Source organism: Haliotis cracherodii, unplaced genomic scaffold (assembly GCF_022045235.1).
Source record: "Haliotis cracherodii isolate W230 unplaced genomic scaffold, xgHalCrac1.p SCAF_18, whole genome shotgun sequence".
Taxonomy (NCBI): domain Eukaryota; kingdom Metazoa; phylum Mollusca; class Gastropoda; order Lepetellida; family Haliotidae; genus Haliotis; species Haliotis cracherodii.
Window position 1 is genome coordinate 8081383 of NW_027266273.1, and position 133109 is coordinate 8214491.

The window sequence follows — 133109 nt, forward strand, 5'->3', positions numbered from 1 at the left end:
GACATTACAGAGATTACAGAGAAACCTAATCTACTAAATATCGACATCACAGAGACATTTAAGAGATTCCAGAGAAACCTACCCTACTAAATATCGACATCTCAGAGACATTACAGAGATTACAGAGAAACCTTATCCACTAAACACCGACATTACAGAGACATTACAGAGATTACAGAGAAACCTAATCCACTAAACATCGACATTACAGAGACATTACAGAGATTACAGAGGAACCTAATCCACTAAACATCGACATTACAGAGACATTACAGAGACATTACAGGGAAACATACCCTACTAAACATCGACATTACAGAGACATTACAGAGAAACCACATCTACTGATTATCGACATTACAGAGACATTTAAGAGATTCCAGAGAAACCTAATCTACTAAACATCGACATTACAGAGACATTACATACATTACAGAGAAACCTAATCTACTAAACATCGACATTACAGAGACATTACAGACATTACAGAGAAACCTACCCTACTAATTTACTTTAATTTTATATAAAATAAACATTGTCGTATTCGTTCATTTACTTATAGATTGTGTAGCAATTTGCACTAACCTCAACAAAATTAGGGCGTTTGAAAGTCATAGCTTCGTATGTATGGCAGTCCAATTAAAGTAAGATCACTCGACAAACCAATATCAGAGATTGGTGACGTCACATCTTACTTCACAGAGGTCTGAACAGGGCTAGAATAGACAAGAATTTATTAAAACTTTGAATAATTTGATGGTAAACATGTGGAGGACGTTTTCACATTTGTCGAATCAGTGACAAAAATGATGTCAGATGCAATTTACCTATTTTAACAACCATATCTTCCCAAAACATTTTCAGGTCCACAATTGACTTGCCTTTGCATGTGTTCATGGCAGTTTTAACCGATATTTATTATGTTTGTGGAAAGGGTATTGTTTATCAAAAATATTACTAATCGCAACAGAATGGAGTTAAAGACTCGACATCCGAGGATGGACAATATTTGAATCATAACCTAACAATCTCTCTCCAGTTGACGACTGAGGACGGCGATACAGACGACACAAATCAGCATCAGTTATGTACGTATTCGGTATATATCTCTTCCAATACCCACATTTTAGTACAATATAAGTTTTCACCCCAAGAAGAATATTGTTTGTGAAGATATAGCGCAAGTACTTTTCTTGCATACCCGTGAAGATCCGGGTCAGACGAGGTCTTCAACAACCCGTGCTTGTCTCAAGAGGAAACCTATGATTGCCGTAAGATGGATCTAGGGACCAGTGAGTGAGTCCGCTTTTAACAGTATTCCAATTATATCGCGGCGTGTCAGCTTAATGTGGGAGGAAAGCCCGAAGTGATGCAGGTCTCAGACGTTTACCACTTTGGTGAAACGCACGAGCACGGGTATGGTGCTGACAAACCTAGAAACATAATCGGGTCGACCCTGGATTCGAACCCACAATCATAGGTTTCTGGCGCGCCCAAGGGACGCAACTCTGCACATCGAATCGCGGCGCCTAAGACGACTAGGCCACCCGTGCTCCCTGATATAGGTACTAACGGGATCGGGTGGTCAGGCTCGCTGACTTGGTTGATGCATGTCATCGTATCCCAATTGCGTGCTCATCGATGCTCATGATTGTCTGGTCCAGACTCGATTAGTTACGATTATTGACCACAGTCATATAGCTGGAATATTGCTATATACAGGAGTATGGTGTTAAACAAGAAACAGACAAACACACAAACAAAATTGGCTTGCACACATGAAGTTTTTCTTGTTATTAATGAGATCACGATGACACCTCGATCACTATCAACACATATTCAGCTGGAGAGTAATGCGTACATGTGGTGTAAAGTGCCGGGCAAAACGAAGTACATGTATGCACCAGATTCTTGAAAATTGCATGCTTGGCGTAAAAGTCGACTAACAGGATCAAGTGGTCAGGCTCGCTGACTTGGTTGATACATGTCATCCGTCCCAATTGCGTGGATCGATGCTCATGATATCAATCACTGGATTGTCTGGTCCAGACTCGATTATTTACAGACCGCCGTCATATAGCTGGAATATTGCTGAGCGCGGCGTTAACAACAAACCAACCAACCAACCAACTTGAAAATTGGATTTGACCACAAATTACAAACGTCATCAAACCGCCAAAGGCTGAAAACAGTCGCCACGGCGCTGCAAACGTTAGGCCTAAAACTATGACATCACACCAAATACACCACCATCGAATAACCATTTCCTTTTTGTTTCAGTTTTAGCTACCAGCAAATAATGGGTGTATACTTCATTTGCCCGGCAGTGTATGCAACATTACATCATATCTAAAGATAGCCTACATACCAGACAGGGTTGATAAAGGCTTAATATAGGTATGACGTTCTTGAGCGTCCTCGAAAGTGATCCCTATGGACTGAGAATGACCTAAATAAGCTCAATGAGTGGGTAAGCTAAGGACATGTTTCGTCGTGATCAGTTTTATAACTGTTGTGACACGGAGAATAGTCGAGAATAGCAGCGATTAGTCGAACGAGGACCACATAAACCAGTGATTCGCGGTAACCATTGAAACCATTCGATCCACAGTTACATTGAATATAAAACGTCAACGCCAGAGAATAACTAGTCTCGATTTTCAGCGGAAAAATTCCATTTGGCGTAAAATGGGTCACTGTTTGTTTGTTTGTTTGTTGTTTAACGCCGCACTCAACAATAGTCCAGCTATATGACGGCAGTCTTTAAATAATCTAGTTTGGACTTGACAATCCAGTGATTGACATCATGAGCATCGATCCACCCAATTGGGATCGATGACATGCATCAGCCAAGTCAGCGAGCCTGCGGGGCGGTCGGGTAGCCTAGTGGTTAAAACGTTCGCTCGTAATGCTGAAGACCCGGGTTCGATTCCCGACATGGGTACAATGTGTGAAGCCCATTTGTGGTGTCCCCCGTCGTGATATTGCTGGAATATTGCTAAAAGCGGCGTAAAACCATACTCGCTCACTCACTCAGCGAGCCTGCCCACCCGATCCCGTTAGTCGCCTCTTAAGACAAGTACAGTCACCTTTTACGGCAAGCATGGGTTGCTGAAGACCAATTCTACCCCGGATCTTCACGGGTCAGTCAATGATGACACCAGTTGTTCGTAAAAAAACGCTTGGTGACATTGATTGATTGATTGATTGATTGATTGATATATTTATTTATCCTTTATTTATTTAACAAACTATACCAACTTCGCATGAGGATATTCGTACACAGTGTGCCTGTATGATATTCCATGTGTTGGAGTATATGTTCTTCAACACAACTATTTATTCAGGATGGAATTTGTACTGGGCAACCTTGGTGGAGCCACCTTTGCACGGACAGTTCGTGATGATGACATTGTGGACCAGCTTCATCATCACGTGATGACGACGTCGTTGTTGGTGCTGGGGATGACTGTCGCGGGACAACAGTTCATGGGGAATCCTATCAACTGTTGGGTGAGTTGAGAAACAGGAACACTGAATGAATGTCTGTTTGTTTGTTTGTTGTTTATAGCCGCATTGAAACATATTCCCTCCATATGACGGCGGTCTGTATATTATCTAGACTGGACCACACAAACGAGTGGTTGATACTATGAGCACATTCCCACGCTTACGGGTTACAAAGACAGGCTATCAACAATGTCAACGACCATGAGCATCCGACCCATTAAGTCGCCGCTTACGACAAACATAGATGCTTGGGACCAAAGCCGGAATTCCCATGAAGGGCACCTCAGTGGCTTAGGGGTGTTTATACTTGTATCTCAGTCACCATCGTGGAAGGGAAGGTCAAGAAACTGGAAACATGAATCAATGTAGTGTTGACGAAACGGGTGAGCAATTCCTGCTTTTATTGTGACCGAATTATAGGTACATGCGTTCTTCAGAATAGCTGGCCATACAGCACGCACCATATATATTTACACTGCGTATTTATCATAGTCAGATGCCCCCTTGTATACAGGAAGCTTACTCAACCATATACGATTTAGCAGCATGTGCACTTACGCTCGGAAATGACGGTAAAATGGTCTGATTTTCTCGAGAGGTGAATGAGTGAATGAGTGAGGATTATCGAAACGCAACAATAGTTATACAATCAGTTATATTACGTCAGTTTACTGTTGGGGAAACTCAAAGGTAAGGCCCCAGACATTTACACCTATGATGAAACCCCCGAGTAGGGCACTGTCATGAATCCACTATCAGCCTAATCCGGAACGACTGTGGGACGCATTTCCGCATTACTTTCCTTTGGCGTCGTGGAAATAATGAAATACACAGGCCGTGTGGTAATGGTTGCCATACTGCTTCACGTTTTGGATCACCCGTGTCAAGAGTCTTGTATGAATGATACCATCCTGACATCATGTCTCTGTTCCAGATCCCTGCCCAGTATGACGTGGACGACAGCGGCTACCAGGACTACGTCGACAGCTACTGCTGGATCTCCCACATGTACAACGTCCCCTTCACCGAGGACCTCCCCTTACACATAGAAGACAGACTGGGAGACGACAAGGACATCAGCTTCTACCGCTGGGTCGTCATCATGATGTTCTTCCAAGCATTCCTCTTCTGGCTTCCACGGTTGGTGTGGAAGACATGCAGTTCCTTCTCCGGACTCAACATCGAGAAGGTCATCAACATGGCCCTCCAAGCCCAACTCCTCAATGACGACACACGTAAAGAGAAGATGTCGAATATATCCGCAGTTGTTGACCGATGGCTAGGAACATTCAGAAAGGCTGAGACAAAACCATTATGGAAGTTCCTACAAACACTGAAGCAGATGGTCCTCATTGACAAACGTTCTGGCAATTACTTGACTCGGCAGAACCTATTTACTAAGCTCCTGTACCTGGTGAATGTAGTGTGTCAGTTTGAGCTTCTCAGTTCCTTCCTAGGAACAAACTACTGGAGATACGGCACGGACGTTCTGGTCATGTTAGCGGCAGATTCCTTCTGGAACGATGAGTCTAACTTCCCGAGAGTTGGGATCTGTGATTTTGAGATTCGCCAGCTTCAAAACATTCAGAGACACACTGTCCAATGCGCCCTTCCTATTAATCTGTTCTTGGAGAAAATCTACGTCTTGCAGTGGTTCGTCATTGCAGGTTTATCTCTTTTGACTGCAGCGAGTCTTGTGTCTGCAGTTGTGTTCACATACAGACGGGAACAGGTCATGGACCAGTATGCGGTTTTATTGGATAAAACATTGAAAGAGAAAGTGGACCGTGCACTTTTTAAAACATTTGTTGAGAAATACCTCCGTGATGATGGCGCCTTCTTGGTGAGAACTGTTGGAAATAACACGAGTGAGATATTAGCGTTTGACCTATTGATTCAACTGTGGTCAAAGTTCAAGGACACGGTCCCTGAAATCAAAAAGTCAACGTCTGAAGGTCATCTATCAAAATGAGAAGAAACTAATTAAATGGAACAATTAAACCACGAATATGGCCAAATGTAACGAATTAAAGATACATTCACATACTTTAATTTTTTTTATATCAAGCTATCTTAGTCATTGAAATTCTTTTTCTGGTTTAGTCAGTGAGTGAGTGAGTTGAAATTTAACGTCGCAGCGGCATTATTTTAGCCATAGAGCGACGGTTTAGCGAGTGAGTGATTGAGTTTAACGCCACTTTGAACAGTATTCCAGTTATGTGACGGCAAATCTCTTTTCAAATTTGGGGGGCACGGGTGACCCAGCCGTGCAGAGTTGCGTCCCTTGGGCACGCCAGAAACATATGAGTGTTGGTTCGAATCCCGGGTCGACCCGATTATGTTTCTAGGTTTGTCAGCACCATACCCTTGCTCGTGAGTTTCACCGAACTGGTAAACGTCTGAGACCTGCACCACTTCGGTCTTTCCTCCCACATTAAGCTGACACGCCGTGATATACTGGAATACTGTTAAAAACGGCATTAAACCCAACTCACTCACTCACTCCCTTTTCGAGTTTTGTAGCGCTAGGGCAGCCTAGTAACTACTTAATTACGTATCAAAAACGCATGATGTATAAGTAGCTAGTCGATCTTGTATAGAGTGGGTGAGGTTGTATGGTTTTACGCCGCTTTTAGCAATAGTCCAGCAACATCACGGCGGGAGAGACCAGGAATGAGCTTCGCACATTGACCAATGTCTGGACTCGAACCCAGGTCTTCGGCGTGACGAGCGAATGCTTTAAGTCAAGTGCTTGGCAGAAAGCCAGTTATCGGGGCGACTTATACTTCTCTCTCCCGCGATAACAACATTAGATTTATTCACATTTATTGATTTATCTGGTTATGTTTACGTATCAAAACTGTATTGTCTGTGTGGAGGAAAATATTGGTCAACCGAAACAATGTCATGTCGACCTTGGTATGGAAATATCATTTGTGAAAGGCGAATCATATAGATGTTCTCGCAAAACGTTTTAACATCGTGACATTATAACAATGGTCCTCGTGCCCTATGAAGGAACGTCGTATATACAGCCGTGAAGTACAAAATAAAGTTAATTGGATACTTGAAGATGAATTTAGACAACATGGCATGCTGACAGTACTCCATTAATGGAACGAAATGTTATCTTTGTCAGCCTATTAGTATTAATTGGTGAGGAATGTCACGTTCTATCCTCATGTAAATATTTTAAAAAGCCACGATGTGATTATGTAACATTTAAGAGAAGTAACCCTGAATGTGTATGGGTATGTATAATAAAGAAGTGGCTCTCCACAATGCTCATGTCAGGTTTGCAGACAACGTTCAAGTTTGATTGAGTATGTGAGTTGTGCCGTTTCAATCGGGAAACGCTTTATGTCAAGGCTGTCAGCTGGAGGGGAACTGGCAAAGGTTTTGTTTGTTTGTTTATTTGTTGTTTAACACCGCACTCAGCAATGTTACAGCTATATGACGGCGGTCTGTAAATAATCGAGTCTGGACCAGACAATCCAGTAATTAATATCATGAGCATCGATCCACGCAACTGGGATCGATGACATGCATCAACCAAGTCAGCGAGCCTGACCACCCGATCCCGTTAGTCGCCTTTTACGACAAGCATAGTCACCCTTTTACGGCAAGCATGGGTTGCTGAAGACCTATTCTACCCCGGATCTTCACGGGTCAGTGGCAGAGGTGGCATGTATATAGATGCCTGACACTTTGGTTACAACACGAATATGGGGATGACAAAATCATCCTATTACTGAAGTATCACACACATACATGATTGAGTTGCGTTTAACGTCTCCTTGCGATTATGCTTGTCGTAAGAGGCGACTAACAGGATCGGGTGGTCAGGTTCGTTGACTTGGTTGATGCACGTCATCGTATCCGAAATGGGTAAATTAATGCTCATGATGTCAATCAATGATGTATTTGGACCAGACTCGATTATTTACTGACCGCCGTCATGTAGCTGGAATATTGATGAGTGCGGCGTTAAACAACAAACAAACAAATTATATCCTTTGATTAAACTTGACTCTTGATACTTAATAACAACATGTCGGAACTTGTACATGGCGGTTTCTAAATATTGTTTGTGACACTTCAATAATATCATTCTGAGTAATGTCCTCACAAATCTAGCAATGAATGAGGAAAATACCGAGGACAAACTGAGTCCCGATATTTCCGGGTCACACATCCGGCGTGTGTAAATTTACCCGTACACTCGCCTTGCTTTGGGAACATAAACTCAACAATCTAGACTTGATTCAGTAATCAATCTCTTAATGTGGAATTTGTCAATGGGGTATTTATTTAGTGTTAACATACATTGCACACACACACAGAGAGAGAGAGAGAGAGAGAGAGAGAGAGAGAGAGAGAGAGAGAGAGAGAATTCATGACGTTGTTTGTTTAGGATCATTACGTGAGATGAAAAGGGGTAACGTCGCGTTCAAGATTATTGCATTTAAATAGCGACGTGCATGCACGCGTGTTTGTGTATGTGTGTGTGTGTCTGGACAAATGCCGATTTTATAGTATTAGCCCTATGAGCTACCATATCATAGGTTAACATGAATATATACATGAATACGTTTCTCAGACACAGTACTTGTCCTTGTTTTAGTCCCTTAATGCCGAGCTTCAGTCAGGGTAACAACAAGTACCATCTTTTAAGGTCTATTGGTATGAACGCGGCCGGGAATCGAACCCCGAACCTTCTGCTCTCTGGGCGTACGCTCTACCACTGGACCTCGGAGGCGGTTTGGTTGTTTGTTATATTGTTGTTTAACGCTGCATTCAGCAATATTCCATCTATATGATGGCGGTCCGTAAATATCGAGCCTAGACGAGAAAATCCAGTGATGGATATCATGAGCATCGTTTCAAGCAATTCGGATACGATGACATGCATCAAACTAAGTCAGCGAGTCAGTTAGCCGCCTATTACGACAAGCAGAGTCGCTTGACCTAATCCGGATCTTCACGGGTTCCATGGAGGCGGTCTTCGGGATCATTAACCTAACCTAACCAGACTTTGGATAAGCCGATACCCTCTGACCCGTCAATAGATATTTTGACTATACAAGACTGTCATGACCATGCATTTATTGAAGTTACCATTTCGTACTATCAAAAATATATTAATAAGATGAGGTGAAATTGGGTTTAACGTCGCGTCCAAGATTATTGCAATTATATAGCGACGTGCATGCACTTGTGTGTATGGCTGCTTGTACTAGCCGGTATACTGACTCCGAGCCGACCAGTCCTTGTTTTAGCCCCTTAATGCCGAGCGCCAGACAGGGTAACAACAAGTACCAACTTTTAACGTCTTTTGGTACGCGGTCGGGAATCGAACCCCGGACGTTCCGCTCTCCGGGCGGATGCTCTACCTCAAGACCGCGGAGGCGGTTATATGTTAATAAAACAGCTCTGATTATATTCAATGTATCATACAATATTAATGTATCTGTACGTGTTTCATAATGGTGTTTGTTCTCACCAGTACTGATATAAAATGTGAGGGATCATGTATATTTTTTTGTACATATTTATTGTAGTGAAGATTGAATACACATTTACATTGTACCCCCCCCCCCATTTTTTTTTTTTTAAATTAAAAAAATCATGATCCATCTCCTTTTTTATCAGTATATAATGATGGATAAGTTTTCACTTCGTACAATTTATGAAAAAGGAGACGCCGTACAGTCTACATGTCTATATCATTTCCCGCGTTGCACTTGTATGTTTGTAGGTCAGACAGCAAAGAAGCGCGTTTATGGACTGAGAACGTGTTGCCAGGTAAATAACATACTTACTCTCATTATATAGTTATTTCGCCAATGACAGGGTCACCAAGATGCTTCAGAAAGTATTTGACATGTCAACATTTCCATATAAATCAAATCAGTAGTTATTTTTTTACACACTATCTGAACACAACAATATTACTTCCGCATGTGCCATGAACAGGCCATGAATATATTTGCTATAATTTCAACGTCATGAACTATATGTTGTTTAATCAATCAAGAGTGTCTGATTTTTTCGGGGCGGTCGGGTAGCCTAGTGGTTTAAGCGTTCGTTCGTCACGTCGATACCCGGGTTCGATTCCCGACATGGGTACAATGTGTGAAACCAATTTCTGGTGTCCCCTGTCGTGATATTGCTGGAATATTGCTAAAAGCGGCTTAAAGACCAAACTCACTCACTCACTCACTGAATGTCTCAACAAACATACTGATTTCTGGAAAAGGAGGCGTGCATTTTGCTTTATGTCATTTCGCGTCCAATATTCGCCTTCTTTTGTTTACAATGTATCACCAAAAGAGTTAGTCATAGTGTTAAATTTTTCTTTTTTGCTGTGTTAATGCTAACACTTCCTTGTTATTTCTGTCTCGCCAAATGATTAATCTAAATAAACCATGTTATTTAAACATGTTACATTCCGGCGTGCATATGTGCATGTGTGTATGCACATAAGCTTAGGTTAGCCAATGGCCACGTTAATTTAAAGTGAGGTGAGGTGAGGTGAGGTGAGGTGAGGTGAGGTGAAACAGGGTTAACGTCGCGTTCAATGTGATTGCATTGTAACCACGTGTATGTCGGTGCGTAGGAGTGTGTGTGTGTCCGTGCGTGCCTGCGTGCGTGTGTGTGTGTGTGTGTGTGTGCGCGCGCGCACACACGAATAACTGTTGAAATATGAGATCTCAAACACTTTTGAAATTTAAGGGGAACAAATGACTGGGGTCCCTAGGGTGACTTACAAAATGTATCCACTCAGCAAATATGAAATAACGTTCATTATTGCCAGACTAAGGAAGTGTTACGTTGGAAACAGTAAGTTATAACGTATTTGTGTATTTTCCCCCACGAACGCATAGTGTAGATACATGCATATGTATACATGTCTAATGTATTTGTACATGTTCGACAGACGCAGAACTAAACTTGTGAACCTGACGGGGAAGCAATCGTGCATATCATTAAATGGGATGGTAAACACTATAACCATGAAACTGTAGAAGCTTGATTCGGATTGGTCGAAATACCATTAAAATCAGGTATCCAATTCTGTTAGACGCCTCAAATTAACAAACTTTTTCAATAACAAACTTCCGTGTAAATACATCGATTTATCGAGAACCATCAAACCGATGCATTTAAAGAATGTCAATTAAACTGTATACGTTCGGCATAATAATTGGAACGGCATAATATGGTGTAGTCATGCACAGCTACACTACACCATCATTAGGACACAACTCTTTATCTAACATGATGAGGGGGCACGGGGGGCCCAGTCGTCTAAGGCGCCGCAATTCGCTAGGCAGAGTTGCGTCCCTTGGGCGCGCCAGAAACCTATGATTGTGGGTTCGAATCCAGGTTCGCTCCGATTATGTTTCTTGGTTTGTCAGCACCATACCCGTGCTCGGTGCTCGTGCAATTGGTAAACGTCTAAGACCTGCATCACTTCGGGCTTTCCTCCCACATTAAGCTGACACTCCGTGATATAACTGGAATACTGTTAAAAGCGGCGTTAAACCCAACTAACTCACTCTAACATGATGACATCTCTTTAAGAACATAAACAATTATGCAAAATGTACACTAACCACTGAGTCACAAATCGTACCGACTTGTCCAAAGTTAACATAACGGCGGTATACTTCTGGGTGGTTCCGTTGGTCCATGTAGGTCCACGCCACCAACATTCGCTGTGCAGAGTTGCGCCCCTTAGGCGAGACAGGATCCCAGATTCGTCTCATCTTATTTTGGGTTACTCAGCTTCATATCCTGGTCTTGGGTTTCAACAAAGTGATAAACGTTTAAGATTTGAATTACTTCGGGTTTTCCTTCCACATCATGCAGTGTGTCGAACTCGAGTTATCCGGGGTTCGAGACATCAGAGGAATTTATGCTAAATTTGGATACTTGGGACTCCCAAATGAGTTCGAGACAATTCGACACATAAAGTTCGATACAACGAAGTTCGACTATTCAACTACTGTTGAAGGCGGCGTCTAAAAATACTCCCTCCTTCAAGTAAGACATTGTTACAATCCTTGTCTAAAGCGGGATATAGCGTTAATGTTAATGCCAATGCTTGGCAACAACACGTATCCACAAAACTGGAATTACACACTGACTTAACCTCCAGTTCTGCGCCGGTTAAATCTGATTAACCCTTGGGATTTATATCTCGAGGATTACGAACATTATACTAACCTTCGCTGAAGTACATTATTGCTCTACAAACATTAGGATGACCCGTTTCGTTTCTGGTAAGTTGTTACTTCTATCTCCATTAGAAATAGTATAACTTGTGTGACCACAACATCTGCATTAACTGTTCTTAAAACTGCATAGCATTTTGCTAATTCGCGGACGATTTGCCTGATGAAGAGTTGGAAAGGTTTTGAAGACCTGCTTTGGAAACGGTACAATTTGTCAGGCCAGTGTATAATAACGAAAGTTAAATAAGTATGTTTTTAAATAATCATAAAATTACATTTGTAAAAAGTAACATCTGAATGTATCCGATTACACATTACCTGCTTCTTTGGTGAAATAGTCGCGAACTCTTTGTTGTCACGAGAAGCTCGAGTTGCACGTGCGAAAACCATCGCCGGTCGAGTCTACTTTTGTACAGGGTGGAAATACGTCAAGAGTGGCGTTTGATCGATACAATTTCGCAATTATTATGCCGTTTTTGCTGTTTTATATCTGATTAAAATTCTGAATAGGCTGGATAGCTAGGTTGTGCTTGCGATTGGATACCTTCGAGGAGAGAAGAGAGCTTGGGAAGTAAGAGATTGGGAAAGCAACATGACGCCGTCTTCTTACCAGACATTCATAAACATGACTCGTCTCACAATCGACCTCACACATACAGCGTATGGTGTACAACTGTTCATTGGCTGTATTCAGGCGACCATATAATATGTGTGTGTGTGTGTGTGTGTGTGTGTATAATGAATATATATATACACACACACGTATATATATATATATATATATATATAGATAGATAGATAGATAGATAGATAGATAGATAGATAGATGTGTGTGTGTGTATATATATATATATATATATATATATATATATATATATATATATATATATATATATATATATATACATATGGTTTTATTTTATTACATTTAGTATCCTCAGAACAAGGACGACTTTCCTCTATTTGTCAATGGTAGGACCGCATATTCAAGCTATGTCGCTGTGACCGCGTGTTTCACAATAGTCACAAAACTGTTATCTTCATGATACCTTCCTTGACGACGGTGTTCAACCACTGATTCAAATCCTAGTTGAAACCTCGTAAACTCCATTATGTCGGCATATTATTCAGAACGAAAATCTTCCGAAAGGAAAAACTCGAGAAATAGTCGATGTTTCCGAGTTTGACGCTTCCTCCGTAGGCTAATTTGCATACCACGTAACCTGACTTTTCTTGTGTTTTCAAACAAACACACTCATTCTGAAATCAGAGCAGACTCGCCTAATGGAAGCTGTTCAGTGCGTTTTACATAAATACATAATATATCAATAAATATATAGACATGCTACTACAACAGCACGTACATTTTATCAATGAAACTCAATCAATTTATAATCTGGGTGTATAGACTTTTCAAAACTGGATTAGGAGAAATATGTCATTTCCCGAATGGACTGTGGCAGAGGTACAAGATTGACCGCATGCGACTTTGGGTAGGCGAGTGGCCCCGATTATGTTTCTAGATTTCTCAGCACCATACCCGTACTCATGGTTTTCACGAAAACGGTAAATGTCTGAGACCTGCGTCACTGTGGGCTCTCCTCCCACATCAATCTGACACGCAGATATAAACTGGAATACTGTTCAAACCGGCGTTGAAAAAATCCTCACTCACTCACTGAAAACTTACAGCTGTAAACCCCTCTAAATTAGACTAAATACAGGAAATACTACTTACATTTCTAATACCACTTACAGTTATAAAAACCCGGACATTAAAAGTGGTTTCTATTTGACTTTTATTTCGACCATGTTTTAAGGAAGTATTTAGTTCATTTTGTGTTTGCGTAAATTGCATTTTGTAATATGCACCCGGTCTCTGTACTATGTGAAGTCACGGTCGTTGGACTAATCGTGTAATCTGATACATCCAGTGTATAAGTTTGTTGTGTAATAACATTATTAATACCTCGTGACCTCATTGCAGATGTGAACGTTGATTTCGACTTGACAGCATGGTGTAAGTATACATATTGTCTTCGGTAGATTCCTGATTATCTTGTGACACTGTCGTCATCGCCTAGATGAACCGTGTCAGTGTTATTTCATTGTAAACGGTCAAGAAGCGACACTTTATTGTTGATCTGCTAATCGGCCGAATTACGAGGACGAACGGTTTTGTATATAGTTTGACCAGAAATGATTTTACAATGAGAACATTGTAAATTATAGATTTATTAAGTCATAGACCAAGAAATAAGTTTGCTGTACAAACAATGCCTACCTTAAGCTACAAAACAGTAAAATTGATCAATATTTTGTCCGACCACATATTTTCTTAATAATGTGACGAGGCTTACTGCCCATCAAGGAAGTAAGAAAATCATGAGTCCATGAGTCATATCACATAAATATTATTTAGATTTTTTTATTCATATTGTCGTTCATGATTCCCCAAATAATTTCAGTTGGTTTCCGGCCCGGACACTCCAGGAGTTTAACATTTTGCTCGTTAAGATCCGGTTAGAATAGGTCTTCAACAACCCATGCATGCCGTTATAGACGACAATGTTTGTCGTAAGAGACAACTGACGGGATCGGGTGGTCAGGCTCGCTGACTTGGTGATGCATGTCATCGTATCCCAATTGGGTGGATCGATGCTCATGATGTCAATCACTGGATTGTCTGGTCCAAACTCGATTATTTACAGACCGCCGTCATAAAGCTGGAATATTGCTAAGTGCAGCGTTAAACAAAACAACAACAACAACTTTCCTGAAAATGCTTTGCTCTTTATTTTAGATCATTGTCTTGCTTGAATATTCACCAGTCACCATACAAAATGTGTGTTGTTGGAAGGAATTGTCCCTGTAGAAAATCAGTGTGCACCTCACTGGTTATGTTACCTATACATAATGGCGTGGCACCCAACACAGACACCCCACCCCACACATGAAATTTAGGACTGTTCTGTGGACGCTGGTAAAGTGGTTTTACTGTACATTTTGTCCACATTTGTATGAAGTTTGGGTATATACATATTGAACTTTCACCTGAGAAAATAACATTGTCCCAGTTGACATTTCTATGCGCCAAAACACCAGTTCAAAAGTCGTTCTTGCTGTTCAGGTTTTAGGAGTAGTGATAGAATTCCTCGTGATTTCTGCACGGCATGCAAATGCGTTCTTATTGTCTCTTTTGAAACATGATCAGAACTTTTCTTCTTTTAATTATTACATGCCATTTTGTCTGTTTTGAGAGGCAAACATTCCAATTCGTCTTCTATTGACCAACAGTCGATTTCTTTGGCCTACCTGCTCCCTTTTTGCGCTCAATTCCATCTCCACTCTCAATATTTTTCAAAACACGATAAACAGTTGATAGTGGAATGTCTGTTCTCCCTGTAATGAATGTTCTGATCATATTCATTAACTGTATAATTAAAATATAATCTTTCTTTTTTTCAAAGCTGCTATTTCCACTGTGGTACTATTTGCCGTCGGCTAGCTTGTTTACCAAGGGAGACAACTTTGGTCTCACTTTACAAATATGACACCTGGAGTTGTCTCCCTTAAGACTAAGTTCTACACACACCTTTGCTATAATATACACTGATGGCCAAAATAGTATAAAATATTCTAAATAATTTCTGGTCAAACTTTAGTGTAGCGCATCCATGCTAGTGAACCATGTCAAATCACAATTGTTGGGAACACTCGTGTAATAGTGTAGCAAAGGAGAGTACATTTATCTGATATTCTAGCTGAATGAACGGCCAATTATGTTACTTGCCGAGAAATAGGTTATATTTGTTTACAGATAACTTAACTTTTGGTAGGGGTTTTCTGAGTCTCCAGGCCAGGTCTGGTGGTTGTGAGATGATGTTGCCATACGTATATTGAATCTTATAATGGTGCCGACCGATTTCCGACTTCATTCAAGTTGAAGTAACAGTCACCACGGATATGATTTTGGTTGGTTGGTTTGTTGTTTAACGCCGCACTCAGCAATATTCCAGCTATATGACGGCGGTCTGTAAATAATCGAGTCTCGACCCAACAATCCAATGATTGACAACATTAATATCGATCCACGTAATTGGGATCGATGACATGCATCAACCAAGTCAGCGAGCATGACCACCCGATCCCGTTAGTCGCCTTTTACGCCAAGCATAGTCACCTTTTACGGCAAGCATGGGTTACTGAAGGCCTATTCTACACCGGAATCTTCACGGGTCTCCCACCACAACGGATATGAACATTGAACTGTGTTTAAATCTCCCTTACCCGAGCACAGACATATGCTGGTCATCGGTAAAAACATCCAATTACAAGAGGTTTCATATTATCATGTTTGCGTTCGTTGCTTCTAAAAGATTCATGTTTTGCTTTAGGTTGGACAACATTATAAACAAGTTTTCACAGCTGCGACTCGCTAATGTGATCAGGGATGACGACGTCGTCGACCAACTCCATCACTATGTGATGGTAGTCACGTTGACCACACTCGCTATCGGGATCGGAACTAAACAGTTTGTGGGCAAGCCGATCCACTGTTGGGTAAGTTGACAAACACATTGACATATAGATCCATAGATACAGCATGGTGTATGTATATCAGATGGTCAGACAGATAGATCCATAGATACAGCATGGTGAATGTATATCAGTTGGACAGACAGATAGGTCCTTAGATACAGCATGGTGTATGTATATCAGTTGGACAGACAGACAGATCCATAGATACAGCATTGTGTATGTATATCGGTTGGACAGACAGATGGGTCCATAGATACAGCTTGGTGTATGTATATCAGTTGGACAGACAGACAGGTCCATAGATACAGCATAGTGTATGTATATCAGTTGGACAGACAGATAGGTCCTTAGATACAGCTTGGTGTATGTATATCAGTTGGACAGACAGACAGGTCCATAGATACAGCATGGTGTATGTATATCAGATGGACAGACAGATAGATCCATAGATACAGCATTGTGTATGTATATCGGTTGGACAGACAGATGGGTCCATAGATACAGCTTGGTGTATGTATATCAGTTGGACAGACAGACAGGTCCTTAGATACAGCATGGTGTATGTATATCAGATGGACAGACAGATAGGTCCATAGATACAGCATGGTGTATGTATATCAGATGGACAGACAGATAGATCCATAGATACAGCATGGTGTATGTATATCAGATGGACAGACAGACAGATCCATAGATACAGCATTGTGTATGTATATCGGATGGACAGACAGATGGGTCCATAGATACAGCTTGGTGTATGTATATCAGTTGGACAGACAGACAGGTCCATAGATACAGCATAGTGTATGTATATCAGTTGGACAGACAGATAGGTCCTTAGATACAGCTTGGTGTATGTATGTATATCAGATGGACAGACAGATAGATCCATATATACAGCATGGTGTATGTATACCAGTAGCACAGACAGACAGGTCCTTAGATACAACATGGTGTATGTATATCAGTTGGACAGACAGACAGATCCATAGATACAGCTTGGTGTATGTATGTGTATCAGATGGACAGACAGACAGGTCCTTAGATACAGCATGGTGAATGTATATCAGATGGACAGACAGATAGATCCATAGATACAGCATGGTGTATGTATATCAGGTGGACAGACAGATAGATCCATAGATACAGCTTGGTGTATGTATATCAGATGGACAGACAGATAGATCCATAGATACAGCATGGTGTATGTATATCAGTAGCACAGAGAGACAGATCCATAGATACAGCTTGGTGTATGTATGTGTATCAGATGGACAGACAGATAGATCCATAGATACAGCTTGGTGTATGTATGTGTATCAGATGGACAGACAGATAGATCCATAGATACAGCATGGTGTATGTATGTGTATCAGATGGACAGACAGACAGATCCATAGATACAGCTTGGTGTATGTATGTGTATCAGATGGACAGACAGATAGATCCATAGATACAGCATGGTGTGTGTACATCGGTTGGACAGACAGATAGATCCATAGATACAGCATGGTGTATGTATATCAGTAGCACAGACAGACAGGTCCTTAGATACAGCTTGGTGTATGTATGTGTATCAGATGGACAGACAGATAGATCCATATATACAGCATGGTGTATGTATATCAGTAGCACAGACAGATAGATCCATAGATACAGCATAGTATATATATATCGGTTGGAGAGACAGATAGATCCATAGATACAGCATGGTGTATGTATATCAGATGGTCAGACAGATAGATCCATAGATACAGCATAGTGTATATGTATCAGATGGACAGACAGATAGATCCATAGATACAGCATGGTGAATGTATATCAGATGGACAGACAGATAGGTCCATAGATACAGCATGGTGTATGTATATCAGTTGGACAGACAGACAGGTCCTTAGATACAGCTTGGTGTATGTATGTATATCAGATGGACAGACAGATAGATCCATATATACAGCATGGTGTATGTATATCAGTAGCACAGACAGACAGGTCCTTAGATACAGCATGGTGTATGTATATCAGATGGACAGACAGACAGGTCCTTAGATACAGCATGGTGAATGTATATCAGATGGACAGACAGACAGGTCCTTAGATACAGCATGGTGTATGTATATCAGATGGACAGACAGATAGGTCCATAGATACAGCATAGTGTATGTATATCAGTTGGACAGACAGACAGGTCCTTAGATACAGCTTGGTGTATGTATGTATATCAGATGGACAGACAGATAGATCCATATATACAGCATGGTGTATGTATACCAGTAGCACAGACAGACAGGTCCTTAGATACAGCATGGTGTATGTATATCAGTTGGACAGACAGACAGATCCATAGATACAGCTTGGTGTATGTATGTGTATCAGATGGACAGACAGATAGATCCATAGATACAGCATGGTGTATGTATATCAGTAGCACAGACAGACAGGTCCTTAGATACAGCATGGTGTATGTATATCAGTTGGACAGACAGATAGGTCCATAGATACAGCATAGTGTATGTATGTATATCAATTGGACAGACAAACAGATCAATAGATACAGCATGGTGTATGTATATCAGATGGACAGACAGATAGATCCATAGATACAGCATAGTATATATATATCGGTTGGAGAGACAGATAGATCCATAGATACAGCATGGTGAATGTATATCAGTTGGACAGACAGACAGATCCATAGATACAGCATAGTGTATGTATGTTTATCAGATGGACAGACAGATAGATCCATAGATACAGCATGGTGTGTGTACATCGGTTGGACAGACAGATAGATCCATAGATACAGCATGGTGTATGTATATCAGATGGACAGACAAATAGATCCATAGATACAGCATGGTGTATGTATATCAGATGGACAGACAGATAGATCCATAGATACAGCATGGTGAATGTATATCAGATGGACAGACAGATAGATCCATAGATACAGCATGGTGTATGTATATCAGATGGACAGACAGATAGATCCATAGATACAGCATGGTGTATGTATGTATATCAGATGGACAGACAGATAGATCCATAGATACAGCATGGTGAATGTATATCAGATTGACAGACAGATAGATCCATATATACAGCATGGTGAATGTATATCAGATGGACAGACAGACACGTCCTTAGATACAGCATGGTGTATGTATATCAGATGGACAGACAGATAGATCCATAGATACAGCATGGTGTATGTATATCAGATGGACAGACAGATAGATCCATAGATACAGCATGGTGTATGTATATCAGATGGACAGACAGATAGATCCATAGATACAGCATGGTGTATGTATATCAGATGGACAGACAGATAGGTCCATAGATACAGCATGGTGTATGTATATCAGATGGTCAGACAGATAGATCCATAGATACAGCATGGTGTATGTATATCAGATGGACAGACAGATAGATCCATAGATACAGCATGGTGTATGTATATCAGATGGACAGACAGATAGATCCATAGATACAGCATGGTGTATGTATATCAGATGGACAGACAGATAGATCCATAGATACAGCATGGTGAATGTATATCAGATGGACAGACAGATAGATCCATAGATACAGCATGGTGAATGTATATCAGATGGACAGACAGATAGGTCCATAGATACAGCATGGTGTATGTATATCAGATGGACAGACAGATAGATCCATAGATACAGCATAGTATATATATATATCAGATGGACAGACAGATAGATCCATAGATACAGCATGGTGAATGTATATCAGATGGACAGACAGATAGATCCATAGATACAGCATGGTGAATGTATATCAGATGGACAGACAGATAGATCCATAGATACAGCTTGGTGTATGTATGTGTATCAGATGGACAGACAGATAGATCCATAGATACAGCATGGTGTATGTATATCAGATGGACAGACAGATAGATCCATAGATACAGCATGGTGAATGTATATCAGATGGACAGACAGATAGGTCCATAGATACAGCATGGTGAATGTATATCAGATGGACAGACAGATAGATCCATATATACAGCATGGTGAATGTATATCAGATGGACAGACAGATAGATCCATAGATACAGCATGGTGTATGTATATCAGATGGACAGACAGATAGATCCATAGATACAGCATGGTGAATGTATATCAGATGGACAGACAGATAGATCCATAGATACAGCATGGTGAATGTATATCAGATGGACAGACAGATAGATCCATAGATACAGCATGGTGTATGTATATCAGATGGACAGACAGATAGATCCATAGATACAGCGTGGTGTATGTATATCGGTTGGACAGACAGATAGATCCATATATACAGAATGGTGAATGTATATCAGTTGGACATAGAGACAGATCCATAGATACAGCATAGTTTATGTATATCAGTTGGACATACAGACAGAGCTATTGATACAGTGTAGTGTATGTATGATATCAGTCGGACATACATACGGATCTATAGATACAGCATAGTTTATGTATATCAGTTGGACATACAGACAGAGCTATTGATACAGTGTAGTGTATGTATGATATCAGTTGGACATACAGACAGAGCTATTGATACAGCATGGTGTATGTATGATATCAGTCGGACAGACAGACAGATCCATAGGTACATCGTTAGGTATGGATCCATAGATTCAGTGCAGTCTATATGGCAGAACAGTGGGTCAGACAGACAGACAGACAGATCCGTAGAGACAGTGTGATCGATCACTTTGACAGATACTCTGTTATACAGACACATTCAGATATATAGCATAGAAGGCACAAGCATTGGAATGGCGAAACAGATATATGTTATGAAACAGACACACTGACAAAATGCTATAGACTGCCAAGTAGAACATTGTACCATGGATGATATTCATAATGACACTATGGATTGATTCGTGAAGACGTTTCCTATCTCGTTTACTTCAGCTCCCAGCGCAGTATAAAGAGGATGACCAGCAGGACTACGTGAACAGCCTCTGCTGGATCTCCGACCTCTACAACGTCCCCTTCATCCACGAACTCCCCATTGCAGACGAAGACCGCTTCTCTTCCGACAAGGCCATCAACTACTACCGATGGGCCATGCTCATCCTCATCCTCCAGGCTGTGATGTTTGAGCTGCCGCACTTCTTCTGGAAAAGTTTAAAAGGTCATTCCGGTTTGAACATCAAGAAGATCATATCAATGTGTATGGAGTGCCAGTTAAGCTCCAAGGCTGCTCGTGTGAAGAAACTGGGCCAGGTTGCAATGTTCATAGACAGATGGTTGAGGACGTATCGCAGATTTACCACACCTATTCTCAACTGTTGTCAGTTTGGGAAACGATCAGGGCGTTATCTGGTTCTGTTGTACATGTTCACCAAATTCCTTTACCTCGTCAATGTTGTAGCACAGTTCCAGATTCTCACTATATTCCTTGGCTTCAACTACTGGACGTATGGTGTTGAGGTCGGAGGATATCTGGCCGAAGATCCACTCTGGAAAGACTTTCAGCACTTCCCTCGGATTGGAATGTGCGATTACGACATCAGGCAGCTTCAAAATATCCATCGATACACAGTCCAGTGTGTTCTCTCTATTAACCTTTTCCTGGAAAAGATCTTCGCTGGACAGTGGTTTGTCATGGTCATTCTATCCGTGGTGACTCTTCTCAGTTTTTTGTCCTGGCTCGTCGAGGAGGTGTTTACGTCTCGGCGAGAACGTTTCCTGCACAAATACATATACTTGATCGATGAAGAAAGAAAGAAAGATGGCGGTTCTCTGGATACAAAACTTTTCAAGAAATTTGTCAGGGGATATCTCCGCCAGGATGGTGTCTTCTTGATTAGGATTGTTGTCAATAACACAAACGACATACTGGCTTATGACCTGCTGAATCAACTCTGGAAATTATTTGAAAATAAACACAAGTTCAGTTCAGCTGAAGCTGAACCGCTAATTAATGGAGTAACACTGGGAGAGAAAACAGAAGGTGAAACTGCAACATGGCTGTTGCCAAATGAAGTTTCCAGGAATAAAGTACCAAAGAAAAGAAAGTTTGCCCGAACCGCTTCAAGGAGCTTAAGCCGAGAATCATAGACGAAACTTCAAATACTAGTATAGGCGTTTTATATGTATGTCACATATCAGATCCACCTAAGCAATACATAACAAATTACGTTTTTATCTAAATGTTTTATCTATATGTGGTTATTAACTATTTTGAAAAGTTGAATACTGTTAGTTAATACTTTTAGGTGAATCTGTTTTGAGAAATGTTAGTGAGTGAGTGAGTGTGTGTGAGTTGGGTTTAACGCCGCTTTTAACAGTATTTCAGTTATATGGCGGCGTGTCAGCTTAGTGTGGGAGGAAAGCCCGAAGTGATGCACAGCGAATCGCGGCGCCTTAGATGACTGGGCCACCCGTGCCACCATTACAAAGTTGCGTTCCTTTGGCACACCAGAAACCTATGATTGTGGGTTCGAATCCCGGTTCCCGGTTCCCGGTCCGTTGTCGTGGGTTTCACCGAAGTGGTAAACGTCTGAGACCTGCATCACTTCGGGCTTTCCTCCTTTTCTTCCACATTAAGCTGACACGTCGTGATATAACTGGAAAGCTGTTCAAAGTGGCGTTTCACCCAACTCACTCACTCACTGATGAACGTTGATAACATGTATACGTATGACCTGTTGAAAATGCGCGAGAATTATCTTTGCATACAGATCATTGTCGGTAGATGCGACGACCCACTCTGTCCACAAGTATCCGCAGGTTGTTGGTTCGAATCCCGAGATAGTGATTCTGGTTTAAAAAAAGAATGTCCTTTAATATGGGTGAAACTGGCATTAGAGCCTATTTGCGGATCCCAATAAGAGACGCGACACAGAACAGATAAAAGTGGCAATAAACCGACATTATTCACTCAGATTCGGCTAAATACATGTATTGCTTCAAGAGTATTAATTTTTCCTGTTTGTTTGAAATACATGCATTAAAGGTGAACAATTGACTTGTCTTTGCATGTGTTTGTGACGGTTGCCACCGGTACGCTCACCTTTTCGCAAACACCTGGTATCAAAACTATTTGATAGTGATTCATTAGTACATGTTTTGTTTGTTTGTTTCACGCCATACTCAGCAATATTCCAGCTATTTGACGGCGTTCTGAAAATAATCGAGTCTGGACCAGAATACCGAGTGATTGACATCATGAGCATCGATCCACGAAATTGGGATACGATGACATGCATTAATCAAGTCAGCGAGCTTGACCACCCGATCCCGTTAGTCGCCTCTTACAACTAGCAAAGTCGCCTCTCATGGCAAGCATGGGTTGCCGAAGACATATTCTCTACCCGGATCTTCACTGGCCCATAAATACATGCTCATGATATAGTCGTAATCGTACAATCGACTTGGTAGAGATTTCTTATGAATTTGGAAATCGTTGAGGTTGGGTGATGTGCAACTATATAACAACGTCATGCACTCATGCACGTGCACCAGGTAGGGTAACAACAAGTACCATCTTTTGACGTCTTTTGGTATGACGCGGTCGGGGATCGAACCAGCGACCTTACGCTCTACAGGCACTAAGCACCGCACCACCGTGAAATCAGAATCTGCGTAGGTGTACGTCATATATAATCAGTAATTGTGCAGCTATACCACGGCGTCTGACGAAGCAAATGACCAGAGGATAACAAAACAAAACAATGATTCATTACGCGAGAAAAGATCAGTCCTCGGGTTATGATTACACACAATGCACAAGGTCACAGCTGAGAGCTACCTTCCCTCTGACCGCCCGTCCAAGTATATACATCATACGTTTTTGTTACGTAGTGAATTGTTGCATTGACTTTGTAGCTTATAATATGTTATGTAACTCCGTTGTATATGGGCATGTGGCCTTTCACACAATAAAGAACTGAATTGAATGAAACTGAGCCATGTAACCACCCAATCCCCACCTCGCATGATCTGCAGGCAGTACCTGAATCGATCCTTCCTATAAAGCACACCGATGAGACTGCTCCTTTGGTCTAGTGGTAGAGCGTCCGCCCGGAGAGCGGATGGTCCGGGTTTCGATCCCCGGCCGCGTCATACCAATAGACCTTAAAAGATGGTACTTGTTGTTGCCTTTCCTGACGCTCGGCATTAAGGGGCTAAAACAAGGAGTGTGTATACTGTGTTTGAGTGGGTATTCATGTTTAACTGTGGCCAAGCATTAGCCACACACACACACGTCGCTATATAAGTGCAATAATCTTGGACGCGACGTTAAACCCAATTTCACCTCACCTCACACTGATGATTCGACCCAAAACGTCCCTAGAACGATATTGTGACGTCATTTCCCGGGCTTGTCTGATAACACCTTGCGATCTGAGCTGGGACTTAACCTAACGCCAGGGTAAACCATCACTGGACCGGCCTATATTTACTCACAGAAATTGATACATAGGATAATCAGATACCCATACAGCCGGTGGAGGTGGGAGCGTTGGTGGTGAGGGGTATATTAGGGCGGGGTAATACTAAAAACGATAAAACAATGGTCAATGGTGTACAAAGGACGGGGTTATATCATCCGGGATACCGACTGTGATATGTGTCAGTCAGTCTTCCGAATAAAGTAGTAACCACTTCCAAACAAGGCAGTGAATACATCCAAATATGGGACAGCAGTACCAAGAAATTACATTTAGCGTGGAGCCAGCATTGTCAGTCACAGGGACGAGAAATTCCAAGAATTACCAGTCAGACGCGAACTTTTCTCAAGACCATTGTCTTCTAGAAGGTGTGGCTGTCAGATAACTGAAACGCCTGAAAATACGCTTTGTACGCCCCTTGTTTATTCAACGTAACTTAAATTTCATGTATTTCATTTGCACATTTCATTGATCTTATTTCGATAGGGTAAATGTCGAACATACCACTGCCCCCTACTGAAACTAGGACCACAGTTTGTTTCTCTGGATGGTCGACATATTATACACAGACGCAGTTAACTGTGTAGTCAAACAACTATTACCATGGGATATGTGCCAAACATTCCGTACCTAATCGATAGCCGTATTATTTTTATAATGTAAGTTTGTCTCTTTGCAAACAAAAATATAATGTGTTCGGACAGAAAATTAAAACACGATCGTATAAAAAAAGTGGCTAGTTTATATGAAAATACATGTATATGAAAGGTAACTATTTTTCAGTGTACTACATTTATAACGAACACGCTTATGACGTACCGACGGATATAACGAATTGTTTTTGTCCCGTCCATTTGCTGTACGTGTGCTTATAACGAACTACGGTTAAAGGAACTAAAATTAGTGGTCCCATTGTGTTCGTTATAACCGTAGTTTATTATATGGATATGTAATGCACGGAATGGAATATGCGATTTCAATGGTGTAAACAATAACTCCTCATCACGAATGTTGCTTTTGTCGGTTAAAGAGCCGATGTTTATTTTCCACTGTAGCGTATTATATTAAGTTGAACATGTTAATGTTTGTAACAAATGTTATATTTGGGATAACACGTTCTTAGTAAAGTACAGATTCTCGTACTTTTTGGGGGTTGAGTCCCGTCCGTCCCGTTTAAGTTTGACGATTTCGAATGACCTCGTTAGACTACCCTCTTTTTATAAATGTCGGATTATACAGGATAATATGTTTCATGAGCCTTGTCGGGGATCTTAGTACCGGGGAGTAGATTACCGAGAGAACATTTTGTTCATCAATTCGTCAGTATATCACAAATTCGTCGTCTAAAACGAAGAGCAGGACAATATCAGTTCAACAACACACTTCTTACAGAACACCTCACCTAAATTTCCAAGTGTATACTTTCTTTTACCTGACAGTATAGAAGGACTATTGGTGAGTGCGTCGTTAATGAACAAACAAACTTACATAGCTATGAGTTGTGCGTGACATGTCATTGGCTAAGATTTCAAAGCTATGATTCCGATACTGACAGAGATTCAGATTAGTCAGGGTCCTTATTTGACAGGTACTATCGAAAAGAGTGACTTTTCACAATACCACTTGTGTCATACTGTTTGTGAAACATTTAAAGATGTTTGAAGCTTTCCTCTTAAAACTGACATTGACTGTTTGAAAGTTTTTTAAACCTGATGTGAACTAGTTGTCAAGCAACTATCATCGCGGTTGCAATCCAATGACCGTGTTTGCGTGGTATGTCGTCAAATGGGCATCTCTTATCGGTGAGTGGGATTGCTTTATCAAACAAACGGTCACCCGTGGTAAAATGTTCACAAGGAACTTTGGTATCCCAGAATTCCCACATTGGAGGAGACAGGTTATCTGGGGTCACTGTGTGGTGTGTGAGGCAAGTCATGGACGCACACTGACTGCCCCCTGCACCCCCATCGTCATCCCAGTAGCATGAATATTCGGATAGACTTTAATCGGTCCAAAATAATCTCAGGAGTCAGATTGTGAGTGAGAGATGTTGTTGACATTATTCAAGGCACAATACACTGATCATAGGTAGACATTCTTCCAGCCATATCATGGGCGGATACAGCTTTTTTGAAAAAGGGGTGGGTGGGGGTGGGGGTGGGGTTGGGTTGGGGTGGGTGCACAATTAAGATCTATTTATTGTCTTTGGTGGTATGGTAATTTATATAGAAATAATTATTTTTTTCGAAATATATGGGGGGGGGGGGGGGGGGGGGGGGGTGCGCACCATGCATATCCAAGCACAGGACACTTATCATAGGTATACATCATCAAGGTCGGGGATCAAAGATGGGGAGGTGAAATGGGGTTGAACGTCGCGATATTTATTATGATTATGGAAATAGTTTTGTCTTTTCTATTTCCATACAGACAGTTCCTATCGTGTCAATGAATACTTAATTTAGTCAGTAAAACGAAGTTGTAAAACTTAACGCCGCACTCTTCAGTATTCCAGTTATATGACGGCGGTCTGTAAATAATCGTATTTGGACCAGACAATCCAAGGATTGACATCACGAGCATAGATCCACGCAGTTGGGATACGATGACATGCATCATCCAAGTCAGCGAGCTGGACCAGCCGTTAGTCACCTCTTATGACAATCATAGTCGCCTTTTACGGCAGGTATGGGTTGGAGACCGATTCTAACCCGGATCTTCACGGGTCGAATGGTTAATTAACAAGGTTTTTTTTTATCAAGCAACGTACATGTATAATAATAAGTAGAACAACGTACACACATGTCAAATACATACAAGCGACAAGACCCTTGTCATAACCAGAAGAAATATATGTTAATAGCAGAGTTGTACGTTTCCGACTGTATGATAAGGATATGTTGTTATGAAATTACTAGTAAATAATGATGACACCAGATGCTCTCGAAAAGGTGGGCGTGTCATCTCCAACCTGTGTCAGAAATGCCATAGCACCCACAATGTGGCCATGTTTATATGGAGACACCTTTCTTGCAGAACCGGTCAATTAAGTTTGTTGGCTGAGGAGTCATATACAGGGAAAGACACAGCCTAACAGTATTGGTCCGTAACGCGGGTTTCCAGATTCACGGGGTCCGGATTAACGAGTGAGTACTGTATGTGCAATTACAAACATAATAATGGAAACACGCGTCTTTATTATATCACCAGAATATCTCATTGGACAAAATTTGAGTAAACAGTAATGACAAAAAATTTCATCGCCATATCATGTATATACCACTAGACACTAGACTAGACATGTACCACTAGACAGGTAAGGTATGGTGTAATCTTTCTAATGACTGTCCGTACATTAACATAGATTCATACATATATGGGATAAGAACAATAAAGCTGAAACGAAGACAATTTGTTCACGGTTAATGCTTTCGCTACGTATATACATTCCGTAAGATCCTATTGCTATCATTAAACCCGTTTTTTGGTTGAACGAGTGCCGTAGGTCTTTTCAGAATTGAGTAAATACAGATATGTCAGGGAATATAAGTACGCTGAAATGGCCTATATGGGAATTACGCACAGTGTTGTTATATTAATTTCACAAGTGTATTTGTACGCAGGCAACTGAAAAATAATTATAATTGTGTGATTGTGACTGATTATTTTAGTCAGATACCATGACCATGTGGAACTCTTGAAAAATATAACTGGATCCAGTGTTTACAACTGATATAGGTAGATTAACGGTAAAGATACATCAAGAATAGCTTTCATTACTAGTAATGATATAATAAAGCATATATGTGGAATTATATAATAAAGAACTAAGACTCTATGTGATAACACTAATGTGATAATACAACACTAATGTGATAATACAAATGTGATAATATAATAATTATAATAATGTTACCCTACAAAGCCCATGGCACTATGCTTGTTAATGCAAACCTATTATAAGTACTGTAACGTTATTTAACTAACGGCAATGCTAAGCTAATCTTGTATTCATGATCTCAATCGATGTTGAAGAAATATACCATATATATTTCTGAATATATTAATACCGTGAAACCTTGCTAATCCGGACGGAACTGTTTGAATATCAAAGTTTCAGATTAAAGATTACGGAGCAATGTCCCTTACATAAATTATAACTTTCTTGTCACACCAGTAATCGACCAGAAAGACGGGTTTCCGAATTAACTGGGTTTCATTGTAAACTGATACACTCAAGCATGGTATATATATAAAGGTTGGATGTGTCAAAACCGCGTGATAACGAAATAATTATCACGATACTTTCAAAATCGTATAATACATGATATCGTTCGGGCACAGCCCTGCTTCATCTGAGTGAGTGAGTAGGGTTTAACGCCCCTTTAAACAGTATTCCAGTTATATCACGGCGTGTCAGCTTAATGTGGAGGAAAACCCGAAGTGATGCAGGTCTTAGGCGTTAGCAACTTTGGTGAAACCCACGAGCACGGGTATGGTGCTGACAAACCTAGAAACATAATTGGGGCGAACCGGGATTCGAACCCACAATCATAGGCTTCTGGCGTGCCTAAGGGACGCAACTCTGCACAGCGAATTGCGGCGCCTCAGACCACTGGGCCACCCGTGCGTCTCGCTTCATCTGAAGAAAGTGTAAGTGAATGGGTTGATGCATATGTCATCTTTAACAGTATTTCAGTTATATCATGGAGTTTAACATATTGTTGAACGAAATCATGTAAAGACTAAGGTCAAATACGCGCAGCGTATTGACGAAACAACCAACATGGGTTTAGTTCTGACACCGAGGCTTAAAAACAGGACCAATCCTTAATTAAAACACAAGAACAGCGTTTACGAGAAAATGTTAAGCTTGAAAAAAATCCTTTTGTGAATGCAATGTCTTTTTAATAACACTTTCCATTTATTTAGGCGGAAACCTTCAGGAATCATTAGGGGCAAGCCATCTGATATTCTGGAAGGGGTGGCGGCACTTGGATTTGTTTGGAAGAAATAGCTTGTTCCAGAATATACCGGAAAAAATGATTTTTCTCCGCACAGCTTGTACCAAAAAAACCAGAAATTTTGTTTGAAATTTTAAGTGGTTGGTCCCTATTATGAAACCTATTCACAAGATTCGATAACATTGTGAAATCATGAATCAAAGAATGAGACTAGCTGAAACTGACCTAGGTGAAGCTACAAAAATACTATCCTGACTTATCATTTATACACTGGGGCTATTGATAAAAGATTTCGTTTCAGGGCTAAACTCGTCATCAGATTTGTGATGTTCCTTCTTAAATTTAGCCCACAGGTGTTTCAGGAGGTCAAAGGTCATGATATCGCTGGTGTTGTTGCCGACCACTCTCAACAGGAAGATGCCGTCATCTCGGAGATAATGTCGAACGAATTTCTTGAAGAGCTTCAGGTCCACCGAATCTCCGCCATCTTTAAGCATGAACAGGTACTTGTTGAGAAACTTCTCCCGTCTTGAGGTGAACACTTCCTCAACTGTCCAGGACACCAGACTCCCGAGAGTCAGCAGCGACAGGAGGAGAAGAACAAACCACTGTGCAGCATAGATCTTCTCCAGGAAGAGGTTAATCGACAGGACACATTGAACCGTGAATGTCTGAACATTCTGAAGTTGGCGGATCTGGAAGTCACACATTCCAATGCGGGGAAAGTTGTGTAGATCTACCCAATAGGAGTCGTCGGCTAGAAGTTCAAGGACGTGACCTCCATAACCCCAGTAGTTGAACCCAAGGAAGGAGGTAAGGACTTGGAACTGACAAACCACGTTGATGAAATATAACAGCTTCACGAACAGATACAATCTTGTAAGATAGCAACCGGACCGTTTGCCAAAGCAGAAGAAGACGTTAGCTAAACTGTTCTTCAGATTCCCAAACGGGTTTTGTTCAAATCGGCGGTACGTCTTCAGCCATCTGTCTATGAAGATGGAGATATGCCTCATCTTGGTGTCGCGGTCATCTTCCGGCTGCATCTGTGAGTCCAGCGTCATGCCGACTATCTTTTCCATATTGATGCCGGAGAAGCCTTTCATTGTTTTCCATATCAGGTGCGGGATCTCAAACATAAACGCCTGGATCATGAACATGACGATGACCCAGCGGTAGAAGCTGACGTCACGGTCTTCGGACATCCGGTCATCAACCGCCACCGGAAGTGACTCCGAGAAAGGGACGTTGTACATGTCGGATATCCAACAGTAGGCGTTCACGTAATCTTGAAAATGATCCTTGTCGTATTCTTTCGGTACCTGATAAATAATAATCTTATATTAAGTATTTCACACGGGTTGCGCAGTTCAAAAGTACAATTGATGGCTGAAAACGTCATTTGGATACAAATACGTTGCCAAATTATCATTCTGGTGAGTGTAATCAATGGATATATGTGAGGAATTGAAAATACCTGGTGATGGCAAGAAATTCGATTTAGAATTTCTAAGCGACTGAGTGAGTGAGTGAGTTGAAATTAACGCTGCGTTTAACAGTAATTATATTAGGACGTGTCAGCCTGATGTGAGAGGAACGCCCGAAATGATGCAGGCCTCAGACGTTTACCACTTTGGTGAAACCCACGAGCATGGGTATAGTGCTTACAAACCTAGAAAAATAAAAAGGGCGAACCGGGATTCGAACCCACAATCATTGGTTGCTGGAATTGACAAGGGGCTCAAATCTGCACAGGGACTGGGCCATCAGTGTCCCCTTAGGATTCCTGAGGTTTCATACATTTCAGAACCTTGATCTATTTTCTGCTATGCTTAACGTTGAATGAAATAGCCAAAGCTTGGATGAATTGTCTGTAACTACCAACAGATGCAGTTTTCAAATGATGACTTAAATAACATGAACACATAGGCGATGATACCAATCATATTATGCGCAGTGCCTTCATAATGAACTTTGAGGTACAATCGGGCATACCCTTTCTACGAAAATTTCAGAGAGGGTCATTCGACTCTTGTTCAAAAGTTACAAGGGATAGAACATTCACGGTCTAAGTAAAACTTTCCAAAATTGACGCATCAGCGACAACAAGTTTGTCCATGGTAAGTCAGATAAAAAGCAAACGCGAGAGTAACTCTATCGTAGCTCCACACACGGTTTATAGGTGTATAGTGTTTTATTGGTGTGTCGATGACGTCCCAATTTTACTAAAAATTGGCAATCAACAGCGTGCTACGTGTTCCAAATGTGTGCAATACGAGAGTAAATTATCATCTCATTTTTCATGCTTATAGATTTTGATTTTTGAATGGAATATCCCTTCAAGTTTTGATGAAAGTACAACCTGTAGACTCAAATAAAGTGCCAGAAATAAAATTATCTTATCATTTAAAAATATATTTCTACAAAATAAAAAATAGAATATTAAATCCAAATGGCGTCAAGAGCTTAATGTCAGAGCAGGGACAGTCCCGACTTGCCAATCATTCCAGACTTGAGTTGGATTCATTATTTATTATATTCCGCGGAGCTGGCATGGGGTACAGACAAGTGCATCCTGTACACAGTATTATGGACCTACCCAACAATTGATAGGGGCCCCCACAAAGGACTTGGCACCAACCAGCACCGCTAGCGCCAACAGTGTCCCAACAGCCACGTAATGGTGCAGCTGGTCAATGAGGTCATCATCACGTGTCGACCGTGCAGCGGACAGCTTTGCGAGCTGGTCAAGCGCTTGTTTCAACCTGAAATTATCATTGACTGTCACAATGGATTCGAAATGACATGATAAATAAGGATTAAACGTAGCCTGGTAAAGTTGACCATATGAGTGAGTGAGTTTGGATTAACGCCGCTTTTAACAGTATTCCAGTTATAACACGGCGTGTCAGCTTAATGTGGGAGGAAAGCCCGAAGTGATGCTGGTCTTGGACGTTTACCACTTCGTTGTAACCCACGAGCACGGGTATGGTGCTGACAAACCTAGAAACATAATCGGGGCGAACCGGAATTCGAACCCACAATCATAGGTTTCTGGCGTGACCAAGGGACACAACTCTGCACAGCGAATCGCGGCGCCTTGGACGACTGGGCCACCCGTGCCCCCTGACCATATGACAATACGTATGTGTACATGGTTGCATTAGGACAGACATGTTTCCAAACACATAAGATCATGGTCTTCGACATGTAGAGGGCGCACGGGTGGCCCAGTCGTCCAAGGCGTCCGCTGTGCAGATTGCGTCCCTTGGGCACACCAGAAACATGTTTGTGGTTTCGAATCCCGGTTCGTCCTGATTATGTTTCTAGGTTTGTCAGCACCATATCCGTGGGTTTCACCAAAGTGGCTAACGTCAAAGACTTGTATCGCTTCGGACTTTCCTCCCACATTAAGCCGGGATAATACTGTTAAAAGTGGCGTTAAACCCAACTCACTCGCTCTACATTTCGCACTGACATACACTCTTTCCAATAATCAGAAGATTATTAATCTAAATCTGTCTCGAGGCCACAGTTCGTATCAGTGCTGTCACCTATTATCACCATGTACAGGAAATAAAATCTTGAGCGCTCTCTACTGTGGTGGGGAGATAAACCAATAACATATAGTTTGAACCAATGTTAACAAATATATGATCTCTTCATAAAATACATGATAGCAATCAAGAGTAAGTATATGTCAGATTCAAGTTATATCGAGACTGTCAACGAATGCGAATGTTTTTTGTTTGAGATATAATATTTACAGATAGGTGTGGCTGAGCATTTTGGGGGAGTCACAACACATATGTCTGAGAACAAAAGGTATGGCAAGTGAACGATTGTCCATGTATATAATTGTATTTGTGATTATTTTTTTAACAGTAAAAGAATACCATACATACTTACACAAGAAGTAAATAATATATCTCATACATATAGGTTTGCATTTATCATAATAATTAATATGGTATCTACTTACATTGTGATGTCTTCTATAAAGGACTTTCCTCACCAGTGTTTAATGTCTCTGAAACAAACGAAACGAAGGTTTCAAGTACACGTGTGTGATAAATATTTTTTTAATCTGAATGGAAAAATTGCAATTTATCTTGGTTTCTATGATTCTTTAAACATGCTACATTTAATTTTTCAGTAAACAGTTAATTCGTTAAAGATTTGGGAAATTTTGAAAAATAGGTTGACGTTCAAAACTGCATTCTAAGCGATTAGGATTCAAATAATACCAAACATACTATGATTTCTTTTGCTAACTCCAATGTTATAATTATCCAAGTTCTGCATACACAATTTCTCTGTTTACACATAGCAATGATTACTATGTTAGGCATTGGCTTAATTTGTGTGTTCCAGACCGGTGACATTTGTCTTCGTTAAGTGACTTGGTTAAAGGATAGACAGGATACATACCTTTGTCTGCCGCCTCGATCCCTATTGTCAACTGTTAGTGACACACAGCCGTCGAGTCATCTCAGGCCACAAACACATCGGAGATAACAAGGAGAAATGTTGGATAGGGGAGGGGGGACAGTTGGGTGGACGCGGGGGATCTGATGATTATCTGATGCCTTCCAGGAGGGAGTGATATGGTATGGAATGCATTTCGCAAGCATGGTGATTTTTTCAAGCAAAGATATTACAGTATCATGATTGATATTTGATATCTTTCTATATTGATACTGGAATTAGTACTCTCCCACGACATGACTGTCGTTATCATAACATTCCCTCATCTTTGGAACGTGACCAGCGACGTTTATTTCAACAGTTCTATTCTTACCCTTTTCGCAACACCCGTGTGATCACTGATTTTCAGTGATCCATTCACTTAATTGTCAAATTTATGTCCAATGGAAACTGTTTCGTCGGTTATTCGAGAATGGTTATTCTCTGGCGTTGATGTTGTATAATTAATAGGTTAACGCACGGTACCTTTTATCTTTAGAGATCAGGGGCTGTCGGGTAGCCTAGTGGTTAAAGTGTTCGCTCGTCACGCCGAAGACCCGGGTTCGATTCCCGACATGGATACAATCTGGTAAGCCCATTTCTGGTGTTCCCCGCCGTGATATTGATGGAATATTGCTAAAAGCGGCGCAAAACCATACTCAGTCAGTTTAGAGATATTATTTTATTATTCCTTGGCAACTTTGTTTTCCATCTTTATACATCCAACAACACAACATGATGAATGCGAACTATAGATACATAACATTAAGTGAATAACGTCTATGGTGCTGAACTCTTGTGTAGTATTGGCTGAGATGATTGTCAGATCAGATTCGGCACACCCAGTCGGCCTCCAGATGGTAAATATTCACGTGCAGACTGTGGTCGTTAAATGTTTACGTGATTTTTTAAATATATAATTTGTCCTTCATAATAGTTTTCGATATAAGATTTTGTGCAGATACGTTTGAATTTTTACCATCAGTGGAATTTGGGTATGATACTCTGTGTGAAAGTCCTATAGTTGTATCAATATCAGCATGACTTACACGACGCAATAAGTACATTTAATTCGTTAATGCAGTCTGTATGAGCACTGCATGTTAGTTTGTGATCAATGATTAAACCAAGATACTGAGAAAAATAAACTTGAATGAAATTAGGACACGCACTTCATGGTCAAAGCGCACAATGCTGTTTTATTCATTCCTGGAAATATTAAGCACACATGATTATATATAAGCGACAAAACCCTAAGGTTTCCATATTCATAAGAAATATCTGCTAAAAGCACTGGTCTCGATTGTAAAATTCCAACTATATCTCAAGTAATTTCATACGTGTTATAGTATCATCTTCATGGTCAGTTGTATTTGGGAGGGATTATTATCAACAGGCGTTCGGTTGAACTGTCTCCAATCACTTGGCTTACAGTCATATCAAACTTTCAAAAGTAGATTTTGATACTGAAACATGTACATATGCTTCATCTTCTCCCACACACAATAATGTAAAGATTGTATGATAATTTATACTGTTCCTATAACAACACTTATATCAGAGCAGCGTGCTAAGTTGAAATTGTTGGTATCAAGATTGTGTCAATGTTCCCTTCAATTTCAATGAGACAGATGTGTCGCCGAATGTAATTGTCTCAAACAAGGTGTTGATATTTTATACAATTGCATGTAATCTCCGAATTCGTTCATTGTTGTGCATTTTCGATTTATCCTGGGGGTAAGACCTTTCACTCTACAAGGGATAAATTTCTTCAAATTAATATTATTCATTCTGTGGGAGGATACATTTTTGTGCAACATGGAAAGTTAAAACAAATAAAATTGAACCAAAGAGAGTAAATATTTGTACACCGAAACCCCATTTATCAAGACACTTTTCTGCTAAAAATCGATTCTTTAATGATCAGATTATCGATTCATAATATCGTTGAGACATTTTAAGAGTTCAATTCCATCCACTTCATCAAAAGGAAGTAGGAAACAGACAAACATCTGTGGTTGGGGGACTTCAAACAGACTTGCTGGCATTGCCAATTGATCCGAAGCCAGTCCCCAAGTTAAACAAGGATCTACTCTTGTCCGTTGGTAAGAGGTTTGGTATCTGGAGTATATTCTTCACCATCCGTCTTGTGCTGCTGTTTCTGAAACTTTGCCCAGAGAAGCTTCAGGATATCAAAGGCAGCAATGTCCCCAGCGTTGTTCGTCAGTATCCTCATCAGAAAGACACCATCATCTCTCAGATACCGCCTCACAAAGTGCTGGAACAACCTCACTTCCACGTCATCCTCCTTCTCTCGCAGCATCTCAAGATACTTCCTCAGGAATCTCTCCCTCCTTGTGGTAAAGACTTCCTCCACTGTCCACTTGATGAGGCTGAGGGCGGTCACCAGTGCAAGGATGACCATGATGAACCACAGCGCAGCGTAAGCTTTCTCCAGGTACATGTTGATGGGGAGGGCGCATTGTACCGTGTGGCTTTGGATATTTTGGAGCTGACGTATCTGAAAGTCACACATGCCAACCCGTGGGAAGTTGTCCAAGTCCTCCATTGGCGCATCATCCTGTAACATCCTCACAACGTCGGCTCCGTAACCCCAGAAGTTGAAACCGAGGAAGGCCGACAGGATCTGGAACTGGACCAAGACGTTGGTGAGGTAGAGGAGCTTGACAAATAGGTAGAGCCTTGTCAGGAACCGTCCCGAGCGCTTTCCAAAACAGAAGGCGATGCTGAAGAGCTTGGACTGAAAGTTCGCGAGAGGACTGGAATCAAAATGTCTGTATGACTTCAACCATCTGTGGACGTATTCGGCTGTGTACCTCATGTTCTTCTCCCTATCCTCTTCTCCGTCCAATTGAGTCTGAAGGGCCAGTTGAACGACTTTTTTAATGTTGATGCCGGAAAAGGAGTTGAAGGACGTCCAAATGAAATTGGGAAATTTGAACATTATCGCCTGTACAATGAACATCAGAAACACCCAGCGGTAAAATCGGATACTTCTGTCTGCGGACATTCTCTCGTCAACGTCTTCGGGGAGGTATTCACTGAACGGCACGTTGTACATGTTGCTGATCCAACAGTACTGGTGGATGTAGGGTTTGAAATTATCGTCGTTATACTCTTTAGGAACCTGCAAAACAAAGGGGAACATATTCTAAAACGCCTGTCTCCCTGTTTAATCCACTTCAAGCCAGTGTGTCGATGGGGAGCCTGTACTATCATACCCGTATTGTACCTGCCCCAGTTTAATCCACTACAAGCCAGTGTGTCGATGGAGTAGCTTATGATATAATACACCTATGTGTACACTCTGCTTGACGTACTACATAACATCGTTTTGTTTGTTTGTTGTTTAACGCCGCACTCAGCAATATTCCAGCTATATGACGGCAGTCTGTAAATAATCGAGTCTGGACCAGACAATGCATCGATCTACGCAGTTGGTATACATGACATGCATCAACCAAATCAGCGAGCCCGACCCCCTGATCCCGTTAGTCGCCTCTGGTCCCTGGTTGACGTCGATATGAAAAGGTGATGGGTGGCACAACATTAATTTGACTGAGGTATCCCCTCTCCATAGTGTGCACGGAAGGGCCACTGGACAGCACTATCGAGACACACCGTGTGGGGCGACATTTTGTCTTCCAGGACGACAACGCCTGTGCTCACCGTGCACGAATCGTCAATGCTCACTTCAAGTAGCACAACATACATAGAGTAATCACCCTGAGCGTTCCCCCATTGAACACGTCTGGGACATGATTGGGAGACGTGTGCGTCAACGTCATAGGCCGCCGACCACGTTGGTTGAACTTGGACTGGCGCTGCACGAGGAGTGGGACAGACGAAGTGAAGTCGTGCACGCTCCCTTTTACATAAATGCAGCTAATAAGATTTTGGAAACACAGCTATTCTGTGCCATCCCCAGTCAATTCACAATACCGAATTCACAGATAGAGGGTACGCATCAAAGACTTGATCTATAAATATAAGATAGCTACCTAATAAATCGCAACGAACAATGAAGAACGGGGCGTGTTTTTATTTCAAGATAAATATTTTTCTAATTTGACGTCATTTCTGGAGATTCAAACATTGTATAACGCTGGCAACTTGATGACGTCGTTAATTGGACAATGCTATTTATGAAATGGTAGTGAGGTGTTCCCTTTCGATGTAGCTTGGCCGAACGGAAGCATCCAAAATTGGGAGAGATATGTCAATGCTTAATGAATTACATTTGAGATTATGCATACATGTAATTATAAAATAATTTTCACTGTCTTGATGTTGTGAATATTCAGGATATACCAAACTGAACCCCCCTGTTCATAAAATGGCCTTGTCCGACATTGCCGAGATCGGATTGTATTGGACCATTGAGATCGGTCTTGAGACCCCCTAGTTATGATTAATTTTGCCGATCCCTCCATCTTTCGCTGTGTCATTTTTTCCCACCTCCCTATAATAAATGATGAGTCCCTAAGAGCCTCATCGGGGTTTCACGGTATCGACACATATATCTTGAATATCTCGTATGATGTGACCCAAATTTACCCAACAGTCGATGGAGCCCCATTTTGTTTTAGCGCTGAAGAAGCCAGCCAGGATGACCATCGCTATCACCAGCATCCGGTGATGTAGCTGATCCACGACATCGTCATCACGGATGAGACTGAAGATTTTCAACGCCACAAACCTCTCCACAGCCTTCTTGTACATTCTGCAACGTTGAATACGGTGACGATTAATACTACACTTCTAGATCCAAGTTTCCATACTTTTTCCAATCCCGCATGTATCAACAGTGGGATATAGCGGCAATTGTATGAGATACATTGTACCTATCTAAGCGTGTACATGTAAAAGGGAATGTGTATTATCGGGGAATATCAATTTGTATTATTCCTGAACATGAGCTCTGCTTTTAGAAGAGTTTTCTTATGATCAGGGAAATGGCTTTGTCGCTTTAATTCATAGATCGCCTGGAATAAGCCACATGGTTCTATATTTCTTTCTCTCAACGTATTTGTCAGACACCAATAGATTTCTGAAACATCGCTTTCGCTAGTCATGTAAAAAAATCGGATGTTCTTAAAATATTTTTGAGTAGTATATCTGATGTTTTTAATCGTGAATAATTTAAACACATTAAGTCTAATTGTTCTATAACCCGATGGTTACAGAATAGGTATTGAACAGAAGCAGTCAAATATGTTCCTCAATCTCCCTCTTTCTAGTGTATCAACACTGGGCCAGGTATCGTATGTATAACCCCTCCTCTCAATGAGCCAATTTGAACACACTGGAAATATGAACTTGAAATATGTGTATGAAAGTGACCAATCTGTAATCTCTAAACATATTCATTAACACTCGTCTATAGCAGGTGCTTATAATAAATCATACAGAATAAAATAAATAAATAAATAAATAAATAAATAAATAAATAAATAAATAAATTAGCATTAGCTAACATTAGCGCGTTCCGAAAGTGGACTGACGTATAATATAGTTTTGTATCTTTGCTCAATGATACTTTACACGTATTCTCAATAATACTAACTTTTTTCTTGGTCAGGAAATATACAGAAATATTGTTTATTACAGTCTCACCCTTGATGGAATACCACACATCACAGTGACACACATTTAACAAACACTGAGCTATTTCATACGGAGTTAAGAAAAGACAACGGTAAATACAAGCAACACAATTCGTTCCATAATCATAAGAAATCCTTTCTAAAAGCAGAGTCGATTGTACGATTCCGACTACATAATGGACATACGTTTCAAATAGTAATAATACCAGGTGTTCGCGAAAAAGTGTGAGTCATTCTGCCCCACCGGTGGCAACCTCAATAAACACCTAAAAAATCATTTACAAAGAAACATATTACAACATGTAAATAGAAAACTAAATTGAAATAAAAAGTGTAAAGATAAATCAACATTGTTAAATGACATTATCCATGATATTGATCCGTCTGTCCAAGATATGAGTGCCGTGTTTTCGCTGAAATTTGATCCAAGACCATGCATGATGAAATATGGAGCACTTTCTCTGCATCCGTAACATGAATAAAAGTACACCGAGATGTCACATCCTTCTCGAAAAGATATTCCCTAAAATACGTATACAAGGGGCAATTTTCTAAAATATATACTAAATCTTTAAGAATGGTTTGATAATGAAGACATGTCCTTTAAACAAGTTTCAACGCGGACAGGAGCGACCTATATCTAGACATTAATACCTCTCTGCTGTCTGATCTAGTAATATTGTTGATGATTTATGATTCTACTTTTTTCACGAGTGTTTCTACATGTTTCACCCAGAGCTACCATTGAGAGTTCATGCTATGGCGTGGGTAGATGCAGTGGGGGTGGTACCAAAGGGTCAGAAACACTTCATTCTTTACAATTCACCCATCCTTGATAGTGTTGTTTGTTTGTTTGTTGTTTCACGCCGCACTCAGCAATATTCCAGCTTTATGACGTCGGTCTGTAAATAATCGAGTCTGGACCAGGCAACCCAGTAATTGATATCATGAGCATCGATCCACGCAATTGGTATACGATGACGTACATCAACCAAGTCAGCGAGCCTGACGACCCGATCCCGGTAATCGCCTCTTACGACAAACATAGTCGCCTGTTACGGCAAGCATGGGTTGCTGAAGACCTATTCTACCCCGGATCTTCACAGGTCCCTTGACAACTCCATCACATACCTGTTTCTAGTACGAGTTACATACATGCATGAGAGCTACTATAGATTATGGCAGGAATTTCACATATAATTTTGCAGACAGTCTCCATACAGATTCCATTTTGTAAATATATACAAATACATCATGACGAAATAACGATGTGTAATCATTTGATTTGCATCGTCAGTTATTCTTATTTTCAATTCTCTGTTTTTGATTTATTACAAAATTGCCAACAACATCGACATAATCCATGTAACATACACGTAAAGTGCCGGGAAAAAGAAAGTATACAAAGTTGTTTTTTATGTAATTAAAAAATTGAAAGAACTGTTGTTACATTTGATTACGTATATTTAACCATTCTCATTTATGCAACAGTTTGTAAAAAGTAATCTGCGGCTAGGTAATTGGTGTAAATATAAAACGTTTCAGTGCAGACCGGGATAAGAAATGAATTTGCAAAACATGACTCCTACCATATTTGAAATATTGTAAATTTGTAACTAAAAAACAAATGTATTGATTTTCAAAGATAAGATGTCTAAGATACTCGTCAGCAGTTGTGTATAATGATATTTTCGAATTTTGAAAACGTTTTAAATTAAATTATATTTAAAGAAATTTACCATGTAGAAGTATTCTCCGAGTGCTGGCTAAGCGCCAGTAAGTTGATTATTTGGATATTATATCGCTAACTTATGATATTTTCAACTAAAAATCAAACATATCATAAAATCAACTGAGAGTTTCTACAGCTATAGTTTCTTTTCTATAGTTTGTATAGTTATGGCTCTTCGTGTATCAAGTAAGATGAACGAACATGAAAAAAACCCCATTAAAAATGCAATCGTGTATACACATTATTGTAATCGTTAGAATTTGATATTTCGATCTAAATTCAACGTCTTGGACATTCAATGTCATGGACTCTAACATGACGAGGTTTCAAAATGTAAATATTATATTAAGCACGATGTTTAGATTGTTTTCTCATTAAATAGTTTTCTTTCCCCATTTCTCCCTAAAAAACTTATGGAAAAGTTGTTGGCGTTTTTATTTACAGTCCCCACATTAAAGAAGTTTGATGTTTCGGAACAACAATTGCAGCATGTCAGGTTCAGAGGCCACACTTGCATTGATACAAGTAACATTTTAGAAATCTGGTAATATGTTCGTGAACCATCATTGCCTTGATGCTTATCCCAAAGGATTGTGAACAACACATATCGAATACTTTTGTCATTGTATAATTATGTGACATAACAAACATTATATGTCAACTAAACTTTAGCAAATACATTTACTTTCTTCTCCGACAGTGAAACGTCACACAAGAGAGATACTTCATCCATAAAAATGAAAACAATATGGACGTAAATGGCAGTATCATATAATAATAAACATACATTAAGTACTGTCTATATTTGAAAAAACCGAGAAGACCACCCCTGCTTATGGGAAATATAGAAAGCATGTTTTATTGTTAGATAAACATTTTTCAATGATTCAAGACAAATGTTATAATAATTACTCTTACGGGACATGAACTGCGTAGTAATGTTTGAAGACGTACTATCGTTGTACACTATGTACTAGTAAGGGACCTATGCGATGTTGGTCAAAACAGATTGTTCGCCTTGAATCCGTTACCGACAAAATGTCCCAATTATGTATTAATTATATTTAATAAATGTTAATTAATTTTTGTCACATTAGTCATATGTCGACACACAATCAAATATGTAACTTGCACGAGAACAAAGACAATGTAACAATTACGACGACCATACAATACACATCTTGACACATTATAACGAACATCATAATTTCATGATATATCAAGAAAACGAATTGATGAAGTACAGGACGCAGCCTGAAAACGTCATGAAAAAAACAAGTAAGAGGGTGTTTTACGTTAAAATGTCATGTCTCTATGTCTAATCAAATAATCTTAATCCTAACCATAATCATAAGAAATCTCTGCTAAAAGCGTCCGTTGTATCATTCCAACTATATCCCAATCATGCGTAATTGAGTCACTATCAATTCGCCTGAACGGGAAATATGACACCAAGTTGCAATTACCTTGTATCATAAACATGATAAAACGACCTTTTAAAGTGAAGGTCAGTTAATGAGATCATGTATTTGAAAGTATAACATGTCGACTGTCGGGGATCACAGATAATATCACATGTATAATTATGATTAACAAAAGGATAACAATAAATACCGCCCATTACCTTGTAGCCTGTATCAGTATTGCACATGGAGGTGCATACGTCACCAGATAATGGGAGCCCTGCACTTTGTGACAGGCTAGCTGAGATTGCAATCTATGAATGCCGTTCGCTTGTTGAATCTTTCGAGACAAGGACGTTTTTTGTTATTGGTTTATTTACTATGCTCTTTTGAGTCCATTTTCTCAGTCGTATTTGTTGTTGTTTTGTTGTTTTTTGTGTCAAATTGAAGCAATCCTTATAACTGTGCAATTATCAAATACGAGTAGACCCATAGATTCGTTGTTAAAAGCATTACGTTAGGACCAGAATGACGTTCTCCGGTCCCAAGGACACGTGCAATATGACCTTAGAATTCACTGTACTTGTTTACGAACTTGCCTGGTGCAGATCTAGAGTGCCCGTGTCAAGTAAGTCAATTACTGATCTCTAAAGACGTTTATAGACTCTCCGGTGGCTTTAGAGACTATATCTGGTTGCATGGGGACTCCCTGGTGTTAGGGACACTCTGGCTGCATGATGACTCCCTAGTGTTAGGGACACTCTGGCTGCATGAGGACCCCATGGTGTTAGAGACGCTCTGGTTGCATGGGGACTCCCTGGTGTTAGAGACTCACTGGTTGCATGGGGACTCCCTGGTGTTAGAGACACTCTGGTTGCATTGGGACTCCCTGATGTTAGGGACACTCTGGCTGCACTGGGACTCCCTGGTGTTAGAGACACTCTGATTGCATGGGAACTCCCTGGTGTTAGAGACACTCTGGTTGCATGGGGACTCCATGGTGTTAGAGACTCTCTGGTTGCATGGGGACTCCCTGGTGTTAGAGACACTCTGGTTGCATGGGGACTCCCTGGTGTTAGAGACTCTCTGGTTGCATTGGGACTCCCTGATGTTAGGGACGCTCTGGCTGCATTGGGACTCCCTGGTGTTAGAGACACTCTGGTTGCATAGGACGCCCTGGTGTTAGAGACACTCTGGTTGCATGGGGACTCCCTGGTGTTAGAGACTCTCTGGTTGCATGGGGTCTCCCTGTGGATAGAGACACTCTGGTTGCATGGGGACTCCATGGTGTTAGAGACTCTCTGGTTGCATGGGGACTCCCTGGTGTTAGAGACTCTCTGGTTGCGTGGGGACTCCCTGGTGTTAGAGACTCTCTGGTTGCGTGGGGACTCCCTGTGGATAGAGACACTCTGGTTGCATGGGGACTCCCTGGTGTTAGAGACTCTCTGGTTGCATTGGGACTCCCTGTGGATAGATACACTTGCATGGGGACTCCCTGTGGATAGAGAAACTCTGGTTGCATGGGGACTCCCCGGTGTTAGAGACTCTCTGGTTGCATGGGGACTTCCTGGTGTTAGAGACTCTATGGTTGCATGGTGACTGCCTGGTGGATAGAGACACTCTGGTTGCATGGGGACTCCCTGGTGTTAGAGACTCTCTGGTTGCGTGGGGACTCCCTGTGGATAGAGACACTCTGGTTGCATGGGGACTCCCTGGTGTTAGAGACTCTCTGGTTGCGTGGGAACTCCATGGTGTTAGAGACTCTCTGGTTGAATGGGGACTCCCTGGTGTTAGGGACTCTCTGGTTGCATGGGGACCCTGGTGTTAGAGACACTCTGGTTGCATGGGAACTCCCTGGTGTTAGAGACACGAGTTGCATGGGGACTCCCTGGTGTTAGATACACGAGTTGCATTGGGACTCCCTGGTGTTAGAGACACGAGTTGCATGGGAGCTCCCTGGTGTTAGAGACCCTCTGGTTGTATTTGGGGACTCCCTGGTGTTAGAGACACGAGTTGCATGGGGACTCCCTGGTGTTAGAGACACGAGTTGCATAGGAGCTCCCTGGTGTTAGAGACCCTCTGGTTGTATTTGGGGACTCACGTGGCTTTTGACTCTCCGGCTGCATGGAAGCTCAGTGGTTTTAGAGACTCTCTGGTTGCATAGGAGCTCAGTTGTGTTAGAGACTGTAGCATGGTGACTCCCTGTGGATAGAGACGCTCTTACTGCACGGGGTACCCCTCAGAGACTCTGTCGTTGCTAGTTGCAGTGAATCGTGGGTTTCCTGGACATTCCCTGGTTGTAGAGAATGTTGTGTATTCTTAATGATATGGATAACGACCATGAAATTGATAACAGCGATGTTCAAGGGCAGGCTTCACGTGTCCAATATGAGATAGTAATTGTTAAAAATAGACACACGTGTCTGTCAGATACCAGTTATCGAACAACGAGTTGTTTCAATACATATCTAACGAGTAGAGTAATCTGTGTCTTAGACATCCATATATCGCACCATTTTAGCAGCTAATCGATGCGTATTGTGTCTATTCTCATGACCGCACTGGCGCATTAATACATAACGTCATTTGTGACTTCATCAGGCCTACTGCTTACCACCCATACCTTCTGTGACCCTCCACACTAAAAATAGTTCCGCCATATCATTAGATTATCAAGGCGGTCTTGATAGTGAAAGCAGGGAAACACCAAAGAACATTATCAACACTCTAAAACCATAAAGTGTCGACACAGACGTACAATGTAGGTGATTTCGACCGAGGCGTATCGATGAATTACGATTATTTAAGGGTGAATATGTGATCATTTGTAGAATATTTTTTACGGAAACCAGTCTGCGCTTCAGATAAAATATTTTGGTCTTCTATAAAATTTTGGATTCTATTACTTATAATGCTTGTAAAGAGTTTGCCAAAACAACTTAAAAGACTGATTGGTCTATAATTTTCTGGATCATATTTGTCACCTTTACCTTTATAGATAGGACGAATTATACCACTGAGCCACTGCTCTGGATAAACACCATCATCTAAAATTTTGTTAAATAACCTTAGATATACAGGTAGCATAATGACTTGAGTGGTTTTAATTTATTCATTAATAATTCTATCAGGGCCACATGCTTTATTATTTTTCAAATTTGCTATGGCAATCAAAATTTCATCACGTGAAATGGCACCATTCAAAACAGAGTTACAATCTTCTGAACGCGACGTTAAACCCCATATCGCCTCACCTTAATGAATATACGCGCATGGTTGATTGAATGTGATTATGGCGAGATTTGTTATCGGCTTAACAACGAAGTAATATTCCGTTTTGTCCATGATAATCTGGTGTTTCACTCATTGTGGAATTAAATATCAATCTTTCCCCACTGCAAAAGCCTGTTCTGTCATATGAATTTTCATGCAACAAACATTGTTGTTCATATATTTTGTGTTTCTACCAACCAATTTCATTTTATACGATCACATAAAGAAATATTTTAAAGCAACAAAAAACAACAAGCCCTGTTTTAAAGTTTGATTGTCGAAAAAACGATCGTAAGTTTTTGGAACAATCGTCCGCAAAAAAACTCGACCAACCTAAAGCCCTCACTCAGTTGGGTATTTTCAAACCTCTGTCGACTATTATGATTTATGGAAACTCTATCCCATCCCAAAACTTATCCCACCCATACCCCAAGTCATTCGTGACCAACTCGTGTTATTCCGGGACAAGCCGAATAGCGGTTACGGAAAGGGGCGAGTAGTGACGAATGACCCCAAGTCTCATCCACCCACAATTTTCAATGACAAATCACCGGACAATTGCAGACATAAAAAGATTATGAGTCATATAATTTTTTACTATTATCCGTGGGATCCAATCAATTTCATTGTCAACGCGTGACATGATAACCTTGAAATGAATTAAAGTTTGTTGTTATTTTAACAAGGCGAACCAATTAGTTATCAACTGGGACTGTCGCGTTAGATTTTGACGACCAAGAGTTACCTCCCTTGCATCACTCACAGCACCAAAGAGTCACAGCGTCGCATTGCAAACTAGTTTCCTTGATAAAATGCGCAACCAGAAAAGCGCAATAACAGCAACCTGTGAGACAAGAGCCTAGTCTAATCTCGCCCACAATAACGGCATGTCGGGCGGCTTTGACGCCCCCACTGCACTTGTGGCAAATCAACATTCAGAATAAAAGTTATTTGGATAAGAATAAAAAAATAACAGTGTGAAGAATATCAACATAGGACTGATGACGTAGCCTATTACAAGGTCCATATTATCGCCACTCCCCGCTATGTCGCCATAATTTCCGCTTATAACGGAACACGTAGCCATTCGCTTCCAGTTGACATTCAGTCAAAATAAGAGAAAGTCGCGTGATATGTAAGTAAACTTAAAATCTACTTTATGCATGTCTAGCAGAAATATATGATTTTCCAACTTTATCCGCTTTGTCATACGTTAATCTGAATCGTGTTAGACACTGAAAGTTAGACACGGATATCGTCCTCAGTGTATTTGCTTTGATGAAAACAAACTTTCTGAAGTCAGCAATGTAAGATTAACAATTAGTAACAAAATTGCTTAAGTAGACATATAGAACGGCAACGGTGTGCTCATAATTAGGAGCCCTGTGGACTAATATTCAATTCCACATTTGTGAAATTTGTTTTACAAAACACCAGAATATCGCAGACAAAATGGAATAATTATTACATCTCTGTTAGGCTAATAACCACATTCGCTTCCTTTAGAAATGCCATTATGGATTTGTGTAGTCTTTGGTAAATTTGTACACTAGCTAGACTATCATTAATATAAATATTTTCTTTTATTCATGTGTCGTTTAATTATAATAACAAGGAGCCAAGAGTGTTTCTTCAATTTCTGAAACTGAAGCAATCTAGACTTGAGAGAGTCTAGAGAGTTTTCGGATATATTTTCTTGGTTTGAGGGTCTGTATGAATGGCAAGTTGTGCACATGAATGTGGAAATCTTGTATATTCAAACTCATTTAAGTGGATATGTCGATTAAAGCGAGGATTTAGGTCTCGGCAGAACACTGGCGGTTATATGGTCTTAAAGGTTACGTCGAACTACCGATAACTCGATGTAATGTCGATCGTCTCCATGACTTCCATTTCAATTGAAGCAGTGGGGAAATATAAATTGTGTAATTCGACGTTTTCAATGTTTATTTATTCAGTGCTGGTTTTCAACTGAAAGTGTATTTAGAATCAATTTGTTTGTTTGTTGTTTAACGCCGCGCTCAGCAATTATCCAGCTATATGTGCGGTCTGTAAATAATCGAGTCTGGACCAGACAACCCAGTGATTGATATCATGAGCATCGATCCACATAATTGGTATACGATGACATGCCTCAACCAAGTCAGCGAACCTGACCACCCCATCCCGTTAGTCACCTCTTACGGCAAGCATGGGTTGCTGAAGACCAATTCTAACTCGGATCTTCACGGGTCTTTAAAATCAATGAAAGTATAAGAAGGTGCATTGTATAATATTATTATATAGCAATTTACTTGATCGGGGCTGGTTATTCTCTGACGATGGCGTTAAATATTTCTACCTTCAAAAACAAAAGTAACTGTGATGATATAAATGTAAAATTGATAACCAATGATATTGATATTGCAAGAAGAAATTGCAAGAATTATATTTTTGAATTTTTTTTTTGTTTCTATTAAAATAATTATAACCCTATGTCTCCTTCTTCTGTCCACTGAAACTACAGTACACTGTTAATCTTGGAAGACAAAGGGAAAGTGGGGAGTTATTTGCTTCTTTTTATGACAATATGAAACATAAAAACATTATCATAGTTTCTTTCGCCTTTGAGTACATGAAGAAAAACAAATATGAGAATATCAATATTTCATAAAGGTTTACAAATAACCAAACACTGGTAACCACGTATGTGATCCTCACTGCTTCGTCATAAACTACCGGGCAAAAGAAAGAATTCACTTGAAAATTGGATTTGACCAAATAATTACAAACCTTATCCTAAGCTGACAACACTGAATACTTGAAGTCTTCAACTATGCTACCCGTATCAAATACATAATCATTGTATAACCATTCTTCGTTTGTTTCATTCTTATCCATCATCAAACATGGATAAAGACTTTCTTTCAGTTTAGGTGCTTCTTGGGATGCCTCCTTTAGTTTCAACGTACCCAAAAGTAAAATTATATGAAAATTACTTTTGGGGAAACACATAACATTTTCGATACATCTCCTTGTATCCTTAATGAATTATATGAAATATTCTATTGTCGGTAACAAAAGAAAGAAATTTTGAGGCTATTATTGTTTCCAAAGCAAACCATGTTTAGCTGCAGAGGTTATCAATAACAATATGATATGGATGAATAATAACATTGCAAAATATGATGCTATTCAATATTCACTCACTCCACAAGCATTAATTACTCTAATGATAATAATGAAAATGAAAAATGTCTATATGTACTGTTAAAGGAGGTACGATGAATTTCATGTGCCTGGGCATTTCATCAGATTTTTCCACGGATTTCTGTAAAATAGAAATGAGTGTGAACGTACTATAGAGCCGGGGTATTTCAGAGTTAAAAGTGTCTGTACACAAATCTTGCCTTGATCTGTACTGTCCTGATAGACTGACAATGCCATGAATTTTCTTCTGGTCATCAATTTAGGATGTGACACCAGTCACCAACAAATAGACAATGCATAAGATATGTATGATGCATAACATATCTGCCCATTGATGTAATAACAACGAGCAATCTGAATATACAACTATTTTACGTATACGAAATAGACCTTAGCATTATTTAATATGAAGTGTCAGAACAAATATGGTACTTAACAAATTATTCTCGTTTTTTCTTTTGTATCGAGATGGTCACTGTAATTTTCATTGAAAATCCATTTCTCTATCTCGTCAAGAGAGATTAAATGTGGAAATGCCCATTGCTTGCAATGCCAACTGTAAACATGTTATTGATTCAAAGTTTACTGAGGGGCAATTTCAGACGTTGTGATTGTGTCAGTATAATCAAGAGTAAGCACAAGCTTGGCATTTTCAACTTTTTATGTAGGTATTCCAAACTTGAAATACATTTAAATGAAACTGGTCCAATTGACGAGCATCCCTACCAGAACACGTTCCTCAACTAGTAGCAAAGAACACAAGCACTATCCTCAAGTAGTAGCAAAGAACACAAGCACTATCCTCAACTAGTACCAACGAACACGAACACTATCCTCAACTAATAGCAAAGGACACAAGCATTATCCTCGACTAGTAGCAAAGAACACAAGCACTATCCTTAACTAAAAGCAAAGAACACAAGCACTATCCTAGTAGCAAAGAACACAAGCACTATCCTCAACTAGTAGCAAAGAACACAAGCACTACCCTGAACTAGTAGCTAATAACACAAGCACCATCCTAAACTAGTAGCAAAGAACACAAGCACTCCTCACATAGCAGCAGCGAACACAAGCACTAACCTCAACTAGTAGCAAAGAACACAAGCACTATCTTCAACTAGTAGCAAAGAACACAGGCACTAACCTCAACTAGTAGCAACGAACACAAACACTATCCTCAACTAGTAGCTAATAACACAAGCACTATCCACTACTAGTAAAAAAGAACACAGGCACTTTCTCGAACTAGTAGCAAAGAACACAGACACTATCCCGAACTAGTAGCAAGGAACACAGGCACTATATCGTACTAGTAGCAAGGAACACAGGCATGTGTACCGGGTAGTTGTGAGGAAAGTATAGAACATGTATGACGTTGTATCAGTATATCGTAAATGTTGGTTTCAATCTGCTGTTAACACAATCAGTAAATTAGAATATAATACTAGTACTCGGCAGATAGGACAGAGGACACAAATGATTACTGGTCCGCGTCAAATATAACTATCCACGGGCTAGCAGCCTTTCGGGATACTGAATCTCTTTTTGATTTGTTTTACTTACTTCTAAGTGGTTAACTCACCTCATTTAATCCCATTTATAGAAGGAGGATTTGATCTATTTTGCAATGTATATAGGCGTTTCGCTGTTACCTTTTAACAACGTTTTCATTTTATCTTAGTTTTAACAGTAATATGCAGTAATATAGTTAACTCTATAATTGTTAAACTTTGGACATTTTGATAAGAAAGGATACTCATCCTCGATAACACCAATGTTAGATTGTTTACAAAAATCACAATATCTACAATTTCTATTTATATTGGTATAATGGCCAGTTTCTATTTTAACTTGTGAGCAGATTTTCAAAGTAAGATATCTTCTTAAGGTGAAATATCTAAGTATATTTCGCAACCCAAAACAGCTTTGATATTACAATAAAGAGAAAGTTTTGATGATTTAGATATAGTACAATTCCATTCTTGTACATGATTATCTATAAGTCTTTGCTTAAACATTGCACAAAAGGTAACTGGGTTTGCAATAAATGGATTTAACCACTGCACTAAAAAGGCATGTTGTATATTTTCGGAGACAACAATGTTTACACTTTCATAAGGTTAGAATAAACGCCAAAACGAAGTTATTCCATCTTATTTTGACAAATGTATATATTCATTTTGATACAAACATGAAACAATTACTTTTAAAACAAGTTAACTTCAAAACAACAAACGGGCCTTCATGCTGGAATTGTGTCACGTGACCAAATTAACAAATGTATACGCGCAAGTTTCAATAACTTTTGGACCTAAAATCCATATTATCAAAGAATGAAGTTGTTATTGACATCGCACTGTGTGACAGTTGGATTGTTCTTAGTCATGTTGACTGTCACTGATAACGCTCCCAAGTCCAACGGGGATTTCCGGAGTCCGAGAACAGCGTCCGGGTCTGTTGCAATAGCCGTCTCAAATAACCAGGTCACATGACAGTCGGCACGGCTCGTACATTTCCGTCAGACTTAGGAAATTTCCCTGTTGAAACGCTCGAGCAGTGATCATCATGTTGTTGGTAGAAACCTCGACTGGTATTTATAACGCGGGCGTTTAAGGAGTTATGTCCCTTATGTTGCAACCGCGTTGTCAGAACCTGGTGTGTATCTGCATGAACGTGATGACGTCATGCACGTAAACCGGTTAGTTTCTCATAAAATCTCGGAATCATTTCCAGACAGGGAGATTTCAATTCCATTGTTGTTAAAACAAGTGATCTGAACAACATGAAATTTTTCAAAGAATTTCTTTTTATTTGCATTTCATTTTTGATGGAGCGTATGACTGTATAGGTTTTACGCTGATTTTAGCAATATTCCCGATCGCTTATAACAGCCCAATGTATTGATAGTTAGCCTACTTTAAATTTAGTAGGTGGTGCACCATGTGCGTATCGTTCCCTTCTCAGAAAACCACTAATATTAGAAATATCGAGGGAAAACACACGAATAACCAGTTGTATATTTTCTAGAATTCGTTTAAAATATTTAGACATTTTGGTATTACAAGATAGTTATTCACTAGGGATGTCACGATTCACCAAAACATCGAAAATATTCAGAGATGACACGCGATACGCCTTTACCTGTTTTCATATTTAACAACAGGCACGGGGGGCCTAGTCGTCTAAGGCGCCGCGATTCGCCGTGTAGTTGCGTCTATTTTGATTGTGGGTTCGAATCCCGGTTCGCCCCGATTATGTTTCTAGGTTTTTCTGCACCATACCCGTGCTCGTGGGTTTCACCGAAGTGGCTAACGTCTTAGACCTGCATCACTTTCTTCCCACATTAAGCAAAAGTGATATAATTGGAATACTGTTAAAAGCGGCGTTAAACCCAACTCACTCACCCATGGATTATTAAAAACTTCAATGCAAAATGTGTTCAGCCCACATTTTGATAAACAATTATATCATTATCAATTAATGCTTTATCTACATTGTACAGTGTACATGGTTATAAAACTTACATTCTGTTCTAGTCTTCTCTAACTGGTTTGACAGTTTTCTCTGCAATTTGAATAAAATTAAATTGAAATGAGACCTATATATTTTCAAATATGAGACCAGATATTCAGGAAGTTCAAGCCGTTTTAAAAGTGTTTTTACTCTATGAAATAAAAAAAATCACGCAAAATTACCGCGATTTAAGTATCGCTTTCTATATCGTATCGTGAACAAGGAGCTTTCGAATATCATGCGCCATGCTCGAATAATTAACTTCAAACTACATGATTCTTAGCTATGTATTAATGAAAAAGAAGATGAATACAAATACGTATATACTTGAGTGACATTTATTCATTCATTTATATACGTAAAACCACCCGCGGTGGTACTAGAGTACAAGATATAATTAAAATTAGATAAATATGCATAGAACAATTTAAGACATAGTACTATACATATTGTTTGCATGTTAGAACTCATTCATTTGTAAAGAGTTACATAAATTTCGTAAATGTTTTGTGCTGTTTTCGGAAAATAGTCTTGTCAATTTATGGGAAATAGGGAACTTATAATAATATTCAGGGATGTGTAGATCTATAGAAAGTGAAGAACAAAGTGTTTTATTTCCTTGTTTTTTATTGATGGTTTACCAGGCTTAGTGTGCTCGGATCATTATTCGGCTCGGCCTCAGACCTCGTGGGGGTCGGCGTTCCCTGTGACGACGGTTTCTCCGACCGCCTCAACCACAACTGGACGACATTCCTCCTCACATTCTTCTGTCTCGTCATCACCACTACTCAGTTCGCCGGCAGCCCCATCAAGTGCTGGATCTCTAAGGATACCGACCATGTAAGTGGGAAATGTGGTCACTGGCCTTACGTCATCAGAGGGGGTCAGGGTGTACGGGTATACGTCATCAGAGGGGCGCAGAGTGTACGGGTATACGCCATCAGTGGGGGTCAGGGTGTACGGTATACACCATCAGAGAGGTGCAGGGTGTACGGGTATACGCCATCAGTGGGGATCAGGGTGTACGGTATACGTCACCAGAGGGGTGCAGAGTGTACGGTATACGCCATCAGAGGGGGTCAGGGTGTACGGGTATACGCCATCAGTGGGGGTCAGGGTGTACGGTATACACCATCAGAGAGGTGCAGGGTGTACGGGTATACGCCATCAGTGGGGGTCAGGGTGTACGGTATACGTCACCAGAGGGGTGCAGGGTGTACGGTATACGCCATCAGAGGGGGTCAGGGTGTACGGTATACACCATCAGAGAGGTGCAGGGTGTACGGTATACGCCATCAGAGGGGGTCAGGGTGTACGGTATACACCATCAGAGAGGTGCAGGGTGTACGGTATACGCCATAAGAGGGGGTCAGTGTGTACGGTATACGCCATCAGAGGGGGTCAGGGTGTACGGTATACGCCATCAGAGGGGTGCAGAGTGTATGGGTATACGCCATCAGTGGGGGTCAGGGTGTACGGGTATACGCCGCCAGAGGGGGTCAGGGTGTACGTAAACGCCACCGGAGGGGGTCAGGGTGTACGGTATACGCCATCAGAGGGGGTCAGGGTGTATGGGATATCAGAGTATAGTAATAGGTCACAAGAGGGTATCAGAGAATTTAGTCATACGACATCAGAGGGTATCAGTTTATAGTCATACGTCACCAGAGAGTATCTGCGTCATCATTGGGGATCAGTGTATAGTAATACATCATTATAATGTATCAGTGTAAAGTAATACATCATTATAATGTATCAGTGTATAGTCACACGTCACATTGGGGCGTCAGGGTATGCAGTCAGAAGTCAGAAGAGGGTGTCAGTATATACACATATTGACGGTCAGCGTTCCCGTTTACCGGTAATTACCAGTTTTTTACAAGTAAAATTAGGCTTGGAGCGGTAATTCATGTGACTGCCAGTCCCTGTGGACCGGCAAATACAATAACTTATAAATCCTTCTTTGTTGAACAAAACATCGGTGATACTCATATAAGTACATTTTTCGAACAAAGTCAGCTTGTCTGTTACCATCAGGGTTTTCCCTGGTCTATTTCTAGGTTAAATGTCCATTTATAGCGACCTTGTCTCAAAATATTAAAAAAAGAGAGAAAATTGTGACTGCAGTTTGTGTGAATGACAAAGTTCCTTCAGACATGACATCTTTTCACTGAACATTATGTTGAAAGAATTAAAAGCAAATAATTTTCACACATTTTTCTATTTGTTGAATGTTGGGACTGGCAAAAATTAGGGGGGACTGGCAGTTTCAAAAGCCAGCGGGATAAAGTAAAATGTAACTCTTTGTGCTGGTCGCTTTTCCAAATCTCAATCCCGTCACTATGGTTATCGCACATACAATACATGGAGGAACGACAGGCATGGCAGTTAAATTGGTTTGGGGAACTTGCAGGGACAATCTGAAAACTAAAACGGAACAATACTGATTGTTATTAACTTTTCACCTTCATTAAGACATGCTGTATTTGATCCCTCCAGACATCTAAAAATGTTACGATCGCTTTTGTGGTCTAGGGTAAAAAGAACGGAAGGTATGTGTTTGATCCCCAACACTAAAAGAGGGTACTTGTTGCTACCCTACCTGGTACCGACACTAAGGTGATAAAACGACGACTGGAGTCATTATACTGTGTTTGAGTGGGGTATCCCTGCGGCATGGCATCTCATAGGGCTAGTATTATAAAACCGACAGAAGTCCGAACATTACACACGCACGCACGCACGCACGCACGCACGAACTTTATAAGTGCAATAAGCTTGGACGCGACTTTAAACTCCATTTCACCTCACCTCTGAAATACAACATTTACTTTTTCAGGCGGACTATATTCACAACGCCTGCTGGGTGAAGAATACCTACGACGCCCCTCTGACCCATCCCCTCCCCGTGGAGGAGAAGGAGCGTCTGAAGGGGGAACTCAAGTACTACCAATGGCTTCCTCTCATCCTCTTAGTCCAGGTGAGTCTCGAGACATATCTCTCATTCTCGACCACTGCATACCTGCTAAATCAAGGCATTCTACTACTCTCTCCTTCCCTTCACAACGCTATTAAGTATGAACACAACGTCTTCTCCGCTAATAAATATACTGATGATGATGATGGTGATGATGATGATGAAGCTGCTAATGATGATAATGACACCAACGACGCCTACCACGATTTCTTTTATTTCACAATAACACAGACCGCAATGCATGTAATAAAATATAGTCTCCATGCCGATTTCCTATTTTACAAACAATATGTACGTTACGTCCAATAAAGTGGACCGCCTCTAGTGGTCGAGCGTCCGCCCGGAGAGAGAGGAAGGTCCGGGGTTCGATCTCCGGCTACGCTCTACCGTTAAATGTTAACCTGCCTGGCACTCGGCATTAAGGGACTAAAACAAAGACTGGTCGGCTCGGAGTCAGAATAAATGTTTAAATGGTATCTCAGTGGGCTAGCACTATAAATGGGCATCAGTCACACACACACACACACACACACACACACACACACACACACACACACACACACACACACACACACACACACATGCTCGTCGCTTCATAAGTGAAATCATCCTGGACGCGACGTTAAACCCCTTTTCACCTCACCTATAAAGTGACAATTTGTAAAACTGCACCCTCCAAATAGCACACTACCGAGTCATAATTTAATGCGTATAACAACATTCTTATTTTCAGGCTCTGATGTTTAAAATGCCGAACATGATATGGAAGCTGTGCCAAAGCAACGGCGGGATCAACATTGAAAAAATTACCTCCCTTTCACAGGATACTCAATACTCAGAGCCAAAGGAAAGAGCCAAGACCATCAAAAACATTGCTGCCTACATTCACAGCTGGCTTATCTTTGAACGCGAACGTAGGTATACCATCTTCTCGCGCATGCGCCACCGGATGTCCAGACTTAGCATCCTGTTCTTCCCCCTTGGATCCCGCAATGGAACATATTTAGTTGGACTGTATTTCTTTTCCAAGATTTTATATTTGGCTAACGCAATTGGACAATATTTCCTTCTTAACGCACTCCTCGGATTTGATTTCACCAACTTTGGCATGCTGGTGTTCACCAACCTTCTGGCAGATGGCGAAGTCAAGGAAACCAGGGCGTTTCCAAGAGTCACCTACTGTGACGTCAAAATACGTCAACAACAGAACATCCTCACCTACACTTACCAGTGCGTCCTTTCAATCAACATGCTGTCGGAGAAGATCTTTGCTATCCTGTGGTTCTGGCTGCTGCTCCTCGCCTGTGTCAACGCAGTGTCGACGCTCATGTGGTGCTACAACCTCATCTTTAGACGTAACCGGGTGCGTTACGTCGAAAAGTATTTGAGCCTGTTCGTGAACGTTGCCGATGAAAAAGAGCTATGTCGCAAGTTTATTGATGATTATATTCGGGATGACGGGGTTCTGGTTCTGAGAGCAGTGGCCAACAACTCCAGTATCATGGTATTGGGGGACATCGTGGAGGAGTTGTGGCGCCTCTTCATCAAAAACAGAGAAATAAGGTACGAAAGGAAAGAACAGAGAAAAAAGGAGCTAGAAAACAGGGACAAGATGGAGATGGAGGTGATTGCAGATGAGAAACATGGCGCCACAACGCACCTCAGGAAATTGAAAGAAGTTGACCTGTAAGTACATGGAGTGGATACCCCATTGCTCAACACGGTAGATCATCACTGTATTTACTTATAATTGTATCAAGAATTAGTTTCACACTTTATACTCTGAGTTGCTGCAAATTAAAAGATGTTGATGTGTAAATGCAGAGAGGTTTTTGCCCCAAACGGAAGAATATCATTTTTTCACAAAGATCATCAATAAATTGTCATATTCTGCATGTTATAACCACTACTCAGATTCTAGAAATGTATGTATCCTACAACACACAAAAGACTTTCATTTCTTGTAACTACAAAACAACCTTTTCACTTTTTTCTGATACTGTAAATCAAAGACTGTACATGCAAATATATCAAATTATGTAAAGATATATTTTTATTTTTGTTCTGTTTTATGTGACATTTTCCTTATCCTTTATATACATATACACATTATAACATATGTACATATAATATAAACATAACAATATATTTATATTGCGATGTTTATGTTTCTATGCTTGTCTTTTGTATTGATGCAGATCGTCATCTTCCTGTGATAGTGATATTTACTACTGACGTAAAATAGCAACATATCATTGTGTTACCATTTTACGCCGTATCTTATGTTGCGTATGTGACAGTTAAAGGGGGCTTCGCTTGAAGAAAATGGCAGTCCCAGCAAGTCGGATTCAAGTAATCCCAACACTGCTTTGCCTGTCTGTTACTTCACATTTTATGCTGTATATCAATCTTACACTTGATATTTACACTAATTACAATGAACCAATGTCACATGACACTACCTACATTGGCTCTAGACCTAGAATAGTCTTCCTGCGTCTCATTTCGCCTCAGAATCTCAGTGACGTATGTGCAATGTTTATCTGTTATGGATTATGCATTAAACCTTTGTTATAGTATGTACCATTGCAGTGACCCCTGTTAGTCAGGAAAGCCCTTTTTCAAGACGCTTATTGATGGGTATTTCGATTATGTGTAAAACTAAAGGGACATAACTCGGTACAGTTTAACGATGTTTTACAATTTCTGTATTTCAATTTTGAATTTTTTGTGAGTACATAAAAGCATAATGGTCACAACATAGGACGCTTGAATCTGAAAACCGTATTCGTAAGTAATTTTACTCTTATACCTATGATGAGATTGGTCTGTAGTTTTAGATTGAATAGTTTTCACACACGGAGCAAAAACAGAGTTTCCGTGTGTAGACTCGTAGTTTGTAAATATTGACTCGTGTTGTTTCATGTAATCGGCATTTCAACCATATGCATTTCCCCTTGAAACATTACCTCCTCTAGTCAACCTTGAAACCTGACACCACCCTTCCTATATACATACATGTCTTTTATCACTCGCTAAGTGAACAGAATAGAAAACAAATTCCATTTTGTATATCATTTGTATCGATGTTTAAATAGAAACATATGACCAATCAGTATTTTTCCAAAGATGTGCTCACGAGTTGAAATATATATATGTTCTTTATATTTTCTTTACAATAAACCTATTTTGCTTATTACTTAACGTGTTTTGTGTTTTTTTTCAAGAGTGCGTATAGGTTCACGCCGCCTTTTGGAATATTCCAGCAATATACCGACTCGGAAAACCTAAAATGGACTTCACAAATTGTACCTATTATGGTTGTATTTCACTTATTGGCAGGAACTGAGGGTTATATTATCCTTTGTACCATAACACAATATTTCCTGCAAACCATACATTTTTTCAGTGTACATTATGTATCATAACTTTTTTCTCATTGTTTTGATTTTACGTGCCCAGTGTTGTCACGCTTAAACATTTCTTTGAAACAAAACATTCGACACGTTTAAATTTTCCGACAATTGATTGATCACCCATGTAAAAGCACAACTGAACATTCATGCCCCATTCAAGACCTTTAAAGAAATAAGAACTGATCTCAGAACTGATCATTTGAATGTTTGATTTATCTTCGCTTGAAAGGTATTTCACAGCGTGGTTGATATGGGAGAAAAGCCCAAAGTGATGCAGGTCTTAGACGCTTACTACAATGGTGAAACCCACGAGCACTGATGTGGTGCTGATAACTGGGATTCGAACCCATGATCATAGGTTTCTGGCATGCCTAAGAGACACAACTCTGCCAAAGGACTTGCTGGGCCTAAGACGACTGGTCAGCCCATTCCATCATTTGAATGATGAGGGTATCAACACTTCTGTTTGCATTACAGGTCAACGTTCACCGTGGTTAATGTGCATTGATTGCTAGACAGGGTCAAGTCAGCAAAACACTACTCCACTTTGGTGGCATTCGTATTTTTTAATCGAGAATTCTCGTTATTTCCTCAAAATTTCGAGTTGTTTCTCGCTGCTCTGATTATTTTCTCGTTATTTCAATTATTTTCTCGAAATTTCGAGTTTTCTATAAAGAATTGAAATAACGAGAAAATATTGGAGTGACGAGAAAAAACTCGAAGCAACGAGAAAATTATTGAAATAACGATAAAAAAAATGGTACTAAAGAGAAAAAACTCAAAGCAACGAGAGAAAAATCTAAATTTCGAGTTTTGAAATAAATTTGAAGTAACGATAAAATCATCGAAAGTACGAGAAAACACTCGAAATTTCGAGAAAAGAAACAATTAATTTAAATAACGTGGAAATTCGATTTAAAGATATATATATATATATATATATATATATATATATATATATATATATATATATATATATGCTTCCAAATGCTACCAATATCCTACCAAAGTGGCACATTAGGCTTTCTTACATAAGTACATATGTAAAACGTTTTATGATGAACACATCTCCGCATAGCGAATACCGGCGGCAACATGCTGCCAAATTGCAGAATATAATGTCTTGAATCAAAATTTCATAGACTTTTTAAGGTGAGTGACAAACTTTTAAGAATGGGCATCCGAGTGAATGAGTGAGTGAGTGAGTGAGTGAGTGAGTGTGTGAGCATTAATAAAGTGAGGTGAAGAGGATTAACGTTTTAGCGCACGCGTGCGAAAGACCTCAGACGTGTATCCTTTGGTGGACCCAATGCACGTTTATGACGCTGGTTAGTCATGCAGGTTGTCTGCAAATTAGATCCTAATGTAAACAAACATTAGATTGCTGCAGTGTCAGAAGCGTGAGACATTATTTTTGTTTATTGACTCATTATGTCTGTAACGGTGACAAGAGAACGGCAGCGACACAGAGCTAATGGGATTGTTGCCTTCATCTACAGAAGCAGTCAACGTTTTAAGGATAACCCTACCGAGACGTTTGAACACCAATGACGCTATCGGTATTCTTGGTTCCATTAAACGGTACCACTGGAATGCGGCTGTATGTTATTACTGTTATATGGGACAATGCCAGTATTTCATGTTTGCCAAAGTGTATGTTTTACCGACTCAGTTGTGTACAAGCCTGTTTTATTAAAATGTAAGATAACAATGGCATGCCGAACTGAATAATGTCGGATACATAAAGGCATATTAATGTTACAGTTTGTATAATTCTTGCTATGTTATCAACTTTTAACATTTTTAGGAGAATACACCTGTTACTCACTAACCTGCTGGGAAAGTCCTTGGGAAATAGTGCTTGTAACAGACATATGAGCATATGGGGTATAAAAAATCTGACAAGCTTAACATAACGTCTATTTTTTGTCAAATCATAATGTCTCTCTGAGAGAATAATTAGTTGCGCACGCCTTGGTTGCTTAACATACCTTGTTGTGCAGTAAGGTTATTACATAACAGAAAAAACGGTTATCGATCACGAGTTGTTCCATGCTACATCCTTGTCAGGATAAGAAATTAAAAAAATATATTACAGTTATTACTGATATCATATCAATAACGACATTATTGATATATTATGAAAAACATCAGTGTAGTAGCACAGTGAAAGTACAATGTGCTCGATACAAACGTACATGTGCCGAATACAAACACACGTGTGCCCAATACAAAATGTGTTACATATATCCAATACAAACGCACTTGTGCCTAATAGAAACGTACATGTCCCAATACTAACGTACATATGCTCAATATAAACGTCCATGTGCCCAATACAAACGTCCATGTCCCAATATAAAGGCACATGTGCTTAATAGAAACGTACATGTACCCAATACAAATGCACCTATGCCCAATACAAACGCACGTGTGCCCAATACAAATGACCATGTGCCCCAAACAAAAGCCCATTTGCCCAATATAAACGTCCGTGTGCCCAATACAAACGTCCATGTTCCAATATAAAGGCACATGTGCCTAATAGAAACGTACATGTACCCAATACAAACGTACATATGCCCAATACAAACGTCCATGTGCCCAATACAAAAGTCCATGTGTCCAATACAAAAGTCCTAGTGCCCAATACAAACGCCCAGGTTCTCAATACAAAACGTGTTACATATATCCAATACAAACGCACGTGTGCCTAATAGAAACGTACATGTCCCAATACAAACGTACATATGCTCAAAATAAACGTCCATGTGCCCAATACAAACGTCCATGTCCCAATATAAAGGCACATGTGCGTAATAGAAACGTACATGTGCCCAATACAAAAGTGCCCAATACAAAAGCACGTGTGCCCAATACAAAGTGCCTGTGCCCAATACAAACGCATATATGCCAAATTAGAATGTAATAGGTGGTAATAAGTCGCTCACCATGTACCAAACAAACAATGTGTCAAATCCACACGTGGACTGTACAAAGTATCACGTAGCATGTATCTAATCACTACGCACCAATGTGCCTAATCTGCACTTACCATGTGTCCAATCTGCACTTAACGTGTGCCAAATCTGCACTTACCATGTGTCCAATCTGCACTAACCATGTGTCCAATCTGCACTTACCATGTGTCCAATCTGCACTTAACGTGTGTCCAATCTGCACTTACCATGTGTCCAATCTGCACTTACCATGTGTTCAACCTGCACTTAACGTGTGCCCAATCTGCACTTAGCACGTGTTCAATCTGCACTTACCATGTGTCCAATCTGCACTTACCATGTGTCCAATATGCACTTACCATGTGTCAAATCTACACTTAACATGTGTCCAATCTGCACTTACCATGTGTCCTATCTGCACTTACCATGTGCCCAATCTGCACTTACCATGTACTCAATCTGCACTTACCATGTGTCCAATCTGCACTTACCATGTGTCCAATCTGCACTTACCATGTGTCCAATCTGCACTTACCATGTGTCCAATCTGCACTTACCATGTGTCCAATCTGCACTTAACGTGTGCCCATTCTGCACTTACCATGTGCCTAATCTACACTTAACGTGTGCCCAATCTGCACTTACCATGTGCCCAATCTGCACTTACCATGTGCCCAATCTGCACTTACCATGTGCCCAATCTGCACTTACCATGTGCTCAATCTGCACTTACCATGTGTCCAATCTGCACTTACCATGTGTCCAATCTACACTTAACGTGTGTCCAATCTGCACTTAACGTGTGTACAATCTGCACTTACCATGTGTCCAATCTACACTTACCATGTGTCCAATCTGCACTTAACGTGTGTCCAATCTGCCATTACCATGTGCCAAATCTGCACTTACCATGTGTCCAATCTACACTTACCATGTGCCAAATCTACAAGTACCGTGTGCCCAATCCACACTGACCATGTGCCCAATCTACACTTACCATGTGCCAAATCTACACTTATCATGTGTCAAATCTACACTAACCATGTGCCCAATCGACAATTACCATGTGCCCAATCTACCTTATAAGGATCTTATCACGGCCACCGAACCGGTCGTGACGCTCTGGCAAACACAGAAAGTGCACTCTCGGGAAATCCGCTCCGGCGCCAAATCAAGTAATGATTGGATGAACAGAGTGTGTGAAAGCAAACTTGCTGCATATCTCATGATATCTGACAACTTGGTGTCTGAGTACTGGTATGTCTGACAACTGGGTGTCTGGCGACTGGTATATTTGAGGGCTAGGTGTCTGACTACTCGCACTTGTGACTATTGGAACATTTGCCATCTGGGTGTCTGAGCACTGGTATGTCTGACAACTGGGTGTCTGGCGACTGGTATGGCTGACAACTGAGTGACTGAGTACTGGTATGTCTGACACCTGGGTGTCTGAGTACTGGTATGTCTGACAACTGGGTGTCTGAGAAATGTTATGTCTGACAACTGGGTTTCTGTGTACTGGTATGTCTGACACCTGGGTGTCTGAGTACTGGTATGTCTGACAACTGGGTTTCTGTGTACTGGTATGTCTGACACCTGGGTGTCTGAGTACTGGTATGTCTGACAACTGGGTGTCTGAGTACTGGTATATCTGACAACTGGGTGTCTGAGTACTGGTATATCTGACAACTGGGTGTCTGAGTACTGGTACATGTATGTCTGACAACTGGGTGTCTGAGTACTGGTATGTCTGACAACTGGGTGTCTGAGTACGGGTGTGACTGACACCTGGGTGTCTGAGTACTGATTTGTCTGACAACTGGGTTTCTGTGTACTGGTATGTCTGACAACTGGGTGTCTGAGTACTGGTATATCTGACAACTGGGTGTCTGAGTACTGGTACATGTATGTCTGACACCTGGGTGTCTGAGTACTGGTATGTCTGACAACTGGGTGTCTGAGTACAGGTGTGACTGACAACTGGGTGTCTGATTACTGGTATGTCTGACAACTGGGTGTCTGAGTACAGGTGTGACTGACAACTGGGTGTCTGAGTACTGGTATGTCTGACAACTGGGTTTCTGTGTACTGGTATGTCTGACACCTGGGTGTCTGAGTACTGGTATGTCTGACACCTGGGTGTCTGAGTACTGGTATGTCTGACAACTGGGTGTCTGAGTACTGGTATATCTGACAACTGGGTGTCTGAGTACTGGTACATGTATGTCTGACAACTGGGTGTCTGAGTACTGGTATGTCTGACAACTGGGTGTCTGAGTACAGGTGTGACTGACAACTGGGTGTCTGAGTACTGATTTGTCTGACAACTCTTCACGGCGAATTTAGTTTTTGAGACGACTGGGCCACCCATAACCTCAAAACGTAAAATGAGATTATGTTTGAAAAAGTATATTGTACAACAAAAAGGCACAAAAGAAATGTAAGTTTGGTACTAACGTAGATATATGGATGGGTTGTTGAATTTCTTGCTTAAGTGAACAGTACACATCACATAACACAGTGCCTAACACTTTAATGTTAACTAGGTCAATTCATCTCAAATCTATGCAAACATCTGCTTCCTGTTGAATCATAAAGAAAGCTGTTATTGCGATATTTTTTAAAATGGGAAAAAACGCGACTTTGTGCCTTGTTTCGGCTGCACGGGAAAGATCCCACAAGAGGGAGTTTGTAACTGAGTTGCGCTTCGGTAAGAAATTCCAGTGTACTTGGCGATACGATTCAATACATAATGTTTCATTTGAAACCGTTGAGAAAAAAAATTCGACCATTTCATTGAAAAGGTTTTTGCCTTGTTAGTGTAAAACTGCATCTATTTCCCTTTTATCACGATTAAGAGCTACAATATTTCTCATAGGACTGCGTGTTTCATATAGAAAATCCTCCATACATGTCTCATGCAGTAGCAAAATTGATTACAAATGTCTTATTTGATGGCACTTTACATTTCAGGTCATTGATAAAATATTGATGATGGACAGAGAACAAACGACGACGACAATAAAGTTGAGAATCTGGAAAATGAAGTAAGTACCCTTACTGCACAGCCGTGCCTCGTTTGGTCAACCTTTCTCCATGACCTTAGAATCCAGCTTGACAACAACACTGACATGTTTTGAATTCTCATCTTATCCACGTGACCGGATATAGTTTCTAAGGATGGAATGTATTACAGGATGTAGGGACTATTTTGAAAGTGCAGTGTTGTCACAAAGTCTGTGTGTGTTTTGTTTATATTAAAATTTATAATTTCTCTTACACGTGCAATTGTACAATCATGTTTTTCGCGCCCGCAAATATGTTTGATTTAACGCTTAAAGCGAATCAACATTCCAACTCTCAGCTGTCTAGCTGGAGCCGTTTTAATTATCCCGCCTAATCACCCAGATGCCAATTCACATCAGGGACCCAACACACTGGGTTTCGGACCTGCGACGGAGGACGTTAGCGAGGGGGAATTCCCTTAAATATTCGCGTTTGAATAGATTAAGCATAGTAAAACCTTTCACCTTGCAAATTCGTTTGCGTGTGTTAATGAGTATGTACAATTATGTAGTTGAGTAAAAATCAAATACGTATGCGTATTTTTCTTGCGAAGTTCAGTTCATATACTGAAAACAGCAACAACCCTTCAGACAAATTGCATATAATACAGCAATTACTACTCCGTTCTTGTCATGCATGTTTCATGGCTTAATCCCTACACCTCTGTAATTGCCGTCATTCACTTGATGCTCAGTTAAGGACTTCAAAACTAAAGTATAATTAGTGTTAGGACCACTCATATTATCTGACAGGCTATGCTCGTCTCGTCTCATGAGTAATTACTTAATCTAAGATCGGGTTATACTAGTAAATCCAGGTCTGATGTGGTGAATGCATCACATGCCATGTAATATGCACGTGGCAGAGGAGCAAGAGAAGAATTTTCAGTTGAGATGCCAAAAACATTGATCAAAGGATTAACCGATAATACGATAATACTGTGATCTTGCACAGTGGATTTGTCAAAAGGACGTTTTTACACTATGTATATTTACTAAAGCAAACGGAATACACCCAAATCTAGGCTTAAAGTGGCTATGTGAAAATAATATACTTTGTTCAAAGGATTATCCCATAATAAGTTGATTGATCTTTGCTCATTGTTATCTAACTCAATGGATTGTTTTTAAGACACCTATTTGAAACACCTGGGACAAACTGACGCGATCACATGAGTTGAGAACACGGGATTCAGGTTCTTTATTGCAAAACGAGCATAATTCATCTTCACTTTTTCCAATATCTAGGGAAAACGATATCTTTTTAGTCTTTTTTATATTTACAGAAGGATACAATGGCCATCATTTGTAATCCGCCACTCTTATCATCATTAATTATCATTTTCTGGTTAATTCAATCACGTTTCCCATTCAAAAAATATCGAAATAGTAAGGAGTGAAGCTTCTTGAAAAATTGTTCACATGCATTTGGGAGGGCTGAAAAATATTATTTTACCCATTAGAGTTATATATTTATCTCTTTTGCCAAGTAAAACATATTGTCCTAGTTTTGTTCATCTGTTTCCGAAATTTATAGAAATCATATGTAGATTCGTCGAGAACATAATGCCTAGAATTTTAAAAGTTTTTTTTGACCAGTGCAATGGTATATTTGGAGATAAATATTCATTTGAATCCTTCTTAGAGCCACTCCAAGTAGCCATGATTTTATCACAATTGGTTTTTCAAGTATAGTTATCAATTTAAAGAGGTCTTCTTCTGATCCCTTTAAAGTAAAGTTTGCATCATCTGCACATTGGAGTATTAAGTATTATACTCCTTTGATATCAAAGCCTTATCTACGGTAACACGTAAGCCTGGTATTTCATGTATTTCACAATAATTCAGACTGTCATATTATATTCGTGTATTTACCCCAATATAACGACCCTGTTAAAGTTGGAGTGTCGTTTCCCTTTCACGAGGAATTAACTTCTTTGACCTGAGTGGTGTCGACAAGCATAATTGCATCACTAAGGAAACCAAATAATATTCTTTCAAGTTGTCACTTTTCTGTCGCTACAACTATTGACAAGGAATCATTGATAGAGTGGTTTGTCAATATTGCAAACTATCCTTATCATTTAGTCAGTGTACTATCCTTAATACGCTATTTATTACCCACGTGGCGAAGATACAGGTGGTAAGATACTCAATCCATAAGTCACACGTGTGTTGGACAGGGTTGACCTCGTTGTATTTGTTTGGATTGGTTAACTGTGACCTCTGTTACACTGAAACTCCTTTTTTTTAATTAATAAGTGAGTGAGTGAGTGAGTTAGGTTTAACGCCGCTTTTCACATTATTCCAGTTATATCGCGGCGTGTCAGCTTAATGTGGGAGGAAAGTCCCAAGTGATGCAGGTCTCAGACGTTTACCACTTCGGTGAAACCCACGAGCACGGATATGGTGCTGACAAACCTAGAAACATAATCGGGGCGAACCGGGATTCGAACCCACAATCAGAGGTTTCTGGCGTGCCCAAGGGACGCAACTCTGCACAGCGAATCGCGGCGCCTTAGACGACTGGGCCACCCGTGCCCCCTGTTTATTAATAAAAAATCACGAGACGTCAATCTCATGAGAACGAGAGAAATTTACAAACACTATTAAAACAGACAAGATAGGCACTGACACAGCCATCGAATTCCCTTAGCATTCTATATCAGTTAGAGCTACTACACACGTTATGTAATCGAGTTGGGCCTAGGCCTATCCATTCGCCATATACGACTACCGATATAGCGGGTTCCCAGTAAGTGTGATGCACCCGACCTCTATCGCGACTTTCAATTGGATTAAATGTGAAAAGTTTAGCATGGTCAAATGAAGTCAGTTTAAACTATCTGGACAGATATCTAGAGTTGCGTTTGATGCTCCAGTTGTGCCATCTGTGTTCCCTTCGAAGCGTATTTTGTGTCACTGTTTCCGAAGCTGAACGTTTATGAATGAACGTACACGACTGCACAATCAGATCACTGAAAGTTAAATAGCTCCGATACAAATAATTCGAAAACTCCATGGAAGTGTGCTTGACTACTGATTTTGTGACCGAAAACACCCCAAATGTGAACACTAACATTCCCACTTCCAAAATGGTACGGACAGGATATAAATTTAGCCCGTAGATCAAGGAAACCGAACCATTTTGATTGCCACGCCGGAATCCCGGCGGTGCGAGTGACCGACTGTTGGTCCGAGATTCAAAGCGCGGCGCTGTTTGACTTTCTAATATTTCTTACAGCTGTCCTGCATACTAACAATTAATTAACAATTTAATTATTATAAGTTGAAGAAATTCTGAAATAAAGACATTGAGCGTTGCAAACGCTTCAGCAGGAATATGTTGTTAATGCGTGGGCATAGAAATGTCAACAATGCCCATATTTGGGCATATATAAATATTAATTCGCAACCGGATTTCCAACCGATTTCAGTTTGGTCTCTGAACAAACGAAAATTGTTATGTATTTACAGTCAAATACACATTTAACGAGGATAATAAATAAAATACCACACTCATTCTCGTTACATACCATTTTCACGATACTCGCGAACTTTCTATGTTATCTAACAAGAATGAGTATAGTATTCTCTATGTATGTATCCCGGTTTATCTCATGGACATTCATACTTTGTCTCAAGAAAGGTTAGTACAACAGTACCAGTAGCCAGCAACGCAACAATAGGATCCGTACGTCTTGCTAAGCGCTGCTTCCGGTAACAGCATTTCCGGTGACATGTCTATAACTCTTGAACTAGTTCTGCTTTCGAAATGCGCGACCGCCAAAGCTAACTTTGCTAGACGGGGCCAAGTATACATGCACGCCTGGGTCGTCACCGCTGTTGACAGCCGTTCTAGACGGTTATTTGTCATACCTGCAAAATGATCGGTTCCTGAATGACAAATGACAACCATGGGACCGTTCGTAAAGATATGTGTTCTTTTCTTTACCTTTAAAATAATTTTGACAACCTGTGGGGTACCATCGTTCAGACGTGTATTTATATTCGCAGTGAACAGTGTTTTATGATTACGTAGGGTGTGTTTCTTGTTTCTGTGATGTAATATTATTCATGAAGATACAACCACTAATAGGTAGGCCAAATTCCCATAATTACCATGGTATTCTGGTATATGACAGCATTAGCAGTGTCATGGAAGCCGTGCCTTTGACACTTTAACTTGGCATTAAATTAGGCAGGATTTGGAGGATGAAAATGCTATGAATTTGTAAACGTGAAATAAATATTTGAGTAAATTATATATATATGGCAGTGACTAATGCATGCCAAAAAGCTTTTCTTAGCCATGCCTGTAAACATATTGATCCCAAAATTATTAATAAATAAATAAATAAAGGTCCTCTCAACATTCAAACAGAAAAGAATATATTGTCGAATTTCTTTTATAAACATAAAGAATTACGTTTCAGAAATAAATCAATAGTTAATCAAATAACCATGATAGCAAGTCATTACATTATTGTATTGAAATAAATATATCAAACCCTGACCTGTACCACCCCCAACCCCCCTCACACAAGCCCATAATTTCGAATTCCATTTGAATATCCATTATCATAGTCATTGTACTTGTATATTTCAATTAAATACATCTTAGTCTTAGGTGGTTTCAGGCATGTACAATATGATGTTTGTCATGAATATAAACAGACATCAAAGGGCAAAATCCAAAAAAGCTGGTAGTATTTCATATGAATATTTACAGTTAAATACTTATTTGTCAAAGTCCGGTGATGAATAAAACTTGTGTTGGACAATGGTAATTTGACACTTTGTATGTACTGAATGTCAAGTTCTGTGTTTTTGGTCTGTCAGCATGCGCAGTACATGAATGTTTTTATCCTGGTTATGCAGGAGTGAATTTGGTGCTGTACAGCAACCAAAAGATGAAGCAGCATACAACAACTTCAAGTCAGAAGTGGCCAAAATGCAAGACAAATACACTGAATTATGGAATCGACCACCGATTATGTCCTACATTATATTTGTTTGTTTGTTTGATTTGTAACGCCGCACTCAACTATACTCCAGCTGTATGACGGCTCCTACATTATGAAAGATACTGACCAATAAATGAAGTGAAATGTTATTCTGAGGGAAGAAATATTGATGGAAAGTGTGATACACCTCGTCAGCAATATAATGGTCAAAATACTGCAGACTGTGATTGAAAGCTTGGCCAAGATTAATTGTGATGATCGGTAGTTTTTTTATTTATTAATATTTCTTGTTGTGAGGCTCAAACCATCCAAGTATAAACATTTGCCAGACGTCCAAAACATTATTACATTCAACTTATCAACAATTCAGTGAACATTGATGAAAACGATTTAGTTCAACGATATTGACTTTGATTCAGAGATAGAAACATTTGCACCTATTTTTCATGTATTTATCTTTTTATGTATTTAAGTGAGTGAGTGATTTGGGTTTAACGCCGCTTTTAACATTATTTCAGTTATATCACGGCGTGTCAGCTTAATGTTGGAGGAAAGCCCGAAGTGATGCAGGTCTCAGATGTTTACCAGTTCGATGAAACCCGCGAGCACGGGTATGGTGCTGACAAACCTAGAATATAATCGTGGCGAACCGGGATTCGAACCCACAATCATGGGTGTCTGGCGTGCCCTAGAGAAGCAACTCTGCACAGCGGATGGCGGCGCCTTAGACTACTGGGCCACCCGTGCACCCTGTGTACATAAAATATTCTGCCAGTAAAGCCAAGTTAAACAAATGAGGTACCTGATCATGACATTTCATTTTATCCATTATCCATTTGGACCAATCTTGTTTTAAGATTACTTGTCAAGAATACTGTTTATTGGTTGTTGTCCTTTGAATCAGTGTGTTTGCATGCTGAACCCTTATACAGCTGAGGCAAATTCAAGACCTGTTGATATTTCAACAAAGAATGAATTTCAAAAAGCAATGACTGCTGTGCCATTGCTTAAGTTTAATTTTCATTGTTAAACATCTGTTTGACCCATAAACTAAAAATCTATAATAATACATTCAATGTGCATTATAATATTATATTTAATGTCAATTCAATATCATGTCTGATACTAGAAATCTTTAAAAAAAACATTCCACAGTTAAAAACAATAAATTAGCTTTAGATTTCTTCAGTAATTTTATTCAAATGTGATTATTACTCACAAAAAATGAGTAAACATTCTTGGCAAATATTTCGAATGGCCAAGCCTGAACGAATAACTGTCCCAGTGTCAATTGGAATATTTTAACAGCATGCACTGTTACTAGAGTCAGTATGTAGATTTACTCTGGACTTTCTGTGCGAGTCCCAAGATGTTCTGCAACACCACGTTGATGACACGGATGTCCTATTCCAGCAAGTGCCCGGTGTACATGGTGTATTCTGATGGTCATCATCATGAACAGAACCAGTACTTTAGATTGCCGTTATACAGGGCTTTAATATGTTTACAACTGTATACACAACACGAGTTGTTCTTTCATGGACAATGTATTGCTTGAGCACAAAATATTCAAAGAAATCTGAAGATCTGTTGCGTCCGTGCTGCTCTTGGGGTGCAGTTATACTTGGCGTCAATTGTACTTCTGGTGATACATATACATCTACTCATGAGTTATATAAGGAAATCATTCTCCCCTCAAACTTTGAATTCTGGTCCAACTGCAAAAGATAAATAACACAGGGAAACACAAAAGATATACTTCTAAAATACCAACAATCCCCTACAATGCTAACATCAAGATATAATTGATAAATCAAGCATGTAGATTATATTTTTTACTGAATATGCTAAACATATGCTAAATATTAATTAATCATCATTATTTACAAATTAGATTAATATTTGTTGTTGCGAATAAATTCTGATTTTTCACTGCACATAACATTATCATCAGGATATTGGCACATATTTTTTTTAATAACACGGGCACCCCTATAATTGTCTTTGCACAACACGATTACTTGGAGATATTACAAGCATTGACAAAATTCTCAACATTGTCAACATGCACATAATAGGCCTACTTTGACTATAGTTTGTGTCATCTCCCCTTGACACAAAATATGATTCTATGACGTTCCTCAGAACATTTAATATTTGAAAAGGTTCAGGATAGATGAAACAGAAATAGGCCATAACATTGTATGATGCACAAACGGGGAGCATAAGTTGATTAACTATTGCAAATTCCTTATTTCTTTTTGACCAAAAAATAACAACAAATTAAATGAAACGAGTCACAGCAGCACGACTGTTTATGCTCATATTTCAACGCCTTCATCTCTGTACGTGTGATGATTAACCGATCAGTATTGACTTATCAACAATGACAATTATACCAGCCTATCAGAAGTGGGCGAAAAGTGATAACTTCCCTGAATATTTATGAATGGGTGGCGGCCATTTTGACATCGATCATTATGACATAGGACGACTTGATAACACTGCAACTGCTTTGACACTTGCTATTCATGCTACCTAACTCGAGTATTTTAATGCTTGTGACAAGTCATGGTCTTGGAAAAACGTTGGTTGTCACCGGAAGTACTAAACAACGTAAGGTCTCGCGTAGTTCCGTGGCCTACTTAAGGGCCCTATTCAGATCTCCGATCCGTAACTGCTATAATTACCGTTTTCTACATCGTATCAGCATCACTCTTCGAGTCAGTGTTGAGCATGGATGAACACCAGAACACCAGATGGACCAGGGCCTTCAGCTCGACGGGCAAACGCCTTAACCACTAGACTAACCCTCCCACCCTTACCCCTAAAGCGACCGCCTCCGTGGTCTAGTGGTAGAGCGTCCGCCCGGAGAGCGGAAGATCCGGAGTTCGATCCCCGGCCGCGTCATACAAGAAGACGTTAAAAGATGGTACTTGTTGTTACCCTGTCTGGCGCTCGGCATTAAGGGGTTAAAGCAAGGACTGGTCGGCTCGGAGTCAGTATACTGTGTCTGAGTGGGGTATTCATGTTTAACTGCGGCATGGTATCTCAGTGGGCTAGCACTATAAATCGGCATCAGTCCGGACTAGTACAAGCAGCCACACACACACACACACACACACACGTGCATGCACGTCGCTATGTAAGTGCAATAATCTTGGACGCGACGTTAAACCAAATTTCACCTCACCTTACCCCTAAAGGAATGCTTGTGTTGACCTATACATACACTATACCAAGTATTCTCATACTTGGATTCCGTTATCGTAAGAGGCGACTAAATGGAGCGAACGGTTAGGTCTTGTAAATTGTGTGTCATCGTGACGGCGTGGATAATATCACATTTCCCACATAGACGACTAACGTGGGCCCAGTATGGGGTTGTTGTGGTGTGTGATCTGGATAACGAATCGTCTCCCTTATCTAACGGCGTGGGTTGTTCCTCATGCAATCAATCATTGGTTTTCTTGGCCAAGATTACATCAAAGGCCGACATGAAAAAGCTGGAAACTTTCTGGTTATTCTGTAAAAGAAAACTCACTTGCTGTTCAATCCTAATTCAAGTGTCATATATTATAAAGGATATCTGATAGTAGACATAGAGATCTTATCTTCTCATTGATATTTTAATTTGCCTTAATACCTTGGTAAAAGCTTACCATAAAGGCCTATGTTGGAAGAGACGGGACAAAATGTACATCATAAATACATTTTACAACATTGTGGTGCGACAGGGAGTCGAAAAAGATCTCTGTATAGTCTCCCTGATACTCGTAAGAAGTTAAAGATCACTTGATTCTTTCCTATTACTATATTTAATAGGATTTTGCATGACATGGCATGCCAGATGAACTAATATGAAACCATCAGTAATTGTGAGTGAGTGAGTGAGTGAGTTGGGTTTAATGGCGCTATAAACAGTATTCCAGTTATATCACGGATCACTAAGGTCCGGGGTTCGATCCCCAACCGCGTCATACAAGACGTTAAACGACGGTACCTGTTGTTACCATGCCCTGTGCTCGGCATGAATGGGCTAAAACAAGGACTGGTCGGTTCGGAGTCAGTATAGTGTGTCTGAGTGGGGTTTTCATGTTAAACTGTGGCATGGTATCTCAGTGGGTTCGCACTATATAATCGACATAAGTCCGGACTAGTACAAGCAGCCACAGACTCACACACTCACACTCACACGTGCATGCACGTCACAATATAAGTGGAATAACCCCATTTCACCTCACCTCGCCTCACCTCACCTCACCTCACCTCACGTTGTCCACCAGTCCCTCGGGTGTCATGGTTTGATGTTACCTCTATGTTAGTTTCCTTCCAACGAGACCTCGCAGTTCCGGGTGGGGAATATAAACTGTTACTGAGGGTACACCAACCCTTCCGGCTCGAGAATATGAATTATTACTGAGGGTAAACCAACCTTACGGCTCAAGAATATAAACTATTATAGAAGATACACCAACCATTCCGGCTCGGGAATATAAACTATAATAGCGGGTACACCAACCCTTCCGGCTCGGGAATATAAACTATAATAAAGGTTACACCAAACCTTCCGGCCTGGCAATATAAACTATGATAGAGGTTACACCAACCCTTCCGGCTCGGGAATATAAACTATAATAGATGGTACACCAACCCTTCCGGCTCGGGAATATATACTATAATAGAGGGTACACCAACCCTTCCGGCTCGGGAATATAAACTATGATAGAGGGTACACCAACCCTTCCGGCTCTGGAATATAAACTATAATAGAGGGTACACCAACCCTTCCGGCTCGGGAATATACACTATTATAGACGTTACACCAACCCTTCCGGCTCGGGAATATACACTATTATAGACGTTACACCATCAAGCCTTGTCCACTCAGCCTTGAACACGGCTGCCCAACGTAAAACAGTGGAATAGCTTTGTTAGTTTGTTGTTTAACGCCGCACTGAGCAACATTCCAGCTATATGACGCCGGTCTGGACCAGACAACTCAGTGATTTACGCCATGAGCATCGACCCACGCAGTTGGGATCGAAGACATGCATCGACCAAGTCAGCGAGCCTGACCACCCGATCCCGTTAGTCGCCTCTTATGACAAGCATAGTCGCCTTTTTTGTATTTCCTGAATATTTTCACAAACTTCAAAACAATTGACGGCCATTATCTGGACCTTTGGTCCCATTATTGATTGCTACATCTCGTCAGCTGCTCTCTAAAAGTAGCGAGGACCAATTTACGACGTCATCAAGTTGCGAGCACATGTTAGTATTTCCAGCAATGACGTCATGATCGAACATTGTTTTGTCGTGAAATAAACCGCGCCACGTTCTTTATTGTTCTTTGTCATTAATCTTATATTACCCTGCAATACTCCGTATTATGCATATCATATATTGAATATCCTCGGTTATAGACACTTGTCCATAACGATTATGATGCTGCTACTAACAGACTCAGTATGCAGCAAAATAATAACACGGCGGTTGAAGTAATTGTCCGCATTATAAAGTAACCCGGACTTTTTGTAACCGCACGAATCCATGTTTTACGACACGTGCTTTTACTAGACATTGTTTCTTTTAATTACCATCCAATCTCTTAGTAATTAAAGCTATTTGCAAGGCAAGGTTCACATTTTACATTCAAATAGACATCGTCCATTTCCCCGGAAACTCGGTGAAACAGCAGCACCCGCCATTAACAAATTGGACATGCAGCTTCTCGTTTTCCATCGCGACGGAATAAATAAGACAGTGCTATTTCCACAACAACTAATGATATGAGCAGATTAGTTTGCATAGCGGCGTGAAATGAACGTCACCAATAATATCTGATTACCCGTTTTTTTTGTACCCGTGACGCTCTTTCGACGACAGAAAGGTAAAATATATATACAAACACAGCAGCATGTGGGAAATATGCAGCATAATAACAGAAGAATGTGTTGGCACCAGCAATTAAACAACAGATTTGTACATGATTCACATATGTGTCTACGTGGGCCCATCTCTCAACATGCACCAGCTAGTTTTTGACAACTTTACACCACCGTCAGCAAATGAACAACGTAACGGCGGTCTATGGAACAAGTCTGACAGCAGTTGGTCTGACAGTAGGTCTTCGGCAACCCATACTTGCCGTAAAAGGCGACTATGCTTGTCGTAAAAGGCAACTAACGGGATCGGGTGGTCATGCTCGCTGATTTGGTTGAAGCATGTCATCGATCCCAATAGGTGGCGCTTGGTGATATCGGTCACTGGACTGTCTGGTCCAGACTCGATTATTTACAGACAGCCGTCATATAGCTGGAATATTGCTGAGATGGGCGTAAAACAACCAACCATCTGACCCCCTTTAGCCGGTCTATTGACTCAAATGGCGTAATAGGTATTGGTACTAAATATATATTCGGCCCCTGAATGATAATTGACTCATAAACAGGGCTCGATTGCCTGCCCGGGTACCCAACTCCCTGTACAACCTATGCTTCTACATGCTTCTACTTTTCTCTCACTACATTTATTCGTTTTGACGTTCGTCGTTAGCTCGCATGACATTATTCATACAATAAAGGACTCAAGAGTGCTGTATACATTAATGCTTCACACGTAACAAGGTCAAGGTCAGTGTCTGGCGTTAATACATCATTTGGTTCATTTGTCCTGACCAAAACGCATTTACGAATTCTCGAGGATTCGGATAGGTTGTTTCTGTACCGTGAGTCACCTCTACCATGTCACTGGTTGATCAATGTATAGTGAATATATATAGCATTACATGGAATGATCGACAAGAATTTGAGAACACGCTAAAGGCCCATTTTCCAAGGCATACTGTAATTCCTGGTAGAGTTCTCTTCCCGGGAAATCGCCATACGTCATGATCACAGGTGGATCTAGTATTGTTGTGTAATGTCGCACCCGGTAATATTTCAGTTTCAGGATGGCGGCCTATAAATAATCTGACAACGCTATGAGTGTTAAGTAAAAAACGATCCATGCTGTCACCGAGCATAAACATACGACAGACTTGCAATTGGTCATCTCTTATATGTACGATAAGCTGAGGTTTTTGGGTACATAATCTTAGCCTGAACCTCCGCGGGGTTAGTGTGTGTATAATTGGTATAGTGTGTGTATTTTTGTTTGTTTGTTGTTCAACGCTGCACTCACGAATATTCCAGGTATAAGACGCCGATCTGTAAATAATCAAGTCTGGACGAGACAATCCAGTGATTGACATCGTTGCGACGTGCAACGCATTCTGTGTGTGTGTGTGTGCGTGCGTGCGTGCGTGCGTGCGTGTGTGTGTGTATGTGTGTTTGTTTGATTATGTGTGTCGAGGTTCGAAGAGCGGTTATAAGGAGCAGCTCGAACTCAACTCTATACACACTCTGACATCGCTACCCGCACGACCCCCCACAACCTACCCCAGCCACGCATCGCAAAACACACATTGTAAAACCCAGTGACCTCTTTACAACATATAATATCATATTTCTTTGACACACAAACATGATATGTCTTGCTGTAACATCGGGTCTCTTCATAACATGTTTCTTATTCCTTGTCCTTCATATTCCCCAACCTGTCTCAATCTCACCATAGCTATTCATGGTGTTTATTTCGTGGGGTAGATTATGCACCGATACCGAGACTTCATTGAAATTTCGTTTTTGAAACGTACGGTGGCCCATAAGGGACATGGAGTCTGTTTTTCCATATTTTGATATTTCACTTACTTTTGTCGTTACCTTTTGCAAATTACACGATTTGTCTTACAAATATGTGATAAATCATGTGTAAAGAAGATATTGAACCGCTGAAAAGTGTAACGAAAATGTCAAAAACTAAAATGAAAATGTATTTGACATTTTCGTTTTGGTTTTTGACATTTTCGTTTTAATTTTAGACATTTCCATTTTAGTTTTTGAAATTTTTGCTTCACATTTCAGCGACTCAATAGCTACTTGAAAGTACATTTTCCATGTTTTCATACATGATTTATCACATATTTGTATGACAAATTGTGTTAATTTGCAAAAGGTTACGATAAAAGTAAGTGAAACATCAAAATATTGAAAAACAGACTCCATGTCCCTTATGGGCCACCGTAGAAACGCATTCAGTTTTCCAAGAAAAAGCCTTTGTTGAACAACCGTTCTTATTATAATGCAATGTTCAACCGGTGATCTGATATGTACAAATAATGATCTTGTGTGTATCTCAGCCCTACTTTCAACGGGTTCCCGCATGTGTGAGGTGAGGTGAAATGGGGTTTAACGTCGCGTCCAAGATTATTGCACTTATATAGCGACGTGTATGTACGTGTGTATGTTTGTGTGGCTGCTTGTACTAGTCCGGACTGATGCCGATTTATAGTGCTAGCTCACTGAGATACCATGCCGCAGTTTAACAAGAATACCCCACTCAGACACAATATACTGTCTCCGCGCCGACCAGTCCTTGTTTTAGCCCCTTAATGCCGAGCGCCAGAGTTACAACAAGGTCCATCTTTTAACGTCTTTTGGTATGACGCGGCCGGGGATCGAACCCCGGACTTTCCGCTCTACGGACGCTCTACCACAATACCACGGAGGCGGTCGGTTCCCGCATGTACAGCAAATGATTTCATACTAGATTACTCTGAAAATGTTTGCTTAGTGGGTATGTTAAACTGTGCTCCGCTGTAAACTCACGAGACAATACTTAACTGAAGTGGATACTCTATACTGTCCACAGTGGAATAGTTCGATCCCACGGGTATATACAAAGACGATACAGTTTGTTAAGTATAGGGTTCAAGAAGTTATAATTGTAAGATTGTTACTGGTTTAACTCATTCTGTGTTATTAACGGGAGTGTATTTCAGTTATACTGTTCAAAGGGAGTTAAAGAACACCCGATTTTGTTCATGACTATAGTTAATCTGTCATGGCCATTACAAACAACAACAACAACAACAACAACAACAACAACAACAACAACCTGGTACGGGAGGCTACAGTGATTCACAAGGTATTCCTCCCACCTGACACCAATGCGGCGGACTCGACTATGTTATCTACAGTATCTTAAGCGACATGATGGCGAGGCTCGATCCTTTTATTATAAGATTCGATTTAAAACTTTTCAAAATTGAAAAAATGATCACATAACACACAACTTCTTATTGGTATTTTAGACATCTTATCTTTGAAAATAAATATATTTGCGTGTTCCGGCACAAATGTACAACATTTCATAATAGGGGTGATGTGGTTGCGAATTCATTTCTTACCTCTGTCTACATTGAACCAATTTATTTGAACACAGCATTATCCAGCCACAGATCATTTTTTTAAAAACTGTTACAGGAATGAGTGATGCTTAAATATATACAATCAAATTTGACAGACTAGGTGAGTTCTTTTCGATTTTCAACTACATAAAGAAACTCGGTATACTTTCTTTTGCCTCTCAGTTGACAAAAATACATGGATCTCGTATAGCTAGTTCCCCGTTGGGATTTCGGGTTCGAAAAAGTCCGAAGCAAATAACGTTGGTCGTAAGCGGTGGAAAGAGGGAGTTGGTGGACAGGCTTGCTGACGTGGCTAATTGTGTGTCATCGTAACCAACGTGAAGATGGTGGAACAGGTCTTCAGCAACCCATGCTTGCCATAAACGGCGACTAACGGGATCGGATGGTCAGGCTTGCTTACTTGGTTGATACATGTCATCGTATCCCACTTGCGTGGATCTATGCGCGTGATATAAAACACTGGATTGTCTGGTTCAGACTCGAGTATTTACAGACCGTCGTCATATTGCGTGATTAGTACTGAGTGCGGCGTTAAACAACATTACATTAGGAGGGCAATGAGAGGCTTAACCGTAGACAGCCTCAGCGTTATTTCAACTGAGTGGGAAAAGAAACCAGATATAGCTCTCACTTGATTCAAAGAATACATCTACTTGGCTTTATTTTTAAAAATTTAATTTGATTTATTACTTATAACCCCCCCCCCCCCCCCCCCCAACAATTTGCATAATACACAACAGCTGATGGGTATTTTAGACATCTTATACATTTGCTTGGGGTCATGTTTTAGTCCGTCTTACAGACCCTGATACAAATATGTATCAAGTACAGCCCATGCAAGTGTATAATGTTTGGCAAGTCTAGATCACTGCAGTATCTGAAAATGAAGAGAGTAACTGGGCCCCTTTTTATTATATTTTTATTAAGATAACTGAACAACTGTTGTTTTTTTCTGTACGATATGTTCATTTCATGCATGATATACCGGGTACCAATTCCCCCCCGAAATTATCATAGGGTTCCTCCATATGTTTACCCATCTCATTGATATTTTAACCGTTATTCACTAAGTCGGGAGAAACATCAACAAATACAGTAATAACTTTATTCGATACTACCGGGCTAAAGAAAGTATACATCCATGTTTGTTGGTGGCTAAAAATGAAACAAACAAGATACGGTTAATCGGTGGTGATGCATTTTATACGGGTATCATAGTTGTGTGTTGGACCTTAAGTTGAAGTGTTTCGGCGACTGTTTTGGGCTTAGTAACGTTTGGTAACGTTTGTAATGTTTTAGTCAAATCCAATTTTATGTGAATGCCAACTGAAGTCTTTAATTCGCCCGGACGTTTAGTAAATGAGTAGAACTTAACGCCGTTTTATACATTCGTTCGTATATATTCCGGCATGTCAGCTTAATATTGTGAAAAATCCAGAAAAAAGCGGGACCTAGACATTAAACACGGGCATGGGAGAGATATTTAGATAGGCTCTGCCTGTTTATCAATCCCCTTTCACTGTACCATGTGGAAATAAATATTGTTTTAAAAAAAGGCCAAAAAACACGGGCATGGTGCACACAAACCATTATCAGTGCGAGTCTGGGATTCGAACCCACTTACATCAGATGTAGTGTTGGATTACCTCAATCTGATTAGAACATGTACCTGTATTGTGTAATATAACGTATGATTGTGGCGCTAATTTCAAGATGAAAATCCTACATACCTTGTGTCATAAAAGTAAATTCAAATGTATGCTGGATTAACAATTAGGCCGTCTTGCGGAAAACGGATACAAAATTGATTACGTGACTGCCAATCACCTTTATTGTAATGGAGCTGTAACTTGTACACACGCATGCCATGTCTACCCATTGCGGGGAAGCATTGATCTCAGCATTTCTGGGGAAACTCATTTCCTCGAAGCTGCTCTTTTTTTCAGTACACTTTCCAACACGAGCGTTGCAATAGATATTGACTTACATTCAGGACATTCACTGTAATGGTCATGTTATGGGATTTATCGAATGACGTGGTATGTGGATATAGCGATATATCAAGGACTATTTTAATTACACGTCACCTATGTCCCAGCTGAGGCACATACCACACGTTCTGTAGGATTACGTAAAAGCTGTGTGGAATTTGGGGTGAGTGAGTTAGATTTAACGCCACCTTTAACAGTATTCCAGTTATATCGCGGCGTGTCAGCTTAATGTGGGAGGAAAGCCCGAAGTGGTGCAGGTCTCAGACGTTTACCACTTCGGTGAAACCCACGAGCACGGGTATGGTGCTGACAAACCTAGAAACATAATCGGGGCGAACCGGGATTCGAACCCACAATCATAGGTTTCTGGCGTGCCCAAGGGACGTAATTTTGCACAGCGAATCGCGACGCCTTAGACGACTGGGCCACCGGTGCCCCCGTGTGGAATATGGGAAAATGTAGGTACACACAACACTGTGGCGTTACGCTCGGAGGTGGATGTGTTTAACGTGAAAAATACATTTCACTAATAAACATGTTTGCCGTAAATGTTGTTGTTAAACATGTTTTACTGATCAAGCACAGAAGTCATATACAAAATTGTTACAGCTTTCGGGGAATTTGGTAATTTCCTAAAATCTTATTCCTTGAGTTGAACAGCACAAGTGGAATGAAGATTTCTACAATAGGAAATGCAGATGTTTTTGCGCTGCCTTATGGTCAGAACTGGTCCCAAATTGGTCCATAGAATCGAACCTGGGTCTTCGTCGTGATGGGCGAACGCTTGAACCACTAGGCCACCCGATTTGATAGTATGTCATCGCGACCCAATAGCAAGGATCCTTACTCTTGCTCGAACAATGGTTTGTTTGGACCAGACTCGAGTATGTTTACGGTGCCCTGAAATACCTAGACAATTGGTGACTATGGCGATAAACACTATTTCACCCACTTACTCTTTTGTGCGCTGACGACTATTCAGAGTGGTTGTATTTGCATTATAATTGCCATATAACCTTGCAACTTTCGGACATCAGGTTGAAGGGGAAAACACCTAAACAATTACATGTTCTTAAGAAAACTGATACCCTTGCATAAGACGTTATATATAAGACGATGGGCAGTGGCGTAGCCTCGTATTTAAAGCGTTCGCTCGTCATGCCAAAAAACTGGGTTTCCATGCCCCACATGGGTACAATGTGCGAAGCCCATTTCTGGTGTTCCCCCGCCGTGATATTGCTGTAATATTGCTAAAAGCGCCGAAAAATACAACTCACTCACAATATAAATACCCGTGAAGATCCGGGTTATAATTTGTCTTCAGCAACCCATGCTTGTCGTAAGAAGCAACTATAACGGGACCAGGTGGTCGGGCTGGATGACTTGGTTGATAGGTGTTATCATATCCGAATTACCGGATCCGATGCTCATGATATCAATCCCTGGACTGTCTGGTCAAGATTCGATAATTTATAGACCGCCGTTGTTAAAGCTAGAATATTGCTGATTGCGGAGTTAAACAACAAACAAACAAAATAATGATATATAAAGTGAATTCCGGTACCTTGTCACAGGTGAGAAGAGTGATGATAGTTTAAACGGTTTAAAATAAGCAGCGGTACTTAGGAGCATTGGGTTCGCCGTACAACACCTGCCTGTGATTAGACCTTATACCGGGCAGGAACATTGTCTGAATTTTGTTTCTTATTTATCAAGGTTGGGTTAAACAGTAGTCCAAACATTGAGCTGCTAAAGAAATACAGGTGGCAGCCATAAATAATCTTCTCACGTGAAGGATGTTAATACATGCATGTTTATATTCATGAACACCTACATTGCTTATGTACTGGCACGTGCGTGGATGTGGAGGTTATGGGCGTGCGAGGTTAAATGAATTAACACGTGCATGTCATGTGCACTGATATAACACTGACAGGGTGATATACAAAATATGTATTCACAGATATATATACAGACGGTGATGGTCTCTAGTGTATTCACAACTAAACACCACGAAATATAATGAACATGATATATATCGGGATATATATATATATATATATATATATATATATATATATATATATATATATATATATATATATATATATATCAACAGGTTATAGGTTACAGGTTAGACACAATATTCACGGATAACAATTTCGTTTTATACTGTAAAAAATGACGTTTTGGTATAGATCCTTATTAAAGATTAAAGAAGTTGTTAATCCAACACCTACTATGTGTATTCTGTACAATGTCCCTCCCTTATACAACGGTATAAGGATCCATACCAAAACGTCGTTTTTTACAGTATTAAAGAAGTTGTTATCCGTGAAATTGTGTCTACCTTGTCATCCGTCAACTTCTAAGTAATGCCTATCAAACAATTCAGGTTATATGTAATACAGACCCTGAAACAAATATATCCAATAAAGCCCATGCAAGTCTATATTATTTGGCGAGTCTAGATCACTGCTTGAAGAAAGTCTCTTCGCTCAATTTGATTCCACATAACATTGTTACCATGTTGTTTACTTCATACATTACTGAAAATACGTCCCACATGAGTATACATGTATAATACAAAGCCTGAATACCACAGGTAACTCAATGTAAAACATGTTTCAGCTTACTTTGAGACATGTCATATCATGAGCGACATGAACTCATCTCAATTGTACAGTTTGTATAGACTCTGGTTAACAGGTAACGTACAACTACATTACCAGTGACAACTGAAACATAGCTTAGTATATAAACTATACCATGAGTGAAGTTTAGTGCGCCATTGCGATGCATTTATATTATGGATTAATATGACCTTCATGATTGATCAGCCAATGATCTGTCAGATTTTTTAGATTTAAAAAAATATATTATCCATATTTACGGAAAAAATGCATTGTAAGAAAATAATATATTGCGTCATTTTCTTGCAGACTTTATTAAAGTGTCCAAAGAATATAATTGTTTTTTTATCTATGTAAAACGACATTGGACATCTGTTTATTTTGGAAACAAAAATGTAACTCCTCGCCATTAAAAAATATAATGCTGATCTTAAACCAATATGACTGTGTTTTTTTCTGTTCTCAACATGAGAGATTTATTAAGCAACATTCCTTTCAAACATATGTTACGTGGCACTTAATAAAATCTCTTGTCGGATACATGTATATTAAGAAACTACACACCATCAGTATGTTAACTATCGTCCTATAACTCACGTGAGCTTTATTTTAGTGAACAATATCAGTTTCAAGTTGGGGAAACATATCATGTTCCTGGTTTTACTTATTGACTGTTGGACTTGTATGACAGGTTTACCTTCAAATGAGTTGTCAATTTCCATATAAAAACATTGCGTTTTAGCCCCACGTGATGCGCCTGAATAGAGGGGAATTCCCTTCAATGCTAAAAATAACCATACGCAAACATTGAACGCAAGCCTCTGACTGGCTTTATTGCTCTGAGACCGTGAAACCGACAGCGGGCAGCTTAAACATGTCGTAAGTTGATTTCTGAACTTTTTCTGACTTACATTGACTTTTGTCATACTTGTTAAATTCTTTTGCATATTTGATATAAAGTAAATGGCGGAGGAACCCGTTTTGGATCATGTTCAGTAGACAAAGAGCGTTTCCTCATATTGCACGGGATAAATGGTATTCATTGCTTGTTATGTGAGAACGTGAATGCATGCTTGGATGTCTAGGCCCCGCTTAGCCCATAGGCACGCGCCTTATCGCTCAACGCGTCTTAATATTAAAGAAAACGTAATGCGATCGCCATATGACATTGGTACATAATTATTTGTTCCTTTTTATTTGCATTTTCATGAACTTTGTTAAACGCAAGTATCTGCATGATAATAGTTTGATTATTTTCTTTCATTGATGTTAAACCTAGGCATCGTGAAATTGACAACGTGAAATGTACTTCCACATACGTGACATAATTCATTTTATGCAATTCGACCGAGTGTAACATCCGTTTGGATGCATGCGCTGGCATTTTGTAAAAATGCTGGTATTCATTACGTTTGCTATTTCCGTACTTCATGAATAGCACATCTGCCCATGCGCAAAACACACAAAAAACTAATACCAAAACGTGATTAATGTAGTTTCTATTCTTTCTCATAAATCTACTTTCGTGACAGTATTTGTAGAACCATTGTACCACTATACAAACTATCCCTATTCCTACCATTCTCTATTAACGAAATTAATTTGAATGCTTATGTTAATAAATCATGTTTATATTAAAACCTCGCACTGATATAACTAATTACATGTACAAGCACAAAATCGATTTAGGGTTCTACGTTTCCTCCCGATGTTTTTTAATTTACATCTAAGAACTTTTTCACCGATGCACAGTCCTTATGTGGAATTACTCTTTGATATATGCTCTGAAGATGTTCCCAACGTATGCCAAAGGTCTCGATAAATAACGAATCATGGGACTCGTCTCATGAATGAAAAAACGACACCCTCTACAAAAAACTCTTTAACATCTGGAACCGTTCTTTTCCTGTTCGTTTCTGAAATTCAGACTCTGTTCCTTCCCCCCTCTCATACAAGCTGTTAATAATTTAGCGTAATCTTTCAACACACACATGTGCTATTCTCTTTACAACTTCTAACGTTTGTTAGCGAACATGTTACCATCCACACGACAAATAACAACGCTGACAGGCAAGAAAGATATTATCTTTACAACTACTCAACATTTAGTTGTCTTACCGAAGATGAGACTGGCGATGGGAAATACTCGCAAGGTGTAGAAAAAGACATCGATGCTTGAAATAATGCACAGATTAAGTTACGTGTTGCAGATGAAAATGCAATTGTCTGTTTTCCCACAATACATGTACACCTGGTTGAAGTCGCTGAAAAAGAGCAACACACTCAAAACACTGATATAACGATCAAAGTAGAATAACCTGATGAGTTGATTTGTTTACGTATGGGTAACACGATACCCTTCAAGGCATAGTTCAATGTTAAGTGTAAATTGAAGAGGTTCGTAAAGGAATATACTTTTAGCAATAGTTCGAATACACAATGGGAGAAATATTTTATAAACGTTATAAATTACTTGAATAAATTAAAAATGAGTTGGATTATGTGTCCTTTCCAGAGCTCAAATAGGACGTGTTTCAAACACATATAAATGTTTTACCACCGTTATAAGGAAGTAGAAATTAATACGCCGAGAACAAATCGACAGAACCGGTTTATGAGAATATGCGAATAGGCGTATGTAGTATGGCTTTAGGATAGACAAAGAGATAGATAGATGAAATTACACTGGAATTAGGTTGGACAGTCAACCGCCCTATTGTCTGGTTAAATGGGTCGAACTAGACCCACGTGTACAAAGCGAGTTTAGCCCTAAGACTATCATAACTCACATTTTTTAACACAGACCTCTACACTTACAGTCGACTTCGTACTAGTGCTACGCTTTCTAAACGTCTTTGTTTTGAGTTCGTTATGAGTCATAACTTGACCTATTTCACGCTACCACGTGATCATATGGCATGTGTTTAACAAATATTAGAGGGATAAAGCGAAAGCAAATCAAAATCATATGAAACTATTACGGTTCTAAATATACCATTCAAATACTGCCTGACTAAAAACATTTCAGTGGGCGTGTCTTTGACGCTTAAGCGTTAACGTTGCGTAAACAAAAAACACTCGTCTCTCGGAACCGAGTACGCCCTCACAAAGACGGAAGTTTTATCGTATTTTTTGAAATCTCATATTTCTGCTCATCTGTCCCGATCGCTGGAATCTGCCGTCAGGGGTCAGCACTCGGCACGTGCGCTAAGCCAGCTGTTGCGTATGTTGCGCGACAGTGATAATAAACCACAACAGTTATCTCCCTTTGTTCGCACATGTGCCTTTATTCCACGCCATTAAACAAGGCGTATTTTGTAATATGTTTTGAATAAGAGAAATGTAACAAATCTTCTGTAGCAACTCTCATACTCGGGAAATGGGAGTATCTAGGGAATTAAAATAAGCGACATGGCGTCTTTGAAGTGCTTATTTGAGCCTCGCACCATCACGTACAACATGTCCGTATCTGGTTTCAAGAGAAATGTCACTCTTCTCTGTGCATGACCATATTCTTCAAGCGCGCGAGCCTGATTCACTATCTCCAAGCGTTTGGCGAGTCTGCGCGTGTTATCGCTTCAAAACATTCCAGTCTCAATGTTTACCCGAACTCTGCGACAAAGCTTGAATCCGAGAATACAAGAGCCCTGGTTTATAGGAAACAACCGGGACCAACCCCAATGCATGGAGAGATGTTTATGTCTTGGATACACATGGGGTTGGAATTGCAATGAGGCAAATGATTGAAAGTAAAAGGAAGAATTTGCTACAATGATGATGATGATGATGATGATGATGATGATGACCTTTATCAGTCTGACCTTCAGACGGAATGTTTCTCCAAAGTGTTACTTAACGTTTAAGTTACATTGATATCAAATTGATATATGATTGCCTCAGCTCTATCTGGGCGTGCGTTATGGTAAGCGAGTGTAGGCGTATCCTGCTGCTATGCAATATGCGCTCCCTGTTATCAAAAAGCTCTCGAGCCGTCCACCGTCCACTTTGTCTGCCGTTGCTAGGCTTGATCTGGTGGTGTACAGGAGATCCATTTGTCTCTGTATATAGTTTTCTCTTATTGTTGGGGTTCGTAGTTCCTTGGTAGATGAAGTGTGTTCAGTGATGAGCTTTATACGATATAGCCTGGTGTCGACATGTTACTACCCACAGCTACCAAAATAACACTGCTGCTACTACTACCTTCAGCTACTACTACAACTACTAAACTACTACTGCTGCTTCTACTACTACTAATTCTGCTACTACTACTACTACTGCTACTACTACTACAACCACTACCACTACCACTACCGTCACAACTACTGCTATTGCCACTACTATTAAATTCCACTACAACCACGTCCGTCAATTATTACTACTACATTACTACTACTACCGTCACGTCTGAGCTACTACTACTACTACTACTACTACTACCACCACCACCACCACCACCACTACTACTACTGCCGCTACTACGACTACTACTACGACGATGACGACCACTACTTCTACACTACTACCAGAACTACTACTTTGACTTCTACAACAGCGACGATTACTACTACCACCACCACCAACAACACCACTACCACTACTACTACTACTACTACTACTACTACCGTCACTGCTATTACTTCTATTTCTATTACTACTACTACCACCACCACTACTACTACTACTACTACTACTACTACTACTACTACTACTACTACTACTACTACTACTACTACTACTACTACTACTACCGTCACTGTCACTGCTATTACTTCTTTTTCTACTACCACCACCACCACCACCACTACTACTACTACTACTACTACTACCGTCACCGTCACTGCTATTACTTCTATTTCTATTACTACTACTACTACTACTACTACTACTACTACTACTACTACCGTCACTGTCACTGCTATTACTTCTTTTTCTACTACCACCACCACCACCACCACTACTACTACTACTACTACTACTACCGTCACTGTCACTGCTATTACTTCTATTTCTATTACTACTACTACTACTACTACTACTACCGTCACTGTCACTGCTTTTACTTCTATTTCTATTATTGCTACTACTACTTCTTTTACACTACTTGCACTTCCTCTATTCGTCCAACAACGGGCAAATTTATGCCTTCTATGTTCGTTGGTGTGACGCCATGTTACACCATGACGACTACCACGGTAGTCAACCCCTAATATAACGAACACGAAGGAATCCAGAGAAGACCAACTATAATCGTCCCTATAGATACAGCCGTTACTCATTATCTCCGAGGGTTTACATTTACGGACAGTCACACTGCTATCTGATATTTGTGAGTCTTCATTATGCAATGTCGCTTCACGCCAAAATCAACATGTAGAACGGTTCCAATTAGCGCCGTTCCCGATATTGTCAATTCCCCTTGGCATGCCGCAATACCTTCATTCTGGCACAGAGAAGTATAAAATGATATGCGTGTATCTATATTGGAACAAACCTATACTTTCACGAGAGGGTGCACAGACAACGGCTACCATTGCCAAAAAGTCTTTGTAATGATGCGAGAAAGGTTGTCTCCAAGAACACAGACCGTGACTCTGTCTTACATATACATGATATCTCGCAATCTGTAGCGTCATTGTCTCACTATATCTCCCTCAAACCCTCATTATCTGGAACTCTATATCTCACTATATCGCCCACACACTCCCTTTATCTGGGTTTTCGTTGTCTCACTATATCGCCCTCAAACCCTCATTATCTGGAACTCTATATCTCACTATATCGCCCTCAAACCCTCATTATCTGGAACTCTATATCTCACTATATCGCCCACAAACTCCCTTTACCTGGGTTTTCGTTGTCTCACTATATCGCCCTCAAACCCTCATTATCTGGAACTCTATATCTTACTATATCGCCCTCAAACCCTCATTATCTGGAACTCTATATCTCACTATATCGCCCACAAACTCCCTTTATCTGGGTTTTCGTTGTCTCACTATATCGCCCACAAACCCTCGTTATTCGAAACTCTATATCTCACTATATCGCCCACGAACTCCCTTTATCTGGGTTTTCGTTGTCTCACTATATCGCCCACAAACCCTCGTTATCTGGATCTCCATTATCACATTGTTTTGCCGAAAAACCTGGAACTCCAATATCTTAACATATCTCCCACAATTTCCCTTTATTTGTAACTTCATTATCTCAATATATCGCCACAAACCCTCATTATCAGGAACTCCATATCTCACAATATAGCCCGTAAACTCCCTTTATCTGGGTTTTCATTATCTCAATACTAGTATATCGCCACAAAGCCTCGTTATCTGGAACTCTATATCTCAATAAATCGCCCAAGAGCTCTCTTTATCTGCATCTTCATTATCACACTGTTTCGCAGAAAAACCTTCGTGATCTGGAACTCAATTATCTCAACACATCTCATATATGCCCTCGTTATCTGGATCTTCATTCTGGATTTCCATTATCTCAATAAATCGCCCACAAACCCTCGTTATCTGGAATTCCATATCTCACTATATCGCCCATAAACTCTCCTTTATCTGGGTTTTCGTTATCTCAAAAAATCGCCAAAATCCCTCCGGAACTCCAAACAAAGCTCACAAACCCTCTTTATTCTTATCTCCATTATCTCAATATATCTACCTCAAACCCTCTTTATCTGGAACTCCATATATATATACATTATTTTCACATATGGTCTAAGATGAGCATACCTTATACATAACTCCATGTCTCGAAAAATCGAAATAATATATTCCTCTTGTGTCGAACTGTTGATAACTCGATATATAATCCACTGTGTGTATAACTTCGGTTTCTGAAGTGTGGCTCAACTATCGTTTGGGATGTTATGATAATAAAAAAGCGACAAACCCTATCGATAATCATAATAAATATCTGCTAAAAGCAGTGTCCGTTGTAGGATTTTAAGTGCATCATGTTTAGGAATCATTATCAAATAGTGATACTAGATGTTCGAGAAACAGCGAGCGTATCCTGTCCCACTGATGGCACCTATCACAAACACATGCAAAGAGAAATAAAAATAGGAAATTTGCATCAGACATCATTTTGTGATTGCTGCGTCAGAATTAGATCTGTCCTCAACATGCCCCCTACTGTGAACATTATGGAAGCTTTACAAAGGCCTTGTGACAAGAATGTTGTAAAAATGATGAAACAACTTTTGAGCAAGAGTAGTATGATGCTCTTTGAAATCTTCGGGAAAAGAGCATACTCGATGGTACCTCAAAAGTTGTTAAATGTAAACGCCAAAGTCGTTCTTTTGTATCTCCGTCGGTAAACGGAAACACAGCAAGTGAGTTGAAACTATATTCTTTGTTATGTATTGACGTATCTGTCATAACGGGTTTGACGAGTATTAGTCACGCCCATTGTTGTCACTATGCGTTTTTTCGATAGGTTGTTATGATGGCATAGGGAAAATTGTAAATAAGTAATTGTCATTCATAGACTTGTATTAAAACGCCCACAGAGATTTGACATGGCCGGAAAACTTTCGCTTCGTTTTTTTCTTAGAACGATTGCACAGAAACATAACCTCATATTCCAAGCTTCTATTATACAGGAATAAGGTTTACGTTTTCTTTGGCACTGTTCCAGGTACTACAATTAAAAAACATGTTTCTTTTTAAACTTATTTTTGTATCTGATGATGAAATGTTTCATGTATAATACAGTCTTAAGGGTCACTTACCACCTGGCTTCCCCAGGAAAGACACTCTCGACATGTTTTGGCATGTTACAAACACCCCTCTCAGTAAGACTATACTTCCCACCCTAGACGTTGTCATTTATTCTGAGCCGTTGTAATATGTGTCCCGTGTGCATCTGAGAGATTACAAGGTGTGCCCCGTGTGCATCTGTGACATTATTATATATGCATCTGAGACATTGTTATGTATGCTTATGAGACATTGTTATGTATGCATCTGAGACATTGTTATGTAAGCATCTGAGACAATGTTATGTATGGATCTTAGACAATGTTATGTATGCTTATGAGACATCGTCATGTATGCATCTTAGACAGTGTCATGTATGCATCAGAAACAGTGCTATGTATGCATGAGAAACATTGTCATGTATGCTTCTGAGACATTGTTATGTATGCATCTGAGACATTGTAAAGTATGCATCTGAGACAGTGTCATGTATTCATCAGAAACAGTGCTTTGTGTGCATCAGAAAAAGGGTCGTGTATGCATCTGAGACATTGTCATGTATGCACCTGAGATAGTGTCATGTATGCATCTGAGACATTGTTATGTATGCATCAGAAACAGTGTCATGTATACATTAGAGACATTGTTATGTATGCATCTGAGACATTGTTATGTATGCATCAGAAACATTGTTATGTATGCATCTGAGACATTGTACGGTATGGTCTGTGTGCATTTGAATATTGTAATATGTCCCCACATGCATCTGAGACATTGTTACGCGTGCCCCGTGCACACGCGAGACGATGTTATGTGCAGACAAGGAAAATTTGTAAAAGATTTAACTCAAATTTGCCACGACAACCAACTGATCAAGCATTCAGCACACAGAGGTCTCGTGTCTTTTTCACAGTACTTCCAAAAAATAAACATTTTATCATTTTCAATATGTACCTATGCACATTGAATGAGTTGTGCAGTTAAAAATGAAGGGCAATATTGTTTTTGATGATGAAATCTACTTTCTTCATAACCAACATAAAACAGCGAGTATTCGTAAACGAATTACGGAATATCTGTCTTTCGGGATTGAATCATGTAAATCATTCGCCAATTGCTCGATATGTACGTCATTTATCCAGTCGGTCAGACCATTCTTTGCTCTTCATAGTTATTCTAGAAATACAAAAAGCGTGCACGTCGCATTTTCAGCGCAATAACGTGTAACGCGACGATAAACCCGATTTCACCTCACCTCACCGCACCTTAGACAGCTTTAATACAAGAATGGCTGGCAGATTCACAATGTTATGTTCAAAACCGATTGAGTGTGATTTTGCGCCGCTTTCAGCAATATTCCAAAATTATCACGGCGGGGTACACCAAAAATTGGGCTTTTACTAATATGGGGAATCAAACCTTTGGTGTGTCTTGACCACAAGACTACCCTCCTTACCCGTACCCCGTCAAAAGGGGGCACGGATGGCCCAGTCGTCTAAGGCGCCGCGATTCGCTGTGCAGAGTTGGGCACGCAAGAAACCTATGAATGTGGGTTCAAATCCCGGTTCGCCCCGAGTATGTTTCTAGGTTTGTCGGCACCATACCCGTGTTCGTGGGTTTCACAGAAGTAGTAATCGTCTGAGACCTGCATTACTTCGGGCTTTCCTCCCACATTAAGCTGACACGCCGTGATATAACTGGAATACTGTTAAAAGCGGCGTTAAACCCAACTCACTCACTCTCAATCATTCACTTTCTTTTGATTATTATTAGGTTGAATCTTGGGTTCCTACTCCTCCCTAAGTCATTACAACCGTTCCCTCCTTATTCCGATGACGACATCATGGATCGACTCTACCACAGATGGACTGTGTTTCTGCTGTCCTTGTTGGCCGTTGTGGTGCTTTTTGCAAGTTATGTGGGCGATCCAATCCATTGCTGGTGTCCTGCAGAGTTCACAGACTCCCACTGTAACTACACTGAAACCCTCTGCTGGATCGATAATACATACTTCGTAGCAGAAAACGATTACGCTCCAATTGACATTTCTGCAAGAGAACGTTCGGAAATAAAGTACTACCAATGGGTACCAATCATTTTAATCTTTATGGCGTTCTGTTTCAAACTCCCAAATGTCATCTGGAAGACACTGAATGGAAAGGGTGGGATAAACCTGGATAAAATGATTCGTGTCTGTTGCGACGTCCCTTTCGGAGAGGAGCGAGAAAAGCGTGTTGAAATAATTGGAAATTTCTTATCCATTTGGCTGACCAGATCCCGGAAGACCTTAAAAGGACCTGTTCACAGCATCATTGAAAAGGTGTCAGCTTGTTGCTGTTTCTGTGTAGGAAGTGGACATGGAACGGATTTAGCCGGCCTGTATCTCTCAACCAAACTTTGTTACCTGGCGGTGTCCATAGGCATGTTTGTCTTGCTGAACAAATTCCTTGCAATGGATTACACTTTGTATGGAGCAGAGCTGATGTCCCATCTTATACAAAATCGTGAAATACGCGAATCTCCACGCTTTCCCCGAGTTACATTGTGCGATTTTGAGATACGACAACTTCAAAATATCCAACGATATACGGTACAATGTGTCTTGTCTGTAAATTTGTACAACGAGAAAATCTTTGCTTTTTTATGGTTCTGGTTTATCCTGGTGATCATATTAGGGATTTATGGTTATTGTACATGGTTTAGAAACATAATTGTGCCATCCTGCAGAAAGGAATATGTAACAAAATACCTTCAGTGCAATGACAAAGATCATAAGACAAACGCAAAAGAAATAAAGTTTATACGAGACTATCTTGCTACAGATGGTGTGTTCGCCTTGAGAATGCTTGAGTACAACACCAGTGAGATGGTTGTGATGGACGTTGTGAAATCTCTGTGGGGGAAGTTTCAAGGTGTTATAGACTAACCTTGCTACTTCTGGTGCATGTTGTCTTTGTGTGACATCAGTTTGTGAAGACAGCAATACATCACCCATACGTTAACTAGTACACACTGAGCGCCCTAGTGTCTCAAATTTGAAGTAAAACTTTGCCAGAGAGGATATTCAATAGCAACTTTTGGGCAATTCTCCCTTAATAGGAATCGCTCAACGGACTCACTTATGATTATGGAAAGTGTTTTGTCATTTTTATTTATAATTAATAATCTGGTGAAATACTCACGGACTATGGGATTATCTTGTGAGACAATGAAGATCATTATTTGTCTACGAAAATGCAAATGAATCTACTTTGAGACAATACTGATCCAGGTTTGCAGTTTCGCAGTCACCTGACAGTTCTGCGTTTATCATTTTTGTGGATGACATAATTCTAAGAGTTAACTATTATGTGCCAAATGGTGAGACAATTCTGGGTATACTTTGGAATGGTCATTTTATATATCTTATGAAAAAACTTAAGTGCTCATATTTTCACCATTTTGTCGAGAGGGAATTATTGGCGTACAGAAAATGGATCAAAGCAAATAATAGATAGATCTGTTTATTTTCCCGTATATCGTTATTACATTGTTATTACCCCAGTGGATCAGTGTGCACTCGATTTTCATTCTCAGTTCCCCGGGAGTACAAGGTTAAGAAGAATCCACACTTTTTATCAAGCCTTAAGCGCATATAATAAATATCCGAATACGAGCCGATTATTTTATGTGAAAATGACTAGATCAATCAATTCATTATTCATTCCGACCTATGACACAAAAGGTTAGAACGAGTGCCGTAAGCTCTTACCTTTTTATATTTTGTCAAGACGGTTACTTTTATGGTAACCGTTACAAGTAGAATTCGAGGTGTCAGGCCAACATCAAGTTTTCTTATAACTTCTGTGGTGAAAAGTTCAAATATATCCAACAACATTAATTAACCATCATGAATATTTTGAAGGATATTTTTTGTCCTGAAGACTGATCACACAATTCAATAACAATAACCCCAGAAATATTCTTTATTCAATCATTTGTTCAGTGTATATTAATGACACCAGGCCTTATAATGATACCAAAAAATCACAGCAGTCAAGAGAGAGCTTGTTGTAACTTGGTTATGTTTAAAGGAATTGAAATCCATTGAGATTTAAGTTTCTACATAGATGACTTTTTCAATGATTCAAACTAAATTTATCAATACATACTATTCGGATTGCGGAAAGAAGATGTGTACCTCATGTATTTTCAACATATTTTTTAAACTGAAAACGAAACCTGAAGTTCACCCACATACTTAGAAAGGTACACTTTTGTTCAGCGGTTATAATGTTTCTTATTTGCCTGCATAACCACTGACACATGGTAACATCACACGTGTGGCTTTTCAAGGGTTATGACAATGTTAAAAACAAGTTTGAACACGAGTCGGCCAAGGCCAATATCATGTACACCACCACTGACGTAGGTTAGCGTCTTACCGGAATACAATGTCTCAAGGGACAATGGCACGAATGTATCTCACAATACAACAGGAACAATGTTTCCCAAAGATTTAATCCCAAACGAGTCCTAAATATGTCAATATGATATGTACGATATTTGTGTCTACAAGCTGTCTCTTGAAGACCTTTTTCATTATTCATGTTACATTATTCGGTACAAGAAGTCATCATGAAAGATCATTTCACGTTCTTACTCTTAGTATGCTATTGTGCAGGGAGATTCTAAGGTATTCTGCAGCGGCGTATTCTGAATCGATTTATTTTGATTATTACTAGGTTCGAGTTGGGTCTCATCACCCTCCCCAATATCGAGGTGTTCCCCGTTTACTCTGATGATGACATCACAGACCGGCTATACCACAGATGGACGGTGATTCTATTGGTTTTGTTGTCCATTATTGTGATGCTTGTCAACTTCGTGGGGGACCCTATCCGCTGTTGGTGTCCTGCAGAGTTCACAGATTCCCATTGCAACTACACCGAAGCATTCTGCTGGATCAAAAATACGTATTTCGTCCCAAAAGATGACTACCTACCGGAAAAGGTTCCTGAAAGAGAAGATTTGGAGATAAAATACTACCAATGGGTTTCTATCATATTGCTTTTCCTTGCACTTTGTTTCAAAGCTCCAAATATGTTTTGGAGGATGCTGAATACTAGAGGCGGAATCAATCTGGAGAAGACAGTTCACTATTGCAATACCAATCAGATTGGAGCTCAGAGGGAGGAATGTGTCCAGATTGTTGGAAAGTTTCTTGACCGTTGGTTGATGACCTCAAAACGAGCTCACTATGGACTGGTGCATACCCTCATTGAAAAGATATCCACCTGTATTTGTTTCTGTCTCGGACGACGGAATGGCACATATTTAGCAGGACTGTATTTATGTATCAAATTTAGCTACTTGTTTGTATCCATTGGCATATTATTGTTGCTGAACAAGTTCCTGGCAATGGAGTACATGTTCTACGGAGTAGAACTGATAGATAATCTCGTTAAAAACAAGGAAATGCGCGAATCCCCTCTTTTTCCTAGAGTCACGTTGTGTGATTTTCAAATACGACGTCTGCAAAATATTCAGCGATACACGATACAGTGCGTTTTAGCAATTAACCTATACAATGAGAAAATATTTGCTTTTCTTTGGTTTTGGTTAGTTATTATCACCTTCATTGGACTCTACAGTTACTTTATATGGATTAAAAGGTTAATGCTTCCTTCGAGAAGGATTGGTTTTGTTAGAAAATATTTGCACCATATCGACAAGAAGCTAACTAAAAACCACGCAAAGGGTAAATTTATAAGAGATTATCTTGCCACGGATGGTGTATTTGTGCTGAGGATGCTGGAGTACAACACTAGTGAGATGATGGTGGTGGATGTAGTGAAGGCTCTCTGGGACAGGTTCGGGGAAGGTGTCTTGGTCTAATGTTGGAGATCTTGGGTTGATGTTTGTGGTTACGTGTCCTTCTCTTTCAAAAGGATTTTTTAAAACGCCAGCGTGTTTATTACTGTATTGACGTGGTCAATTGTTGTAAAGACATTTTTTTTATAGGTTAAAATGAATGTTGCAATTGGCCTTGTTTGTTCAAGTGGACCCTTGACGTGCCTGTGTATACTTGTGACGTGTGTTCATTTGGTATCAGGGGGCACAGGTGGCCCAGGTGGCCCAGTCGTCTAAGGCGCCGCGATTCGCTGTGCAGAGTTGTGTCACTATGATTGTGGGTTTGAATCTCGGTTCGCCCCGATTATGTTTCTATGTTTGCCAGCACCATACCCGTGTTCGTGGATTTCACCGAAGTGGTAAACGTCTAGGACCTGCATCACTTCAGGCTTTCCTCCCACATTAAGCTGACACGCCGTGATATAACTGGAATACTGTTAAAAGCGGCGATAAACCTAACTCACTCACTCACTCACTTGGTATCATCACTAGTTTTGTGTGTTTGTTTGTTGTTTAACGCAGCACTCAGCAAAACTCCAGCTATGTGACGGCGGTCTGTAAATAATCGAGTCCAGACCAGACAAACCAGTGATTGACACTATGCGCATCGATCCACACAATTGGGATACGATAACATGCATCAACCAAGTCAGCGAGCATGACCACCCGATCCGTTACTCTCCTCTGACGATAAGCATAGTCGCCTTTTACGGCAAGCATGGGTTGCTGAAGACAAGGGGCATTGTACCCCGGATCTTCACAGGTCTCATCACTAGTTCATACTTTTTAGTTATTCACAAACACAATCATTATATTGTGTGAATCGTACGACTCTGCAAGGAAGGAACAGTGTTTAGTCGCTTTTATTACTAAGAATCATGCAGATGTACCTCCATATAACGTTGATATAAGAATGGTTTTATGGTGTTAATTTAAATGTATGTAATAGGGCTTGTGTTCAGGAATTCGAACAAGATATTGACTAAGATATCTGCCAGAGTTTAGTTTGTTGACTCTTATAGGAATTAGGAATAGGAAATTACGTAAATATAGATGTTGAATTTGTTTACATAAGGTTTCTGTGCTACATTCATGTTTATTTGCTCTAGATCCATGGCATATTACAAATGAATACTTCGCAGAAATGATAAACTAATCACGTGAACGCCATGAATCAACACCTGATGCAATGTATCGGAGTACACATTCTAGTTGGATATATTTTTGTTTCAGTTAGCTTAATCAGAAGTGTAGAATTACTATTGTAACGCTTCAGTGTGTCTCGGTAAAGATGCACACTAATGTGTCAGTTGCGATATGCATGTAGATATTTGATATTCATTGATGTAATGAATAAATCCTACATTAAGTGTTAAACTAGAGTATCTGTATTTAATCAAAGTTTATTGTAGAATGCAGCTGTTCGAGTGCAGGCTGTTATAAAACATGATTTTGTATCTCACTAGGCACAAAATACAACAGCTTATTCTAATTACGGAAACTGTGATAAATATTCAAATAAGATGCATGATTTTTTTAAAGGTAAAAGTAGCATTACCCAAAGTCACGCTCGTAAAAGTCGTAGTAGGTTCATGTCTTGTTTCATTTTTTTCTGGAATATGTAATCATCTTTACATGTAGATGTAATGTTACTTTACAAATACTTGTCATGTTGTTTCTCATACTTTACACATCTATTAGTTCTTTTTCGTATTGTACATGTTAGGGGATGTCGTTTCACATAGTGGACAGACGAGGCCCAATAATATTTAAACCCATAATGTCTCAGTCGAACATTTGAAGATTATAATATTATTGTTTAGGTAATGTTTATATTTGCTGTGATATTTTATTGCTTTAAAGATGGTTTATTGTTGTTTAACTATTCGTTGCATTCCTAGAATGTTATTCTTTTGCTGACCAAGATTTACTTGACGTGTTTCTCACTAACACTATAAAACATTCCTGTATTGTGAGTTACAAAATAAATTATGACGTCCATGTATTTTGTTGTGTCTCGGTCTTTGTGTGTTTGTCAAGGAATGTGATTACTACGAATGTCACCTTAGAAGATGTGTATCAAAAATATAAGAGATGCCACATAAAATTAAAACTGGTGTAACCTTGTGTGTTGAGATGTTTTGCTTCGAGTTTCACATCAACAGTCCGTTTACGACAATCAAAACTGAACCTTACCATTGACTGACAATATATTCTGCCAGTTACACACAACGTGCAGAGAGATGGAGATAACGAAGATAACGTGTGTTGCGAACCATCTGACCACAATGCCATGTAAATGATCAAGTGGTCGTGAATGACAAAAGTATTTAGGGGGGCACGGATGGCCCAGTCGTCTAAGGCGCCGCGAATCGCTGTGCAGAATTGCGTCTCTTGGGCACGCCAGAAACCTATGATTGTGGGTTCGAATCCCCGTTCGCCCCGATTATGTTTCTAGGTTTGTCAGCATGATACCCTTGCTCGTGGGTTTCACCGAAGTGGTAAACGTCTGAGACCTGCATCACTTCAGGCTTTCCTCCCACATTAAGCTGACACGCCGTGATATAACTGTAATACTGTTAAAAGCGGTGTTAAACCCAACTCACACACACAAAAGTATTTATATTCAGGGTGAATGTATGAATGAGTTGTGCTTAAATTATCGCGTCATATTCGGCGTGTTGTTTATTTTCTACCCGAAAAGATTTGATCAACCAATTGATCATGGCAGATTTGCAGAAAGTTAATGTTAATTAACGTTTATAAAAGGAAATACTCAACAGCGAAGTTTGCACGATATTAATTCATAAACAACATGTGCAGAACATAATTACCACATAAATCTTAACTAGTTTTAATGGCAGAACTAGTTCTTATGTAAATTGCAGTCTGGATATTTAAAGTTTGCTAATATAGAGCTTGGTTATATACTCAATACCAAGGCACACCAATGTGAATACGTCAGAAGTAACTGTTTAATTGGCATTCTAGTAGTTGGTGAGTAAATCACAAAACATTAAGCTGTATATTTTCTGACGTAACAAATGTTACTCTGTACAGATTTCTCAGGTGTTTTTTTAAAATTAAAAATATGTGTTTAAAGCAAAATATATTTTGAACTAATAATATCGAAAATGAGAAGCAGACTCAACACAAATATGATTTTATTTAATATATCCTACTGATAGTGTTCTGATAGAGAAATTGTTTTCCTAAAAAATAAGCGAATAGTATGGTTTAGTAAGTAACAACATTTTGCCATTTTCTGCAGAAAGACCGATTGTGAGATTACTGAGTGTTCACCGGAGATGCGCCATTAAGTCATATGCTATATATTATGTATTGTAAGGCTTATATTCTCAAGGGGCGGTCGGGTAGCCTAGTGGTTAAAGCGTTCGCTCGTCATGCCGAACACCCGGGTTCGATTCCCGACATTGGTACAATGTGTGAGGCCCATTTCTGGTGTCCCCCGCCGTGATATTGCTGGAATATTGCTAAAAGCGGCGTAAAACCATACTCACTCACTCTTTTTCATGAGGTGGCTGTCAAATGGAGTAAGATCGGGACTGATCAAATTTACCAAAGTATTGGATAGTGTGAGAACTCGTCATGGTTGGGCGTATGTGATTTTAACAAATGGGGTGAATAGTAGACAAATAGACAAGACGTTGACCTTGGGACCTGGCTGTAGGATGCGATCAAGCGACTATTTAATACAATTTGGCTAAGAGACGGAACTTTCCACAACGGCACGTGGCGCCTAAGACATCTTTGTCATGCGTAATACCGCTAGATAGAGGGAGAGACCCGTGAAGATCCGGGATAGAATAGGTCTTCAGCAACCCATGCTTGCTGTAAAGTGCGACTATGCTTGTCGTAAGAGGCGACTAACGGGATCGGGTGGTCAGGCTCGCTGACTTGGTTGATGCATGTTATCGATCCCAATTGCGTTGATCGATGGTCATGATATTAATCACTGGATTGTCTGGTCCATACTCGATTATTTACGGACCGCCGTTATATAGCTGGAATGTTGCTGAGTGCGGCGTTAAACAACACACAAACAAACGGATAGAGGGAGAGAATGGTAACATCTGAAAAGATGAATCATGATGCTGAGCATAGAATAACCCGCTTAAGAAAATTAATGCTATTTTATATTTCATATTTTGAGCATAGTGTACTGTCACAAAATTTGAACGGGGCTAGAAAATATCCACACTGAGTATTGAACATGATAGACAAATCACTAACAGTCATCTGTAGACGATGGTAATGTTGGAGATTTAGCGAACGTTTTTTTTCTGGATTGGCCTCTGCACTCGAAAAATGCCCAAGTTGGGGAAAATACAAAAGCAACAATGTTATTTATTTCCTTGCATCAGTAATAGTTCACCTGGCTGTAACCAGTATTGACATAGAACAGAATGCATGATGAATCTTCTATTTTGATTATTATTAGGTTTGGTAACATCGACCCCCCTTCTATCCGTGTAACACCTCCGAACTCCGACGACGACATCGCCGATCGTCTCCACCACAGATGGACGGTGATGTTGCTGGCATTGTTGTCTTTGTTGGTCATATATCAGGGATATGTTGGCGATCCAATCCATTGTTGGTGCCCCGCTCAGTTCTCCGATTCCCACTGCAACTACACCGAGGCTCTGTGCTGGATCCAAGAGACATACTTCGTACCAACTGATGAAAGTCTCCCCACAGAGGATGGCAATAAAAACGCTAAAATTAAGTACTACCCATGGGTGCCCGTGATTCTACTCTTTCTGGCCCTCAGCTACAAAGCTCCAAATATCATTTGGAAAATGTTGAAGACGGCGAGCGGAGTGAACCTTTATAAGATGATCAGCCATTGCAATGACTGCCAGATTGGCAAGGAAAGGGAATGCGCGATTGAAGATGTGGGAGACTTCTTAGATCGGTGGTTGACGAATTCAAAAAGAGCAACTTACGGAACAGTTCATGCTGTCATTGTAAAGACATCTGCTTGCTTTTGTTTTTGTCTTGGGAAACGGACTGGAACATACTTAGCAGGCCTGTATCTGGGTGTTAAGATCTGCTATCTGGCAGTGTCTATCAGCATGATATTATTATTGAACAAATTTCTTGCCATCAAATATACATTTTACGGATATGAAGTTTTAGAAAACATTGTCGCTAACAGAGAACTCCCTGAATCACCGCGATTTCCCACAGTGATATTGTGCGAGTTCGATATTCGACAAATGCAAAATCTTCAACGGTACACCGTACAATGCGTGCTGTCTGTGAACTTGTACAATGAAAAGATATTTGCCTTTTTGTGGTTCTGGTTTGTGCTGATGATGATGTTAGGCCTCTACAGCTACATCATGTGGCTCAAGAAGATCATCATCCCGTCAATGAGGCGTGACTTTGTGAATAAATATCTGGGCTACATCGATAAAGATCTTCTTAAGGAGGAGAATTCGAAAGTCGTGGAAAAATTTACCCGTGATTATCTCTCAACGGACGGTGTATTTGCCCTCAGGATGATTGAATATAATACAAGTGTAGTGGTTGTTATGGATCTCATGAAGTGTCTCTGGAACAAATCAAAGAGATCAATCGAGGCGTAGCAATATTAATACAATACTCGATATGTTATAGATATATGGAGACATTGTTCCAAATGTACATGCTGGTTGGAACATTATACTGCCATAGGAGTACCGAAATGTCTGATTTCAGGAACCGTGACAAAACGTACGAGCAGACATGTTTTCATGACGGATCAAACCATGGCAGAGATAGGTTCATGATAGAAATAGTTAAGTTCAGGACAGTTCATAGATAACAGATAATATTACTCGAAATTGCTTCCGTTAAGAGGTTTTCTATCAAAGTTTTATTTTCATATCTAACAGTAGTTTAACCAAACATACCACGCACATCCCATTGGCAGTTCCCATTTTAACACTAGCGACGTATTTTGATTGCTATCGGATGTCATGCATCAAATATCTGAATGTTGCCATACAGTGGGACTTGCCATATTCGGGGGCCAGGCCAGTGCAAATTGACCTTGTAACATATTTGATTCAAATCAGTCAAACACTAAAATAGTTATCTGCCATGACCAATTTGATGATGGGATATCACTCTAGCAGTTAATTATGATGTCGGTTACCCACAGAATATGCCAACATTCCCACTTGACACTTATTACAACGTCAAGGCATTGATTGAAAATGGGTTCCAGACTGTGGAACACATCCCTGTAAATTCGTTAATTCCTGTTCAAATGAAAACCGATACAAGGTGGCAAGGCGTGTCTCCTCATACAACCGTTCTATGCATGATAACGTTTCGGGTAATACGTCAACCGTTTGGTAGCTCTATATACGTTTCACACTTCGTACATTCCTTATCATGACGATGCTGACGTCACTGTCGTGAGATCTCCGTGTATGTTATATCGTCTACTTCTCAGAAAAAAAGTTCAATTAATTGGCCATCGCATGACCCGACGTCATCAATATATTATGACTGTGATATTCTTAGGATTGTATGTGGCATATTTCAATATTGCTGTTGTTTTAAAGAATGTGATATCATATTCGTCTGTTTGATTTTTAAGGCACGGCATTTCGCGGTGCAAAGTTGCGTCCTTTGGACATGCCAGGACATCTATGAGCGTGGGTTCAAATCCCAGATTCGCCCTGATTATATTCTTTGGTTTATCAGCGCCATACCCATGCTCTCAAATCTTACCAAATTGGTAAACATCTTAGGCCTGAAGAATTTCGACGTGATATAACTGAAATACTGTTGGAAGTAGCGTGAAAACGAATTCACTCACTGATTTCTAATGTACTACATTCCATTACCTCACACATGACCATTTTCTTTTTTTAAATACTACTACTTTGTGGTCCCCATATTTGTATTGGTATAGCGAATCGCTGAGAGGTAGCAAGTTGTCGTTTTGGATATCTTTAGATTTACTTTTGTTTCATGGATGATCTTTTATATTCAGGTTTTGTATAATTTTATGAATAAAATAGTTCATACAATGACTCGTTATTGTTCATAAAAGCGTGTTCCAGTAATGTAATCCCCATGTTATAATGAAACCTATAATGGATCACTGAAGTCCAGTGATGACGCCGGGTGTTCCCGAGAATTCGAGGTAGTTCATACAGCATAGCCAGGATAAAACATACGTCACATTTGGAGTAACGCCAAGCCGATCAACCGACCTTCGTTGTACAAGGGATGAAAAAAAGTAAAAAATAAAATGGTCATATATGTATGCATTGTGCCACAACTCTAACTCTTATTGAGCACATCTATATATAGTATCGTAAACAAGCGCCATTGTGAATTTGTTTATACTTTACTTGAATAGTCTCGTGGTTTCTATATGTGAAACAGCGGTAAGCAACTTCAACGTATCTTTGTACAGGTATACATGAAACTCTCTTTAAAGTTAATATAGTGCTAATTGCGGCGTAAAACTTTACTCATTCACTCCCTCAAAGCTGATCACCCATCCCAATGTTTGAGATAATTCTTACCTGAAGAAAGGATACATGATCAAATGGTACAGATACTACACCTTTTTGTGCGACTAAATATGCTGCTATGCTCGCCCCATCGAAATTATGATATCAAATACTTTGCAATAAAATTATTGTTTTAGCAGCCACCTTTTATATGCGGGAAATAGGATCCTAATTACAAATAATAAAAAAACCTTTCCATAATCATAAAAATTCCATGTACGATTCTGACCACATCATAAGCATGTGTTTATAAATCAATACCAAACAGGCTACTAAAACAAACTTTACTGTACTTAATAAAATAAAGGAATCAGATAAGGTAACTATTTGGTTTTGGCCATAAGCCGTTACCTTTGGGTGAGTACGGCCCGTACACAAGTGTGTTTCGTCACACTATACGCAGGCAGTTAGGGTCTCTCTACTAAGGTGAGGTGAGGTGAAATGGGGTTTAACGTCACGTCCAAGATTATTGCACTTATATAGCATGTACGTGTGTGTTTTTTGGGGCTGCTTGTACTAGTCCGGACTGATGCCGATTTATAGTGCTAGCTCACTGAGATACCATGCCGCAGTTTAACATGAATACCCCACTCAGACACAGTATACTGACTCCGAGCCGACAAGTCCTTGTTTTAGCCCCTTAATGCCGAGCACCAGACAGGGTAACAACAAGTACCATCTTTTAACGTCTTTTGGTATGACGCCGCCGGGTGATCGAACCCCGGACCTTCCGCTCTCCGGGCGGACGCTCCACCACTAGACCACGGAGGCGGTCCTCTCTACCAAGAGTTTGACATACAGAAGCGGCATGTTTGGCCCTGTGATGACGTAGTCTGTTTTCTGTATCACCAGTGAAAGTCGCCAAAAACCTTAACTGTGGCTCATCATTGATCTTTACTTAATTTAGACCAGATCAAGGACTCATCAGCTTCTCTCCCGGGACAACGTCAGTCAACTTTACTGTAATGTCAGTGTGGCAGTTGATACGTGCTAAGAAATAGGTATTGGAACTATTACAGAATGCTTCTTTAATGAAGAGCTACATTATGGCAACCGTCGTGACCGTTCCTATGTGTTCTCAAATATCATGTAAAGCCAGTGTATTATATGCAGTACATTGCGTGCTAAACTAAGGCCCATTAAAATAAACAAGTTAAAACTGAAAGCAAAAACCCATACAGCGTTTGACAACCTGTGAGTCAGCGCCATACTCAAGGTCGTCTTTCATGTCAACAAGCTGGGAGTAGCTGTAACTCTGCACGTAATAAAGATGTCAACAGAATCTCAAACAGAATCCTACGTATATGTGAACAAAATCGTGCAAAAGATGAACTAGCGCATTCATTCACGATAGTGAGTGAGTGAGTATGGTTTTACGCCGCTTTTAGAAATCTTCCAGCAATATCACGGCGGGGGACACCAGAATTGGGCTTCACACATTGTACCCATGTCGGGAATCGAACCAGGGTCTTCGGCGTGACGAACGAACGCTTTAACCACTAGGCTACCAGACCGCCCCCACTCACGATACTGATGAGTTATTCCAAACACCGGGTGTCCGTGTAACGGGTTATCAAGCCGTGTCCTACTGGTAACACAAGTTCCGTCCGGGTGTTGTTCTGGTAGATACATCTGACATGTAAGTTTGTGATATTGTGTGTAAGATTGTGAAGACACCGACTTCGTGGCGTAGCGGATAGAGCGCTTGCCCGGAGATCGAAAGTTCAGTGGTTCGATCCCCTAGCCGCGTCAAGCCAAAAGAGGTTATATAATGGTATTCGTTGATCCCCTGCCTGGCGCTCGGCATAAAGGGGATAAAACAAGGACTGGTCGGCTTGGAGTCAGTGTAATGCGTCTGTGGGGAGTATCCATGTTAAACTGTGAAATAGTATCTCAGTGGGTAATAACCGACATAAGTCCGCACTCGTATAAGCAGACACACAAACGTGTGATTGCATGATTGTATGAGTACATATCCATCAATGGGACGCCATTTCACTTCACCTTAGCCACATAACATAAACACGTCAAAACAAAATGGAAGCATAAAATTCACAAATCCATCCTACGAATCCATCCGCCCTGATTATATTCTTTGGTTTATCAGCGCCATACCCATGCTCTCAAATTTTACCAAATTGGTAAACATCTTAGGCCTGAAGAATTTCGACGTGATATAACTGAAATACTGTTGGAAGTAGCGTGAAAACGAATTCACTCACTGATTTCTAATATACTACATTCCATTACCTCACAAATGACCATTTTCTTTTTTTAAATACTACTACTTTGTGGTCCCCATATTTGTATTGGTATAGCGAATCGCTGAGAGGTAGCAAGTTGTCGTTTTGGATATCTTTAGATTTACTTTTGTTTCATGGATGATCTTTTATATTCAGGTTTTGTATAATTTTATGAATAAAATAGTTCATACAATGACTCGTTATTGTTCATAAAAGCGTGTTCCAGTAATGTAGTCCCCATATTATAATGAAACCTATAATGGATCACTGAAGTCCAGTGATGACACCGGGTGTTCCCGAGAATTCGAGGTAGTTCATACAGCATAGCCAGGATAAAAATATATTAATAAACATACGTCGGATTTGGAGTAACGCCAAGCCGATCAACCGACCTTGGTTGTACAAGGGATGAAAAAAAGTAATAAATAAAATGGTAATATATGTATGCATTGTGCCACAACAATAACTCTTCTTGAGCACATCTATATATAGTATCGTAAACAAGCGTCATTGTGAATTTGTTTATACTTTACTTGAATAGTCTCGTGGTTTCTATATGTGAAACAGCGGTAAACAACTTCAACGTATCTTTGTACAGGTATACATGAAACTCTCTTTAAAGTTAATATAGTGCTAATTGCGGCGTAAAACTTTACTCATTCACTCCCTCAAAGCTGATCACCCATCCCAATGTTTGAGATAATTCTTACCTGAAGAAAGGATACATGGTCAAATGGTACAGTTACTACACCTTTTTGTGTGCGACTACATATGCTGCTATGCTCGCCCCATCGAAATTATGATATCAAATACTTTGCAATAAAATTATTGTTTTAGAACCACCTTTTATATGCGGGAAATAGGATTCTAATTACAAATAATAAAATAACCTTTCCATAATCATAAAAATTCCATGTACGATTCTGACCACATCATAATCATGTGTTTATAAATCAATACCAAACAGGCTACTAAAACAAACTTTACTGTACTTAATAAAATAAAGGAATCAGATAAGGTAATTATTTGGTTTTGGCCATAAGCCGTTTCCTTTGGGTGAGTACGGCCCGCTAACAAGTGTGTTTCGTCACACTATACGCAGGCAGTTAGGGTCTCTCTACTAAGGTGAGGTGAGGTGAAATGGGGTTTAACGTCACGTCCAAGATTATTGCACTTAAATAGCATGTACGTGTGTGTTTTTGGGGGCTGCTTGTACTAGTCCGGACTGATGCCGATTTATAGTGCTAGCTCACTGAGATACCATGCCGCAGTTTAACATGAATACCCCACTCAGACACAGTATACTGACTCCGAGCCGACAAGTCCTTGTTTTAGCCCCTTAATGCCGAGCACCAGACAGGGTAACAACAAGTACCATCTTTTAACGTCTTTTGGTATGACGCCGCCGGGTGATCGAACCCCGGACCTTCCGCTCTCCGGGTGGACGCTCCACCACTAGACCACGGAGGCGGTCCTCTCTACCAAGAGTTTGACATACAGAAGCGGCATGTTTGGCCCTGTGATGACGTAGTCTGTTTTCTGTATCACCAGTGAAAGTCGCCAAAAACCTTAACTGTGGCTCATCATTGATCTTTACTAAATTTAGACCAGATCAAGGACTCATCAGCTTCTCTCCCGGGACAACGTCAGTCAACTTTACTGTGATGTCAGTGTGGCAGTTGATACGTGCTAAGAAATAGGTATTGGAACTATTACAGAATGCTTCTTTAATGAAGAGCTACATTATGGCAACCGTCATGACCGTTCCTATGTGTTCTCAAATATCATGTAAAGCCAGTGTATTATATGCAGTACATTGCATGCTAAACTAAGGCCCATTAAAATAAACAAGTTAAAACTGAAAGCAAAAATCCATACAGCGTTTGACAACCTGTGAGTCAGCGCCATACTCAAGGTCGTCTTTCATGTCAACAAGCTGGGAGTAGCTGTAACTCTGCACGTAATAAAGATGTCAACAGAATCTCAAACAGAATCCTACGTATATGTGAACAAAATCGTGCAAAAGATGAACTAGCGCATTCATTCACGATAGTGAGTGAGTGAGTATGGTTTTACGCCGCTTTTAGAAATCTTCCAGCAATATCACGGCGGGGGACACCAGAATTGGGCTTCACACATTGTACCCATGTCGGGAATCGAACCCGGGTCTTCGGCGTGACGAACGAACGCTTTAACCACTAGGCTACCAGACCGCCCCCACTCACGATACTGATGAGTTATTCCAAACACCGGGTGTCCGTGTAACGGGTTATCAAGCCGTGTCCTACTGGCAACACAAGTTCCGTCCGGGTGTTGTTCTGGTAGATACATCTGACATGTAAGTTTGTGATATTGTGTGTAAGATTGTGAAGACACCGACTTCGTGGCGTAGCGGATAGAGCGCTTGCCCGGAGATCGAAAGTTCAGTGGTTCGATCCCCTAGCCGCGTCAAGCCAAAAGAGGTTATATAATGGTATTCGTTGATCCCCTGCCTGGCGCTCGGCATAAAGGGGATAAAACAAGGACTGGTCGGCTTGGAGTCAGTGTAATGCGTATGTGGGGAGTATCCATGTTAAACTGTGAAATAGTATCTCAGTGGGTTACAACGGACATAAGTCCGCACTCGTATAAGCAGACACACAAACGTGTGATTGCATGATTGTATGAGTACATATCCATCAATGGGACACCATTTCACTTCACCTTAGCCACATAACATAAACACGTCAAAACAAAATGGAAGCATCAAATTCACAAATCCATCCTACGAATCAGCACCATCGTGGTCATCAGAACAACCTGAGAATTTCATCTCCTGTAAATATAACTCCTCACAATATAAATACTTACAAAGCTCAAACAGAATCATAAATACATTTCTAAAGTTGACTGCCATGCTGAGCTCTTGTAACTACCAACAATGACACCAGGTGTCTGTGTAACAGGTCATTCAGCCCTGTTCTGCTGACAACGCAAGTCAAGTCTGGGCTGCTGCACAGTCGGTCCAAGGTATCCAGTATATTTAAAGTAGGATTTGCTCAAGGAGCAATATCTAATTTGATATATCTGACATATAAGTTCGTCATATGTTAAAGTCCTATGATATATTTATCCTAATACACATTTTCATTGTCCATTGGACCTACACTTTAAAACCAATATAATATTTTTCTCTTTCCAGATACGTTGTTGGAGCCGACCTTCCGTTACGGCTATTTCCTCCTCATTCCGACGACGACATCTCCGACCGCCTTCACCACAGATGGACGGTACTGATTTTGGCCATCATGGCCATTGTTGTCGGCGTGACCGAATACGTGGGTGACCCGATCCATTGTTGGTGTCCTGCAGAGTTCACCGACTCCCACTGCAACTACACCGAGGCCATATGCTGGATAAAAGACACCTACTACATCCCCCAGACCGACTACGTACCCACAGATATACATCAACGGGAGGAGAAGGAAATCAAATATTACCAATGGGTTCCAATCATCTTGCTCTTCTTGGCTCTGTGTTTCAAGGCCCCGAACCTCTTCTGGAAGATGCTGAACACGAAGAGCGGTGTGAACCTTGAGAAGATGATCGCCCTCTGTGATGACTGCCAATTTGGATCTGAACGTGAACATCATATCGAAGTTGTAGGACATGTCATAGATCGCTGGTTGAGGGCATCAAAGAGGGCAACCTACGGCATCCTGCATGTCATCATTGAAAAACTCTCCGCATGCTGCTGTTTCTGTCTTGGAAGGCGAACCGGAACATACTTAGCTGGACTCTACCTTGGAATCAAGATCTGCTACATGCTTGTTTCCGTTGGTATGTTGTTCTTACTGAACAAGTTCCTTGCGATGGATTATTGGGTGTATGGAGCGGAGGTGATCGATCACCTGTTGACGAACAAGGAACTACGGGAATCGCCAAGATTCCCCAGGGTGACATTGTGCGACTTCGAAATTCGTCAAATGCAAAACATTCAACGCTATACTGTACAGTGCGTGCTGTCCATCAATCTGTTCAACGAAAAGATCTTTGCCTTTCTGTGGTTCTGGTTTGTCATCATGATTTTCTTCGGCGTCTACAGCTACATCATGTGGCTCAAAAACGTCATCATCCCATCAAAGCGGATCTCCTATGTACACAAATACCTATGCAGCATTGATCGTAAGTTGCAGAAATCTCATGCTGAGGGTAAGTTCACGCGAGATTACCTTGCCACGGATGGAGTGTTTGCGCTGAGAATGTTGGAGTACAACACGAATGAGATGGTTGTGTTGGACATCATGAAGTTCTTATGGGGCAAATTCGGAGAGAGCGTCGTCGTCTAATTGTTGTTTGGGTTGTGGAACTGATGTTGTTTGGAGATCTTTCACCGGTGCTTACGAATTGTTCTCTTGAAGCATTTTTTCTCATTCATTTAATAAAACTCCCGAATCTGTTTAAAAGCCAGACATGTTTATACCCATCCCCTAAGTCAATACACATCAAACATCCGTTATTAGCGTTGTATTACATAATGTGTGTGATATGGCTTCTTTATTGCACAGAGAAATCTGATGTGTGGCATCCCACTTTCCAGGGGTTACGCGCACGCACGCATGCATGCATGCACGCACGCACTCACTCACTCACACACATCCATGCACACACATGCATACTCACAAACATGCATACTCACACTCAAATATATATATCTCATGCACAATATAGTAATAATAATAATTAAATAAGTGGAGTATGATTGAACACAGTTTTAATTGGCTATCCTTTTCAACTCGTACCACGTACGAGTCTCATTACAACTCCCATAACTGTGAGTGAGTGAGTTAAATTTTACATCGCAGCGGCAATTGTCCCATAACTGAATAACGGACATGAAGTAGTAACATATAGTTACGTGAATGTAGTTCTTACCATATATATATACCATATATAAACAATATATTCCCAAATTCACACACTACACACACACGCACGCACACGCACGCACGCACGCACACACACACACACACATTTTTTCTTTAATATTACTTAATCGCAAATCATATCATATCATGAAAATGCAGAGTCTTTATTGTATATTCACTCCGTGGCAATATTGCATTATGTGGGTGATGTACGGCACGTGCATACATATTTACATGTTACCATATCAATATGTCACTATGTCAATACCAGTGATTTTTATTTTGTTAACATATTTCACTTATGTATACTTTTATTATCATACTTTCAATAACGCACAAATTATTACAAAATTATATAACGCTCAAATTTCGATTGGAATAATAGTTGTTTTTAATATTGATTTCATAAAAAAAAGTCATCGTATGCTTCTACGTGTTCTGAAAATGTTAAAAGACGTTTTATTTTTTCGCGGTCTAGAAGAAAATTTAACAATAGAACAAGCTGGATGATAGAATCAGTAACGATTTTAGATGACACAATTTTACTGACAATTACTACTTTTCGGAAGCGTTCGAGTTCGGTAATCAAAATATTCTGTTGGTTATGGGTTTTATTTACTTACATATACCTGTAAAACTGCATTTAGTTATGACATGTATTCCTTGTTTGATAGTTTTCCCTGATTGTGTTGCCTTTTTTCATAGTTTTTACATTTACCCCATCATATGTTGCTGTGGTATATATCATATTTTGTGTTAGTTTGATGTTATTCTTTTGTTATTGTGTGTTAACTTGGTGTTGTTAATTGGCTGTGTGTTTGTGATTTATTTCGGATCAACACAACTTTACTTTTTTTCCATTTCGCCTTATTCCACTTTACGGGAAAAATTTTCCGGTCTTACGTCATCTACTTTACCTATATAATAAGAGGGCAGCACAGACATGGCAGCATGAGGAACCGGTTATATATTGGAAGGGGTGATTTAAATGGGAAAAAGCGAGGGTGGGCACAGAAGGTATACGGCCAACGAGAGAAATGATGTTAGTGAAGTGAGTGAGTGAGTATGGTTTTACGCCGTTTTTAAGCAACATTCCAGCAATATTACGGCCGGGGACACCAGCAATGGGCTTCACACATTTTACCCATGTCGGGAATCGAAACCGGGTCTTCTGCGTGACGAGCGTACGCTTTAGCCACTAGGCTACCCGACAGCCTCTGATGTAAGTGGAAAATACACATATTAAGGGGGTGATCTTTAAACTAAATTCACTGTATTCATAAGTTACAACACTGACGTTAATTAACATCCGTGGGATTTCATAGAACTACCTTCCCGCTTGTAATGTGGCCTGACTGGGAGGTACTATTTACTAAGCAAAACAAGTTAAGGATCACCCACATTTGGAAGGCTGTTACAATACCCACCAGCCATGACAGATTAACTATAGTCACATGAACATGGAGGTATACTACTCAAAACAAGTTAAGGATCACCCACATTTGGAAGGCTGTTACAATACCCACCAGCCATGACAGATTAACTATAGTCACATGAACATGGCGGTATACTACTCAAAACAAGTTAAGGATCACCCACATTTGGAAGGCTGTTACAATACCCACCAGCCATGACAGATTAACTATAGTCACATGAACATGGAGGTATACTACTCAAAACAAGTTAAGGATCACCCACAATTGGAAGGCTGTTACAATACCCACCAGCCATGACAGATTAACTATAGTCACATGAACATGGCGGTATACTACTCAAAACAAGTTAAGGATCACCCACAATTGGAAGGCTGTTACAATACCCACCAGCCATGAAAGATTAACTCTAGTCACATGAACATGGAGGTATACTACTCAAAACAAGTTAAGGATCACCCACAATTGGAAGGCTGTTACAATACCCACCAGCCATGAAATATTAACTCTAGTCACATGAACATGGAGGTATACTACTCAAAACAAGTTAAGGATCACCCACAATTGGAAGGCTGTTACAATACCCACCAGCCATGAAAGATTAACTCTAGTCACATGAACAAAATTTGGTGTTCTGTAACTTCATTTGAGTGGTATAATTGTAAATAGACATGCTTCTATTTAAATTTTAATTTCTTTTGATTCTAAAACTGTATTTTAGTAAATATATCTATTTATAAACTGATCATATTTAAAATAATAATAATAATATTATGGGGAAGATATCGTTTAATGCTGTCATAGATCAAACATAAATCCAACCCTATTGTAAAACCGGCCTGAGAGCTGACATACCTATTTTGGGGTGGTGTGTTTGCACATATATTTATATGGTTCGATCATGTCCTCTGTAATTACAGAACATGATACAAGGACGAGCAGAAATGTAACTAACAATATCATATATATGACTATTTTCATACTCATATATATATGTGATAATCATCAACATGGCTACGAATAAATTGTTTTATACACCAACACGTTTTATTTTTTCACTGTCTTTCCAATGCAACTACACATATTGCGCTAAAGACTCCATAGGTAAATGTAACACAGTGTCCATGATCGCCTCATGAGTCATGGCTGTTCTTCCCTTCCCGGTTACATGGGCCCGGTTACATGGGCCCGGTTACATGGGCCCGGTTACATGGCAGTTTACAAAAGTTTCCGCATCGGTGTGTACTGATGCATTGTGAAATATGTCTTCATTGTTGTCGTGTTTAACTGACACCATTTATGGGTAATGAATAGTCATTTGCCACGACATACCTTCTGAAAAAATAGAATAAGTATGAAAAGGCAAGTCGTACGAATCCTTCCTAGGAAATGTAGTATATTCCTTGAGAATGAGTTAATATATTGCGTAAGAACACGAATAATATGCTTTTTCATATGCAGTGTTAGATATATATCTTCAATGTTGACGTGTGCACTGACACCATTAATGGATAATGTATAGCCATTTGACTGGGCAGACCTTCTGATGAATAGATAAAACATGAATGGACCAGATCGTATTAATCTCTCCTGGGAAATGTAGTATTTTCCTTGAGAATGAGTCAACATATTGCGTAAGAACACGTATAATAATGTACTAAAACCTTTGTTTGCCTACTTTTGACAGTTTGATTGTACTGTTCATCATGGGTATTCTTTGTTTGAATTGGTCCCCAGGAACATAACCATGCTGGTCGTAGTAAGGGACTTAATCGATCACTTACAGGTGATCAGGCTCGGGGACTTCACGTCATTGTACCCTGACGTTGTGAATCGTTGCTCATAAAATACTGAACAACAAAAGTTCCTGTGACATTGAATAAGATTGAATGCAAAGTTATGTTTTTACCAAATCTAAAACAATTTCGGTTTGCAACAGATAAAAGACTCCTGTAAGTGTTCAAATGGTTGCATTTGCCATATTGACTTCAGAAAATGAGTGTTTTCATAAAAAAAACCACGAACATGCCAAAATGTCAATTTACAAATCAATAGCGTGTGTGTCCACCTCTGGTTGCGATGCAAGCAACACATGGAATGGACCAGGCGTCGCACAAAGTCCTGTGGGATATCTGTCCATATCTGCTGGAGCATGTTTCGAAGTTCCTGGAGTGTCTGTGGAACACGTGGTTGACGTCGTATGCGCCGATCCATCTCATCTCACATATGTTCGATTGGTGAGAGATCAGGGGAAGACATTCACGTTGTTTTGTTGAAGAGATTCCGGCACACTCCGGCGACGTCGGCACACTCGAATCCGTCCATCGCTGTGGCTGAGGTGAAAACGAGACTCGTCAGTGAATAGAACTTGTCGCCACTGCATGGCCGTCCATCGTAGACGCTGTCTGCACCACTGTAGACGTGCTTGATGGTGGTTTCCTGTCAAAATGGGGTGTCTGGCGGATCTTCCGGCGACAATCCCTGCACATCTGAGGCGATGACGTACGGTTTGTGAAGAAGGCAAGGGATGTTTCTTGCAGTCACTGTTGCTGGCTGGAATCGATTTCGTAGGTTTGTTGTTCGAATCCAGTTGTCTTGTCGATTATTGGTTACGCGTGGCCTGCCACTCCGAGGATGGTCGTTTGTTGCCAACGTTGCCATACACACCGAATGGTGTTTCTGAGGACGTTAAATTGTCTTGCAAAATCACGTTGACTCGATCCTGCTTCAAGCATACCAATGGCTCGCAGACGCTCATTTTCGGACAGGCGTGGCATTTCGTAATGTTGAATAATTGCGTAATTTTGTTGTTTTTCTGAGTGGTTGAGTAGTGAGTAGTGAAATGCATGGGGCTTGCATAAAAGTCAACTTTAGCATGGAATGCATGCTTTTCTGTAGCAGTTGCGTTTTTGTGACTTGATTCCATACATGTACTATAATATTGAAAACCAAACTTTACTTGTTTGAAAAATACACTAAACTATTGGTGTCACAGGAACTTTTGTTGTTGAGTATATCAATCACTGGATTAAATACAGGCCGCCGTCATACAGTACGAATTTTTCCGTCCAAAAAAACAAACAGATAATGAAAATCTGATAAAGCTTCTCAACGCTTCCATATATAGCTCCTCGGTAATGTTATCTCTATCTTGTCTGACCTCATGCGTAACATACAGGCATGGTCACAACGTCTCATCGATGACGTAACCCTCCAAAGACGTCATTGGACAGGCGGTCCAACTACTATAATAACGAACGTTCCAGCTGCTGTTCTTTGTTCTGAAGGTTTGGACGTTGTCTTATCTGTCGCCCAAGATGATTCCAGATATGTTCTATCGATAAGATAACCCAGGGCAACACGAGAACGTCCTGGATTATTCGAGCATAGTAGGTCCTGGCATTGTCCTGTTAGAACATTATCTCGTTTGGCTGTCTTCTTAGTGAGGGAAGTACGTTTAGTTGCAGAATAACAACCCTGTCAGGTTGGGATTATATGACGTGTCTTCCTTTCACCTCAAATCCCGCCCAACACCATCAAGCTTCCGCCTCCAAGAAGGCGAACCTCTTGGATGCATTCTCGAACAAATCGTCCAGCTCTTCATCTACACCATCACCTCCGCCCATCAGTATCGAACACGTTGAACCTGCTCTCGTCGCTAAACAGTAACCATGTCCAACAACGTCGCTGCCAACGTCGCATTGTTCGAGACCACTGACGTATATGTTTCCTATGTTGACGGGCCAAGGCCATACCTTGTGACGTATGACAACATCGATAACGTCATCGTAAGGAAGCTGTTGAGCTTCGTGGTCGTTCTCTTGTGTGCCCAGTTTTGGGGAATCGCTGAAGTAGTTTGGCAGTGGTCAGAATATCTTGTTTAAATGACGAGAATGATATGATTATGAAGAACACACAAATTGACAATATCAAATGGCATTGTCCATTATATATGCTGAAAAGCTATATGTGATATGATAGTTCTGTGGAACACTGTTGTGTGAAGGTGCATGCCTGCTTTTGTGTAACTGCCTATTCTAAACACGAGGCACAGCGGCACAATGAGGAGACACCAGTCAACCCACCTCAGTTGGTGACAGTCACTCAAATAATGTTGGTTATGTACTGACTAAACTCTTCACAAATATTTTCAACTGCATGACAAATTACCTTGCGAGACGCGTGTGTGATGTGTGTTCAGTCAGTCAATGTCGCCACGTGTTATTGTGGACTGCGAAACGTGTTGATGACTAACCTATGTCAGGGTTCTTGACGATCAGTTTCGTTATGCATATGAATCGGAATTTCTGCCCGGATTTGCAAAATCAAATGAAGTAAATTTGGCCAAGAAGTTTAAGAAACTTAAGTTTCAGGTTTGATATGGTATCATTCAATAATGGTCAAATAACCAAGTCCCTTCCACTTATTTAATCACCTGAACTACAAATGAAAGAGACCAGTGCAACCGCCTCATCTATTTAGATCTGTGCATAAAGAATCAAGTGACAAACAACCCTCCACGACTGCGTGGCAAGAGGGATCAATTCACATTTCAAGAACCACCAACAATTCCATGTTCCTCTACGAACACAGTTTCATCCAGGTTGTTTAATTATAGGAACATGTTGCAGAACGTGGACTTGGCAGCTCATGATGTAAATTCCACAACTTGTGGCTGCCAAGACTCATCATACTGCTGTCAACCTGCAGGTTATATAATCACAGGTGACTGCTCTATTGTTGACAATAACAACAGTTATTCAAATATGGACCAAAATACCGTGAGCAACCTCCTTCCAATTGGGATCACAACTTTAAAATCATTATGGATGCTGAATATGCCAAAACCATGTTGAATGTCTTTCAGAGTGGGTTAGGTCAGTGATGTTGATGTTGGCATTGGTAGAATGCACAAACTTAAAAAGAGGAAACGGAATTGGAATAAACCCATTCTGCCACAGCCAGCTGCAATCCAATGTCTGGCTGCCCTGAATGAAAAGTTTGTAGTTGTTCCCACAGGACTCAAATAACATAACCATTATATGTAAGCTTTACTACATTAATTGTTTAATCAAAGAACTTGGTTCAAATGACATATCGCATATAAGGCCAGTGTGTTAACTGAGGAAGAAATCTGCCAAAACCATAAATCAGTACTGTCAACTTTTGACTTGACTCGAAAACCTGAAGAGATGTCCATTCCTGTTGTCCATTCCAAAGCTCCATCAAAGCTCCAAAGCAAATCCGTACAGAGAGATATATCGCTGGATCCAGCAAATGTACCACCAAATACCTGGTGGAAGATCCGGGGTAGAATAGGTCTTAAGCAACCCTTGCTTGCCGTAAAAGGCGACTATGCTTGTCGTGAGATCGGGTGGTCAGGCTCGTTGACTTGGTTGAGGCATGTCATCGATCCCAATTGCGTGGATCGATGCTCATGATATTTATTACTGAATTGTCTGGTCCAGAATATTGCTGAGCGTGGCGTTAAACAACAAACCAACCAACCAACCAACCTGTCTCAAAGACTAACCATAATCCTTAATACAGTCAAGGAAGGACTTTCTTTATATTCGCAGAAAGCATTTGAGACAAGTGGAATTAATACCATGTGGATCCTCAAAAACTCAAACGATTTGTTTGACGTTTTGCAATCTCAGAAAAAAAACCAAGTTCCATTCTGTCAAAACATTTTGTTTTGTGTACACAACTATCCCACTGACTTAAAGGAAATCTCTATTCCTTGATCCATGGTGCTTTTGTTACAAAACGTGGTGAACACAGATACAGTTACGTATCTATATTCAGAGGTTCAGGACAATTTGTATAAATGAAAGCAAATGCCATCTATGTTTACTGAGAAAACAATATCTGTAATGCTGGACTTCCTCATTGATAACATTTAGGCAAGAAGTAGGCATTTCCATTGGCACGAATTGTGCTTAAATTCTTGCGGGTCTGTTTCTTTATGCATATGAATCGGAATTTATCTTCGTATTGGCAAAGTCAAAACAAGGTAATTTGTTTGGCAAGGAAGTTTAACTTCAGCTTCAGGTATGTCGATGATTTCATATCGTTCAATATCAATCAAATTGTCAATTCCCGTCCACTGATTCACCCACCTGAACTAGACATAAAGGAGACCACTTAGGCCGCCAGTGAGTGACAAAACACTCAGCTCAAGACTGTATGACAAGAGGGATGACTTCAACTTTCCAATAGCCAATTTTCCCCTCATGTTAAACCTTATTCCAGCAGCTCCATTTCACAACTTTTGAGATACAATCGAGCATGCTGTTTCTACCAAGATTTCAAGGAGCGTCATACGACTCTTGCTCAGAAGTTGTTTGATCAAGGTTACAACATCCAAGACTTCAGAAAAGCTTTCAAATTTATTAAGGTAGACATGTGGAGGACATTTCAAAATTTGACGCATCAGGGACAAAAATAATATCCGATGCAATTCCCTATTTTGACTTGTACCATATGTTCACAGGTGAACAGTATAGTTGCAAGTGTTTTCGGAATAACACAATGGACTTTTGTTTCGTATGATAATGTAAATGGGCTTTGAGGCTTCGTTGTTAACGCGTTTTTTGGTAATCCACTTTGTAAATCGACCTTCACACTCATCAGGGTAGAGTAAGTGTGTGATTATGGTTTTATGCCGCTTTTAGCAATATTGCAGCAATATCATGACGGGAACACCAGAAATGGGCTTCACACATTGTACCCGGGTCTTTGGCGTGACGAACGAACGCGTTAACCACCAGGCCATTCTAAAGAGGACATAGGTTCATATTATATCAGTGAATATGTTTACGACGTCTCTGCGTACACATATGCTTCTTTGTGTCTAACACAACAGGCTCAATTGTATTTACATCGCAGAAACACATTCAAGATACACCACAACAGCGATCTAGTGTGTAACGAGTTGTGTCAGCATTGCGTTTCAGCACGGCTTCGTGAGGAGTATTTAATATCAAGTAATAATGCATGGACGAGTTGATGTTATAACCTTACAGCAGTAAAACATCCATCTCACGATGGTCAAAACGAAATAAATGTTCATAACTGTAAAGAAATAAAATTCAATGCTGATTCATATCAACAATAACAAGAAACGACTATCAAAGATAAACTTGAGTACTTTGAAATTCAATATGATATGGCATTTCTGTGTGAAGGTTTGTTTGGTAAAAAAAAGAAATCACGTTATAGTTAGAATAGTCTATGTTGTATGAATAAATGTTTGCATATATTTATTTGTATGTCTGCCTAATGCGCAATGCTATTCAATTGCTACACCTATCTGTTTTATTAACATGTATTCAATAGTCATACAAACAGCCATTTAATCAATTTGCGTACAGTCATACTTTTCTGAATATTTGTGAACATAATTGCTACACGAGGTACGATATTTAAATTTTGCAAGAGGGCTTGTAAACCAGTGTCTTCCACAAAAAGAAAGAAAATCAAAAACAAAGCAAGAAACTAAACTAGCAAATAAGAAAGTTTTCTAGTTCCAGAGAAAAAACAACAACCATGTAACCTTCCAGTCTCGGAAAATGTTCTCTTTCAAGTTACTTGAAGACGATCATTTGCCTATTCACACTTTCGAGCAACGATCAATGCAGTCAGGCTACCACGACACGGAGACACCGAACCTGATCTATTAGGTCGCCTCGTACCTCTATCATAGGTAGGGGGCACGGGTGGACCAGTCGTCTAAGGCGCCGCGATTCACTGTGCAGAGTTGCGTCCCTTGGGCACGCCAGAAACCTATGATTGTGGGTTCGAATCCCGGTTTGCCCCGATTGTTTCACACTAATCAATAGTTTTTAGTAGCTGATTTTGTGATACCTTTGTTACACATGGGGAAAAACATGACTGATACATGTAAAATAACCAAGTGAATGAGTGAGTTGGATTCAACGCCGCTTGGTACAATATTTCAGTGGCATTAAGGCATGTCAGGTTCATGTGGTAGGGAAGCCAAATGTGTCACAGGTATTAGACTGTTCAACACCCTTGGTATGATAAGAATTCTTGTCATTTAAGCTAAAGCCAGGCTTTATTAAAGTTCACTTGACTTCACAACCATGGCATTGTACGGACAAGGTAACCCGCGAAGATCCTGGGTTGAACTGGTCTTCAACAACCCATATGTTTCGTAAGAAGCGAATAACGGGATCGGTTGGTCAGTCTTGTTGACTTGGTTAATGCATGTCATCATATCCCAATTGCGCAAATCGATGCTCATGATGTCAATAGCTTGATTGTCTGTTACATACTGAAATACTTAGTCTTACAGATCGCTGTCATATTGCAGAATAATGCATATTGCAAACAAGCAGTTATCTAAGACACCTCTATTTGCTGTGCAGAGCTCTCTGTCCCTTGTTCTCGTCCCATTCAAAAATTCTATTATCATCTCTTCATGTCGCTGATTCCCCCTGATGTACAAACAAACAAACAGGCGGACAAGCAGACAAACAAACAAACAAACGGACAGACAGACACACAAACAAGTTATGTTATCTACGGAATGTCCCTTTCTATTGCGACTTCTCGGTGTTGAAGAAATACGTCAAACAGGTATTGCTTTTCTTTTGCGGTCCCGTGAATAACGCGAGACGATTGAGTGAATCAAGATGGTTTGTTTAATCAAAGTGGTTAATGCGCCACCTCACGCATCATGCTCTTTTGGATGCCTCTCCCACGACGCTGCCACGCCTGGAAGCTGTTACAATTATGATTAATATATTGTGTGCTATCAATTCTGTTTATGAAACGGAAATAATATTTTATTTCATGAAATGAATTAGTATTCCAATATTTATCAATACCCCTAACAGTCATGATTGTTGAGGTCAGATGGACACAGGCATTGTCATCACGGGATGTCCCCCAACAGCAAGCTGACACGTCCTTATATAAATGAAACACGAAGTGACCTTGAGCACACCGATCAAAGACATTTCAAAACAGGTAACAATAACCACTGAATAATACCAACCCATTTCGGGAGGTCCTATCTGAGACGAATTGAATAAGGTAATAACGCTCAAAGTATAACACACAAGGACTTCTTATATATAATTATGATTATGGAAAGTGTTTTGTCGCTTATATACAATAGATACTTTTAATACGTATATGTGAATCATATAAACCTTTCGTATTTGTGATACATGTACGTTTACTTCAAGTCAACACAGTCCATACTTAAGGATTGAAGTTGTATTTGTTGACGTTCCTCAGCTGATGAAGACAGAGCCTCGCGTGAGCAAATTCTATGATGTGCGAACCGCTTCATGTTGAATTTGATCGCGTGAGGCACTGTCATCATCACCCGATGAACGTCAACAAATACTTCAATCCTTATATTGACAGATACATAAATCATAACAAGACAATCCCTTAAACATCAAACTTTTATTATTTAAAGCGAGCTATATCAACGCCGTGAGTCGTTACGTCGTGACTTCTATTGGAATGACATCCCTTGGTTTCAAAAACGGCAGAAATGGCGGCAACGGCAATGTCATTCACATGAAATAAAAGTTGCACCCAGTAAGGTTAGCGTTGGAAAGAAATCAAGACCCGGTCTGTGAACTTTGGGTGTGTGTTAAAGGCTTATATATACTACTGATGATTACCGGGGATTACCGCTTGAGGCGGCGCGGTTGGATTTCTCAAAGCAATGCACGACAGGGTGGAGCTCAGTGATTTCTTTTAGTAAGTCGAGCATTCTCTGTTGTATTTTCGAATGGACGCTTCATTTCGGTGACCCGACATATACATGATCTGTCTGGCTTCAAAGCCTCGTCATTCATAGCCTGAATCGAGGTCGCTCTCAGTTTTTCCATATCATTTTTAATGTTATTTTTAGACATTGAGGAATTCCCCTAAATTAGTCATGTATGTCTCCACTCGATTGTCACGTGATATACTGACGTTCATCGGGAAATGAACGACAGTCAGCTTGGTAGTGTTCACTTTGGCAAGGTCACCCGCTGCTGTCAATATATGTATATGTGGTATTTTGTCATTATAGCTAATAAATTCTCTTCCTTATAACCGTTGTTATAGGGTCATAATATTATGTGACAATTAGGTGATAAACATACTGTGTTTTCAACGTAGAGCTAGGCTACCTGTAGATTTAACCACGCTAAATTGAATTTGTAACCGAACGCACAGCGTGAGGTTTCAAATGTTAAACAATGTTACATAAGAAAGAAAGGAAGATACACATATTTTGTCATTATAGCTAATAAATTCTCTTCCTTATAACCGTTGTTATAGGGTCATAATATTATGTGACAATTAGGTGATAAACATACTGTGTTTTCAACGTACAGCTAGGCTACCTGTAGATTTAACCACGCTAAATTGAATTTGTAACCGAACGCACAGCGTGAGGTTTCAAATGTTAAACAATGTTACATAAGAAAGAAAGGAAGATACACATATTTTGTCATTATAGCTAATAAATTCTCTTCCTTATAACCGTTGTTATAGGGTCATAATATTATGTGACAATTAGGTGATAACATACTGTGTTTTCACACGTAGAGCTAGGTTACCTGTAGATTTAACCACGCTAAATTGAATTTGTAACCGAACGCGAAGCGTGAGGTTTCAAATGTTAAACAATGTTACATAAGAAAGAAAGGAAGATACACATATACACATCAAACATATACAATGTAAATGTTTCTCAAACCATCAAAATATAAAACAGATTAACTCAGTTTTCATTACTTAGGGCGCAATTCTGTGTGCAGAGTTACGTCCCTCAGCAGTGTCGAGATCCGATGATCGCGTCTTGGAAGCCACCGATAATATAATTATCTTGATCTGCCAGTATCGTCTAATATGCTCGATGACTCGTCTAATACCTGAGTAGTATAGTGTCACTAGGCAGGAGCTCCTTTTGGTTGAGGGAGGTTGAGTGAAAATAGGGAAGGTGATTGGTTGATCCAAGTCACGTGATCGGATAGGATGACTCATGCATCAACAGCGCGTCACAGGTGAGGGGGAATGAAAGGTGTGTGTTTATAAGACATAAAAGAATTCGTAAGTAAACAAAAGTAAAGGGTTATGAATAGAGCTAAATGTATAGCGTGCTGTCCTGAATAGACAGACAGTACCCGTCAGCCCAGTTTGAATTGAGCGCGCTTGACAACTCACGTGACCTCGTCGTTTCAAATTGTTTAATGGTCGTAATGGTTTCGTTAATTTCAGGCGTTAGTAGAAATTACAATTAGTGTACAACTCACGAAGTCGTTTCAAATTGACCGCGCTCGCAAGAGCGTGCGACCTGGTTTGATGAATACAGGGTGTGTGTTGAAAGTACATCATACCGCAATAGAGACGGGTTATGTCAACACGATATACGCCGGGTAATGTAAGGAATAAAAAATGTACGTCGAGCTGGATCAAATTCATCTTGTACGGTCTACACGTTGTACATCACGAACGTTAGACAACCTGTATGGAAAAAAAAATAGACAAAATAGATAAGACTTCACAATCAGCAAGCTAGCAGTGTCGTTTAATTACATTTAGCGCAAAAGAACGAGCTAATGTATAGCAGAGAGACTAAGCGGCCGACCGCCCATAACAATGTCAACATACCCCGGCCGTACAATTAATGTTAACATACCAACCTCGCCTGAAGCTTCCCATTCATAAATTGTGTGACCAGTGTCCCGTATTTATGATATGTTAGGGAACATGTGTTGTACATTTGTTATTTTAAAAGGGAGTTAGTTCAGAGAGGATATATATATGGGTATTCCCCTCATTAAACCTTTCTTTCGTTGGTGTCTATTAAACGTATCCGGTATTTAATACATTTGAATGATGTAGGAAAGTATGTGCGTGTAGATGTTGTACCTATATCCGAACACGAATGTATGACACCTCTCAATAGATCAATTACGGTTCTAACCACGACACGCAACATGACTATGAGCGTGGTTAGCAGTTCATATTTATAAACACATCGTAAATGGCAGATTTCTGATGAATGAACTTGCCCGCACACATGTCTATAGGGTTATGTTCGCCAGAACTGTAAACAGTGACACATTTGATAACAGGAAGGGTGTGTGGAATGCACACGTCCTTGTAAGGGTAAAATACGCGTTTAAACTCACCATTTAAATGATGACATTACTTTTTTAGATGTATTGGTATCAGTGAGTGAGTGAATTTAGTTTTACGCCACACTCGGCATTATTCCAGCTCTAGGACGGTGATCTGTCAATAAACGAGCTTGGACCAGACAATCCAGTGATCAACAGCCTGAGCATCGATCTGTGCAACTAGGAACCGATGGCACGTGTCATCCGAGTCGGCGAGACTGACCAACCGATCCCCGTCAGTAAGCATGGGTTACTGAAGGTCGATTCTATAACCCGGGACCTGCACGGGTGTAGTATGACGAAGACTATATACTAATATGATCACTTTTTTAACATACTCACAAGTGTGCTGTGAAGAAAAGAGTGTCTTCCAAGAATCCCTGCACGTGTAAGACATTATAAACTCTACAGTAGTGTAGCCCGACAAACAGTTTTACTCTCGCCATCAGACGGATTGGACGTGAACAACATGAAGAAAGCATCAGAGATTAGACTTGACCCTAGAGATATATTTAGGAAGACTACGTTGAGAAAATCACAACAGAGAAAGAAACCACAAGCAGCCAAGAAGTCGACGATGAAGACAAAGAAGAGACAGGTAACACCTAAAATGAAAACGATGACAACCAAACAGGAATCGAAGACAACACCCCAACCCGTGAAAATACAACATGTGTCGGAGGTGAAGGCTGTGGTGGAACGGGCACTTGCTGCCTTGAAGCGTCAACAGAGTCAAGGGTATAAAAGAAAGCTCCATACCCTCTAATCGCACACCGTATTGGATCGCCATGGGGGTTGCCACCTGTCCGGACTGTGAAAAAATGTTTTCAAGGAGAGATGTCATGTTACGACACAGGAGAAATAAACATAGCATACCGCCGCCGCCGTTACAAGCCCACCCGCCGCCGCAAGTCCACTCGCCATTACAAGCCCACCCGCTAACGCCGCCGCAAGTCCACCCACCGCCGCCGCCGTTTCAAGCCCACCCGCCGCCGCAAGTCCACTCGCCATTAAAAGCCCACCCGCTAACGCCGCCGCAAGTCCACCCACCGCCGCCGCTGCGTCAAGCCAACCCGCCGTTACAAGCACATCTGCCGCCGCCGCTGGCCAGTGGACTTGCGGCGGTGGGTGGGCTTGTAATGGCGGGTGGATTTGCGGCGGCGGTAGCGGATGGGCTTGCGGCGGCGGCGTTAGCAGGTGGGCTTGTAATGGCGGGTGGATTTGCGGCGGCGGTAGCGGATGGGCTTGCGGCGGCGGCGTTAGCGGGTGGACTTGTAATGGCGAGTGGACTTGCGGCGGCGGTATGCTATGTTTATTTCTCCTGTGTCGTAACATGACATCTCTCCTTGAAAACATTTTTTCACAGTCCGGACAGGTGGCAACCCCCATGGCGATCCAATACGGTGTGCGATTAGAGGGTATGGAGCTTTCTTTTATACCCTTGACTCTGTTGACGCTTCAAGGCAGCAAGTGCCCGTTCCACCACAGCCTTCACCTCCGACACATGTTGTATTTTCACGGGTTGGGGTGTTGTCTTCGATTCCTGTTTGGTTGTCATCGTTTTCATTTTAGGTGTTACCTGTCTCTTCTTTGTCTTCATCGTCGACTTCTTGGCTGCTTGTGGTTTCTTTCTCTGTTGTGATTTTCTCAACGTAGTCTTCCTAAATATATCTCTAGGGTCAAGTCTAATCTCTGATGCTTTCTTCATGTTGTTCACGTCCAATCCGTCTGATGGCGAGAGTAAAACTGTTTGTCGGGCTACACTACTGTAGAGTTTATAATGTCTTACACGTGCAGGGATTCTTGGAAGACACTCTTTTCTTCACAGCACACTTGTGAGTATGTTAAAAAAGTGATCATATTAGTATATAGTCTTCGTCATACTACACCCGTGCAGGTCCCGGGTTATAGAATCGACCTTCAGTAACCCATGCTTACTGACGGGGATCGGTTGGTCAGTCTCGCCGACTCGGATGACACGTGCCATCGGTTCCTAGTTGCACAGATCGATGCTCAGGCTGTTGATCACTGGATTGTCTGGTCCAAGCTCGTTTATTGACAGATCACCGTCCTAGAGCTGGAATAATGCCGAGTGTGGCGTAAAACTAAATTCACTCACTCACTGATACCAATACATCTAAAAAAGTAATGTCATCATTTAAATGGTGAGTTTAAACGCGTATTTTACCCTTACAAGGACGTGTGCATTCCACACACCCTTCCTGTTATCAAATGTGTCACTGTTTACAGTTCTGGCGAACATAACCCTATAGACATGTGTGCGGGCGAGTTCATTCATCAGAAATCTGCCATTTACGATGTGTTTATAAATATGAACTGCTAACCACGCTCATAGTCATGTTGCGTGTCGTGGTTAGAACCGTAATTGATCTATTGAGAGGTGTCATACATTCGTGTTTTCGGATATAAGTACAACATCTACACGCACATACTTTCCTACATCATTCAAATGTATTAAATACCGGATACGTTTAATAGACACCAACGAAAGAAAGGTTTAATGAGGGGAATACCCATATATATATCCTCTCTGAACTAACTCCCTTTTAAAATAACAAATGTACAACACATGTTCCCTAACATATCATAAATACGGGACACTGGTCACACAATTTATGAATGGGAAGCTTCGGGCGAGGTTGGTATGTTAACATTAATTGTACGGCCGGGGTATGTTGACATTGTTATGGGCGGTCGGTCGCTTAGTCTCTCTGCTATACATTAGCTCGTTCTTTTGCGCTAAATGTAATTAAACGACACTGCTAGCTTGCTGATTGTGAAGTCTTATCTATTTTGTCTATTTTTTTTTCCATACAGGTTGTCTAACGTTCGTGATGTACAACGTGTAGACCGTACAAGATGAATTTGATCCAGCTCGACGTACATTTTTTATTCCTTACATTACCCGGCGTATATCGTGTTGACATAACCCGTCTCTATTGCGGTATGATGTACTTTCAACACACACCCTGCATTCATCAAACCAGGTCGCACGCTCTAGCGAGCGCGGGTTATTTGAATATAGGTCCACGTGAGTTGTCAAGCGCGCTCAATTCAAACTGGGCTGCTTGTCTATTTAGGGCAGCACGTTATACACATAGCTCTATTCATAACCTTTTACTTTTGTTTTCTTATGAATTCTTTTCTGCCTTATAAACACACACCTTTCATTCCCCCTCACCTGTGACGCGTTGTTGATGCATGAGTCATCCTATCCGATCACGTGACTTGGATCAACCAATCACCTTCGCTATTTTCACTCAACCTCCCTCAACCAAAACTACCTTCTGCGGACCCGTTCTATACTACTTACCTGTGTCATCTTTGGCTTAATTCATTTGATGGAAGGGTGGCCCAGTCGTCTAAAGCGCCGCGATTCGCTGTGCAGAGTTGCGTCCCTTGGGCACGCCAGAAACCTATGATTGTGGGTTTCACCGAAGTGGTAAACATCTGAGACCTGCATCACTTCGGGCTTTCCTCCCACATTAAGCTGACACGCCGTGATATAACTGGAATACTGTTAAAAGCAGCGTTAAACCCGACTCACTCACTCACTCACTCATTTGATGGTGACACACCGTAATGTGACTGAACTATTGAACCAGGCGGCGTTAAATCTAACTCACTCATTCTCTCATGATATATTTGTTTGGGTATTCTTCATGTATCAACCATAATTTGTCCCCATGTATTACAAAGGAATCACAAAAACTGCTAAAAGTATTGATTAGTGTTAAATAGGAAGAGTGCAATTTACTGTTCAGGGTACGTTTTATTTTATTCAATTCGTCTTAGAGAACCTCCCTAATTGTGTTGGTATTTGTTTAGAAGTTTTCACTTATTTCAACCTGTCGTTTATCGGTGTGCTCGACGTCACTTCGTATTTCATTAATATCACGACGTGTCAGCATGCTGTTTGGGGAAAACCTGTGATAATATTACTGCTTGTTGCATCGTGTTATTTCCTGGTCACCGCGTCATTTACAATGACCGACTCCAGCCGGTTTGCACTGCCCGACTTCAGGTCGTACTTCACCGACAACTTGCACTGCCCGACCTCACCTGAACCTCACCGACAGTTTACACTGACCGACTTCACAAACATTTTACACTGATCAACTTCAGATGGTACTTCACCTACAGTTAACACTGCCCGACTTCAAATCGTACTTCACCTACAGTTTACAATGACTAACTTCAAATTGTGCTTCACCTACAGTTTACAATGACTGACTTCAAATCGTACTTCACCTCCAGTTTACACTGACTGACTTCAAATCGTACTTCACCTACAGTTTACAATGACTAACTTCAAATTGTGCTTCACCTACAGTTTACACTGACTGACTTCAGATGGTACTTCACCTACAGTTTACACTGACTGACTTCAGATGGTACTTCACCTACAGTTTACACTGCCCGACTTCAAATCGTACTTCACCTACAGTTTACACTGACTGACTTCAAATCGTACTTCACCTACACTTTACAATGACCGACTTCAGATCGTACTTCACCTAGAGTTTACACTGCCCGACTTTAGATCGTACTTCACTGACAGTTTACACTGACTGACTTCAGATCATACTTCGCCGACCTTTCTACACTGACCGACTTCACGTCGTACTTCACAAAGATATTGCAAAAACCAAATTCCGATATTTCTTCACCAAAAGGTTACATTTCCCAATTTCAGGTGGTACCTCCCAGAGAACCTCATGAAGTTTGTCCATGTACAGTAAGCACTGCGCACTTCCATATGTCCCGCTTACCCTGACAGGCACATGTTTGTTTTCGTGTCATGGTGCAATTCATTTCAATTTCAATTTCCCTTGTTCGGGACGTTTTGTTACAAATGAAAGCAAATGCCATGGTATGTTTACTCGGAAAAGCTGGACTTTCCCATCGATAACATCTATGTAAAATTCGCGGGTAAGACATTCAGACAAGAAGTAGACATCCCCATGTACACTAATTTTGCTTTCCTTCTTGCGGTTATGTTTCTTTATGCATATGACTAGGAATTGTACCGATAAGGGACACCTGAGACGTCTTGGCACACCTTGTCCTCCAGTTTAAGTTTTTTGACCACGAGGTTTTAGCGTACTTATTGCATGTTTATTACTCACGTACGTTTCAACTGTAAAAACCTACTCCAGGATGAAATACAGTTCTCAAATGAGGTGAGGAGTTTGAGAGATGTCACTGCTACATTTACCTGGGAGCATTGTTCAACGCGCATGTTCCTTCCCAAAAGAAGCCGTTATGCATAACTTTGGAAAATTTCATGTTCACAAACTAGAAGTCTGAATGGGAAGATATGTATGACTGAGGGTGAAAATTGAAAACTTCGAACCTACAAGACCAGTTTAAACAAGACTTCGAAGGAGAAACATATGTCGAAGTCCATTTCATGAAACGGACGCTATGAGAATATCACGGCAGATCACAGATACTTTTCGAATTGGGATAACTGAGCAGAAGACGAGGACTATGTGTTATTATAATGTTTTATGTCAAGATATTTGACGGAAGTGTTATAACAAATAGTCCGCTTTTAATGTCCTATTCACAAGTCAACCACTTGCTCTACTTTTATCGAATGACGATCAGTTCGTTATAAGCGTGTTCGTTATAAACGTAGTTTACTGTAATTATATTCTATCAGTCTGCCTTCTGAAGGCAGCCATAGTATCCGAATTTGTACACGACAGAAACCATTGAATATACTAATAATTATTATAGAACTACATGTATATAAAAATGCATATTACAACCCTCCCAGCTCCAATTGCCAATACAGTAAACTACGTTTATACGGAACACGCTTTTAACGAACTGGCGGATAAAATGAACATATTTTTTAGTCACGGACATATCTTGTATATATGCTGTATATATGCTTATAACGAACTACGGTTATTACGAACTACAATTAGTGGTCCCTTTGAGTTCGTTATAACCGTAGTTTAGTGTACATTCACACAGGGGTTGTAGACGCTACATGACTATTCAGCTATGTACAGCAATCCTCTTCAAAAGCAAACGGCCCAAACACACGAAACATGACATCATAGACCATGGTCTCTGATTGATTACAAAACAGTTAACGCGATCTGACTATTTACCCTTTGTAGTTTCCCCACGATGGCCCAGGGTACACGGATGGGTGTCGAATCGCACCAATTTTAGGTGTATAGGATGTCATGCAAATTATCAGGTAACTCGATATGACCTGGCTTTGAAAGCCCACAGTGACGTAGGGGATGGTTTTAGATAGGTTGGGGAGAGGATATGTTTTCGATTACACTTTCCTGGGAAAGGAGTAGCCGAACAATGGAATGTTTATAAAACCCTCGGACATACACGTGTTTAGACAAAGTTATTTTGTAATCAAGAGTGTAACGGGTATATAAAATTACCTCAAATGTGTTAGAATGTGCTTAAGTCATGGTCATCAACAATGTGCGACCAGGTTGATAGCGTGTCACAAATAATTAGAAATGAATTATGTGAGGTGAAATTGGGTTTAACGTCGCGTCCAAGATTATTGCACTTATACAGCGACGTGCATGCACGTGTGTGTGTGTGTGTGGCTGCTTGAGCTAGTCCGGACTGATGCCGATTTATAGTGCCAGCCAACTGAGATACCATGCCGCAGTTTAACATCGATACCCCGCTCAGACACAGTATACTGACTCCGAGCCGACGAGTCCTTGTTTAATTTCCTTAATGCAGAGCGACAGACAGGGTAACAACAAGTACCACCTTTTAACGTCTTTTGGTATGACGCGGCCGGGGATCGAACCCCGGACCTTCCGCTATCCGGGTGGACGCTCTACCTCTAGACCACATGCCTTTGCCTGCGTCTGTGACGGGTGCCACCTGTGGGGCAGGATACGTTCACCTTTTCGCGAACACCTGGTATCATCACTATTTGATAGTCATTCATAAACGTCATGTTCATGATATAGTGG

At 40.3% G+C, this 133109-nt stretch overlaps 7 protein-coding genes across 11 annotated transcripts; 4 read left to right on the forward strand and 3 right to left on the reverse strand.

Annotated features, from left to right (window-relative positions):
* The first annotated feature begins 3348 nt into the window (after positions 1 to 3348).
* LOC139465218 (innexin unc-9-like) lies at positions 3349 to 5498 on the forward strand. The gene is made up of 2 exons (XM_071246889.1): positions 3349 to 3513; positions 4445 to 5498. The coding sequence occupies exons 1-2, from the start codon at positions 3349 to 3351 to the stop codon at positions 5480 to 5482; spliced, it is 1203 nt and encodes a 400-aa protein (XP_071102990.1). The 3' UTR covers positions 5483 to 5498.
* Positions 5499 to 9262: 3764 nt separating this feature from the next.
* Positions 9263 to 23410, forward strand: LOC139465219 (innexin unc-9-like). Of its 2 annotated transcripts, XM_071246890.1 has the most exons (4): positions 9263 to 9315; positions 13738 to 13770; positions 16148 to 16313; positions 21236 to 23410. In XM_071246890.1, the coding sequence occupies exons 2-4, from the start codon at positions 13766 to 13768 to the stop codon at positions 22385 to 22387; spliced, it is 1323 nt and encodes a 440-aa protein (XP_071102991.1). In that variant the 5' UTR covers positions 9263 to 9315; positions 13738 to 13765; the 3' UTR covers positions 22388 to 23410. The 2 variants fall into 2 exon arrangements, with proteins under 2 accessions (XP_071102991.1, XP_071102992.1); XM_071246891.1 differs by lacking the exon at positions 13738 to 13770 and having other exon boundaries at positions 9282 to 9315.
* A 5949-nt stretch (positions 23411 to 29359) lies between these two features.
* On the reverse strand, positions 29360 to 34143 carry LOC139465221 (innexin unc-9-like). The gene is made up of 4 exons (XM_071246893.1): positions 34119 to 34143; positions 33670 to 33717; positions 32287 to 32452; positions 29360 to 31009 (listed from the first exon to the last, which is right to left on the reverse strand). Coding segments are annotated over exons 2-4 (1227 nt in total). The 5' UTR covers positions 33672 to 33717; positions 34119 to 34143; the 3' UTR covers positions 29360 to 29950.
* A 1194-nt stretch (positions 34144 to 35337) lies between these two features.
* On the reverse strand, positions 35338 to 43219 carry LOC139465222 (innexin unc-9-like). The gene is made up of 3 exons (XM_071246894.1): positions 43138 to 43219; positions 38733 to 38898; positions 35338 to 37302 (listed from the first exon to the last, which is right to left on the reverse strand). The coding sequence occupies exons 2-3, from the start codon at positions 38895 to 38897 to the stop codon at positions 36244 to 36246; spliced, it is 1224 nt and encodes a 407-aa protein (XP_071102995.1). The 5' UTR covers position 38898; positions 43138 to 43219; the 3' UTR covers positions 35338 to 36243.
* Positions 43220 to 43593: 374 nt separating this feature from the next.
* LOC139466025 (uncharacterized) lies at positions 43594 to 44547 on the reverse strand. The gene has a single exon (XM_071248040.1). The coding sequence runs from the start codon at positions 44545 to 44547 to the stop codon at positions 43594 to 43596; it is 954 nt and encodes a 317-aa protein (XP_071104141.1).
* Positions 44548 to 47218: 2671 nt separating this feature from the next.
* On the forward strand, positions 47219 to 59070 carry LOC139465739 (innexin unc-9-like). The gene is made up of 4 exons (XM_071247573.1): positions 47219 to 47324; positions 53539 to 53734; positions 55734 to 55874; positions 56605 to 59070. Coding segments are annotated over exons 1-4 (1296 nt in total). The 5' UTR covers positions 47219 to 47322; the 3' UTR covers positions 57562 to 59070.
* A 25980-nt stretch (positions 59071 to 85050) lies between these two features.
* On the forward strand, positions 85051 to 112632 carry LOC139465740 (innexin unc-9-like). Of its 4 annotated transcripts, none has more exons than XM_071247578.1 (2): positions 85051 to 85095; positions 110789 to 112632. In XM_071247578.1, the coding sequence occupies exons 1-2, from the start codon at positions 85091 to 85093 to the stop codon at positions 111933 to 111935; spliced, it is 1152 nt and encodes a 383-aa protein (XP_071103679.1). In that variant the 5' UTR covers positions 85051 to 85090; the 3' UTR covers positions 111936 to 112632. The 4 variants fall into 4 exon arrangements, with proteins under 4 accessions (XP_071103679.1, XP_071103677.1, XP_071103676.1 ...); XM_071247576.1 differs by lacking the exon at positions 110789 to 112632 and adding an exon at positions 93702 to 94854 and having other exon boundaries at positions 85062 to 85095; XM_071247575.1 differs by lacking the exon at positions 110789 to 112632 and adding an exon at positions 102283 to 104809 and having other exon boundaries at positions 85070 to 85095.
* Positions 112633 to 133109: the final 20477 nt, after the last annotated feature.

What these genes read in the sequence shown, in the direction of transcription:
- LOC139465218 (XM_071246889.1), top strand. Translation starts at nt 3,349, where the DNA reads ATGGAATTTGTACTGGGCAACCTTGGTGGAGCCACCTTTGCACGGACA. An exon ending in GGAATCCTATCAACTGTTGG is followed by an intron (nt 3,514 to 4,444) that starts GTGAGTTGAGAA and finishes TCTCTGTTCCAG; the next exon opens with ATCCCTGCCCAGTATGACGT.
- LOC139465219 (XM_071246890.1), top strand. An exon ending in GCAAGCCGATCCACTGTTGG is followed by an intron (nt 16,314 to 21,235) that starts GTAAGTTGACAA and finishes CGTTTACTTCAG; the next exon opens with CTCCCAGCGCAGTATAAAGA.
- LOC139465221 (XM_071246893.1), bottom strand. An exon ending in GGGCCCCTATCAATTGTTGG is followed by an intron (nt 31,010 to 32,286) that starts GTAGGTCCATAA and finishes ATTATTTATCAG; the next exon opens with GTACCGAAAGAATACGACAA.
- LOC139465222 (XM_071246894.1), bottom strand. Translation starts at nt 38,897, where the DNA reads ATGTACAAGAAGGCTGTGGAGAGGTTTGTGGCGTTGAAAATCTTCAGT. An exon ending in GGGGCTCCATCGACTGTTGG is followed by an intron (nt 37,303 to 38,732) that starts GTAAATTTGGGT and finishes TTTGTTTTGCAG; the next exon opens with GTTCCTAAAGAGTATAACGA.
- LOC139466025 (XM_071248040.1), bottom strand. Translation starts at nt 44,547, where the DNA reads ATGCAACCAGAGTGTCTCTATCCACCAGGCAGTCACCATGCAACCATA.
- LOC139465739 (XM_071247573.1), top strand. An exon ending in TCTCTAAGGATACCGACCAT is followed by an intron (nt 53,735 to 55,733) that starts GTAAGTGGGAAA and finishes TTACTTTTTCAG; the next exon opens with GCGGACTATATTCACAACGC. An exon ending in CTCTCATCCTCTTAGTCCAG is followed by an intron (nt 55,875 to 56,604) that starts GTGAGTCTCGAG and finishes TCTTATTTTCAG; the next exon opens with GCTCTGATGTTTAAAATGCC.